Source organism: Epinephelus lanceolatus, chromosome 17 (genome assembly GCF_041903045.1).
Source record: "Epinephelus lanceolatus isolate andai-2023 chromosome 17, ASM4190304v1, whole genome shotgun sequence".
Taxonomy (NCBI): Eukaryota; Metazoa; Chordata; class Actinopteri; order Perciformes; family Serranidae; genus Epinephelus; species Epinephelus lanceolatus.
This window is the reverse complement of record NC_135750.1, coordinates 8498382-8630966: the sequence shown is the minus strand read 5'-3', so window position 1 is coordinate 8630966 and position 132585 is coordinate 8498382. Positions and strand designations below refer to the sequence as shown.

General features: G+C 41.1%; 4 protein-coding genes across 4 annotated transcripts; 3 read left to right on the top strand and 1 right to left on the bottom strand.

Annotated features, from left to right (window-relative positions):
• Positions 1–32425: 32425 nt before the first annotated feature.
• Positions 32426–39230, top strand: LOC117247885 (uncharacterized). Its single transcript, XM_033612492.2, has 2 exons — positions 32426–32920; positions 35112–39230. The coding sequence occupies exons 1-2, from the start codon at positions 32728–32730 to the stop codon at positions 36890–36892; spliced, it is 1974 nt and encodes a 657-aa protein (XP_033468383.1). The 5' UTR covers positions 32426–32727; the 3' UTR covers positions 36893–39230.
• A 1189-nt stretch (positions 39231–40419) lies between these two features.
• On the top strand, positions 40420–44311 carry LOC117248506 (SLC35A4 upstream open reading frame protein-like). Its single transcript, XM_033613650.2, has 3 exons — positions 40420–40514; positions 41564–41662; positions 41835–44311. The coding sequence occupies exons 1-3, from the start codon at positions 40500–40502 to the stop codon at positions 42030–42032; spliced, it is 312 nt and encodes a 103-aa protein (XP_033469541.1). The 5' UTR covers positions 40420–40499; the 3' UTR covers positions 42033–44311.
• cd74b (CD74 molecule, major histocompatibility complex, class II invariant chain b) lies at positions 44258–49226 on the bottom strand. Its single transcript, XM_033613648.2, has 8 exons — positions 49091–49226; positions 48888–48973; positions 46623–46792; positions 46195–46265; positions 45822–45849; positions 45482–45697; positions 45165–45215; positions 44258–44906 (listed from the first exon to the last, which is right to left on the bottom strand). The coding sequence occupies exons 2-7, from the start codon at positions 48959–48961 to the stop codon at positions 45172–45174; spliced, it is 603 nt and encodes a 200-aa protein (XP_033469539.1). The 5' UTR covers positions 48962–48973; positions 49091–49226; the 3' UTR covers positions 44258–44906; positions 45165–45171.
• A 3458-nt stretch (positions 49227–52684) lies between these two features.
• srbd1 (S1 RNA binding domain 1) lies at positions 52685–115736 on the top strand. The gene is made up of 21 exons (XM_033612638.2): positions 52685–52773; positions 53184–53248; positions 53546–53945; positions 54281–54520; positions 54695–54861; positions 55950–56067; positions 56226–56364; positions 56755–56851; positions 57023–57209; positions 63129–63232; positions 63555–63662; positions 63940–64097; positions 65387–65477; positions 65689–65796; positions 82688–82779; positions 86506–86588; positions 100338–100444; positions 101725–101892; positions 103534–103674; positions 112516–112700; positions 114763–115736. Exons 2-21 carry the CDS (start codon positions 53184–53186, stop codon positions 115053–115055), a joined length of 3051 nt encoding a protein of 1016 aa, XP_033468529.2. The 5' UTR covers positions 52685–52773; the 3' UTR covers positions 115056–115736.
• The last annotated feature ends 16849 nt before the right edge of the window (positions 115737–132585 follow it).

The following is a 132585-nucleotide window of genomic DNA, read 5'->3' as shown; positions in this document are numbered from 1 at the left end:
AGAGACAGACAACCATTCACACTCACATTCACACCTACGGGCAATTTAGAGTCACCAATTAACCTGCATGTCTTTGGACTGTGGGAGGAAGCTGGAGTACCCAAGGAAAACCCACGCTGACACGGGGAGAACATGCACTCCGCACAGAAGGGCTCTATCCCGGGTTCAAACCAGGAACCCTCTCCCTGTGAGGTGCTTTTCTTCCTCAGAATGACCCGTTTATCTACATATAGGAATATAGGAGTGGGTCACACCATCATGTTCCTACAGTAGCCCAGAACAGATAAACCAAACAGTGGGTCTAGATAGAGCCATTTGCATTTCGCTTCAGCCACCATAGTTAGAAATCTCTTTGTGATGAAAGTGTAGAAAAAAACAAACTTTTTTAATGTGAAACTGCTTCATTTAAAAAAAAAAAAGGTTTAAATCACCTGTTCGGTTTGTTTCAGAGAGGAGGAGACCTCTGCAGATAATTCAGCTCCTGCTAAAAACCTCCTGAATGTTTAGATCCTCAGTTATCAGAGAAAAAAGATGAGCACACATTAACAGGTGTTGGGCAAGTGGCCTTTCTCCGACATGCCACAGTAGCGTCAGACCTGTTAAAACGTAAGTGAACGGGCAACCTTCAAGTGCAAAGTTAGTCCACTAAACAAGCTTTTTTTCCACAAAGACCGCCTCATATCGTTAGAATAAATGTCAGAGAACATATAGAAAACGACATGTAAACATGTTGTCTTACCTTACCGGTGTGGTGCCGTGTTTGTTTACCATTTAGCTCTGCTTTCCAAAGCGTGGCCGAAATATCGCGAGAACAAGCAGCGATCTCATACTGTGCCTGAAATCTCGTGAGAACAAGCAGCAACAGCTGGAAGGCAGAACCAGACAGTAGCCTGAAAAGTTCATTCATTTATTTTATGAAAGATTTATAGAATAATGGCTGACTTTTTGCCAGACTTCGACTTTGTGGAGGAGGAATTTGATTTTGCAGAGTTTGATGGCTGCCCTTATTTATTTGAGCCAGAATACACTGACGAAGAGCTTCGTGAAATTGAAGAACGGAGGAGGAGAGAGAGAGGCGCAACAGGTAGAGGACGAGATAGGAGGAATGGCTGCTGCAAGGCTGCGTAGCTCTGGAGATTGGTGGTGTACCTGTGAATGCTGTGCCCCAGTGCCCACAGAAGAGGAATGCCTCTGTTGCAAGGAATTGGATCGGTTGCAGCCTTATTTTCAAGGTCTGGATGTGACCGAGGACGAGACACCTCCACCTGGAGTAGTATCCAGCTGGGCTTTATCTAGAACTCGCCATATTTCAGCCGCACTTTGGAAAGCAGAGTTAGATGGTAAACAAACATGGCAGCACACCGGTAAGGTAAGACAACACGTTTACATGTCGTTTTCTATATGTTCTCTGACATTTATCCTAACGATATGAGGTGGTCTTTGTGGAGAAAAAGCTTGTTTAGTGGACTAACTTTGCACTTGAAGGTTGCCCGTTCACTTACGTTTTAACAGGTCTGACGCTACTATGCGCCCTGGCTGTATCTAGGCTAACGGCTAACATGCTAACTATTATTTTTATGTCACTAGTCACTTGAAACAAATTTAGGACGATCGGAGACAGGTTGAAATAAACCGAAATTTCCCTTTAGATGTCTTTCCCTGTTTTTATCACCAGGTGTCTCATTAGTTAACATTGCATACGCACAAAACGAGGCCTGAAAGAGGTGTACATGACTTAAGACGCAAAAGTGGTGATGTAGGAGCAAGGGCTGCAGGCTGGAGTTGAGCCCGCGGCCGCTGCAGCAAGGGCGCTGCCTCTGTACATGGGGCTCCTGCTCTACCCACTAAGCCACTAAGCCCACTAAGCCAATGACGCCCCAACACTAAAGAAATTCTAACTGGGAGAAGCCTCAGCTGGTTGCAATCTGCAATCCTCACCTAGAGGCCACTAAATCCCCCTAAATCTGACACACTGTGCCTTTACTTTACCAATGTCAATGCAAAATGGAGCAGAGGATAGTTCAGAATAGAAGATGCAGTTTCATTTATTTCCCATTGTTTAAAGTCCTTATAAGGACATTGTTTTTATGTCTTTTATGGAGCACCTGCCTGCAGCTTACTACCCTCCAGCTCCGTACAACTTTACTACATCTGCAATAAAAGCCTATAAACAAACATTAGTTCTGTAACCTACACTTTACACAGCCAGCTTTCACAAATCACTTGCGAGGCTACAAGGATGATCTTAAACTCAAGTTAAAGATTGTTGTGCCTGCCCATTAGTGGAGCTGCTCATCTGTGTTATGGGATATTCGTCTTGTTTATTTCAGCAGCAGGTGACGGGAACATAGTGAGTGAAATCATCCATTTAGATTATCCCAACTTTTATTCTAACTTAAATCATCCCGCAGTGCCAGAGGGTGGATTCACAAGTATAAATCTAAGAGGCTTTCAGTCCTAAAGTATTGATCTATACCATGCTTGTCTAATGCATAATATATATCACAGTATATAAGCTGAATGTCAGATCAATAACCGATCACTTCTCTGTGCCTGATTAATCGTGACTACCTGCTGTGAGTGCCTCTGAACTCTGAAATGTCTCTCTGTTTGTGTCTTTGTGCTCCACATCAGAGGAGTTTTCATCCCCGAGGGGATTCTGGGTCATTACAGCAGCAAAGAACTGCCTCTAAATAAAAATGTAACAAATAAAGTAGATTTGCAAGAGCGGCTTCATGCAGACGTCTAATTCACCATAGTGTGTACTGCACGAACAGAAATCTGAGACTATTATGAAGGATTTGATATTCTAGTGTTTCCAAGTGTAGGATGTGTCAGTTTCTCTACACACCAACAAAAAAAAACAAGGGTGGTGTTTGTATTTGTCACAGGCGTCACTGCTCATCATCTCTGCTGTCCATCTGTAGAAGTTGGAGAGTTTTTATAATTGTATTCCTCTGCAGAGCTGTGACTGTTCTTACTGTCTTGGCAGTGCTCGCAACACAGAACGAGGAAGACTTTGTTCAGCTGTGTCTTATAATGATAGTTCAGTGTGTGTGTGTGTGTGTGTGTGTGTGTGTGTGTGTTGAAACAACTGGCCCAGGTCATTTCACAGCCGGTCTTCAGATATCAGCTCTAACTCTCCTCTGCCATGTCCTCAGGCAGGTGGTGGGGAGCCGTCAGATGCTGTGCTTTATGAAAGGTCAAGCTGCTGCCTCCCTCTGGTCAGTGTCAGCTAGCACTGTTAGAAGCCAGGCAGCATGCTGATGTGTTTTTTTTTGTTTTTTTTTTACCCTTCAACTACCTGCCGTACTCTATTTGGATGTTTGTGTGCAAGATTCACCAAATCTTTGATACTTTAACTGAAGCTTTGAAGCTCCACAAGTATTTACAATAAATGTCAGATATAGAGGGATGTGGTTTTATTTCTTGGTTTTTCTTCAAATATAAAGAAAATCAGCAAAGTCAGAGCTACAGTGAATATATCATCCTGTCACAACAAAATGAATCTCTACACCAACACTTCACACTCAGGACAGAGTAGGTCACTCTAGGAGATAATTATTCCCCTGGCACTATGTTTGTGACTCTCTAGCCTCCTATCTCTTTGAATGGTTAGGGTCCTGAAAATATCATGATTTCCATTTCAGATTAAGATTTCTCTTTGGGGTCTAACTGTTTCTCTGTGTGGTCTTTTTGCATCTTTAAGGTCATTTTGTGAATTTTTTTTTATCTTTTTGTGTCTCATTTTGTGCATTTTTTGTTCATTCTGTGCCTCTTTAAAGTGATTTTGTGTCTCTTTTAAGTCATTTTGTGGGTCTTTTGGGTCATTTTGTGCATTTTTTGTTCATTCTGTGTCTCTTTAAAGTGATTTTGTGTCTCTTTTAAGTCATTTTGTGGGTCTTTTGGGTCATTTTGTGCATTTTTTGTTCATTCTGTGTCTCTTTAAAGTGATTTTGTGTCTCTTTTAAGTCATTTTGTGGTTCTTTTGGGTCATTTTGTGCATTTTTTGTTCATTCTGTGTCTCTTAATAGTCATTTTGTGTCTCTTTGAAGTCATTTTGTGGGTCTTTTGGGTCATTTTGTGAATTTCTTTATCATTTTGTGTCCCTTTTTGATCCTTTTGTGTCTCTTTATGCTCATTTTGTGCATTTCGTTGTTATTTTGCGCAGTTTTTGGTCATTCTGTGTCTCTTTATAATCATACAGTGTCTATTCATAGTCATTCTGTGTGTCTTTTAGGTCATTTTGTGTATTTTTTGGTTGTCTTGTGTCTTTTTGTGGTACTTTTTTGTCTCATTATAGTCATTTTGAGTCTCTTCCTGGTCGGTACAAGTTCATTTGAATGCCATTTTGTAGGTGAAAGCCAGGGGGGGCATGACACTGTGGGCCCCTGGTCCTGTGCCAGGTAGGCACATTCATTAATCCATCCATGCTTCTTCCACACACATATTTAAGGTTATTTTCAGGATTTTATTGCCATAACATCATTCTTTTGGCAATCACAGCAAAAATTTGCTTGCCAGTTTTTGGGGGTAAAGTGTACATCTGGAGCATGATGTTAGCTCACAGGGTTACAGTATTATTGTACAGGTTATATACAGTAAACAAGGTTATATACCTTTGTTCATCTTTACAATTTAGGCTTAAACAAGAAGACAAACTTAGAAAAGGGACAAAAACACTGACTGACTCATTAAATATTCATATCATGAGGTTGTGTTTATCTGATTTTCACAATTGCCGTGGCCATGAACAAATCAGTGTGTGTGTGTGTGTGTGTGTGTGTGTGTGTGTGTGTGTGACGCTACGTGTAGGCTATGACAGTTACGCAGTTTCTGTGGGATTTACTGTCAGGAGGCGACAGCCTGGAAAAGAGTTGCACCAACAAAAAAACATCAGCTGTTCGATGTGATTTTGCCTCTCTGTATACACAGAGCAACTATTTGCACCAGATGGTGGTTTGCTACAGGAAATGCACTGGTGACTTTAAAATCATTTCCCTGCAGAATCTCTGGGGTGTGGAGCCAAGTTACAGACTCTAATTGGAGTGATGGGACAGATGCACAAGTTGCAAAGTTGTCTAAGAATGTTTCACGCTTGCTCTCTTTTTCCTGCAGTCTGTATTTGTACATGAACCATATCAGGATTTAAACGATGCTCAGCTGTCCGTTGGAATGATTACAAATACTGTCAGAGGATACATTCTCTGGATAAATGAATACACAAGAGTGGTGCTGATCTTCTTATCGCGGCTTGCTCCCCAGAGCACTGAGACTCCCTCTGACCAACCCTATTGCCAGAGAAAATGCTGCCATTTCTGCAAACCATGAATATGATTCATTTGTGTGTCACTATGTAGTGGATAGGTTCGAACTTTTCATTTCGACAATGTTATTGTGTGGTTAGGCACAAAAACCATTTGGTTATGGTTAGGAAAAGATCATGTTTTGGCTTAATGTACCTGGTTTTGGGGGCACAGTCCCGGCTTGAAATGTAGCGATATTTTGGTGGCACTATCCCGACAGGAAACGCAGCAGTGTCTCAGTAAAAAACAATTGCATTTCTTGCCACTATCCCAGCAGTCATTGCAGCCATGTCTGTGTCAAAGCTGCTGGAAACACTGTGATGTCTCTTGCTGTTTGTTGGTCTCAAACAGTGGTCTGTAACTTAGCAGGCGTTTTGCTGAGGTGACACACACTGAACTCCCTTTCTGTATATTTATGATAGTTTCTTCTGAATTAAAACATCCAATATACAGTACAGGCCAAAAGTTTGGACACACCTTCTCATTCAATGCATTTTCTTTATTTTCATGACTATTTACATTGTAGATTCTCACTGAAGGCATCAAAACTATGAATGAACACATGTGGAGTTATGTACTTAACAAAAAAAGGTGAAATAACTGAAAACATGTTTTATATTCTAGTTTCTTCAAAATAGCCACCCTTTGCTCTGATTACTGCTTTGCACACTCTTGGCATTCTCTCCATGAGCTTCAAGAGGTAGTCACCTGAAATGGTTTTCCAACAGTCTTGAAGGAGTTCCCAGAGGTGTTTAGCACTTGTTGGCCCCTTTGCCTTCACTCTGCGGTCCAGCTCACCCCAAACCATCTGGATTGGGTTCAGGTCCGGTGACTGTGGAGGCCAGGTCATCTGCCGCAGCACTCCATCACTCTCCTTCTTGGTCAAATAGCCCTTACACAGCCTGGAGGTGTGTTTGGGGTCATTGTCCTGTTGAAAAATAAATGATCGTCCAACTAAACGCAAACCGGATGGGATGGCATGTCGCTGCAGGATGCTGTGGTAGCCATGCTGGTTCAGTGTGCCTTCAATTTTGAATAAATCCCCAACAGTGTCACCAGCAAAACACCCCCACACCATCACACCTCCTCCTCCATGCTTCACAGTGGGAACCAGGCATGTGGAATCCATCCGTTCACCTTTTCTGCATCTCACAAAGACACGGCGGTTGGAACCAAAGATCTCAAATTTGGACTCATCAGACCAAAGCACAGATTTCCACTGGTCTAATGTCCATTCCTTGTGTTTCTTGGCCCAAACAAATCTCTTCTGCTTGTTGCCTCTCCTTAGCAGTGGTTTCCTAGCAGCTATTTGACCATGAAGGCCTGATTGGCGCAGTCTCCTCTTAACAGTTGTTCTAGAGATGGGTCTGCTGCTAGAACTCTGTGTGGCATTCATCTGGTCTCTGATCTGAGCTGCTGTTAACTTGCGATTTCTGAGGCTGGTTACTCGGATGAACTTATCCTCAGAAGCAGAGGTGACTCTTGGTCTTCCTTTCCTGGGTCGGTCCTCATGTGTGCCAGTTTCGTTGTAGCGCTTGATGGTTTTTGCGACTCCACTTGGGGACACATTTAAAGTTTTTGCAATTTTCCGGACTGACTGACCTTCATTTCTTAAAGTAATGATGGCCACTCGTTTTTCTTTAGTTAGCTGATTGGTTCTTGCCATAATATGAATTTTAACAGTTGTCCAATAGGGCTGTCGGCTGTGTATTAACCTGACTTCTGCACAACACAACTGATGGTCCCAACCCCATTGATAAAGCAAGAAATTCCACTAATTAACCCTGATAAGGCACACCTGTGAAGTGGAAACCATTTCAGGTGACTACCTCTTGAAGCTCATGGAGAGAATGCCAAGAGTGTGCAAAGCAGTAATCAGAGCAAAGGGTGGCTATTTTGAAGAAACTAGAATATAAAACATGTTTTCAGTTATTTCACCTTTTTTTGTTAAGTACATAACTCCACATGTGTTCATTCACAGTTTTGATGCCTTCAGTGAGAATCTACAATGTAAATAGTCATGAAAATAAAGAAAATGCAGTGAATGAGAAGGTGTGTCCAAACTTTTGGCCTGTACTGTATATTGCGATAAATAAACCATACCCCCTCCGGACAGGAAGTAATCCTGCATTAGAAGAACTGCCTGACCTGACTTCTCAGTAGCATGAGTCTCCTTTCATTAATCATCACACAGTCGGTCCACACTTTGAAACCAGATACACACAACCGCACAGATGTTAAAGAAGAAACTCTGCAGTAAAGACATCAAGTGATAATAGATAGTGCACTCTGGCTGTGCTTTATTAAAAATTTCTGAGCGTGTACAAAGCTTCCAATAAAAGCAGTGAATTGTCTGTGAAATTCAATACAACACGTTTCCACAAATCAAGATACACAAGAGGGCTGAAGGGAATGTTAAATTGGATTATGAAATGCCGATATGAAACACTCCGATTTAACCTCTGTTCTGAACTTGATGCTTTAAAGAGATTGAGAGCCTCTTCATGAGACATAAAGATCACACCTCATAGATGTTTGTGCCAGGTTTAAATCCCTCTGACATTTCGATGACATATGGATTTCACAAGTCGGCGAGCACACCGTGATCACACTCAGCAACACTTTTTCAACTGAAATAACTTGTCTGTGAGTCGAATGAGTTTCAGCTAATTGCCTAATTAGTTCATCTCATGAAAAAGCACGGGTATGGCTTCCAGTAGGTTTTCAGCATTAATCTGTCTCAGCATGTGGTCGTGTGTGTGTGTGTGTGTGTGTGTGTGTGTGTACTGTAAAGAGAGTGTGAAACTGAAAGAAAGACAGAGGGGTAACACGTTTGAGATGCTACGCAGTAAAGAAACCCATCAAAGAAAAAACAGCCAATTAAAGTAAACAAGACAATGGAGATTTGAGGCTCACATATGGTAACACTGACAGCCAGCATACTTCGAGATAATGTTGAAACTGACAGTGTTCATTATCCTGGTTCCATGTAGCCTCCAGTATAACACACAGGCCTGCCATCAGTGGGGGTCGGAGGTACAGATGACCCCGGCACAGTGAGCTGAGCAAAGGTCTATGCACCACTGTTTGTGTTTGAGTGGGTGTGGATGAGAGGCCCAATTAGGACAGTTTGGTATCCATAATTCCTAATGGCTGACCTGCTTACACTCACCTGCACACAAAGTCAGACACACAAAAACTTTTTTTCACATTAGGCAATAGCTCCCTCTACTGTTGTTAAAGTCTAAGTGGTAAACACCAGATCACTGCAGTGTAGAGCACATGAGCTGAATACAGCTTCTGTGGGTAACATGTTGAGTACTTATTAGTGTCACCATGACAACAATCAACAATGAAAAACATGCTATACTTCATCAGCTTGAGACTGCAGTGATTCATTAACTCCCTCACCAGTCTCTGTACCTTATGTGGAGGAAATTAACCGTACTTTAGTACAAGTTTAAGGTACTTACACTTGAGTATTTTGATTTCATTACAAATATTGTACTCTACTACATTTAACTGAATGCATCAGTTGTTAGTTGCTTTGCATATTAAGATTTAAATGAAACATATGAGTTTAAATAGGCCTATAAAATGCATTACTATAGATTAAGCTACTCAGCAGTTTACATATATAAAACAGTAGTAACACATTAATTTAACCCCCTATTTAGCATTTCTAAGCAGTAAATAACAGTCGACTAAATGTGTAATATGAAGCTATAATGTACATAAACAGATACCAGATCATCTCCGCCCCCAGGTGAGCCCATCAATAGACCCGCTACAATTTGCCAGCCTGGCATTGGGGTGGATGACGCAGTCATCTACCTCCTGCACAGATCCCTCTCTCACCTGGATGAAGCTCGGAGAACTGTGAGAATTATGTTTTTTGATTTCTCCAGTGCCTTTCATATAGGACCACCACCTGACAACATGGATTCTAGGCTACCTCACGAACCGACCGCAGTATGTGAGGACACGATACTGCAAGTCAGACACCATTCTCTGCAGCACGGGACTGGACAGACAACAGTAATGCACTATACAAGACAAGACAGAGCAGACTCTATATGCTGTGGAGACTCAGGTCCTTTGGAGTACAGGGGACACTCCTGAGGACCTTCTTTGACTCTGAGGAGGCATCAGCTATCTTTTATGGAGTGGTTTGCTGCTTGACAGCTGACAGGAAGAAAGCCAGCTCTGTCCTGGGATGTTCCCTCGACCTGGTGGCAGTGGCGGGAGAAAGGAAAATGATAGCCAAGCTATCACCTGTTATAGACAACATGTCCCACCCCATGCAGGACACTGACAGCACTGGGCAGCTCCTTCAGTGACAGGAGAGATAATACAGGTCCGCCTTTCCTGCTGCTGTCAGATGATACAACCAACACTTCTCCCAGCAGACCACACACTAAAACTGTGGACAATCAGTCATCACTCATGTGCAAAATCTGTATCTGTGTATACCTACTGCATGCAATGATGTAAATTTATGATATTAATAATGTTTTTCACTGCTCACAATCATCTCTCAGGTGCAATATCAGTATATGCTAAACTGTGCAATATCTATACTATCAGCCATCCACTCTGTGTCTGTAATATATTTTGCTTCTTTTATATTGCTCTGTGTTTTTATACTGTTTGCTTATTATATTGCTCTTTGTTTTGTACAGTTTACACCGACCTGTGTTTTTTTCATTAATACGTACTTACTGGTATATATTGCTTTGTGCTTTTTCTACAGATGCTTCCTGCTTGCACTACACCCCTGCTCGTGTAAAAATTTCCCCACTGTAGGACGAATAAAGGATTATCTAAAAGTGGAGCAGCTAGGTTTAAATATTCATAACAACTGTGCGTTCTGCAATAAAAGCAACATATTTTGCACAAATGTAAGTGTATCTGTTATGAAAAGATATAGATACTGTGGTGTTACAAATGTGGCCTCTGTATTGCTAATGAAAAGAGAGATGCATGAAAGGCAAGGATCTTGCCACTCTGTAGGTGTATTGGTTATCATTCTATCATGAAGGCAAGGAGGTGATGTTTGACCCTGAAGTGCTCCTTTTATGTGGTTTTTGCATTTTTCTCAGGTTAAAGAGTTTTAAAAAGCACACAAAATAAATAGAGAAAAAAAAACATGTCTGAAATTCTGCATGTGCTCCGTGGTAAGGTAAGGTTACTGTATTTGTACCTGTAGGTAGATCTGGTTTGCAGAAAAATACCAGGCATCCTTCTTGACACTCATGTGACACCCCTGCCAACTTTGCCAGCCATATGCTGTTACAATCACCACATGTGATGACATCTGACATGCGTCACAGTCTGCTTCTCTCCCTCACCTGCTCCTGCTAAATTTCCACTCACCTGCACTCTGACTGCCTGCCACACCCATCTCATCAAGGCAACCCTGCTCACCTGCTCAACTCAGCCTGCCACCTCATCAGCCCAACTCCACCCACCTGCTTTCAATCACTGACTGGCTCAGTATAAAGACTCCTGCTCTCCACACACTCACTACCAGATTGTTCTTAAACCTCATGCAAGACATTCCAGCACTCACCCTTGGTTTGACTCCCTGGTACTGACCCTGCCTGTTCCTGACCTGCCTCCATCATCTCTGCCCTGGTAATTACCTCAGCCTTCTGTCTGTGACTCTGATTCCTGCCTGCCCCCTTCCTGGTTCCCGTCTGTTTGGCTCTGTGGCTGCATTGTGCAACACCAGTCCTGCATCCCTCAGTTCTCCTGGTTTTGCTAGCTATGTCTGTCTTCACCCCACTACCAGCCTCTGGAGAGACCCCCCTGCACTAATGGTACAGTCCACAACTCTCAGACTGCTCACTGCTGGAACTACAGTCTAGCTAACTGAAAGACCCCTGAACTTTTTGCATATCTGTGTAAACAATAAGTCATTACCAACTGTCTGCCTGCCTCAGTGTGCTGCATTTGGGTACAATCACACCCTGTGACAACATGTGTTTCCTTTATTATTGTGACTCTAACATTGCATGTAAAAACAACTGATGACTGTCAACAAGTAGAACACAGATATGAGATCCCTACATAAATTGCATCCACATAGCTTGAGAGGTTTTTGAGTCATGACTTCAAAACCAAAAACCCTTACAACTGCCCGCACTCTCCCCGACTTCTATACTTTAAATTAAGTAGCAGTACTTGTACTTCAAGATCAGGATCAAGATTAACTTTATTGTCCCACAGAGTGGGTAATTTGTCTTGGGCCCTGCAGCCATAGAAATATAACACAATACATAGACAAATCAACATCATACCCAGTGTAGCAATAGGAAACACAAAATGATAAATAACATCTGCTAAAAAATACCTCCTATAAAAATGCAAATCAGCAAACTGTCATAATCAAATGCCAGTTCTGGCTTTATCTGCCATTACTCAAAAGCTTTATACACAGAGGTATGAATGGATTTTTAAATTTGTTCAGTCTGCAATGAGGCACTTTCAATCTCCTACCAGAGGGCAGCAGCTCATACTCTGTATGCAGAACATGAGGAGTCATTGTCTTATGTGCTTGACTTAGAGTGGCCTGTTCAAAGATAGCATGGAAATGTGCTCTTTGACACCATTTATTTCCCCATGCAGTGTGGATCAATCAAAACAGTTTGTTTCTTAACTGCGCAGAGAGGTTAGCAGACAGAGCAGTGATACTGTACCTGATTAGGCTCTGTAAGACTTGAGCAACACTATGAACTCTCAGATGACGTGAGAAATGCAATCATTGTTGTGATCGACTCCAGAGACAATCAATATGTGTGTTCCAGGTTAGTGAGTTGTCAACACAGAGATATTTATATGATGGGACCTGTGTGATGGATTGTTGATGACCACTGGTGTGTGGTTGCTGACTGCCCTTGGGTCACACACCATCTCTTCTGTCTTATCAACATTCAGCACAAGGTGGTTTTCCTCACATCATTTTACAAACCTTTGAATCTCCAAGTATTCAAATGGGTCACAGTTCTCCTTCAATAAAGCGAAGACTGCAGTGTCGTCTGAGAATTTAATGATGTGATTGTTGGAATAAAAACTTCTGCTTGTAATGGTGTATTTTTTTTCATTTTGGTGTTGCTACTTTTAATTTGGTAAAAGATCTGAGAGCAGTATATCCATGTCCCATAATCTCTGACCATGTCACTTTGCACAAACACTTCATCGCTGCAGATGAATTTGGCTGATTACAGCAAAAGAGTCCAAAATACAGTGCTTCATAGATGATTGCCAGCAGCAGTAGGTGGCAATTACATTACTGCAGAATGACTAAAAGGCAGCATGAATGGTTACAGTGTTGATCCGTGTCATTGATTTTGGTGGTTTGGTTCAGCAGATGACAGTGAGTGAATCATCACTTTGATACGTCTAACAGCTGCAGCATCACACGTTTTTAGCAGCAAACAGATGGAAAGGAGGAAAACTTTAATTAAAGCCAGAAGCCAGGGCACCACGTTAAAATGTTGCTCAAGTGACGTGAAGCTGAACGTAAGCCAAGCTGTCAAACAGGGAGCCAAACACCCCAAGCATCAATTTAACTGGTACCCGGTGCTGAAAGCTCTACATATATCAAACTATCTGTTTTCCTGACTATAAAATCTAATGCAGTCACACACCAGCCACACACCCCTCTCCTTGTCTCAGCGGAAGGACCCCTGTAACTTGGGTAAGAAAAGAAACCTAATATGTGAAAGCTCAGCTAACTTTAATCAGCTCCTGCAGGCGATGAAGAGTGTCCTCTTTTATTTTACTTGCTTCCCCTCATTGGCTGTCTTCAATCTACCACACAGAGAGAAAGAGACTATCCTGTCTAATGGGTATGAGAAAACACCCTTAATTAACCAATTACACTGACAGTGTTGTATGTTTTTTTAAAGCCGCAGAGAAAACGACCACATTGGGGCGTCTTATTGAAAGATCAAAGCCCTCTAACAGCATTATGAGGAAGCTGCTGCATGCCTGAGCTGAAGTGTTGAGAGACAGTTACAGCACAAAGCTCAAGGTGAATAACTGTCAAATAAAACTCCCTAATTAAAAAAATGAAAGGAATACAAAACTGAAAACATGTCCATCTTTAACTGAGGAAGTCAGCTCTGGGCTGCTTTGAAAGTGGAGACAAAGGTCTTCAGCAGATAATGGGGATGAACGTCAGAGCTTTGCTCAGCTCGTGAAAAAAATGCAGGCAGAAGACAGCAGCATTAACGCGGCTCTGGTTTCTCCATGGTGGACTAACCACCCTTTATCAAAGGGATTTGTAAGGATTAAATGTGACGAAAGGAAATCCTTTACGATCATCGAGGGAACAGATGTGTAATTGAGTTTAACTCTCCCTAAAAACTCATCACTGTGTTTTTGTGAATCTGTTAAAGCCTGTCAATCTGTCATTATAGTCGTTCTTTAGTTTTTAGGGGACTGTCTCCTCTATCTGTTCTGATCATCCAGAACTGGGACACTGTCTCTGGAAAGATGTGGTGGTGGATTTTTTTCGAGCATTTCCAATGAAATGTCATTCACCACCAGGGTTAGGGCATAAAGATACAGAATAAACTTTTATATTTATAAAATTTATATATTCATTTTATAAATATAGCTAACCTGGATCTTGATGACTTGCACCATCTGATCGCTAATTACAAGTTAATAAGATTCATTCTAGTGTCTCTGGGTACTTTAGGCCATGGAGGGCAATGTCGAAGACTGTTTTACATAAATATTGAATTTTAATATGATTTTTTTTTCACAGATGTGAGGAAGAATCTTGATTTCTTACTGATTTATCCAAAAAGAGATATTCCCTTAGTGTGAGAGCCATTTATCAACTTGTTTGCCTCAATACACTGGGTGTCAGTAACCTCTACTGGGACTGCATTTACACAGGATGGCTGATTGCAGTGAGGTGTGTTGCATGCGACGGCACAGTGGTGCGGTGGTTAGCATTGTCACCTCACAGCAGCAGGCTTCTTGGTTCGATCCCGGGTGGGGGAGCCCTTCTGTGCGGAGTTTGCATGTTCTCCCCATGTCAGCGTGGGTTTTCTCCGGGTACTCCGGCTTCCTCCCACAGTCCAGACATGCAGGTTGGGGATAGGTTAATTGGTGACTCCAAATTGACTGTTGTACTGGGCACCCTGGTTGGTGTGGTTGTTGTTTTTCCCACCATGCTTCCTCTCTTGCTCCTCTCTACCTGTCTCTCTTCATACTGTAGGAGCACAGCACCTGAGAGCAACTGGGAGGAGAGGATAAAAGGGAGCTGAGGAGCAGAGTGTGGAGACACTCTGAGACACACGGCGACACATACCCGCAGCAGCAGCAGCACTGGAGTAGTGGGGGAAATGGTTTTCTTGGATTACATGGATGGATTAAATTGTTGGAATTTGTTTTTTTGGTTTGGGATGGAGATTACTGGTAGTCCAGCTTACCATTCACACCTACAAGCAATTTATAGTTAATGATTATTCTTGCCTGCGTGTCTTCAGACTGTAGAAGGAAGCCAAAAAAAAAACAGAGAAACTCCACACAGGAGGGCCCAAGCCTACTAGCAGGTTCAAACCCAGGGCCCTCTTGCTGTGAGGTAACATTGCTAAACACTGATCCACCACACTACTCTTCATTCTCTCAAACTGTATTCTTTGTATCTGTGATTGCCCACACATCCAAAAGGATCATTCTGTTGGCCATTTCTGCTTTTATTATATAGCTAAACAAGCGTCAGGAAAATAGATAAAGCTTATCAAAAGGGTATGTGATAAGCCCAGTAAAACTTAACATAACGTCCTCAATTCTCTCCTTCGCAGCCTTCATCATCATGACCCCCAGTCTCCCACAGCAGGAGATGAAAATAAAAGAAACCTCTCAGACCACTTTGTATCCAGGACAGAAAGGCTCAGGGCTTCATATAGTTTGGCCAGTATTACCACAGACCTGGGTCTATACATCAGCACAGCCACCATGAAATTGAAAATGCAATCAGCATGAGGAGCCGGTTTCACTTCAGGCTGCCCACCCTTAAAATTCATCTGGGAGACTTCACTGTCTTTGATCCAGCCTGCCTTGTCTACTTTAAGTCCATAGAGCATACAGTGAGCACAGTCGGGCTCCAGTGATTGCCTCAATAGAAACTTGAAATGGTAATTTACTTACCTCAGTGCAATGTGCATTTGAAACCAAGCATGTGAAACACAAGCTAACAGCAGTGACTACAAAGTACAGACAGTGCTAATATAAAATAAAAGTATCCATACAGCCATAAACCAAAGACTCCTAATGCTATTACATCCACTTAGATGCACTTACAGCTTGAGAAAAGCAATCGCAGTAACCACACTACACATGAGCTGACGGTAATCAGCCAGCACAGGTTCATGTAACAGGAAGGATAGTGGCTAACAACTCTATCAGCATGTTGAACCAGAGCGCTGATGCTCTGCTGGCTCGGTTAGTTTGTTAAAGAGAAGGCATAGCAACAGTCACAGTGTGATATGTTGGTCCAAAATGTCTTAAATTGTCACATTTTAATAAGATTTTCATCACGTTTCTCTCACAAAGGGGTCTTAATGCTGGATTTAAATGCTCCTCAGATGGTCCTGTAGTCGCATTCCCTCTGAATATCAAAAAAGCCACTAATGAGCTGTGGGCACAGTTACTTCAGTCTGACACGAATGACAGGAGATCCAGTTTAAAACATTTACTGAAACACTTACACTGAGTCACACAGTAGAAAAACTATATACCCCAGTGCCTAATGTAGCTCCCTGCTCAACTAACCTGCACGTGTGGTTAACCACAACATTAAAGGGAGCATCATGCATGTCTGGAAATAAACTGTGCATGATATTTAAGTGAACTTATTTTTTTTTTTACACATTGTGGCTCTTACAGGTCCCATTATCCGAGATGAGAAGTTATCTTTTCAACTTTGGTGTGTTCAAGATTTTAGTTATTTGTGGAAACAATGGGTGCTGTTGTATTTTATTGCTGAGAGTGTTTAAACAATACGTTTTATAGCTGTTTCCAGTGTTTGCATGACAACAAACAGCAAAAAACAGGAAAAAAGTGATTTAAATCCAGACTTGTATCTGCACCGGTGCATTCCCTAAAACAATGAAAAATGGCTTTCCCTGACTTGTTATCATGATTAATACTAACTAGTACCTTTTAGAAATATTCTAGGTCACTCTACGTGGACACCAGGGGCGATTGCCCTGAGACAACAGGGGAGGCTGAACTTCCCTTAAAATTTCATAGAAGAAATGGTCAAATATGCACTATTGAATTTACATTAATATAAGAATTTACATTGCATTAAACATGCGTTAGGATGCGTTTACCATCATGACTATGATGTTCAAATGTCAGCTGTTTATCACCAGTTTTTTAACGCAACCTCCCTGTCATACATTCTCGTGTCAGCACGGTGGACACAGAGCCTCCAAGCATTCCTATGAGACAGCGCTGCAGGTTTTTTTCATGCAGCAAAGCGAGACAATCATTGGATAAATGCGACAAAATTGTCACCTCCAGGGAGGCTCAGCTTCCCAGGGACCTAGTGGAGCGGTGGGCGGGAGAGGAGTGGCGGGAGAGGGTGTTTGCATGATGATTGGAGGAATTGTCTAAAAGGCTTAACCTCTTTGTGATTGACAGCGCTTTGGAAATACACACCGGCATCGACGCATTTTGAGCTCAGTCTCATGCGGACATTTGCCAGTGGAGTCTTCTGACAGAGTGCCGTCCAGAGTGCCTAACTTCCATAAGCGATATAGCTCATTTTCACCGTTTTAAATCCATCTGAAAATCTTCGAGGTGTGTTTTGCTGGTTCTATGGCATGAGTGTGGTTGGAAAATGGCTTCAATTAAATGTTCCTTTGATAAGTTACTGCCTCGCTACAATATGACAAATTTTATAATGTAAACTTAAAGTGAGCTTCCCCTGTTTGAAAGACCAGCAGCCGCCACTGGTGAACAGCAACTAATGGTTACAACCTAATACCATATTAAAGATTACATGCCAAATGGACTGCACTTGTATAGTGCTCTTCTAGTCTTCCGACCACTCAAAGCGCTTTTACACCACATTCCACATTCACCCATTCACACACACATTCACACACTGGTGGCCGAGGCTACCATACATGGTGCCACCTTCTACACAGTGACCATTCGCACGTTCTCACACACCGATAGAACAGCCATCGAGAGCAAATTAGGGTTCAGTATCTTGCTCAAGCATACTTCGACATGTGGACTGGAGGAACCGGGGATCGACCACCAATCTTTTGATTAGTAGACAACCTGCTTCACCCCTTAGCCCCAGCCGCCAGTGTGAGCAAAAGTTGCTGATTGAGTTAATGATGCTGAGTTAATCCTGAGTGAGTTAATCAAGAGAGTTTTTTAGTGTTCTGTAATAAACTATCACACAGTATTTCACAGCTTGACAGTTTTCATTAATGCATTTCGTCAACGCATTTTTCTTGGTGCAACTAAATTCAACAGTTAAGTAATCCGTCATAAATCCTGAATGCATTTATTCATGTGAAATATTGCAATGAAATGTTTCATGTTCAAAAAGCCTTATAGTTATCCATAAAAAGAAAGTGACTGAAAGGGTTATGACGTAAGAATTGCTGGGCTGTTTTGTGGCGCTTAATGTCAGGATTTCCTGAGACTCATGACTGACTTAGAGTTTGACAAGCTGATGCTGAACTTGTGACTTGAATCACACTGCTGTGACAGCGGCACTCAGTGTGCCTGAAGCACTCTGTATTCACCTTCTTATCTCAACCTCCTCCTCCTCCTTACTCCACATTTATCATCAGTGTCAGCAGGGTAACTCTTCCGCTGACATTAACTGTATGTCCAGGCTGAATCTGTTAAAGAAAAATCAATTAGCCTGCATAATAATGAGGGTTTTTTTAATGACTAGAAAGAGAAATGCAGTCAGTCAGATGTTGCCAACACACTGCAGGCATTAGATATGACTAGATTGGAGCTTAATCAGACTTAATGGTGACATTTCTCAAAAGGATTTGGATATTGTTAACAAACTGCAGAGACTGTAGAGCACAAATTTATGCTAAATATTGCATAGACTGTGTGTCTCGGGGTTAGTTGGGTGCAGAGTTAAACTGCAGAAATCCCTCGCCTTTTAAAGTGACTGCTGCAGGCTTGAAAAATAGCTTGTTTGTAAATGTGGTCGAGTGTCCGCAAAAACACACTTACTGTGCGTGTGTGTTTAAGTGGCTGTGTGAAAGGTATGTATGTGTGTGTGTACGTCTGCAGAAAGGGGACAGGCTGATTCATCGTTGGTTATGCAGACAGGCTTAGAAAGCATCTCCCTGGACATGGCACTGTTCCCCTCCAGCATCAAATATTCAGCACACATCTTTTCCATTCCTTTCCCCGACGCTAAATATCTACACCTAGCAGCCCTGTTTTGAATGCTGATACTGTTTACCTGCAAGCAGTGGGTCTCCTAAGGACCTTACAACTCCTTTGTAACAAAATAAAAGTGATTGCTGAGTATCAGAAAGAAACAAAAGACAGGCTGCAGAGTGTAATGTGAAAAACAGCTTGCTCCTCCAGCAATAACAGTGGATCTCCCACAATGTGCAAAATTTAGAAACTTACACTGCATTTCTTATTGAAACCTGGTTACAGTTAAAGTTCCTCAAAACAGTTTGAATGGTACACAACAAATATTCTGCATGATATGCCAACTTTCTGCCAAGCATTTCGACTGACAGCTAACTCTTATTTCATTAATGATTTATTTAATTATTCTCTCAATCAAAACAATACTTTTAAAAATGTGAATTAATGAACTACAATTATACTTTCCCAGAGCTCAAGGTGATAAATTCATATGTCTGTGTTTTGTCCGACCGACAGCCCCAAACCACAGACACAAAACTGAGAGAAGCAGCAAATCTTCACACTGGAGATATTTGACATTTGTAGCTTGAAAATGTAAAGCAGTTGGCAATTTAATTGTCAGCCTGACAATTCTGAATATTTTCTCCATATTACAGCCTAAGAATAGGCTACAGCCCCAACATTTTATGTCAATATTTTATTTTGTCAAGTAGTGCCTCCAAACCAAGCCCTGATTTTCAGCTCCTGCACACTACATATAGCCTACTTCTTCTTCTCATACCAATCCACTCTAGGGTTCAATGTTCAAACATTGCATTTACCGAAACCAGTTGCCTCTCAGATATCAGCACATTTTAATGCCAACACCCATACTTCTGTTTTATCCAACATTTAAGGTGCAACAGAAAACATTCAGAGAATGCTCTCACCTAAAACGTCACAAGCAAACATGGACGTGGCGAAGCTGAAATGGCGGTAACGCACAAATAACGGCAACAGTGCTAACAGCGCTAACAGTTGGGGGTGGAGGGATCAATGGTGGGCGTTGCGCCTTCATAATGCTGCCGTCCCAAATAAGTGGCACTCTACAGGACTGAAAAATGAAGCCAATGCAACCAAACTGCCGTTCCTCAAATGGCCAACTGAGGCTGGTTCCAAAAGCAAGTCAATCCCCATAGACAGCCATGTTAAAATGCCTGACCTAACAGCAGTAATGAACATGTTTACAGCCTGGTATGAAATCAGTTTTGGTCTTAAAAGCTAATTTCCTTATTCATGACAACTGTATGGGGGTGGATTTTTATAGAACTGACCTGTTTACATTTTACTAAGGCTTAGAGTTACACATATTCAAGGGCGTGGCTGCTTTGAGTGACAGGCTGTCTGCGAGGTGTCACTAAAATCTATAAGTAAGATCCAGCCCTCGCTCCTCCACAGCTCCAGCCTTTTGTCCACATATGGTCACTTTTGTCTCTAACAGACAAGATGGCGATGGCTGAAATGCTGAACTTCAGGCTTCAAAATGGGAGTCCACAAACCAATGGGTGACATCACACTAACTACAGTGGCGGTGACATTGTTGTTGCAGACGCATTATCGCTATTCACCACCATATGAACATAATGCAGGGCAGCGGCAATAAGCTAACCAGTGGAACATGAGGGGAGGGACTCACATGCACTAACTACCAAAACAAAGAACGAAACAAAGAGAAGCTTGGGTTACAACACGCTCAAAAGGAGCTTCAGTTCATTTTCTGCTCCGGATGCCACCACATGTCTACATAACAAATAGTTGTTTGCTGCTATAAGAAACCAGCAATGCATGTAAAAGACCATGCCTCAATGGATACTCACAAATAAGTGTTTTATTTTAACTAATTTAGGTGATTACAGTGCATGAATGTGACAAGTTTTGGCAACAAACTCTACCAAATTAGTCTAATAATGTTTGCTGTTTCAGTTCATCCTCTTGCAATTATCTTAAATAAAATTAATTACTTTGCCAAACAAACAAACAAAACTGATTTTGTCTCCACATTTCAGCCTCCTGCCATCTGTTTCTCCAACCCCAGCTCCAACATTCAGAACTTACATGTTCCAGTTTTTCCTTCCTGCGAAGCCAGACGCTGGCTGAGTAGTCCTGCTGCTGCACTGCCGTTATTATGGAGCTGGCTGGAATCCCAATGGCTGGCATGCCCAACCCTAACCCCTGACCCCTGATATCCAGGCCACCTCGTAGCTCCATGAGGCCAGATGGTTGGACGGGTGGATGGTCTCTCAGTCTTGGGTACAGAATCAATTAACTTGTTGATTTCCTGTTAATAATTGAAGGAAATGCTTCATTTTTGGGATGCATAGTGCACATTTGGCTTGACTGCACCTTTTGGCTCCTTTGTACATGGTGAACAAATGAATATACTCATTTAACTGTCCAGCAAAAGGTGGTGATTGTCTTCCAGAGCAATGTGCTGCAAGCATTCAGCTCCACTGGGCTGTCATCTGACAGGATGCTGAGAAAAAATATAACAAAGCTTTCCTTATTATACTTGTCCTCACCTCTTTTCCCCCCAGAATTGGCTTACACACACAAGAGCTGAGTTTGAAGCTTTAGATTCCTCAAATGCATCGCCACACAGCTCTCACTGTCATCATACCCTCGTGCTCATAAAGTAGGAGCATCCCTGTCTTCACCACTACAGGCATAGGTCGACAAGCCGTAGGAAAATCCTCCTCCAGCGTGCGTCCAGAAAGCAGAGCTTCATCTTGATCTTTGCTGAGCAAGGCTGGGCTGGGTTGAGCTGGGGACAGACCTGTTAGGCTCAGGTCTCAGCAGCCCGGGGACTCCGTCGACTCTGATCAGGACTTCCACTGATTCAGGCATCCCTGGTGTGGGAGCGTATGTGTGAGGACGAGGAGAGAGGAGAAGGGAGGGGTATAGAAACATAGAGGAAGAGGTATAAGAGAGAGGGAGACGGAGGGAGTTGTGGTGATGCTGTTGCAGCGTCACAGAGGAAAGAAAGATCCCCCTGTTAAACAGAACCCAGTGTAACCAGCAGCCCTGGTGACAGAGTTAACGGACACACCCATACCTAGATATCTCCCAGAATCTTCTTTTCTCACTCTCGCTCTGTCTCTCACTCCCATCCCTTCTTGCAGCCCTGCAGCGCTTCTTTCTTTCAGATACTTTCACATTGTCACACTCTTTTCTCCCCCCTATATGTCCCCAACTCTCTTCCTCTGTCACAGACTTTTCCTGTCTGTACACGTACAGACATGCTCTCTCTTTCTTTCCACCACTCATATCTGAAAATTGAGGTTTTCGCCCTTATTTGGGTTTGTTGCTCTCTCCTTAGGGTGCTATCCCTGGTTACACACATGCACCCCTGACTACACACACACAGATACACACACCTTGGCACATCACAGCAGAGTGGTGCAGTGAGGCTGCAGTGCCTCTCTTCCCTTACCTTAGCCTGTCAGAGAAGCAACAGAGCTTAAAAACTTTAATTGGCTTATAACTGGCATCTGGGCAAAGCCATACATGCTGTATATACACATGCACACACACACACACACACACACACACACACACGCACACACACACACACACACACACACACACGCACACGCACACCCACACACACACACACACACACACACACACAGCATCTAAATGTTGAAATCATTAGTGGCCAACAGCCAGCGCACCTTAACCCTTTGAAATGGAAACAATCTATTATAATTGCAAGTCTGGACTCTCAGCGGCTGCTGTTGAGATACTTACAGTCAGTGATAGAATACAAAGATGCTCTTCTTATTATATTAAAAAAAATAATTAATGTGCCAATTATATTAAAACATAAATGAGAAGAGAATATAACGCCATCTGGGTGTCTAGTTTCCGTTTGGATATGCAGTATAATTAATTTAATCCAGGGTGCTGTCAAAATGAATGTTTATTTGGGTGCCATCTGTGCTGACCTTAATGGAGTTCAGTCTATCTAATATAATTCACATTTGTTAGCAATATCTGCTGCCGTGGTGGAAAAAGTACATTCATGCTTTTTCCAGATAAAGAATAAAGTGACAACATTGCATCATTTGCCACCCAGAAACACTTGAAGAAACAGTGCATAATATTTAGTGGCATCTAGTGGCGAGGATTGCAGATTGCAACCAGCTGAAACTTCCCCCAGTCTGAATTCCTTTAGTATGGTCAGGAGGTTTTCACCAGGAGTCACATCATCTGCAGAGGTCTCTTCCTCTCCAAAACAAACAGTCCAGGTGATGAAAACTGGTAGAAGTGCTGATTAAAGCAGTTTCATGTCACAAATCAGTGATTCTCCAGTGCTGTTTTGCATGTTGGAGACAGGCCAATGGCCCAGCACCTGCAAATGTGTGCTCACCTTTTTTCTCTGATGACTGAGGATCCAGATGTTCAAGGGGAGTTTTGAATTATGTATTATGAAATTATGAAAATGTGATGAATAATCCGATGAGGTCTCCTCCCCTCCAAAACAAACGGACACAGAGTCTCATTTCAAAAACTGTTCTTGGGATCTAAGATGGCACGGTGATGCAGTGGTTAGCGATGTCGCCTCACAGCAAGAGGGTTCCTGGAGCCCCTCTGTGCAGAGTTTACATGTTCTCCCTGTGTCAGTGTGGGTTTTCTCCAGGTTACTCCAGCTTCCTCCCACAGTCCAAAGACATGCAGGTTAACTGGTGACTCTAAATTGTCCGTAGGTGTGAATGTGAGTGTGAATGGTTGTCTGTCTCTATGTGTCAGCCCTGTGATAGTCTGGTGACCTGTCCAGGGTGAACCCTGCCTCTCACCCAGTGTCAGCTGGGATAGACTCCAGCCCCCTGCAACCCCTAGGATAAGCGCTTGGATGGATGGATAGATGTTTACTTGATAGAAACATATTGCAGTCATTTTAGATGATCATTCTTCAGTGAAAGGACTGTGATACAAAGGTTAACATGTCATCAAAGAGGATGCAGGAGCCTGAACAGTGTATAATAAATCAATTTTCCTCAGTCAATAAGATTTGGCGTTCTGTTATGAGAAAGGTCTGGAAAATCTCTCATGAGGGAGGTAAACTTTGTCTACTCATTCGTCTGTTCAATGAGACAAATAATCCATATTTTAATTAATGTAGTGCTCCCTCTCGTTCTTTCAAGTGGCAGATCATTTTTTGGTTTCCCCGTGTTCCATCTCCACAATGCTGAGTCATGAGGAAACTCTCATCTCCAATGATCAGTCTTTCTATAGAGTACCCCCTTATTCAGCCTAATCACATGCTTTCCTGCCAGCAGAGCGCACACTGTATCAGTATCCATCAGAGGAAACGTGAGCTGAATACTGAACGCTGAGGTTAATGAGAGAACTTAACTGAACACAAGCCAACTCGACCCACATAAACATTGAGCCACGCTAAAAGGCTTTCAGGTTTAAGTCATGGAGAAGTGCATCACATCATCTGGCAGGCTTTAAATGTATCCGATTGATGGAAAGCTTTCATCACACTACACTGGATCAGACTTCCACAAATTACCATTGACAGGTTGAACCAGCGATAAGTCGATACAGCAAAACAATGAAAAGACCTCACAACACTTTTAACAGTCAAAAAAGTATGCACAACGCAACAAGCACCAGAATTTCTACACAGGAATCAACTTATCTGACTCAACACAACGCAACACCCAGCACTACACAATGAAGTGCATCGTATTGAAGCTGCAATACTCCCGAGGCAGGGTGCAGCTTATGAAACTATAACTCAGTGCTTTTGACAGAAAGGGCAGCAGAGGGCAATTTGGTGGAACACTCAGTGATAAGAACTAAACAAGTGAGCTTCAGGGTTGCAAACTATTTTGTCAGAGGCTGACAGTTATAACAGAATACAGTGTCAAGCCCAGGAAGTGTACGGTACATATACTATATAAACAAAATCTTATCACAAAGGGGACTTTTATAACAGCTTGTGACCTCCAATATGAGGAAATGATCAATCAATATACCTCCAGTACAGGTTTTGTACAGTGTTGCATGATTATTCATGTAGTTTTGCCATTTTTGTGTGGTTAACTGCTGAAACTAAACAATTGTGGGCCATAAATGAGCTGACAGACTGAAAGATATGTTAGTGACGGCAAGTTTGCTTGTATTTATATGATTGTGAAATTTTACAGATGTTTCTTTATGTATTTATCAAACTGAAAGAGGTCAGAGAGCTCTTAGAACGTAGCAAACTTGCTGCTCACACACAGTGGCTGAATGGAACGACACTGATGCTATGCACTACGCTATTAGGTAGCGTTTTTGTGACTTAATATTTATATAGGCTACTTCTGTCTGTGTCATTACTGTGATGTTGCCCAAGTTGTTACTGTGTGCTTTGCTGTTATCTGATTCGCACAGTGGTGCAGTGGTTTGCATTGTCACCTCACAGCAAGAGGGTTCCTGGTTCGAACCCAGGGTGGGGGAGCCCTTCTGTGTGGAGTTTGCATGTTCTCCCCATGTCAGCGTGGGTTTTCTCCAGGTGCTCCAGCTTCCTCCAGAGACATGCAGGTTAATTGATAATTCTAAATTGTCGGTAGGTGTGAATGTGAGTGTGAATGGTTGTCTGTCTCTATGTGTCAGCCCTGTGATAGTCTGGTGACCTGTCCAGGGTGAACCCCTCCTCACGCCCAATGTCAGCTGGGATAGCGGTTACAGGAAATGAAAGAATGAATGATACTGTACAGTGCTGGGAAAAAGAATCTCCCCTTGGGAACAAGACCTTATTGAACAGACTTTTAGGCCAACCCAAAAATCCTGGACCCAGAAAAGGTGAAAAACAGACTAACCATCTAACTTCGCAATGTTTTCAACACATATTTTCTAACATTTATAATGTGTTTAGAGAGAAATCACTGATTTCACTTTATCTGGACTTTAATTTCTATGTTACCATTGTTTCTTTTGTGTAATTGAACCCCAGTTCACCACAATTAGTCATAAGTATTGATTATTGCTATTTATTAACAAGCAGAGAAGTTGTTGCACGCTTTTTTAGAAGTTACCTGGCTAAAAGTGACAAATCCAGCTTGGTGCAATCCCGTCAACTTGGACTTGAGTTTGTAGAAGGCATTTGTCTGACTGATGGACAAACAAAAGTTGACATTCCTGTGCTTTCCCATAAGTTGTTGTGTATTTTATTTCTTGGTTGACCTGTGACAAGTGGGCACTTTTTGCGTGGCATTTTTTTGCTGACGTGACTTTTTGTTAAATATTTAGTCATAACTTTGTAGCATAAATATTGTGACTTTTTTTGCAAAGTAGTTTGAAGAACTTTTCTACGTAGCTTCAGTTTTTTCAAATAAAAACAAGAAGTTTGTGCTCTAGAGAAAGGATCAGCACTCAGTGAATAACCTCCTAAGCCCTATGATAAGCTATTATGGCAAAGCCTAACTCTACAGACCAGTGAGCAGTGACAACTAGGTGGGAACCTCCTTTCACCAGTGTTTCATCTAGTTGGTCCCACGACACCTCCAGGACGCTAGACAGTGATCTCTGGCATCCCAGAGTTAGACAAACTAGATTTTTCCCTGAGCATTGCTGTAGTTCAACTTCTTTTACTGTGAGGTAATTAGTAGCTTTCAAAGTATCTTCCCCAACACTGTTTGTAAGTAGTTACAGTCCATCTAACTACTATAGATATAGCTGAGAAAGCTGAAATAATATAATGTGTGTGCTAATACCTGAAACTCATATTTTTCTCAAGGTGCCTTATTAAAACCACTTGCTTCTCCCTTTTTTTTTCTAGTAAATTCTCGGTTGAATGAGTGTCTTGTGATGCCTGCTTTCCTGCCTGTAGAATAAATCAAATGTATAAGACTGTGAGATCTACCTAGTGCACTGATTATGGAGTAAATTTTGAATTATTCCCCAAAACATACTGCTAAACAGACAGATTTATGCCTTTATGTCCTGCAGCTGATGTGCACGGGGCTTTTATTTCCCAGCCTTTTAATTATAACAGTTATTTCTGCACAAACAAGCCTCACAATTACTGTTTGGAGAATTAATGCGAATCCCTCTTATTATATAAGAGTAAAAATCCAGCCAAGCTTGTTTAATAATAGATGAAGCTCTAGTCACAGAGCAATAAAAGTCAAAAATTATTTATTGTTTTGCTGTTCACTGGATAGAAACAATTTCATGTTTATTTCGAACATCTTGTGTCTCCTGACACATACGACAGATTGTTATCCTTCCTCTCAGCTCGAGCTGACAGCTCTAATGTAAATGTCTGGGCACTGATGTTTGTGGTATATGAATACACATTTCCTTAAAGCACATCACTGTGATGATTGCACCACAAGCTTCAATGACCTTTCCTTTACAGTGGCATCCAAAGATTAGTCAGCCAAATATGCCTCAGCCAGAATCAATATTTCCTCCTAAACCATCAACGGCTTTGAAGATCAGAGACGCCTTACCTCCATCGCTCCCTCCAGCTCTTCAACGCCTGCTGTGTGCGAGCGGCGTTTCATCTCAAGCAAAAGAAAATGCAAAAGTGTTTTATTCCAGCTTGAACAGACCATGTGGTTCATATCAGCTTGGTCCTGTGATAATCCTGTGTAAAGAAAGGTTAATGGACTATTTGTCCTGCCGAATGTAAGGATTAAATACTTTGAGGCCCTCTAGAGTCACAAAGTGCTGCACAAGAAACCAGCAAGTGTCTGAGAAGTAATCATTTGTGTTCCTGTGAGATTAATATTTTAAAATGAGTCTGAATGATGGTTTTCTCTTGCCGATTCTGTCTCGTCCTATCTCCCTATCAGATAGCAATCACTCTCTGTTCAATTCTTCCTCTTTCCATCTTTCTGTCTCTTTCTTGCCTCCTGTGACTCCAAGCTCTGCCATTTGCTCTCACGTTCACAGTACTCTCTGCGAATCACACTTGTGGCCTGTCATCCAGACTCTCTGCAATCTTAACTCGAAAGGAATGCAGTGTCTTAAATGCAATGCAAAATTAAATTTGTGTAATCTTATTTCTGGGGGAAATGCTTGTTTTATTACTCTTTCCTCTTTCTTCCGTCTCAAGGCTGTGAGTTGTTGCCATGATGGTGACAAAACAGTGCAAATTTAACAGCTCTGATTAATGAGTATCGCTTCCATGACACTTTATCCCTCCATCTCTCTAATTATTTACTCTTTCACTCTTTTTTCTCCTCTCTCAGTGTCTCATCAGCTGTGCTCTCGCTCCTGCAGACTCTCTAGCACCAGTAGGTAAAAAGGTCAGACAACACAGCCTGCCCAAGTTAATTGGATTGATTTGTCTCAGTCAGCCAGGAGTAAGAATATAGAGGTTTGTCTGAGCTATAGGCTACTGCAGATTTAATGTCTGAAAATAAATGCTCCTGGGCATACACTGATATTTTGATGCAGCATATGGTCTCTTCAATGATACCAGGATAAAGTGCTTGATCTGAGACATTTTGCAATATGGTGGGAATAATGACATGTGGGAGTGGGCAGTCACGCCAGTGTTGCAGAATCTGCTTTGAAAAACATATTTCATGTACGGCCACTATGTTAATATATTACCATACTCTATCACTGAATCAGGACTTGGAACCCAGCATTGGTGGGGACGTAAGGATCTTTAGTCTTAAAGCAAAATAGTGCCTAATGTTATAGCTAGAAGATCACTAAACACAAGGTATAATGAACGTTACAGTTAAAAAAGTGGAAGGAAAAGCACAAAACAAAAAGAAATTATCAGCAGAACATATTATCAAGTGTCAGCATTAAAGGAAGGAGTAGCCTAGAAGAGAGGAGGTATTTCTGTCAAGAATAAAGGAGAACTACGCCCATTTTCGAAATTCATACATGTTATTTCTTTGATCTAAGACAATCCAAAAATATTACAAAACATGATCAACTGTCTCCCAAATCCAAAATCTGGATTGCTAAAACTCGTTGTCATAGGGTATGAAGTCTGGAGCTGCTCCACAGACAATAAATTGGGAATGATGTTCTAGATCAGTGGTTCCCAACTAGTCCAGTCACGGGGTCCAGATTTCTCCTGAGCTAGTTATACATTTAATATCATACTTGCGTTCGGCCATGTCGTTGTGCTAGTTTGCTGTCTCTGTTAAAGGATAACTTCGGTATTTTTCAACCTGGGCTCTATTTCCCCATGTGTACAGTACAGGCCAAAAGTTTGGACACACCTTCTCATTCAATGCGTTTTCTTTATTTTCATGACTATTTACATTGTAGATTCTCACTGAAGGCATCAAAACTATGAATGAACACATGTGGAGTTATGTACTTAACAAAAAAAGGTGAAATAACTGAAAACATGTTTTATATTCTAGTTTCTTCAAAATAGCCACCCTTTACTCTGATTACTGCTTTGCACACTCTTGGCATTCTCTCCATGAGCTTCAAGAGGTAGTCACCTGAAATGGTTTCCACTTCACAGGTGTGTCTTATCAGGGTTAATTAGTGGAATTTCTTGCTTTATCAATGGGGTTGGGACCATCAGTTGTGTTGTGCAGAAGTCAGGTTAATACACAGCCGACAGCCCTATTGGACAACTGTTAAAATTCATATTATGGCAAGAACCAATCAGCTAACTAAAGAAAAACGAGTGGCCATCATTACTTTAAGAAATGAAGGTCAGTCAGTCCAGAAAATTGTAAAACCTTTAAATGTGTCCCCAAGTGGAGTCGCAAAAACCATCAAGCGCTACAACGAAACTGGCACACATGAGGACCGACCCAGGAAAGGAAGACCAAGAGTCACCTCTGCTTCTGAGGATAAGTTCATCCGAGTCACCAGCCTCAGAAATGGCAAGTTAACAGCAGCTCAGATCAGAGACCAGATGAATGCCACACAGAGTTCTAGCAGCAGACCCATCTCTAGAACAACTGTTAAGAGGAGACTGCGCCAATCAGGCCTTCATGGTCAAATAGCTGCTAGGAAACCACTGCTAAGGAGAGGCAACAAGCAGAAGAGATTTGTTTGGGCCAAGAAACACAAGGAATGGACATTAGACCAGTGGAAATCTGTGCTTTGGTCTGATGAGTCCAAATTTGAGATCTTTGGTTCCAACTGCCGTGTCTTTGTGAGACGCAGAAAAGGTGAACGGATGGATTCCACATGCCTGGTTCCCACTGTGAAGCATGGAGGAGGAGGTGTGATGGTGTGGGGGTGTTTTGCTGGTGACACTGTTGGGGATTTATTCAAAATTGAAGGCACACTCAACCAGCATGGCTACCACAGCATCCTGCAGCGACATGCCATCCCATCCGGTTTGCGTTTAGTTGGACGATCATCTATTTTTCAACAGGACAATGACCCCAAACACACCTCCAGGCTGTGTAAGGGCTATTTGACCAAGAAGGAGAGTGATGGAGTGCTGCGGCAGATGACCTGGCCTCCACAGTCACCGGACCTGAACCCAATCCAGATGGTTTGGGGTGAGCTGGACCGCAGAGTGAAGGCAAAGGGGCCAACAAGTGCTAAACACCTCTGGGAACTCCTTCAAGACTGTTGGAAAACCATTTCAGGTGACTACCTCTTGAAGCTCATGGAGAGAATGCCAAGAGTGTGCAAAGCAGTAATCAGAGCAAAGGGTGGCTATTTTGAAGAAACTAGAATATAAAACATGTTTTCAGTTATTTCACCTTTTTTTGTTCAGTACATAACTCCACATGTGTTCATTCATAGTTTTGATGCCTTCAGTGAGAATCTACAATGTAAATAGTTATGAAAATAAAGAAAACGCATTGAATGAGAAGGTGTGTCCAAACTTTTGGCCTGTACTGTATGTGTGCGTATGATTCATGGGTACCACTCGTTCTAAAATTGGTTCAGTATTGCGGCGCGAAACGAGCTAAAACGGTAACAGGGGCAAATGCGTCCCGTATAAAAGTGCTTTTTTTCGCCACTGACTGGTTCAGATCGCCAGTGCTATCTCTGTAGATAGCATATTGTAGCGGCCCTGGGGCAGTGGTGAGTGTGAATGAGTGGAGTCAGTTGTCAGTCAGTGTTGGAGCAGAGAAGGGGAGGGCGGCCCCGCTGGGTACTGTAAGTGAGTATGTGTGTATGAAGTGTGTGTGTTATGCTAGAAGAGTCAGAGGACAGAGTCTTTTACGTGCTACCCCCTGGAGTGTTACCAGAGTTTTTGGAGTGCTCAAATAAATGGGCCTTTTTCCCGAACGCAAGAACAGCATGTTGCGCAACACCCCGTACAGCTTTCATAGGCTGCCTTTGTCGGACGGCGAGATGCTGAAGTTGTGGCTAGTTGTGCTACAAATGGATGCTAACACTCCTGTCCAGACACTGCGCCTTGCAGACCATCGGGTCTGCAGTGCTCACTTCTCCCAAGATGACTACTGCCAGCCGAAGAAGAGAAGACATCCAATCCCGAAACACCTCTTCCTCAAGAAAACGGCTGTCCCACGAGTAGAGAGAGCTACAGACACAGTGGAGCAAAGCTTGTGACATCACACAGCCCAGAGGTAAGGGAAATGCTAAGTTAGTATGCTATTTACAGAGATAGCACTGGTGATCTGACCCGGTCAGTGGCGAAAAAACACACACTTCATACACACATACTCACCTACAGTACCCAGCGGGGCAGCCCTCCCCCTCTCTGCTCCAACACTGACTGACAGCTGACTCCACTCATAGCACTGCCGATCTGAACTGGTCAGTGGCGAAAAAAAGCACTTTTAATGCGCAAACTTATATGGGACGCATTTGCCCCTGTTACCGTTTTAGCTCGTTTCGCGGCTCCCGGTTCCATCCACCTCCCTCAATACTGAACCAATTTTAGTACGAGTTGTACCCATGAATCATACGCACACATACACATGGGGAAATAGAGCCCAGGTTGAAAAATACCGAAGTTGTCCTTTAAGTAGCTGTTGGTTAGTCGCTCACTCTACAACAGAAAATGGCACCTCAAAATAAAAGCTCTGTGCTGGAAATTCACTGTACTTCAAAAATTAAGTATATTTTTTTACAAACTTGACAAGTTTGAGAGTCACTTGTGGTCCATTCAGAAGTGATGTGCAACCCACTTTTGGAGCGAGACCCACCACTTGGGAACCAATGTTAGAGATGACACTAACTCCTTATGTATTTTCCTTGATTCATAATCCAAGCTAGGAATGTCTGTTTTGTCTGTAGGAACGGTCTGTCACTCCTAACTGGCCTGTGTGAAATGCTGCAATAATATAGCCCCACTGTCCACAGACGTGATGGTAATAAGGTCTCAATGTCCTCAAATACTTCCTTATTAACAGTGTCTTAGCTTGTTACTGTTGTTAAATTGGTCAAATTTGTATGTGATATTGAACTACAAACATTATTAAGCACAAGTAGGCTAAATTAGTTTCACCCATAAAAGCTGTTCAGGTTTTGTACATTGTCCACATTTGTGTCAGGATCAGCTGCAGAGTGACTTGGCAGAGATGGCTGCCATTTTGTATTTTCATATATTAGTGTATTTGTATGTGCTTTGCTGACACTCGATGGCACAAAAGCAGAATGGAGTCTAGGGTGCAGCAGCAAACCCAAAATAGAATGTCTCAGGAGGATAATGTTAAGTAGATCCTGTTTAACATACGGACTCCGGTCGGCAGGTGGCGGTATGATCCTGAAAGCTGGTGTTGAAATCCGCCAAAACCGCTTTTGAAGGGAAGAAGAAGAAGAAGAAGAAGAAGAAGAAGAAGAAGGATCGTGACGAGCGAGCTCACGCCAGTCCAGCAACACAGATTTATCAGAGCATCTGTATCTCTGGTTAAACCTTTCTGAATTAATTTTTGCTGCCGACCATTTTTATCTTAAATGACCTCCATTATCTCCCGACAGCCGACAAAGCTACGGAAGTTAGCTTAGCATGCTAGCCGGAAACTGACGCGGACGGCAGTTAGCGACACAGCGCCAGCCAGAGCTTTGTTTTTAACGTAGCTAGCGTGGAAAAAAGTTTCTGTTTCTGTGTGTGAAAATGACTAAAGCCCAAATGCTGAGGGCGGTGGTGCAGCAGCGACTTATTGCAGCTGCCGAGGAGATATTTGGGCTGTTTGAAAGAACAATAGCAGAGTACGAGGAGGAACTTTGTCGATCACAGATGGAGAGCATGCGACAACGGAAACTACTGGACGCTGTTTACAACCCTCAGCTTCGGTTACACAGAGAAGGTTTGTCCTTTGTTAACGGTGTTTCAACGTTCAAAAGCCACGCTGTGCCATTAGCTTCGTGCTTAGTCAGTAGGAGTCTATATTCCTCCCTTAGATGTAAAGTTAAGGCAAGGTTCCATTCATAGTTCGACTTCCCCTCATTCACTAACCCTCAGCCCCTTCTGCTTTTTACAAATCACTAGAAATACCTGCAGACTCCTTTCAGTGAGGTGAAGACATCTGCAAATAATGATACTGGTCTATAAATCACTGCATATACTATATGCATCGCATGTACTACCATATTTGACTTACTGGGTGGAAGTACTGTGGGGCAACACTTTCAAAAGCAACTTAAAATCATTATACAAACTTCAAAACAGAGCGATCAGGGCAGTACACAACACAGGGAACACACGAGCACAGTCACGTGCATTTAAATATTTCGGTTGAAACAAAGTAGAAATATAAATCACTTAAAAATCTGTACAAATATGATATTTCTGGCAGATATATAGATGAGGAAAAGTTGTGTAAGGGGAGTGCATATTTATTTTGTAACACTGGGTGGTGCTCTGTACGTTCTGTATTTGCCTGCATCAAATGCATAGCTGCAATGCATCGTGGGTGATATATACCTCTGGAGTGACCATCGTGAGGGTAGATCTCACCCAGCTCAGCTCAGTTTTTCAGACAATGAAACAGCACCTATTATGGCGGCAGGGATTCCCCAAAGGCAACTGCAAGAGGGGAAATTAAAAAGGGCACATTGAACAACTAATGAAGCGCAGTCTTCTTCTTTGGTTTTACTGGTGGGCTCACACCTCCTCCCTGACCTCAGCAGTTGTCCAGGGCTTGCTCTTTTCACTGAACTCATTCTCATTTTTTGTTGAGTCCATCTACTCACTGTCAATGGCTGAGGTCAGGGAGGGGGGTCAGTTCCCATTATCTTAAACTAGCATCATCAGAGGGGGTGACAGAACAGTTTGGGCCATCTTATCGAGTCATGTCCTCGGACATCAAGTACAACATGTTAGGCATGTTTGTGACATCCTGACAAGACACAAAATGCAAGGTTACTTCACATTCTTTCTGCTTCGTGGCACATAATACAGAGGCCTAAAAGTTTACATTACATAATGTTAAATGTTGCATAGATTTTACTGAATTAGATCATTTCCACTATATTACATAGTACAACACATCCTTAAGCTGTGCTGCCAATAAAGCAATAAAAAGCCCCAAAAAATAATCTTTAAATGACAAACAGTACAACTAACAACATGACTGCCACTAATACTGATATACTGAATATCTTGTGAACAATTTAATTCTGCTGGCAAAATATTCACACAAATGTAAATCACCTTTTGAGGCATTTAAAAATGAATTGGCTGTCTTTTGAAAATCCTTGAGGCATATTAAAAGCAATAATTTTTTTAATCTGTATGACCCCCAAGAATTATGAACATTATGAGGCACATTATGTTATTTTAAATTATTTATTTAGATTATTTCATTTCCAAATTTGAATTATTTTCATTTTTTCAGTATTAGTAACAGATGTGAACAATTTGAATTCAATAAAGTGAGGAAAAAAGTTGATGAAAAATGTAAAAAAGCCGACCTTTTTTGCTTCCTGCCTTCCTGGTGGACACAGATGCACACTTGGGTTGTAGTCACCGTACAAGATGGTGTTCAGGCACACATGTAGGTGCATAGAGCGGCTTTCACAGCCAGCGTTTGCAACAGCTTTTATAAACACCAGTTTGTGATATAAAACTATATTGAAACACTGAATAACAGGGAAAGAAGATGTTAAATGACCTTGTCGGCTTTCCACACACCACTGTTTTGCTCCTTAAAACCAGCCTCAGCTTTCCCTGTTAGCTACAAGTAGTGTTAATTCAGTTTGCCACGAGCTGTTTCATTTGACTTGCACTAAATGTCTGTGGAATTAGAAAGCATGTAATGCAGATACTGTACAGCTAATATGAGAATGACCATAGATATCACACTCACATCACACCACAGTCCAGGCCTGTCTAACAGCATATTGCAGTCACACAAAGATGCTGTACAGAGACCTGACACGGCTGAGTGAACCGTGTGAAGTGATCTGTAGAATTTCAATAAGAAGTTTTTGAGCTATGATGTGAATGGACAACATCATCTTTGAAACATCTCTGTGTGTGTTTACTGTTTCCTGCAGACATCCAGGTGCTGTTGGTGGGTAAAGAAGAGGTTCCCTTTGAGCAACAGGAGTGGAGCTCCAGTCTCGACCAGGAAGCCCCACACGTTAAAGAGGAACAGGAGGAACTCTGTATCAATCAGGAGGGGGAGTGGCTTCAAGGGCTGGAGGAGGCTGATGTCACTAGGTTCCCATTCATTTCTGTCCCTGTGGAGAGCGAAGATGTGGAAGAGAACCCTCACTACTCACAGCTTCATCAAAGACAAATTGAACAGATGGCAACAGAAGCTGATGGAGAGGACTATGGAGGACCTGATGCAGCCAACGACTCAAATCCAGATAGATATTTACAGTCAGATACTGATGATGACTCAAGTTCTCAAGCCTCTGAAAGTGATACTAAATCTAAGAATTGCAAGAAACCACTGAGCTGCCCTGAGTGTGAGAAAACCTTTAGATTGAAGGCACACCTGGTGAGTCACATGAGAGCTCATACAGGGGAAAAAAAAACGTGGAGCTGCTCAGTCTGTAAGAAATCTTTTCCGGGGCGTGCTCACTTAGATAGACACATGAAAGTCCACACTGTAGAGAAATCTTACACATGCAGTGTTTGTGAGGAATCTTTTAGAGGGACTGCAAGTCTAGTGAGACACATGAAAATCCACGTAGGAGAGAAACTTTTCAGCTGTTCGATCTGTACGAAAAAATTTTCAGTGAATGCAAAGTTACAGAAACACATGAGAATCCACTCGGGAATTAAACCATTCGGCTGCTCATACTGTCCGAAAACTTTTGCTCGAAGTCTTTCTTTAATAGAACACGTGAGAAACCACACAGAGAAACCTTTTACATGCCCAGTGTGTAAGATGTCTTTTACAGTGAGTAAAACACACTTGAAAATCCACACCAAAGAGAAACCATTCAGCTGCACAGCTTGTGAGAAAATTGTTACAGTGGTTGGAAATTTATATGAACACATGAGAATCCAAACTGAAGAGAACGCTTCCAGACAAGACAAGGCTGGGGACTCCCCTGAACCTGAAACTGAAGACATTGATGATGAGTGCGCTGGGCGTCTGTCCTCACAGATTCATGGAACTCAAGCTGAAAAGAACAGTGAGGTAGAGCCTCCAGTCAACAGCTCAGCTGAAGAGACGGAAACATGCACTGAAGAAGAGTACCATGAAGAATTTGAACCTGACAGGAACTCAAAGCCAGATAAACATCCAGAATCAGATTCTGATTTCAAGCCTGAAGACTGTTCCGAACCGGAGACTGATGACAGTGAGGATTATTGGAGGGAGACCAGAAACTCTCGCACAGGCTTAAACCCTTCGAAAAATGATAAAGTCCCTGTCAGTGTTATGGATGAGAAACCATTTATCTGCTGTGAGTGTGGGAAAAGTTATATCACCCTAGGGAATCTGACCAGACACATGAATATCCACAAAGGAGAAAAAAGATTCATCTGCAATTATTGTGACCAAAGATTCTCTCGGTTACTCGACCTCAGGAGACATCGATGTGTTAATCCGCCCGCACGGCGTCATCAGACTGAAACTGGGGAAAAACAGATGGTAATAAAAATAATGGAAATAAAAACTGAGAGAAGGGACTGTGTAGGACCAGAACCAGTCAGGACTTTAGACACAGATAGACATCCAGAACCAAATACTACTAATGACAAGTTAGGAGACTCTTGTGACCCTGAGACTCACAAGAGTGAAGACGGGGATGATGGTGATCAGAAGGAGACAAGTAAAGCTCAGTCAGATTTAAATTCTCTGGAAAAATCCCCGTAAGTGATTCAAGATGTAACACCTGCTGCTCTGAGGTTGGTTAAAAAAAGGTTAGAATGGGCTCAAGAACACTCACTAAGGCGGGGATGTCCAATGTCTGGCCTGGGGGCCAATCGTGGCCTGCAAGGCTGCTTTATTTGTATCGCACATTTAATGCACAAGGGCAATTCAAAGTGCTTTACAGAGCAATAAAATATGTGTACTATCAATTAGTAAATGATTTAAAATTTTAAAAAATTGCCAGGTTCAAAGATAAAAAGATTATTTAAAATGATTTGAAACTGAGTTTTGAAATAAGGTTGCAGTCGTTACAGGGTGGAGTAGGCAGTGTAAAAAAGATTTTTAGCTCAGAGACGGAGCATGTCCGCCATCATCTAGGAGGTTATTCCAGGTTTTTGCTGCATGATGACAAATTGCTGCGTCACGATGTTTTGTTCTGACTCTTTGGACGGTCAGTAGGCCAGCCCCAGATGTCCTCAGGGTCATAGAAGGTTAATTTGTCACAAACATGTCAGAACAATATTTTGGCACTCAGCCACAGAGTGATTTATACACAAGCAGCAAGATTTTGAAATCAGTTCTCTGAGTGACAGGTAGCCAGTGTCATATTTCCAGACCAATTTTAAAAGGCCTCCGACTAGTTTTTCAAAATATGTGGCCTGCCACTCAATATTGGCTAATGAAGCAAGCTCGCTTTGCATTTTTCACAATGGCAGCACTGTCATACAGTTCATTAACATGCACCAAATAGGTACTTTGCAGGAGGGAACAATGTCTTTTCACAAACAGATGGTAAAGAAGTAGACAAACGGTTTCACTCTAGGTAGAAGTATAAAGTCGACAGCAATGGTTTTAGGAGCCTTGGCAAGTTGAATCCCTTTTCACTGAAGCAGGAAACAGTTGGATTTCTCATGAGTATATGATTTTTTTTTTCCAGTAACACAAGATGCAAGAAGCAGCTGGCCCCCTGGTGTTTGCACATTATCTAATATGGCCCCCGTTCCAAAGAGTTTGGACACCCCTGCACCAAGGAGAGAAACCATACAGTTAATCGTTGAGTGAGAAAGGTCATATAACTGTCCAGGGCTGGGCAATTAATTGAAAATGAATCGCTCTAACAGACCTTCAGAATCTTGCCCATGTCTGTCATTCAGTTGTTTTTTTTTGTTTTTTTTGTTTTTTTTTTTGTTTTTTATTCTTGTGATAGTTTTCCCACTGTGTGTGTTCATGTCCTGTCCTATTAAAAATGTACGACTAAATGTGTAGTCATGTGACTCTGCCCCGTCCAATCAGTGACCTGGAAACTCAAACACAGAGCCAACCGATCTAGTTGAGCAGCTTTTACCGAAGAGAAATACAGTGTTCGTTGTTTGGACACATTTTCACCAGACACAATGAAAGAGATGTAATGACAGGCGCCTAGCAACAAGCGCCTCAACAAAGCAGCTCTCAGTAACACAAGCATTTACACAGACTGCACAATATGAAAAAGATTCATGAGAATAATCTGTTTCCTTCAAGTATTTTTAAATCACAAAGATAGGACATGCTCTCTTTCCTGAGAGAAAATATCCCAGCTCTAATAGTTAGCATTATAAATCCTTGTTGGTGAACTCTGGGGGCAAAAAACAAAATAAACATTCATTAATCGTAACTGAGGTAAAATGATCAATTAATCATGGTATTTGAGGCTGAATGAAAGTAATGATTGGAAAGAGACTAGAGACCTTCACTGCAAAATAATAAGTGATGTAAGATGCAGTACTGGTGAGCAGCAGTTTCAGTGCTTTGAGTGTGGGAAAAGGTATTTCCTGAAATAAATACTGAGGAGACATGGTCATTCATACAGGAGAGGAACCATGATGCTAAACTCCCAATGAAACACTAGTCAGAGCGTCTTTAGCTTCTGTACTGCGACACATTTCCCAATGAAAGTGAATATTTGAGCGATGTACAGATGTAAGAGGGATTTTAATAGAATCTTCACATTTGATTGGACCGCTAAAGAGTGGGAGGGCTTCGAGTGTTGGCTCCACACACACCTCTCCTCACTTGGGGCACGTTTAATCTGAAAAGTGTGTGTACTGTTTTGCTTCGGTTTCGAGTCGACTTGTTTCTTCAAAATGATGTGACACTGTGCAAATGTGCTTTGAGGTATGTTTTCTCTATTTGGTGGTTGTCATTAGAAATACTATGTGTTGAATACCTCACCCATTTTTTTACCAGCTTCCTTCAAATACATGAAGTTGTTTTCTAATTCTTGATTTTTTTTTTCCATTCTATAGATTTGATAAACAAGATATTTACATTTAGAGTTAATAAAGTTGTCATATTTAAAACAGTTACTTGTAGTTTGTTCTCTCATAGAATTTTCCCTGAAGCTACTTACAGATTTAACAGAATATTAAACCTTCAAAATTTGAGTTGAAAAGCATCGATTTGAGGCAGATGAGCAAAAAGTGGCGACAGTGTTGGGATTGTGAGACACTTAGGCTCACATGAAGTGCAAAATTAAGTAAGTGAGGGTAAGAATACGTGGAACCAACACAAAAGCACAAGTGTTTATGAGGAGGTTAAGAGTTGGCAACTTGAATAGTATAAATTTTGTCACAGAGAAATAAACAACTGGTCATTGGAAAAGAAGAGTGCACTGTGTCAGGATTTCATGCAGGAAGTATGAAGGGGAAAGAGGCGCTATGGTTACAGGGCTACAGAGACTAGGGGACACGGTAGAGGGGAGAAAATGGATATTAAGTTTTTTTTACACTGGGTAATATGAGACAGTTAAAGCCAGAATGAGACCGTAAGCAGGCAAGTTCATTTATACAGTCATATTTCAGCAACAAGGCAGTTCAAAGTGCTCTACATTAAACATCAAAAGCAGCAAGATAAAGTGCAAAAGAAACACATTATAAAGGGACATTTAAATGCAATTAAAAACTTAAATAGCTGGAGAATAAAAAAATAAAAATGAGCAAAAAAATGACAAAGACAGAGAACTAAGAAGAGAGAACTAAGAGTTGCAGTTTCCTGCGAGTTGGTTCCACATTTGAGGTGCATAAAACGTAACACTGCCTTCCTGTGTTTAGTCTCGACTCTGGGGACACAAAGCAGAGCTGTCCCAGAGGACCTGAGAGGCCTGGATGGTTCATAGTGTAGCAGAAGATCAGAAATGTATTTGGGCCCTAAACCATGCAGTGCTTTATAAACCAACAGTATTCTGAAATAGGTTCTCTGACAGACAGGAAGCCAGTGTAAAGACCTCAGCACTGGAGTGATGTGATCCACTTGGTCTTAGTGAGAACTCAAGCAGCAGCGTTTTGAAAGACACTGTTACAGTGGTCAAGTCAACTGAGGAAAAATGCATGGACGAGTAAAGGATGTCAACTGCTGTAAACCCCCCAAAACGAAGCACAAGTAAAACGAAAAAAGAAGAAGTTGAGGGGAAAATGGCATGAATGGGATCACTTTGGGTTGACACTGCAAAACTGATAAAATCCTGTAGGTGGCGGTAATGTCACGCTTATAGATGCCAACTGCCATAAAACGCCACAGAAGAAGTAGAGGAAAACGAGCGTAGAAGAAGAAGAGACACATCAACAGAGAAACTATGGCAGATGACAAGGTCGGAGTTTTCAACCTTCTCCGCTAACTTTACTCTGTAGATATTTGGCGTTACAGTATTGTCATAACGACCCGCCTAACGTACAGTCATTCAACAGTCATCATTTAACGCTAGCCACAGGTTGTAGGCTATCGTAACGTGACGTAGTAAACTAGTGGTGGTTAGCTTAGCTTAGTTAGCGTTAACCTGAGTGTCAAGTAGCTAGTGGCTAACGCTAGCTATCTTAACTGGCCAACTATAAAATTAAGCTTTTGTAGTGGGGGTTTTTAAGACATATGTTCAGTGCTATAATACGATGTTAATTATAACTAAGAACGAATGAACTGATCGTAATTTAGCTTATTTATCTATCAGTTAGCTAGCTAACGTTTGCTAACTTAGTGAGAACTTTGAAAAGTTAGTCTCCAACTGAGAAAAACTAACGTGTGTTTACTTTAATGCTTAAGACAACCGGTTTGCAGACGAGGAAAGCATGACCTACAGTGCCTAATCTAATTTGACTGTTTTAGAGTGTAAAATAACAGTACTAATCGCAACAAAAATCCAGAGAAGTCAACTAAGGTTGTAACGTCAGCCTAGCTGGCTGTATTAGAAATACTCTAACGTATAATGATGGTGTAAGTGGATTTATTACCTCTTAGCTAACACAACAGATAAGAATAGTGAATTAATGATCACCCATCTTTATCAGTCCGTAGAAACATCATGCTTTCTAATGTCATAACATTTTTATTATCACTAACACCAACATTAATAATTCATTCCTTAGTGGAAAATAAGGCATGGCTGAATATGAAGTTGCTCTAAAAGTAAGTTTAGTTATTGTTGAAAGGGTCCGGTAATGTAAATTGTTTGTTACTTGGTTTACAGTTCTCTGAGAAATGAGAATTACCAGCAAAGACAGTTTACATTTATATTTTAAGGTTTTGTCTGTCTTTATTTTCATAGTACATAATACAAAATATTTCACAATTTTGAGATGTGTTTTATTTAGGAGTCCCTTGTCAGCTACAGCAACCTGTTTTTTGTTTGTCTCCATGTGTATATAGGGACCCCTGGGGCAGCTCAAGGACCTGGTGGAGCTGAAGGACCAGTTGGAAGACATTCAGAAACGGATGGAGGATGAGATACAGGCTGGCGTTCCTCCAGTAAGGCTCACACACGCACAAATATATACATGTTCAGGTTACTCTGCGTTGAATTTTTGCTCACAGGCCAGACAGTTATGAAAATATAAACTGCTAGGATGCAGATGTAAACATAAAGAGAGAGTCAGACTACTGTTACCAGGTTTAATATCTCATCTCCTTTCCTCCTCAGGGAGGCAGTCTGCTGGCTTCTCCTTTCCTGAAAGGTTTTCTGGCCGGGTACATTGTTGCGAGGCTACGCTCCTCAGCGTTGATGGGTGTTGCAGTAGGAACGTGTACGGGAATCTATGCGGCACAAAATTACGCCGTTCCCAACATTGAGAACACCATCAAAGACTACATGCGGAACCTGAGAGGAGGACGCAAATGAGAAGAAAGGAAGAAACGTAAAAAGAGGAGAGAGGAGGGAGAGAGACTACAGGCAGAAGGTGCCACTACAGCTACATACGGGAACAGATGCGTATTTCAAAAGTCAAAAATGCTTCATAGTTATTTTCACCTTTAACATAGATGAGTAAATAGGAAAATTCTAAAGTAGCAAGTCAGCTCATGGATTAAGGTGATTCTTTTCATATTTGTTTTGATTCAGTCGATCATCTGAGCTCTTGCCACAAGAGTATGGGGAATGGGTGACTGACATATACATTTTGTAATAAATAAAGCATATTAGCAACATGTGGAAAGAATACAATTCACTTAATTTAAAGACAGGAGACCCTGTATTTCTTTTCAATATAGTAACTCTAACTTATTTACATAGCACAGAACAAGAAATTAATAGATAAATGAATAAATAAAGTAGAACAGATAGAATGAAAATGTTAACATTATATTTTAAATATTATGTAGTTGCTACAATTGATTTCCAACTTCAACCCTATCCTGCCTGAAACCACAACATGCTTGTGTTTGTTGATATATAATGAAACTGGCCAATATTCACATGTGCAGGTCAGCTGTGTTGGAAAACAGTTCACAACAGAGACACACATCTCATCTATTTTGCTGCTCAGATAGAGTGTTGAGATTCTCTAAGAGGAGAATGAATGCCCCTTTATTGGTGGTGGTTTACAAGGGTGGCCCTTGATCCCTGGGACTGTAGGCATGTGAGTTTTAGAAATGTGTTCTCTCTGTTGTCTTCTGCCCTTTAGTGGTCAGAAGTCAATTTTAGCAGCCTTCGGTCATTTTGCTTTTTTGCTCAGGGGGTGATAGAGCATGTAAAAATGGTCTCACCTCACATCTCATGGTGCTCTTCAATGTAAAACCTGTTGGTTGTCAGAGCAAAGTCTGTGGTGTGGGGTTGTATGATGCCTCTTTACAAGCATAACACATCTCTACATGTGGATAAAGGTCAATTTTTCATCTGGTAAAACATTATTTTGAAATAATAGTTCATGTTTCTGTGGAGGTGTATGAAAAGTAATTGTGACTCCAGCAATTATGCACTCCATTCAAAAATAAGAAGTGTTTCCAGAAAAATACGTAATATTTCTAAATATATTCACACAGCTTAAAATAGTAATGTAGACTACCAAAACAAACAAAACGCACACCAAAGTGACATTCTTTTGTAAAGATATAGTTTAAGTTGGGGTTTTAACAAAACTGGAAAATGTGTGTTAAAGTATTGTTTATAAAATATAAGAATAATAATATATTAATATATATAGAATAATATATTAAGAGTGCCTACTCTGCTCTGGAGTTGATATTATCTCATGCCATGTGTGCAATAGCCTTTCCTGGTGAGGTTTGGCTGTCTATTTCATATGCTGGAAACTAGGAGATCTTTTGCACTTGTGTGACTTTTAGGGGTTTGAAGCTGTTACTTTATCTCTCAACAATCAATGTAGTTTTTTTTGTGTGTCCAAGAAATATCAGAGCCTGTAAAAGAAAATCAGTGATATGTTTACTTGTTGGAATTTGGTGTTTGTGTCATGTGTGGATGAGTCGTACGTACTGAAAGGTGATTTTTTTTTTTCTTTTGGGGAATTGAGATTTGAACTGAAAGATGAATAAATGTCTATTATTTCAAGAAACAATGCTGTTGCTGCAGGACAGTAATCTGAGAACCTAATTTAGAGATAAACACTTCAACGGTAGCTCACTTGATTATAAAGATGGCTTTCACATGACCCCAGGTACTGTGTTGCTGCTGTTGAAATGAACGCACAATGCATATATACATAGTCAAGCCTGAGACAGGTATTTTTAAAAAAGCCATATTTTAAGTCAGATTGAGATTGTGCCCATTTTGTCATTTTAACTCTGACTGTAAAGTGTTTTAGAAAACTATGTTAAGTGTATGTTTGGTAACTGGAACCCACAAACAACTCGTGCCTATTGACAATCATTGTGTTGCTGTATTTGTATTGCATGCTGTCAGTTTCTTTACGTCCTGTCTATTATGATTTTGCATGTTTACTCTTCCTTATTAAGTAGAACTTTTCTTTAAATACTTGACATGCCGTGGAATACAGAAAACAACGGGTCATCTGATGGTGCTTTATTTCACTGGCTCATCTGTCTTGTTGTCGTGAGTTTTCACTCAGTTTCAAATCCAGTTGTGATTTTGTGAAAGAAAACTACAGACACTTGTCTTTTGAGAATTTTATTTGGGTCGTTCGAATAAATGTGGAAAATACAGTTTGCAGTTGTCTCAAATGTGGATTATTCCTGGTTCCTGATTGTGCCAAAATGTGTGTCAGTATTTTTAATTACAGTTTAATCCAATCAACTTTAGCCAAACATTCCAGATTCAAGTGAGCACACCTAAAATAAATTAAAGAGGCAGTGGAGAGGTCATTTACATTTCGCCAAATACTCTTTACAAAAATATATTAATTAGTAATCGCCATCTGGCCTCTTAGTTCATGCTGTTACATTTCCAATTTACAGCGCTTTACAAACTTCCCCACAAAGTATATATGTTATTTTTCATCAAACCAACATGGGACAAAATCTGAATAAAACAAGCATTTAAAATCCTTAAGTTTTACCAGCCATTTAAAAACTAAAAAACGATGTCATGTAATCAATAGCAAAAGTCACCTCTGTGCATACGATATTAGCTGCAGATGATAGTAAGCAGGTAAATGGTTATAATTGGTAAATTATCAGCAGTATGTAAAACCCCATTAGCTTATTAAGTACTACAAATGCGATGGTGATTAGAAGTCGATGAGAGATGTAACTTGTCAGGATTTGGAGATGAACTGACGCTGGCATCTGGAGATTTCATCAGCTTTAATTACAGAAGAAAGAGAAAACAGGATGATGAAATACAGTTGATTCAAAGTGTTTGCATCAACAGAAAGCAGTTTCCCTTTAAATAGATCCCCTTTTAAAAGTACCAAAATATTGAAAATTTGAAAAAAATCACTTTTTAATTGGACTGTATTAAACTGCTTTCAAAGTATAGTGGGTATAATCACATCCTAAATACAGTAGATCACAGATACTGACTACATACACGCGTAAGGAATCGGAAAGGTGTACTCACCACAGGATCAGGCATCAAGACCAGGCAGAGGCAACAGTTTGCTCATGCCACCTACAAAGACAATAACATTAATACACAACATTAAATTTATAATGTGCAATATGAGAAGCAAAACTGTAACAAAGTGTGTGTTGTTTCGTGAAAAAAGTTTGTGCTGTGGTGAAATTCATCTTATTTTCCATGAAGTCAAGCTCCTATAATGATTTACTGATGGGAGACAATGACCGCTTTTTGATTAATCTACTACACGCATTACCTAAAAGCATGAAAACAGTGGATTAAACTGCACATAATCTCTCAATTTGACGACTACTGACCTTGTCTCACCAGCACGCGACCGCAGTTGGCCTGTCCTTCTTTCAAGGATCCAGGGACCTCCAGCCCGTTCTCTGGGTTCACACACCAGCATTGCTGGTTAAAGCACTGCTGGGCCTTGTAGTTGCCTCGCTCGTCACAGGTGGGGGTGAAACCTGGGACAGGCACAGGCTTCACGCCAGCTGCCTCCAGCTCGCAGTCAGTGGCCTGCCGAGGGACTGGGAGAAGAGAGGAGTCACGTGTAATTATAATCACAAATTGAAATGCCTTGATTATTAATTCATACATTGTGCACACACAGTGTAAACATATATGGATACAGTAAGTGTATACATAACGTACCAGGGCCTGGGGCTCGGGTGGAATCATCCTGCAATACAATCAGGGAAATAAGAACAGAGAGAAAGATGGAAATCACATCTTAAAATTCATTTCACAAGAGGAACAAGACGGAAACATGAGTGTTACTGTGTTTTTTTAATCATATCATTAAATTCTGAATATACCTGTACCTTTACTGTAACTACACCTTGACTTTTGTATGGGATATTATCTTATCCAGTATCAGCATGTTTGCAACAAGAAATGCAATAGATAAAGAGTGTTTTATATATAATTATGCCAGAAAGTCAATATATCATTAGAGGATTTCTGAAACTCTAATACTGATATTACTATCAGCTTCAAAAGTCTGGTATTGAACTATTGTTTTTACCCCGTCCAGAGAGACATCCATCAGCTCAGGCAAGGCGTTCATGGGCATGTGCATCCTTGCGGGCACAGCAACTGTAGATAGAAAGAGAACCGTGTGTGTGAGAGGGAGAAAAAACAGACTGAGAAAATGAAAGCTTCACTCCAGCAGAGACAGAACCATGGATCGTGTCTAGTTTGAATTTTAAGCATACGACCAGTTGCCTACAATGCAGCTTGACCAGTTCCGTCAGATCACTGTCATAACCTTATAAGATTTAATTAGCTTTTAATTTTAGAAAATAAAAGGAAGAAATTCATTAATTCATCATCAATCTAATGAGCAATATTACAGCTCACTTTTTATCATTTCATTATATTATTTAGCTGCTCTCAAGATGGACATTCTGCTAAATTCCAACAGCGTACAATAAATCCCTCCAGCCTCCTCACCAGATCTTCCCTTGGTCAGCTGGGACTTCAGGTTGTTGTTCTGCTCCTTCAGAGATTTGATGTCGCCCCTCTGGCTGAGGAGGAAGTAGGCGATGGTCGCCTGGCCGACAATCAGGATACAGGCCAGCAGGGTTATACCTGCCACCTTATAGGCCCGGGTGGAGCGGCCGCTGGGAGGCAAGAAGAGGAAGAAGGAAGGAGGAGGTGAGGGGAGTGGAGGTAGAGAAGAAGAGGAGAAACTTAATTTGTAGGAAATGCACATATAAAAATGGAACCAGAGCACAGTTAAACACTTAGAGACATGAAGAATAAGTTTTAAATATGACATATAATCATATTGTGATACTCGTGATATTTCGACTTGTTGACATGTGACATCATACTGTTACCCATGGCAACAACAAGCAAAGCTGAAAGCAAAATTATTACAGACTCCGCGGTGGCTCCAAAAACAAGAAGCAGCTTCAGTAGTGTGGAATAAACTGTGGCATCCTGAATGTTTTATGAACAGCCCCGGACTTCTCAGACTCTTTTAGCGAGTTACCGCTCAGAGGGAACTCATTCAGCGGCTCCTCTGGCAGCAGCACAGCTTCTCTCCCTCTCCTCTCTCGCCGTGCGCAGGCAGGAGTCAGTATCATTAAGTGATTTTGTCATAAACCTTTGGTAATGTAAACCTATGTGACGCTCATAGCTCAACAAAAAAAATCCATATACTGTATGTGAACGTGTGATAGTTGTGGTATCATAACAGCCTGTCGCAGGTTACAGCGTGATGATTAGAGGAGAAATGGCAGAGCATAAATGTCCAGATGGGAAAAAAACAAACTCTGCTACTTGGGATTTTACTAAAAGAAGGAAATCATCTGTTGATTTATATAAATAGATCCCAGGGGACATATTTTGTATTTGGGAGCTGTTTAAATGTGTAATTTGTGGTAGACTAAAGAAATGAGAGTTCATGTTTGTGTAGTTTTTACTGAATATTTAAAGGCAAACTCTAAGGCTGACGTGAAATTATATCACTTATTTTTCGGCAGTCCTACATTCTTGAATTACAATTTTTTTTTCACTAACTTGTCATATCGTTAAGAATAAATACTCTGAAATATCATATTATCTTAAAGCCATGTCGCCCATCCCCTACAGACAATAGTTCACTGCCACTGACAAGTAGGACACATCTAAATCCTTGAGTGAGAGAAGAAGAGATAGAAAGTGAGGGAGCAGCAGAGAACAATGCAAAGTATGAGGAACATGACAGAGACTGAGAATCCCAGCAGTTCGATGAAACAGGAACCTCAGCCATGGTATTTATTTACTGTATGTCACCACCAACCAAGCAATAAAATCAGCTGTTGCCAAGCAGACACTTTAGTGAGAGTTTGCGATTTTTTCTTAACTGCCTTTTCCCTTTTTCAGCTTTTACCAAGGTCTTTTTTGGAAATTCCCACTGCTGTAAATATCAGGTTTAAATCTCAGCTAAATGACGTGTTCATTCAGGCATGAACTGACACTACAATCGTCTTGTTTTTTAATGCGTTGATGTGGATTTCTTTCTAATAAAGGGGCATTTATTCATCAAAACAAACTCAAGTACATGAAATAAATAATAAAATAATGAAGAAGAATAATGAAGACATACAATCACAACTCCATGTATACTTTATGTTTTTGGATGCATTTCTTGCTTTTCACACAACAACTGGTTTCCATAAATTTCTGTACAATATGAAAATAAACAAAGACTTGATACAGATTGATATTTGTTCAATCGTTGTTGTCTGGTAATGTTTGGTAAGTGCCGACAGATTACATAAGTCTGCCTATTTATTCAGTGTCATGAATTTCACAAACCAACCAATTTTCGTGTGTCTGCTGATTGATTTTAGTGGAGATGAATGGATGCAAATGGCTGATTAGAGGATAGAAAATATACATTAAATGATCTGAAGAAGAGCACTGTGATTTACAAAATGGTTACCTGAAAATTCAAGTATACATAGTTAGTAATAAATGGGTTAAAACATGTATTATCACTGTTTGTTTGGTCCCAATAAAACAACCCAAGACAAAGCAACATTACATCCCACAGGAAATTATTTTCTCTCTCTCTCACACACACACACACACACACACACACACAGAAAAACATGCACATAATACCCAACATCCACATCAAATAAATTTCAAAAACTAATTTACAGTTGATGGTTAATGCTGAAGGGGGTACATTTTTCAAAATTAAGTACACTGATATTTCCTTACCCCTGAGCATTGATGTCGGGCTGCGGGTTGGGGGGTGCCAGGAGAGGCTGGTTTTGGACCTCAGGATCGGACATCTTCACACAAACCTGTGAACACACACAATCACATCCACAAAGGTGTTTCAACACAAAACAGGATGCAGCTGACACAAACCACACACACACACACACACACACACACACACACACACACAGAAAGTATACCTTATCTCAGGTCTAGTTGCAAGCTGTTTCACAAATATAAATGACAGAGCTCTGTGATTGTTTAACCTTTAAGGCTGAGCAGAGACACAAGGAACTGAAAGTAACAGGCGGGGGAAAACCCACTCTCACATCTCCCAACCCTGATTAACCAAATTGTAGTCTGACTGGATTCTTTTAAAAACCGAATTTCTGATTGGTTACGCTTGGTGACGCGTCATCTGTTACCAGGGGCAGAGTATAAAGACATGGGGCAATCATTAAACAGTTGGTTTAGAGTTTTATAATCTAAATGTATATCTTTATATGGTTTAAATTTTCATTAATATATGATAATATTACATTAATAATATGGACACTGATTTGTACCATGGGTTATACTTTTTTTGGTTGGCTACCAATTCCTGCATTCATATTGTTAGTAGTAATCTTTTGATATTAATTAATTAATTTATTTATTTATTGCCCCCAACCATAACCTCTACCTCAATTAGTAGGCCCCACAATCCAATCAAGGTGTTATGGTATGTCATCATCATTGACATAATGATAAACTTTACACCTACACACACCTACACATCAAATAACATCAACATATTCTGCTTCATGTCTTCTTACCACTACTCATATCTATACTAAAAACATATATAAATGTCCAATCCACCTAATAAATCCTTTGCTGTAGCTGATCCACATGTATAACATTTCCAGTTTCTTAAGTATTTGAGAATCTGACCCACATTGTTTGAAGACATCTAATAGATCATGCACTGCTTCTCTCAATATGGACAAACAAAACAAAGTATCACATAAATAATGAGCCAACACAAATAGTTTTTGTGTTTTTTGTTGGGCTAAGCTTTCTCTTTTGAAAGGTTGCATCAAACTAAGATATAGTGGAAGTCTGATGTTCGAGTAGTGGTTAATTAAAGGAAGTGAAAGCGCAGTGGGGGACACGGGGGGGCTATGGTGAGACAGTTGAACCTTTTACAGGAACTCAAAAACAGTCAGGGTCAGACACAAAAATAAATTGTCTCAGTCATTCATAGAGATTGAATTTATAACACAGTTTCCTCGTCCTCTTTTATGAGTTAGATCATAGAAGAAGAGAGATAGAACAGATTGAGATAGGCAGTGGATGCTGATTTTAAAATCATTATTAATAACTTGATTTTCAAAGTCCAGCTTGACACTTAATCTCAGGTCAAGTCAGATTTTGCTTCTTGGTTTAGCCAGTCCTCGTATCAAAAGCTGGCATCCAAGAGGGTTTACGTTTGCTGCCTGAACAAATACATTGCTCAGATGAACAGATGATACACCTCCTTATATTTGACCTAATACCAATGGGATATCTAACATACATATTTGAATATAAGCTTAAGTAAGGACTTTTTTTAAAGACTTGGAGGCCCATCCATCCATCCATTTTCATCTGCTTATCTGGGGCTGGGTTGCAGGGTAGCAGGCCGAGCAAAGTACCCCAGATGTCCCTCTCCCCAGCAATACTTTCCAGCTCCCACTAGGGGACCCCGAGGCATTCCCAGGCTAGACGAGATATGCAATCCCTCCAGCGAGTCCTGGGTCTACTCTGGGGCCTCCTACCAGTGGGACGTGCCTAGAGCACCTCTAACAGGAGGTGCCTACCTCAACTGACCCCTTTCAACACAATAGAGCAGCGGCTCTACTCCGAGCTCCCACCAGATGTCCAAGCTCCTTACCCTATCTCTAAGGCTGAGCCCAGCCACCCCACGGAGGAAACTCATTTTGGCTTTGTATCCACGATCGCATTCTATTGGTCACTACCCAGAGCTCATGATCATAGGTGAGGGTTGGGATGTAGATGGACCTGGAAAATCAAACCCTCTTCATTACAACAGTCCGGCACAGCACCAAATCGCCAATCCATCTCACACTCCATTCTACCCTCACTCGGGAACAAGACCCTGAGATACTTAAACTCCCTCGCTTGAGGCAGTAACTCACTCCCAATCCAGAGGGGGCAATCCACCAGTTTCTGGCTGAGAACTATGGCCTCAGATTTGGAGATGCTGACTCTCATCCTGACTGCTTCACACTCAGGTGCAAACTGGCCCAGGGCATGACGGAGGTCATGGTGTGATGAAGCCAGCAGAATCACATCGTCCTCCTTTAGATATACTGGTAAATTACTTAAACCTATTGTTTTAAAAGGAACAATAGATGGCAATAATCAAAACTGGCTGACTCACATTTTGGGGTTATAAATGGGATAAGGATTTTTTTTCTTAAATGTTCTTTTTCTTTATTTTTCCTATTTTCTTTCCAGATATTTATTTGTTGCATCACTGAGCACAGTTACATGCGCACAATAATCAGATAACTGGGAATAATCAGGTAATGGTAATAATCCGATTTGACGCGTTTACGTGCACTTCAATAATCTGATAATCAGAAAAACCTGGTTTACATGATTCAGTTCTTCAGTTGGATTTCTCCTCAAGTACATGACTTATACTTATACAAACTTATACTTCCTGTTACAGTAGGTACTCATATCCTTGAAAAACCTTGAAAAGTACGGAAGTCATATATTTGCAAAATAAAGCACTCATCATGCTAACAGCTTATGTTCTTACAGTACTGTTTGTTTTTATCATTAACAAATAAATGTGAGAACATTCTAATGTGTAGTTTATCAATGTGGAGCCAATTTTACATACTCTGGGCAGATTCGGAGTAAAAGTACTGCAAAGAGCAATATACAAGTGTATTGTATATAAACTTGTCACACAAAGTGCCTAACATATAAGTAACATAAAATAAAAGTGACAATTTAAACACTGAGAATATAAAAATATATTATTTTATGTAAAATCTTTATCTGAAAGGAAACAAAAACTGTCAGATTAACGTAGTGGAGTAGAAAGTACAATATTTCCTTCTAAAATGTAGTGGAGTGGGAGTATAAAATAGCAAAACCCTAAAGAAACCAGATTAAAGGGTATACATGCACCGAATAATCTGACGATTGGGGAAAAAGCTAGATGTGTTTATCTGATTTCTCATAATCAGATAATGGCTTTTATCTGATAAAGCCTATCGGATTATGCTGTTTACATGACCACTCGAATAATCAGGTAACTCCAGAAATCAGATAATGATCGGTTTACTAGTGTGCATGTAAACGCGCTCACTGTTGACTGTAATGGGACCAAGCGTTTCCTTATGTATATGCATGTGTACATAGATAAGATTTATACTAATGCAAAATATTTACATTAGTGTATTTTTTGTGTGTCATGTGCTCTGTAAATCATATATCATGGATCTAAGGCAGATGCTTAGTTATTGTAGCCATTGTATTGTAGCTATTGTTGAATCTGTTTATTTTATGTGTTAAGAAGTATAATAAAAAAAAAGTTTAAAAACAGCCTGAACGTTTCTTGAATCATCATAGTGAAACCAAAATGATTTTATATTTTCTAGTAGTCAATTTATTGCAGTACACTCCAGTCCAGCAGGGGGCGGTGAAGGTCTGTATGCTAATGTGCTAACCGATGAGGAAGAAGAGATGGGCACGTGCTCGACATTCGGATGTCGTCATTGGTTGAACCGTTACTGTTGCAGGAAGCAGAAATTTCTGCTTCACCGGCTACATTTCAGACGGAATACCCAAAAACAATTGGAGCGTTTTCAACGGTTTAAAGGTACAACTTGTCTTTTACTCTTTCTGACGCACGGGAACGCAATGTCATACATTTATGTGCCGAGCTGTCGTTGTATTTAGCCGGCTAACGTTGCTAGCGTCGACGTGGAGCGCCAAATTTGAAATAACGGCTAACCTAACTTTGGTTGGGAAAGCTAGCAAACCTCGGCAAGTTTATGTCTGCTTCAGTAAATACACTACTGCTGTTAAAGTAAGCACAGACAACATATTCCAGCTTTCTGTTTAACTGTCATTGCTGTGAGACGTTATATAGCGTTAGCTTTAGCTAGCTAACCTGTAGAAACCTTAGCGCTGACCATAATTTCATGTCAGTTAGCTTATGAATTTAACGGTAACGTTAACGTCACAGTTTTAATGTGACGCTAGCTGACTAATAACCTTTTCTAACAGATGATGCGAAGACCCAGAACGACAACTGCCAAAGTCACAGACTACAGAGATATGGACTCCGACTTGTAAGTGATTTCCATTCATTAATTTTCTGCAACAATAGTATATTACTGCTTAGTGTCTCGGGTGCACACTGGGGTCTATCTTCACCGTTATTTTTAGGAATGACGTTAACAGATACGCACACACCCACATCATTACACTGCAAAAAAGAATATGTGATCCACTAAAGACACTAGCCTGTGTTATTATGTTGGAGGAGGGCAGGTAAACCTGGGGAAAACATTCAGCAGAGAGAGATAAATCCTATTCTAGTATTAGAATTAGATGATTTTTTCATTTTGTTCCTACTCTACCACCAGGTCCTTTTCCCAGACAGTGAGCAGTGATGAGGACTGTGAGGAATGGAAGCCACAAGAGCCAAAGCCAAAAGCCCCCAGCAAGACTGCCAGAGCCCCCGCAGCCGGGGAGAAGAAAGCAGCTGCCAAGAGAACTGCTAAACCAAAAGAGCCTCAAGCACCCAAACAACCAAAGGCGCCTAAAGTGCCTAAACCAAGGGCGCCTCGCAAACCTGCAGCAGAGCGAAAAACACAGGCCCCGAAAGTTGCAAAGGATTCTGCTGCATCTGGGTTGGCTGGAACAAAGAGGAAAAATATTGATGAAGGCAAAAAAGATGATACGGCAGGAGAAGACGAAGGAGAAAAACAGAGAGATGGTCCAGGGGCTGAAAAGAGTGGGCCAAGTGTCAGAATGAAGCAGGAGGTAAGACGAATGGCTTTTTTAGAGTACATCTGCATACATGCACAAAGAAGAAGATGAAATAGATAATATTTAAATATCTGTGTGTGACTGAGCTGTGCACACCAAAATATTTGCATGACGAGCATCCAATTGAGTGAATAATTTTGTGATTTTGTGAATAAAGTTGTCATTCTCTCTGCAACACTTTATGAAGTCAGCAAAGCTCTCTTTTAGCTATCACCGATGTTACCTTTTAATAAAGTATGTATCCTATCACTAACCACTATTTTTACAGTCTTTTTTTAAAAAAAAATTCCCCTATCTCTCTATTTTCTTTCGCTTGTTTTTTCTTGTAGAGGGTGTCATTTATTGTGTCAGACGCCCATCAGGCAGACACATGGGCAGGCGAGGGGTCATCACTACCTGGATTTCGTGCAAAGAAAGAGGAAGTGGAGGAGGAGGATTTCACATTTGATGAGCCTTGCCTAAAGAAACAGAAGACCAGTGGTGCCTGCTTTGGACAACCGACGAGTTTACAGTCATCAGAAGCACAAGCTCTGAGGAATGACCTCAACATGAACTGGGACTTGATAGAGGTATTGTAGGGTTTGTCAGTGTGTTTTATGTGTGAGAAAGTGTTTGTCTATATCATTGTCAAATGGTGGAGGAAATTACAACCACCTTGGGATGTTGTGTATGTGTGCACTAAGATGCGAAAGAATGGGAGAGTATAGATGTACAGTTTGAACTGTAAGTGTCCTTCCCCTCAGGTTCTGTCCACCCTCACATGTGTGGAGCAATGGGTGTGTGCAAATATCATCGGGCTGCTTCGTGAGGAGAACACGGTGCCGTTTATGGTGCGGTACCGCAAAGAGATGATTAACCACATGGACGCTGATGCTGTTCGAGACGTCCAGCTGGTATATGAGGAGATATGGTAAGCAAACAAAACGGTTGAATTAAAAAAAAACAAAACACTGATTTTCCACTTATATTCTTGCCAGCAGGAATTAAATGTTTAAATTGAATATTTTCCCAGAGGAGCTGAGCAGGATTTGGTTCATTTCCAGACAGTATGTCTAATATTGGCCACTAGATGGTGCTATTAATCAAGGTTTAAGACCCAAAGTAGTATCAGAAACACTGAGCACGGTTACATGGGCACAATAATCAGATAATCAGAAAAACCTGGTTTACATGATTCAGTTCTTCAGTTGGATTTCTCCCCAAGTACATGACATAAAACTCAAACTTCCTGTTACAGTAGGTACTCATATCCTTGAAAAACCTCGAAAAGTACGGAAGTCATATATTTGCAAAATAAAGCACTCATCATGCTGACAGCTTATATTCTTACAGTACTGTTTGTTTTTATCATTAACAAATACATGTGAAAGCATTCTAATGTGTAGTTTATCAATGTGGAGCCAATTTTACATACTTTGGGCAGATTCGGAGTAAAAGTACTGCAAAGTGTATTGTATATAAACTTGTCACACAAAGTGCATAACATATAAGTAAGATAAAATAAAAGTGACAATTTAAACACTGAGAATATAAAAATATATTATTTATGTAAAATCTTTATCTGAAAGGAAACAAAAACTGTCAGATTAACGTAGTGGAGTAGAAAGTACAATATTTCCTTCTAAAATGTAGTGGAGTGGGAGTATAAAATAGCAAAACCAGAAAGAAACCAGATTAAAGGGTATACATGCACTGAATAATCTGACTATTGGGGAAAAAGCTAGATGTGTTTATCTGATTTCTCATAATCAGATAATGGCTTTTATCTGATAAAGCCTCTTGGATTATGCTGTTTACATGGCCACTTGAATAATCAGGTAACTCCAGAAATCAGATAATGATCGGTTTATTAGTGTGCATGTAAACACGCTCACTGTGTGATTGTTTTATATGAGTGTCACTTTTTTGTGTGTCTGTCTGTGTGTGTTATAATGTATGCACTCCATATATAATCTGTTTTTGTTTTGTTTTTATATTTCTGTTTATGTGTTCCTTCAGCTCTCTTGCCAAGAAGACCCAGTCTGTGATTCAGACCCTGAAGAAAGACGGTGTTCTGACAGCTGAGCTGGAGCAAGACCTGAGGAGCTGCCGATCAGCTGATGAACTGGATCATGTGGTCAGAATCACATTTATGTTCTTAAGTATTATCTGTCATTTGAATTGGATTTGGAGGGCTAATTCTTGGTTGCAGCATTATTCATCCAAACCTGAATATGGCTCTTGGGCCTCTCCTTACCAGTCTTCTCAGTCCAGTGCTTCTGTCTTTGTCTGCAGTATTCTCCCTATAAGAAAGGCAGTAAGCTGACGAAAGCTCGCAGGGCCAAAGCACTCGGCCTTGAGGAGGCCGCCTCTGCACTCATGGAAACACCGCACACTCTGGATTTAAGGGCATGGGTAAAACCTGGCACTGAGGGTAAGACATAAACACGTACACACATAGTTTTTTAGTCATTAAATTAAACATAGCACTGGTGGTTAGCAGTATGCTTGGACAAGAAGCCCTTGGAACTGTTGGCTTTTTCTTGTGTCAAACTCCCGTTTTTTTTTGTTTGTTTGTTTGTCTTTTTTTACTGAAAACATCTCGTCTGGAGAAAGGATTTTTTTTATAAATTAGGGCACATAACTTTGTGTCACTGATTGGGTTAGACAATTTTAGCTTTGGTTCAAATAGTTAAAAATGTCAAATGTAATAACATGTTATTGACATTATATTTGCTCCAACAGATTTATAGAGCTCATTAAAGGTCCAGTGGAGAACTGATTTTGAGCACACTTTGCATGTGTTTTTTTATCTGTGTGTCAGGTCTGTCATCGGTGGAAGAAGTGGCGACAGGTGTGGAGCATATCTTGGCTGATATGATAGCCAAAGACTCTGAGACACTGACCTACGTGAAAACATTGTGAGAACAAAGTCAGATGCACACAACGTTTATTGCAGTGTTTGGTTTTATTTTCCACAGTGGTCTGTGTGACATTGATATTGGTACCAGATTATATTTTACCTCAGACATCACTAATAATACAGTGCCCTCTTCTTTCTCTACTCTTGTGTTTCTCTCTTGCTGTGTCAGATGTGAGAACAGCTTTGTGACCATCCAGTCCTCTGTATCCAAGTCAGCACTAAAGGAAAAAGAGCAGGAGAAGTCTGCCCAAGGCCACAAAAAACCAGGGACCCAACAAAACAAGAACAAGGACATTGACAAGTTCCACATCTACGTTGACTTCACCTGCAACATCAACCGCATCCAGCCTCATCAGGTAACAAGACATCAAGTTTATCACTTTCATAGCATATCCCACCTATTATGATTATGATTCCTATCTCGCCTGCTCCTGTTGAGTTTTTTTTCTGTTCTGTCTCATGGGAATCTCACAGGAATTCGGTGACCCATGGGAATTCCTGTAAAAATTGCAATCTGCAGGATAGGTTGAAGTTTTTGGTACTCATCTGTTGGAATTTCATGATACCGTACAGTTTTGTATTAGCAGTGGAACAGCTGGGATTTTGTTGTCTAGCTGATGGGTTAGCCCTGGTGTTGTCATAATATTTCTCCAAATCCTTCGGTTATTGCCAACTATTGCTAACTACTAAAATTAGATCCAGACAACAGCAACTGGCTTTACTCCCTCAAAATAAAAGCAACAACCTTTATGGTTTAACCAAGGAGACAAATAATACAAAATACATGTTGAATAATTAAACATGAAAAACAAATTATTCAAGAATGTTGGGCCATACTAAAGATCATTTACACCTGTATCGTGTGTTCTGCCTTGACTGAGCCTCACACACAAACAAATGCACACCATCTGTTTGTGTGTGTGTCATTTCTGTCTGCTTCATGTGTGCCGTTTCTGAATGCTAGCCATGTCAGTCGCAGTTAGCCTTGTCTGTGCTTCCATATTTACCCCTCCTGTGCCCTGCTCTGCCTCCTCTGCTCCCCCTCTGTCCCTTTAGTGACTAGTGGGTTACTCAGAGTTGGTCCCGGGCCTCATGTGTCACCACAGCTTCCATCACCCGCTGCCTCTCTGCCACACCACACTCTCTGGCAACCGCGTTCTGCCCTACAGTCATACAATCACGTAAACATACATGCATGCGCACACACTTGCTCACACACAAGCACACCCTGCAAGTCCCTTCGTTCTCTCCTCTTAACATATGTGACATGTCCCCTGCCGACATGCCATTGGATTAGGAGGCTTTGATTGACAGGCGCTCTCCTGTAGTGACAGCTACTGCTGCTGGGCCCACAGGCGGGTGGAAGGATGGGGAGAGGGAAAGGGGGTGGTATAGGGAGGGAGAGAACGAACAGATGAGTGACGCTGAGGTGCGTCCGTCACTTATCTTTCTTGCTTTGCTCTGATTTGCCTCCCTCCCTCTTTTTCTGACTAAACCTCAGCCCTCCAATCCACTCCACACATCTCCCCTTCTCCCCTCTCCTCTTCTGCGTATGAGAGGCCTTTAATTCGATGACTCGCCTTTGTCATGGAGTGTTAATCCACAGGCTGCTGTGACCCTGCTAGCTGTCGGATTCCGGCTAAAATGAACCTTTTCTAGCCGTCAAGTTGTCGGGAAGGGGGAGCAGGTGGGAGATGTGTTTTGACAGGAGGCATGTGTGTGAGCACACACTTGCCCGTTTGCTTTAGCACATTTTATTAAGCCCCTGCTCTGGTGGTTTGTTAAAGGAAAAGGCCGGGGCATTTTCTGAAGGCAGTGATAGAAGGGTTTTACAGTTGGTCCACTGAACATGCAAGTTCATCCTACGATTACAATTAAATTACATCCTTAATATTCTAGCATAAAAAGCAATACATTGTGGAATGATACAGGAAATAAAATCTGATTGGCAAGTGGGCATGATATGAAAATTCAATGTCTTGAATATCCTGATAACCATCAAAATATACCTTAAACTTTTAAAATGGCACTTAAACATACTGGAATCACTTTACCTTACATTTAGTTAAGAAACAAATGTTTTAATTGCATCACAGATAGGACACATCTTTTTTAGAGAACATCCTTTTTAGTAAAACAAAAAGTTCAACAATCTTAAAGAGCAAAGGCGTTTTAACAGTTTGAAATGCTTGGTTAATATATTTTGCGTTATTTGAGGCTAGTGCGTATGCAGCCTGTTTTTGCAGAGTCTCTTTCATTGTTGGTTGCCTCCTTGAGTGCCGCAGATGCTGCTGGACACAATATTCAAGATTATCTCAATAATGGAAATTAGCCACGATCAACTTATTGCAAATGTTTTTTATCCCAATGCACCGTAAAATCATATCGTCTTGTCCCTATTGGCAAGGTTTACTTAAGTACACAAAGACATACAAAGACAAATTGATGAATGAAGCCAGTAGAAAACTAAAGAAAGGTGAAACATGGTCATTTAGTGCTCGTTGTCTGCTTCACAATGAACTTTTAGACTGAAAAGTATCAGACTGTGAATAATGCTAATACTTGTTTTTATTTAATGTGACAATCTTTTTCTCTGTTATTGATTAATTATTTGGATTATTAAATGCTGAAGTTGATGTTTTAATATTGCTTTTTTTGTCCGACCAACTATACAAATCCCAAAGACATTAATTTGACAATCAGTAAAGAAAAGGAAACTTCAAATTCTCACAAATTACAAGCTGAAACCTCAAAAAGTGTGGGCTTTTTGCTTGGATAAAGACTGAAACGATTAATCGATTTAATCAATAATTTCAGCCCTGCTAAACATTTTCCATCATGGAGATTTACGGAATATAATCAGCCCTATAATAAGAATAGAATTATGTAACTGTTTTATAAATCCATCTAAAGCTAGTGTACACAAAGCCCTGGTATGCAGTATGTCTTAAAGCCATGTGACCTATCTAGTTGAGATCCTTAGCTCAGATTTAATTCCATCAGATTTGATTTGAGGTCTTCTTCGAAGGGTACGCATTTACCTTATAGCTATTAGAAGCGGGTGCACTCTTCAGCATGCCAGGGTGGATTTGTTGAATGTGCAGTGGGCTATTTTTAATGTGATTTGTGTTGTGATCAAATGGTAGTTTAGCGCTCCAGCGTGGGGCTCGCCCGCAGAGGAGCTTGGGTACATGCAACTGTTTGATCAATTAAAGACTCTTTTTTGATGGACAGGTGGAGAAAAACAACATTATTAGCACTGACACCCACACACACAAACACTGAGTTTTTGTGTTTGTGTATGTCTTAATGCTTTGAAACAAGATGATAATTCCGTATCACTTCTTGTAGTATGCTGGTGCAGTATATATATTTTATAAATCAATGATGTCTGGTCTGTTTAACCCTCCTCTGCCTCCTTTTCCCTGTCAGTAATATTACATTTTTACAATTTAGATAATTAGATAACAAAACATGATAAAGCCACTTAAAACTAAACCAAAATATGACGTACATGAAGTGCTAATTGAGATGCTTTTCCTCTTTCTCCTTCTTTACTCTGATCTAAAGTTTGTTGTTCCATGAATGTCCGTCAGACTCCATGCCGTGTTGTGTTTGTTTTTGGATAGAATAAGAGAGTGTAAACGGGACAGAAGGAGCACAGAGTTCTCCCTGAGCAGCCAGTATGTTTGTGTAAAAGACCAGTGTATCATGCTGGGCCATGATCCCTTGTGGTGACTTATCCTCATTGATATTTAGAGAGTCAATATTTGTCTGAAATCGTACTGTCTAAAGAATAATATTCACTAAATGTAGCTTACATTCCATATGCTTCACCCGTTATAATGTCATTGTTTATGAAGAACATTATATGCTCAGTTTTTTGTTTTTTTTTAAAGACCGTCTTGCACTACTACAGCTGAGTTTTAACTCTTGACTAACTCTGTTTTCTGAATTTAAGGCGATCTCCTGACAGGTGTTGATTTATTATACAGTGCATCCCGTCCCGTGTGTGTCAGCCAGGTCAAAAAGTGTGCAAATCTGCCGGGAATGTGTGTGTGTGTCAGTATGTGTATCTGTTTGTTTATCCGTGATATGTTGGGTGGATGGATGTGTTGATGATAGTATTCCTCTAAAGAAAGGCTGAGAGAGAGAGAAGGAGACAGATAGAGAGAGGACGGTTGTTGACTGGCTGCCCTCCCTCGGGGGCTGGCGGAAGGATGAAGGGGCATCCAGGAAAGACATTCTGTCTGGTCTTGTCAGGGCTTGGCCAGTACTTGGCCACATGTCACTCGTGGACCAGCTAACACACAAACACATGCTTCTCACTCTGTCTCACATCACCCTTCCTCTCAGATCACCCTCTGTCTCCCACCAGTGACCCAACCCAGGCCGAAACTGAGAGACGTACAGACAGACACAAGGTTATTTTATCATCGGCGAGGACAGTGGGCAGCTACCAAGGAAAGCAGACGAAGGACACAGATTGTAGAGCTGATGGAGACACATGAAATTTTAAATTTTGGTGGGGCATAGTTGACCATAGTTGGGGTTTGGCAACCAGACAAAAAGATTCATTTTTGAGTTTTTTGGTAGGTAAATTACAGGATTGTTTAGAAGCATGCGTTTGGATAAGTGGATTTGCAGCAGTGCTTATCTGTATTGCATTAAAATGTATGTTTATCATGCAGGCAACATGTAGAAGTATGTGCAATATCTGGTACACAGAACCTGCATAATTATAAGGACAAAGATAATTCAAATTGTCTTTTATCTATGCATCTGAGCATTGGGAATCCAGTCACATTTTTCTTTGTATCTTCTGTTGTCTATCAGCGTTTACATACGGTGACCACCAGTAGATCATTTTTTGGTATGAGACTTAAAACTAGTGCCATTTTTCTTGTTTTTCTGATAACCCTCTTATTTTTGGAGTTTTTACATATTCGTTCATCCCCACATTCAACAAACAGACAGCACACTAGGCTTAGGAAGTGTAGGAATCGGCCTGTGATGCATTGCAGTCATGTAAAAGACAGCATGTCATTCTTCATTATACAAAATGATCTTTAAAACGATTGAATGCTGAACCCTGAGAACACAGATTTAGCTAGGCAGTTTCATATTTACTGTTTTAATTTCACTCTCGAGCTCCTCTAGATGGTCAAAGAATTTAGAAAGAAGTATTTGGCTTCCTTCCTTCAGCAGCATGTTAAACTTCAGTGCTTTGATGAAGATTGTTTGAGAAATCTCATCACCGTCAGTGCGGCAGCCCAGGGCAGAAACATGCCAACAGAAGAGAAATCTAACTTTCATCATAATTCAAGCAAGCCTGCTGCATTAATTCTAGCCTCTGCCATGCCATTAGCTGTATTTTATATTTTTATTTTGTGTGTGTGTGTGTGTTGCGTATGGGTGCAGCACATCCGAGGGTGCTGCTGAGTGGTAATGGTTGTGGCACCACGTGTGCGGTGTGGGTGGGGGTAGGCCTTGCGGTCTCAGCACTGATGGTGGCGTAGTGGTGGCATTTGTCAGCTCGCCTCTTCCGCTTGGTTTCCAGATTGACGTCTTGTTTCTTGGCCCTGTTCTGTGGTGGGCTAAAGGTTCCCTACTGAAAAGGTCAGACACTTACTACAGTTTGCTTAACAGCATGTAACAGTTCCTCTGAGGGGGGACCAGCACACAACACAACAGGCCTGGCCACAGGATATACTGCTAGGCTCGTCACTTTTACACGCGTGTGTGCGCGGAGAGTTCAAAGATTTTGTTTTTGTGCTCATGTGTGGAGGTTTGGGTACACATGTCTTTTACACATATATTGTGTATACAGTAACTTTGTCTGTGTACTAATGACATCTTTAATTAAATATTTTCTTTCTTTTTACCCCCATAATTGCTTCCAATTTACCTTTCAATATTTATAAGTAAGAAAGTAAAAAAAAATTTAAGTAAAAAATGTAAAATTTAGCATCACAACTGCAGGATTTTGCTGCAAAGAAATAAAATCTATCCATGTTTTAAAACTGTATAAGCAAATTTATTAGACTACAGATGTAAATGGACATATAAACAACCACAGTAATCTGCTGTGTAGGTTTGGATCATTGCTTTGCAAAATATTCATACGTTTAAAATGCGAGCAGTAGAAATTGTGGATTTTTGGGAGGGAAGTGGGTTTTTCCTCTCTGTGTTCATATGCACCTGTCTGCACTGTTTATGCAGTTTATTGTTTTGCATTAAGCAGGGGAAACGTCTGTGTGTATGTGTGTGTACAGACCCTGGCTATTAACCGAGGGGAGAGTCTGAAGATTTTGACAGTGAAGGTGAACATTCCTGACAGGGTTAAGAGTGACTTCACCAGGTGGTGCATCAACAACAGGTCAGAAACGCAATAAAACACAAGCACTGTAACAAGCAGGCACACACAAACACAAACGCATATTACGCATAAGTATTTTGTGCAGAGTGCTACAGGTTTTTTGTAGGTCAACCCAGAAGTAAACATCCCCCTGGTTCTCTGGATTGTTGCAGAAAATAAGCTCTTTGGCAAACAAAGTTTATGATACTTACCGATTTGGTTCAGCAAGATAAGTTTTGCAGTTTGCTGACTAGAGGAAGTCACATTTACTTTTATAGATTATATTTATTAGTGGGAATGACCCATGGAAAAATAAAATCTTTGTCCCAATGTTTTAATGCAGGTGGAGGCCGAAGACATTGGCAAGAGACGAGCTTCGTGCAATGATCAATAATGCAGTAGAGGACTCTTATAAAAGGCTTATTCTGCCTTTGCTCACCAGAAGTTACAGGTATTTCAGATGTGACTGTTAATGTGTGCTTGCACACTCTCAGGGCTTTCCTACCTTTGATCACCACGTACTCATTCACACTGTTTGTCTGTTATCTCTTCCTCCTCATCCCTCAACTTTCTCCTTCCTTCCCTTTTTCTCTTTCTTTTTACCTTCACCATACAACTACCCTCTACATCTCTGTCTCTTCTCCCCTCTTTTTGTTCACATCTTCCCCCACTCCTCTACTGTTCTCACACCCATCTGTCTGTATTTCTTTTGCATTCCCTCACTTTAGGACTAAGCTGACCAGTATAGCAGAGAAGGAGTCTATTGCCATGTTTGTGCGGAACCTCCGGCAGCGCCTGTTGGTGTGTCCAGTCAGGGGCTGTGTCATCATGGGGGTGGACCCAGGCTTTAGACATGGCTGTAAGCTGGCAATTCTCTCACCCACGAGTAAGTAACTATGTAGTATACTTAACACATGTTTATACCACCTACGTTTGCATATGAGCTATAAGACCATACTTTTTTTTTTTAAGATATTTTTGTGGGCATTTTTTGCCTTTTATTGATAGGATAGTGAAGTGTGAAAGGGGAAGAGACAGAGGGAGAGACATGCAGCAAAGGGCCACAGGCTGGAGTCGAACCCGGGCCGCTGCAGCAAGAGCCTTGGGGCGCCTGCTCTACCACTAAACCACCGACGCCCCAATATAAGACCATACTTATCAACAATGTCACATCATCTTTCTTGCACTATTTCTGAAAGCTCTAGATACCATAGTACACAAAATCCAAGGATGGCAGCCGTGTCTGAGAGGCTATGGCGTCATGTTGGATGTTGTGTGTTGATCCATTGAGGTTGACGGCAAACACAGATTTATCCTGTGCCACTATGTTAATCTAAAACAAGAAATATAAAGTACAGCTCATTGCACATTAAAGCTCTACATTTTCTTGAGTGGAACTCTCCACTATTTCGACATGTAATTGGTCATTGATGCATTCAGTAAGCATAAACACAAATTCCTACTTTTTTGTAAGAACAGAACATTTTTATTTTACTAACAGCATTTTTCTGTAATTGCAGTCGCATATTGAAGAGTTATCTACTCTTTTACACTATGCAGATTAAAGTGCCACTGCATATTCATGGCTAACGGCCTATATTTTGGTGTGCATGTACATGTCAGAGACTAGATGCCAGTTGGCATGACCCTAGTGGGCGAAATAAGTGTGAGCATGCATATGTATGTGTGTTTCTGCTGTACTGTATGTCACAGCATGTATCTCAGTGGGTGTGGCCTCACACTGCGCAAGAGTAGGTCCCACCCTCTGGGTGACTGATTGTGTGGCCACAAGTCACACTGACACACTTGTAACAGTCAGACACAGGTATACATCGGGTGTCAGGCCCAGCATGGTGTGGTCACAGGTTTAGTGGTTCCCAGCTCACATGACTTCTGGTCAGAGCTGTCCATTCAGAGCTACACTCCTCCTCTGAGGAAGCAGCTAACTGGAAGATGCTGGACTTCCTGTGGAGGCTTAGACAGTAAAGATGTGCACTTCATAAACTATTTGATTTATTTGGGGCAGTGCTGCTTCGTTAGACAGCATACAGTGGAGAGACATTAGCTGATGGTACATAGCTTTCTCTGTTGAGCCCCCTGTTGTCATCATAATACTTCATCATCAACAATGTATTTTCTCTCACCCTCTGTTTGTCTCCATCTCCCTGCTCTCAGGTCAGATTCTTCATACTGATGTTGTGTACCTGCATAATTCAGACCAGCGAAAAGAGGCAGACAAACTGCGCCACCTTATGATGAAATATAGGTACTGCTGCTTGTGTCTAAATGGTCACTTTGAGTTGTATTTATCAGTGTTTTTATTACTGTTACTTTCCTCTCTGCATTTATGTAGCAGCAATGATAACTCAGTGCTTCAAAATCATCTCAGGGAAAGAGAATTGTGAACGGAATCTAGTTTACCTAATCTAGCTTCTTAATCTTCATTGTCCTTCTCCTCCTCCTCTTGTCCATACTAGCTGTTCCAAGGTTGTCATTGGCAATGGGACGGCATGTCGTGAGACTGAGTCCGTCTTCGCTGACCTCATCTCAAGGCGCTGTTTTAACCCCCTGGATGTGTCCTACTGGTAAGGTCTTTTCATTTTTCATCCAGTACATACTAAAACAGACCCCAGTTCAACCTGAATAGAAATAAGTGGGTGTAGAAAATGGATGGATGTACCCTGCTGTCCAGGGTGCTGACTTCACACATTATGTATCATGTGTTGATGTTTTTCAGTAATACAAACTGCATTCCATATTTCCTACAGTTTAAAAAAACTCCTCAAGCATGTTTCAAGACCATGAAATTTTCCACCTCATTTAGAATAAATGTTCACAGAAGTATTCCTGAGTGTCATTTGTAAAGATGAAATGCCAAAATTTAAAGTATGTGTGATGTATGTAAGGATTGGGAAGACAGAGGGATGAAGAGGGGTGTCAGTGAGGTCTTGTGGTACGTTTAGTTTGCACTGGAAAGTCAGAATTTCTGAGTTCCCACTTGGAAATTTCAACTAGAACGCCCCCTGAAGTTGGATTTCCAACTTGGAAAGTCCTAGGAACCTCACCAACTCCGTCCTCAAAATTCAAGATGGCTGCTCTATGCATCAGCAGTAGTGAAAGCTGAAGTAATATACTGTTTATTACCACTTCTGTCTTGTGTGTGTCTCATTAAAACAGTCGTACACATAGTGGACATGTTGCTACCGTGTGTGTGTATGTGCAAAATACAGCACACTGCATTGTTATCGACTGGTATGGCTAACAGTGGCTAACGTGGCTTGAAGTGGTATTGTTAAGAACATCTTGGTTTTCCGACTTGTACTGTACCGGTCAACTCAGTTGCAACGTCATTCCCACCTCTGACCTCTGTATTCCAGGTTAATGGAACACAGCGCTGAAAGATGCTAATGATGATGAAGAAATAATGGTCATGGAACAGAAATGGAGAAAGTGAAGTTTGTGGAATGGAAAGGGTGGCTGACTCAAAGGATGTGAAAGAGTAAAGGACAGCGGAGGAAAATGTGTGGGAGCAGGAGAACTGGACACAGATGGAGAGAAAGACAAATTGGAATGTGTCCCCCAAGCGAATATTGTCTATTAAAGCCATCTGGACTTCGTTTCACTTCGTTCCAATTAAAGAGACGTTTTGCGGTCCACGTTGTGTCTGTAACCAGGCCCAGTCCACACTTCAGAATATAACAGCACAGAACCTCGGTCCAAGCATAATAACCACTGGCCTCTCCTTGCTCCGTCTCTTTCTCTCTCTGCTGAGTTCCATGTGTGTTTGTTGACTTGAGGTTAGCATTGGGACCACAGCCTAGAATGATTCTGAGCTGAGCGTGAATGTGTGTGTGTCTGCATATTGGAGTTTTGTCAGTATCTTTGAGTTCGTACACACATGTACACTTCAGTGGTCGTACCTTTGGTGTAATAGCCCACATTTTTTCTCTAAAGTTCAATTTTCTGTCTATTTGCAAGAACAGAAACGGTCAAAGTGGGGCGTTTATTAAGTTAACTTCCCCTTGATTATTTTCATGACAGACATTTTTTTTCTTTTGAGCAGACTTGAGCACCTCCAGAGCAGCAAAATTTCACATCTTGATATAATGTCTCTCTTGTTCATTCTTTTACTGGAGCTAATGGCATTCTTGCTTCTCACAACACGTAAGAATGTCGGTCTTCTGTTTGATGTGGTGCTGGCTGAATGTCCCATATCACCTGATATGATTAACTATATTTTTGCAGCACGTACACATGTGTAAATGGTCTGCCTTTGTCTCAGTAGGGTTTATGGAATAAAGGCATTTGCAAGTACATGAACTTTGGAAGAGCAGTTAGATGTTATTCTGACATTAGCCATAAGTATGGTTGTTGTTATCCAGATGATATCGCCCCAGAGTCATCTGGTCTTATGCCTCACGTTGGTTTCTTTGGACTGTGGCTGATGTAGTCTCAGAAACATAGATGTTAAAGCATAATCTGTATGTGTCTGCATTAAAATGTACACACAGGCTGCTGTCAATGCATGTTCATGTCCTCTCTTCATCTTCTGTCTCATTCTCTTCCTATTTTCACTCCCCTTCTTGGTCCTTGCCCTCCGCCTTTGCCACTGTCATCGTTTCTATCATCTGTCCTCTTTAGACATTCCCTTTCCTAAAAGCTGGATCTATTAAATGTGCTTTTAGTGGCCCTGCAAAGTCAAAATGCTGGTCTTGCAATAAATACTCCCAGTCTTACCTTTTGAGGAGGACTTCTCCCCAACATATGTCTTTGAAATATAAGACTCTGGGGTATAGCCCTACTTTGCAGTATTCTGTATTACACACACTGTGGGATATATGTTACACCTGGGTGGGATTAAACCCAAATTTCTAAGCACAAATGAAATTTCAGCTTCATTGTAAGGCCATAGAACTCATCAAAATTGTGTGTACAAATCACATCCTATTCATATGATTTTAATTTACCCCTTAAATGAGCTTCAGTGTCATGATGTGGCAGGGATACCTGGATATTCCAACAAGTTATCAAAGTAGCTTAAATACAAATATAACAAGTTTCCTATTGTCAGTGAGTGGCAAAAAATAATTCTACATTCATGGGGTTGTCCATTTTAAGCACTTTCCTCAATCCAGCATGGTCTATCTCAGGGCGTCAAAAGCATCTGTGTGGGTGCACCATGAACGTTGGCACCTTTCAGCATCTGTATGTGACGCACCAGGCTTTTACTCAACTTCAGTGTAAACCCATTCACGTCATCATTAGATGGTCAGAGCATCAGAGAGTGTGAAATCGCTTACCGTGGGTGGTAGGGGAGGTGTATGGGTACATGTGCAGGACTTTGACAAAGGAGACCGATGTACATGTCCCATGTGAAACTTGACGTTATTTTATAACATCATGTCGTCATATCACATCAACCACAATCTTTCCTAACCTTAAAAGTAGTTTTGTTACCTAAACCTAACTGCCAACCCCTTCTGCATCAAGACACAATGCAAAAACCTGCCCCCATATTGCGCAAGCATTTGTTGCCAACATTAATAATAATCAGTAAATGGTTAATTGTTTACAGATAATAAATATGAATTTCAGATTTCTCTTACAAGCGTGACATGGGTTTTTTTGAGGATTTGCAGCTCAGATCTATTATAAAATCACTTGAATCATTAATAGTAGTATGCAGTATAGAATCATTAATAGAAAAACACAAGTACATAATTTCGAATCAATAATAAGATAAAACAAAATGTTATTGCCACTCTGCCTATTATTGTCCGAGAAAATGTCCCAACAAGATTAAAAAGATTAGACACTTTCTTGCAACAAATTGGCTTTTCTGATGGACAGACACAAGATGAAACATGCGACAGCTGATTATTTCACTCTCTAACATGTCCGCTTTTCTGTGCCTTTCCTGTCGTATGGAAAATCACTTCACTTAATGTATTGCTAATTGCTCAAATTTTTTAATCAATCATAGTTCAATCATAAACATCCCAAAAGACAGTTAATCCAGACATTCGCTTTGGCTCCAACACCAGCTTTGGATGTGCTCATGATTCTGTGCTGTCCTTAAAGATGTTTTAGCATTGGCACATGTTTGCTCTGCTGATAAAATTAGTAATGTGTGTTTATTTTCTTTATTTAAGACTTGTTAAAGATATCTGGGTGAACGTTGTTCTCTCATGTTTCAATTTGACCAAAATATCCTCTGATAGATGGAATGGGCGTGGAAAGATGATGACTGGCTTCAAGGAGTAACGGTTGTTGCTAACTATGAGAGTCTTACTCCCCTGCTGACTGACCCACAGCTGACCCCAACCTGCCATTAGGAAAACCTCATTACCACGGCAACAAGGATGATGGCAATGACAGAGAATAGCCATGTAGCATCAGAAACAGCAAGGGGTCTTATTGCTTGCTGTGAATGTCCCCAGTACAATTAATTGACCCAGTTTCTACTATACATTGCGATTTTGTATGTTTCTATATGTATTAGCATTTGTCAGCTGACCTTATACCCAGGGGGGTTTAATTGACAGGTGTAGAAAGTCTTTCAGGCAGCCCATGCGTAGGAGGCTGGCTCAGTTCATGTTGGTGGAAACCACCCGCACATACTGCAAAACTTTTCCTGAGCTGAATACTGTCCTGTCTGTTTCAGAATATTTACAGGCACTGAATCTTTCCATCTCCACCTTAACATCCACATTTCTTTGGCCTCCCTTGTTTTTTTCGGCTCTGTCTTTGTCGTCCCCGGCTCCTGAAAGCAGCTGTGCACTTGGAAAGATGTACTCTGGCTCAAATGCAAAAATGTGTGTGAAATAGAGAGTGATTATATTTTGTCTTCATTGTGTTATTTGGCCAGACTGGAGAACAGTTCGGATTTTATAAGGATTTTTAACATTATTACCTTGTTAGGTGGGATCAGCCATTAAAATGTGACATTGGCAGTGTTCAACTCAACGTGTTGAAAGTTTTTTTCGGAGAGAGATATTATATGTCTTTGGTTTATATAGGTAATAGAGCTCTCCTCTCCTCTCTTCTCCTCTCCTCTCCTCTCCTCTCCTCAGTAGTTCATTAAAGACCTCAGCCTCATTTGCACCATCTGCTTCCTGTCTCCCTGTGAGCCTTCATTGTGTCACCACCCCCACCCTTCTCCACCCTTTCTTCTCCACCCGCCTGTCTCTCTCTCACTCTCTGTCCTTCTGCCTCAGTGCTCAGCTGGAATGACAGCCAGAAATGGCAGCCTGCGGGACATCCTTACTTGTATGTTTTTTTCTGCGTGTGTTTGTGTGTATGCAGTTTCAGTGCCTTAGTCCTGTTTGAGTAGACTCATCGTACTCACTGAGTCACCTCTTCCATACATTTTAAGGACTGTGGCCTTTTCAAAAGACAGCCAAACAAGGACCAAACATGCTCGCATAAATAAGATTTATGTTGCAGACGAGGAAAAAATTACTGGAATCTTTAGCTTTTTTGATAAAGGAAACAGAGACATTGTTAAATATTAAGTATGTACTTAAAGTAGGGCTGCAACTGACAAGTTTTTCCATCATCGGTCAACAGAAATGTCACAATACCATTTTCTCCGTCCCAATAGCAGCCAATACCAGGTAATGATCAGATACCAGTGTGTTTTCTGGCGTTGAAATTGGCAACACTTCTGCCACCCTGCAAAACTAAAGCCTTGTATACCATACATGTTGCCTTTTTACTGGTGGGACTTTTCAGTGTAGATTGCTGCCAAATTCCTGACATTTTGCAAACAGGTAACGTCACACTATTTACCAGAATCAGTTCTTTTTTGCTGCTAAAACAGTAGCTACCAGTGGCTGCACAGTGCAGGTTGCCATGTAGGCTACAGTTTTAGAGCAGCAACAAAGAATCGACTTCTGGGGAAACTGCCATTTCATCCAGTTGTGAAACTACTTTTAAGTTTTGTAATAAATCACATGTAATTGGACCTGTGCGTAGACTCGATACCTGATTCAGCATTTCAGGCAGTAGTGGAGGTATTTCTGATTGTGGTATTGGTATCAGGACAACTCTGTCAACCAGTCTGTCATATTTTTTTCTCTGCATAGTGTTAGACAATAGGATGATTGGATCCATCATCAAACATTGGAGGTTGGATATAGAACATATTAGCATGGTTGGTATTATAGCAGAATTAAAAATCAGCTTTATTTAAAGTGTTAGACCTTTTTTTTTTTGTTTTTAAGATATTTTTTGGGGCTTTTTAGCCTTTAATGTATAGGACAGACGAGCGTGAAGGGGGGAGAGAGAGAGAGGGAGTGACATGCAGCAAAGGGCCACAGGCTGGAGTCAAACCCCGGCCGCTGCGGCAAGAGCCTTGTATATGGGGCGCCTGCTCTACCACTAAGCTACCGACGCCCCAGTAGACCATTTTTTGCTTTAATTTATAATGACGTAATTGTTGTTTGCACAGTGTAATGTTTGCACATCTGGAGGGAGCTTGGAGTAGAGCCGCTGCTGCTTCGCATCGAAAGGGGTCAGTTGAGGTGGTTTGGGCATCTGATCAGGATGCCTCCTGGGCACCTCCCGTTAGAGATGTTCCTGGCACACCTCACTGGTAGGAGGCCCCGGGGCAGACCCAGAACAAGCTGTAGGGATTACATATCTCATCTGGCCTGGGAGCACCTCGGGATCCCCAAGAGGAACTGGAAAGCGTTGCTGGGGAGAGGGACGTCTGGGGTGCTTTGCTCGGCCTGCTGCCCCAGCGACCCAACCCCTCATAAGCGGATAGAGTGGAAAATGGACAATGTAATGGCTGTAGAATAATGACACAATCTACGTTTAGATTGGTTCCTTATCATCTCTTTCACTATACAATTCTGTCTGCCACTGGGGACGATCTCCCAGGAAAATAAAGGCTCGATTTATAGCACGAGGAAATAGCATCAACCGTTTCACAAATAAAACAGGAAGAGGATAATACTTTTGTTTTTCCCCAGTGCCTATCTGGGTGTCTTTGCAACAGCGGCGCCAACAAAAATACCACATGGAAATGCTATGGGGGAGAAAAGTTAAAAAGATGTCTGGTTCCAATAAGATAGCCGAGAATATCTCAGGGGTCAGAATGCCTATCAGTTCACTGTAAGTGTTATCTGACACTGAAATGATAGCTCACTTTACAGAATTGGTTTTGAAAATAACAAGCATATGAGCTCATGAATATTCTGGCAGGTTACCACCATCACTCACTGTGGATATACAGAACCTTTTAATGAACACGTTAGGTGATCCACCATGAAAATTGCCCAGAATGTGGATGATTGTCTTGGAGTTTAATATATTGATCACTACATCACCGGCTCAGGTTTAGAACCAGCTTTATTGGTCAAGTATGTGTGCACAAAGAGAAATCCGATAACCGGTACCAAAGATATTCAGTGAAAGTCTATGAAATTATGAGTGAAAGTATAATCACTGTAACCACAGCATAAAGTGTGATAGCTTTTCGACTGGTTCAGATGTAGTGGCCCGTATCTCCTTGACTGTTGTCTTTGCTAAGTGAGGAATAAATAAATGACCAGATTCGACTCTTTGTGCTCCTATTAGATGCACAACAAAGTAACCTTACATGATTAAGCTTGAACAATGCCTCTGTGAATGACCCGCCTCCTGCAGGACATTATACAGCATGAGGTATTATTTAGCTGACAAGGTTTGTCTGTGCCTGTGATGGCCCCCACCGAATACACATCAGGTTATTTGCCATACAGCTGTGTCCCGATCATTTTAAGACTCCTGCTGGATGTCAGTTTGTGACATATTAGTTTAGAAAACAAACATTTCTAACATGAGTAAATTAATCTCAGGTTGTAGGTGGCTTAATCTTATATGTACATTTTGTGTCTGTTCTCATTATTGTCCACCTGGTTATTGTTGTTAACGCCTGCTCATGTCTAGCACACTGCCCACCTTTTTGTGTGTGTGTGTGTGTGTTACTTTCTAGCTCCTTGACAGGCCAGCACAACACGACCTTGTCTGTCATTGTGCTTTAGCACTGACTGGTAGAGCATGCAGTTTTTGTCAGCGCTCATAAGATTGTTCAACACCGGCCAGACAGATGTCTGTGTGGGTGTGTGTGGTTTGTTGTGTTGTGTGTGGTGACACACAGTGGTCTCTGTCCCCCTCGTCAGCTGGTGTGTCTGGATTTTTGTCACAGGAGCCGATTGGTAGGGATGGCATACACACACACAAACACACACACACATACTGCTGTGAGTCCTGATCTATCGACATTCAAGTTGTAACTCCTGTACTTTAGAGAAGATCTTACATATTGTTAGAGCAGCACAAAGAGATCAACATGTCCTTAGCTCCTATTTCTTTACTGTTATCTTCATGAATCCAGTCAACATCCCTAAAATTGGTTGGCTGACAAACCCTTTTTAAAGTAATACAAACTGTATTTTAAGCTGATGACTGCTTTGTCATTGTTGTTTGGTCGCTGTATTTGTCACTATATTTCATATATGCTGTGCCTTACAATACAATGAACATTTGATCACAAAATATATACATACTTTTACAGTTTTCTCAGGTAAAACTAATGGTTGATGTTTGTGGTTTTATGATTGAAGCTGGTTCTTGTGCTGAAAATTGGACTAAGTTTAACAGATGAGGAAAAAAGGGCATTAACTTTCTTTCAGAGGCATGTGGTGGCTACTTTGGCTTGTTCAACTATATTTAAACTCTACTTGCTTTCACAACTTGTGATTAAACTATACAGCATTTGAATATTTTAATATGTGTGTTTGGGGCTGTGTGTATGAAGAATGACATGTTGACAGTGTTTGGCTGCAGCAAGCAGATGTTAATGATATCAGAGGGCAAGAATATGTGGGGTAAGGTTAGGGAGATCTTTGGGCAATGGTGATGATATACACACACACACACACACACACACGAAACACATGAAACACGCACACACACAGGAAACACGGCTAAAGGCAAACAAATGACATCCAGTTTCTTGACCACTTGCTCTGTCACTCCTGAAGGCAGTGAGATGACCGACCCTGTTACTTTTTTTCATAAACAAACACATCCTTGAGGGTCTTCAAGACAGTGTCCCTTTTTGCCTTGAATTAATTGCTTGATTCATTACAATGTAAATTGTAATAAGAAATTAATTTGAAACAATCTACATGAAATCGCCAGATCTGTTATGATTTGCCATAATGCTGCAGTGTAACATGATGTACTGCCAGTTTATTTAGGCTTGTTTTCCACACATAGCCTTAATCAGTGAATCACCAGAGGCTCCCCAATATGATATTATCACAATACTTAAGTCACAATTGAATATTTTTTGCAATATGCTGAGTATTGCAATAACCTATATAGATATGAATACTAGATATATATGGATACTACACTGTATCAGTTTTTCCCCCACCCCCAGTAGCTGTGTCTTTGCCTGATGTTGTACTCTGTAGCTCGTGAGAGTAGCAGGCCGTCTCTCTTTCTAGTAGTAGTCATTGTTCTCTCCTTGACTGGTTCATACTTAGACTTGTCCAAGAGCAACACAAGTAGTCACAGCAGGAAACATACTCAAATAGCCAACAGTGTGCGCCTGCACTGACACACAGACATGCCTAATGATCCAGAGGCCAAGACCTTGACCGTCTTGCCCTCCAGTTCACTCCTGGTGGGATGAGATCATTATTACTGGCTAGCTGATGGACCTGGAGGACAGTGGTGTAGACTGTATTTATGACTGTGTGTGTGTATCCCCTGTCATGTCCTGTGTCCAGGCATGCTCCCAGGGCTGGGCTGAGTGAGTGATGAACATACAGTGGCAGGACCAGTGATGACTGGGTGAGATCCAGGCATTCAGGCCTTATCGAAGGTTTGACGGTTGGATAGGAGGTGGAACGGGGGACAGATGGATTTAGAGGCATGGAAAGGCCTCAGTGTGGCTGTGGGGTGTGTCTTCATTTCAGGGGAGGAAAATGAACCCATGGGTACGTGAAAATGTCTAAATACAGAATGGATAGAGGATGGCAAAAACATGGTGGAAATGTTTAACACGTTGAAACATTTATAAAGGAAAATTGTAATGGTCAATTGCAATACAAATATGGATCCTTCAAAAACATGGAATTTTATGCATTGTGTCTTTAATTTGAGCAAGACACATGCAAATATGCCATGTATGGAAAATAAAGAGTGCCAAAAATAGATGAATTGATGTATAAATGTCTGCGTCTTGAACCTCTTGCTCATATGTCTGTTGAGTCAGTCATGCGAAATGTGAAGTAAAATGAAAATAGCTTGCGATTTGGATCACGGCAGATTGTGACGTTAATATTTAATGTTACCTAGGAGATATAATAAACACCATTCACGGAGGTCAGTGTTATAATCATATTTATGTCCTTTTGTTGTTGTTTGTTGTCTTTATGATTATGTTTGCGGCTTCGGTCAGCTGTCATCTGTCTGCAGCTCAGTCTGTGAGATATCTACCACTACTACTACAAGAGAAGAATAGCCAGAAAAGCACGTTGGCCTGTACACTGCAAAATACCAGATGCAGTAGGACATTCTGGTATTTTTGACATACTGCATTTGGCATACTATATAGTGGGACCCACTAAACCGTTCTGTCATACTGAAACATATGGTAGCATGGGTATTGGAACGTGCTTCAAATTACTTTTTGGGTGGAAACTAAAAATGAAGAATAAGATGTGAAGATCGAGAGCAAAATGAGTTAGAATTAAAGTTAAATAGAATTTGTTTTAGATTATAGACTGAATGTCACATGGGATTGTGGGAGAGGGAAGAAGGAAGAATAGGTAGAGAGCGGGGGAATGTGCTTCTTTTTTGAGTAGTTGCTCTCAGGAAGTTGTGAATTGTTTTCCTTTGCCCATCGCTAGTATGTTGTTCTCCTTCCTCACTGCTACCCACCCAACTGGCAATGTTCAATCTTAAGGGCGTTTTTTCTTTTTCATATTTGCTCTTCTTTTTTCCATCTTTACTTCCTGTCGTCCTGCTCTCATCCACCTTCCTTCCTTCCAGCCTTCCAAGACCTATAGAAGATAATTTGGTTTATTAAGAGCATAGCCAGCTTTGAGACAGATAATTGAATCTGAAATTTCAAGTCAGTTATTGTATAGACCAGTAGCACAAATCACAATTTTGCCTCGAGGGGCTTTAAAGTCTGTACAGCATACGGCACTTTGTTTCAGCCAATGGTAGCACAGCTGAGCAGTGTTTCTTGAAAAAGATGCTTGTGTGTGTAGCTCGTCATGGTAAGGGAGGTGGCGTCAGGCCGAGGACCTTTGGCATTCGCAGGTGGTGGACAGTGAATATCTGCCAGCCTCATCCATATCACCCACAGCCCCCGCTCTCCTCCCACCATGCCTCACTGGTGGTCAGCCTCTGTCCTACTCTTCTTCCTCTCCTTCCACCTGCCCTCCGTGCCATCCTCCCCCGGGGTTCCACTGTTTCCTGCGATGGTCCTGTGTGTGACAAACATGTGTGATGAGTCTCTGTGACATGCCATGCGTGTTTGAGATTTAGGGTCTGTTTGTGTGTGTGTGTGTGCGTGCGTGCGTGCGTGCGTGCGTGCATGCGTGTGTGTGCATTGTGCGTGATACAAGTGCAGGCCTTTCTTGCTACCAGATTGACATGAGTGTCTGTGAGGCTTTGCTCTTTTCAGACGTGCCTCACACTGGCAGTTGGAGTTTATTTGTGTGTGCGTGTGCCTGCCTGCCTTCTAGCGCCTAGCTAGAGACTGACGGCCCCTGACACCTGCCATTTGAACGCTTTTCTCTGTGAAAAATGTCATCGTCTTCAGACCCGACGTGTGTGTGTGTGTGTGTGTGTGTGTGTGTGTGTGTGTGTGTGTGTGTGTGTGTGTGTGTGTGTGTGTGTGTGTCTGAGTGAGAGAGAGAGCGTCCCTCAATTTGTCTCCCTGAGGTCAAGCTTTGCAGCTGACTGAACAATGGACCCAAGCTGTTTGAGCAGCCGGGACAGAGAAACTTATGTGTGTCTGTGTGTGTGTTTTATATGAATATATTTTGGGCTGGTAATATGTGACATCACAGCTCCTTCCAAGGCAGTCAAGTGAGGCCAATCCAAGTATCTTGATCACAGACTGATTTGTGGACAAAGAAAGTGACAGATGGAGCCATTATAGGACGACACCATACAGGTGTGTGTATGCAGTCCTCAGTTCTCTAAAGTGTCCATCTTGAGAGCTGAAACTAGTAGATTGCCGTAAATCAGTTCCCACTGAGCCCCTTGATGCTTTCATGGTGCTGCAGGTTACTTATAAGTAACATTTTTCACCTGATGGCATACTTATTTTGATTTGATTGCTTAGATAACTGCACCTGCAACTTTGCTTTGAGTGTGGCTCACTTAGAGTTCTCAGACTTTTCTTTTTTAAAGAACCCCACCCCATACATGATTAATAGCAATATTGAAGGTCTGTTGTGAAGGATTTAGTGGTATCCAGCAGTAGGTTTGCAGATTGCAACCAACTAAAACTTCTCCGATGTGCCAAGCATGTAGAAGAATTACAGTGGCTGAAGTGAACACGCGAATAGCCCTATCTGAAGCCAGTGTTTGGTTTGTCTGTTCTGGGTTACTGTAGAAACAACACAGCAGAGTCCGTGGAAGAGGACCAGGCCCCCAGGAATACAGCGCAGCCTTGCTTCTATTTTTTCCCCAGTGGCCACTTTCAGTATTGTAAAAGATCCCTTGCGACCCAAAAAACATTTTTACCACCATCATTCTGAAAGAGACGCCTGTAAAACTGTTGACAGGATGTTTTGAACTGTAAACAAGGTCTCGAGCTGGAGCTGAGAAAAAACTTATTTCAAAATCTGTCATCACAATCTGAAGTCTAAGAGCTGGGAGGGGTGAGTAACACTACTGCACATATTCTGCATACCCAAGAATAAAACCTGGACGCTGGACACTGAGCAATTCTCATTGCAGTGAATTTGCACCATCCCAGGGTCTGATTTCCAGATCTAATTATACATCCATGAAGAGGACCCGCTTCATATATAGATATAAGTGGCTCATTCTAAGGTAACAAAAACACAATGATACTTAGTTTCAGGTGATTGAATACAGTATTCAATGTCAATATATCCCCCTAAATCCTACACACTGGACCTTTTAAAAGCAACTGTGCTCTGTTTCCCTCAGATATCAGAGGTAATACCAGATAAATGAGGAAAGGCTACATAATGTCCTATTGTACAGATGTATAGAAATATTATGTAGCTTTTTCAGTGTAATCTAAAACGTATCACAATATGTTACTTGCACTTCATTTGTGAATATCAGCAACTTTCATTCGAAACCCCGACCTGGAGCTGTATAAAAAAACTACCATTAACAGTTAAATAAACTGTGACTTTATGGACTCCTGACACGTTGTTAGATCTTGTACCAAACCTTGAGGTTTTAACAAATTGCACCTGAGTCAACCCAATTTTTAACATCTTCAAAGTCAGCTTCAGACTCACATGACAGTCTTGAGGTTTTGGACCCTTTGATTAATCTTCGCGTTCAAATATTGTCTTTGTCCATGTGCCTAGAGTACTTCAAAATACAGCAGTTTCTTCAAACCAAACATCAATCTTACATTATTTTTTGCCCCACAGTGATGTTACCCTTCCCCCCTTACTTTGACTTTTTTTCTTGTGTATCAGATTAGTTGATGATATTATTGCCCCTCTTTTTTCTGACTGATCTGATGAGCTGTTTTTAATTTAGATTAGGGCTGTGCGAGCCAGAAGGCTGTAATGAGGTATCAAAGCATGTATCCATCTCTTTCAATGTTAGGTTTCTTGAGGGGCAGCAGGGGGCCAGTCATGGTGTGTGTGTCTGTGTGTGTGATTGTGTGTCAAGCCCCAGGGTGTGTCTCAAAGACAACCAGTAGGGGAACAGATAGGGGAGCCAGTTGGTGACTTTGCCCCAGGATGGGACAGGACTAAAGCCAGGCCTGTGTTTATGTGTGTGTGTGTGTGTGTATACAATTGAGAAAGCAAAAGTGAACGAAAATTAAAGATGGCCCTACAGGGCCACCAAGTCATCGCTTTACACCAAGAGGCGATCTTTGACTTTGTGTCTCCCAAATTGTGTGTGTCTGAGTGTGTGTGTATGGGTGTCCATGCTTCAAACATCCATCCACTTAGGCCAGAGAGCTGGGGAGCAGACAACCTTCTGCTGGCTGCCAGGATGATGCCCTCACTATGGCGACAGCCTTGGACGCTATGGCGATGAGGGCTCAGAGCTGTATCCATGACAGTGCTGTTACCCAGCTGCCCCAGCGGCAGCCTTAATTAAGTTGGACATGATAGGGGCTGGTGGCCTCCCTCTCATTTCTCTCCATGTCCTCTTTTGTTTTATTTTCTGTGCACTTTTTTTTTTTTTAGATTGTTTTTGGGGGGCTTTTTTGCCTTTAATGGACAGGACAGGGGAGAGAGATCAGGGACGACACGCAGCAAGGACAGAGCCTTTGTACATGGGGCACCTGCTTTACCACTAAGCCTTTTTGAATAAACTGTTGCCTCTCTTTTACTTGACCTCCATTTTCCCACTGTCTCTGAAATGGGGACATATGTTAATTGTGTGTCCTGTGTCTTCATTCTCTGTTTAAAGATATACTATGCCAGATTTTTTTTAAAAAAATGCGGAGACTCCTACAGAAGTAATCCCTCTCAATCATCACTTCCATGTCTACATACTGTTTTATTCTGATGGTGGATTTTTCTAGAGACCCTGCTCTCTTCCTCTGTTTTCTTATTTTCTTATCACTTTTTATGTTCAGGATGTTTATTTTCGTGTGCTCCCACAGCACTCAGTTCAAGTTGGGGCTTTATGCAAAGGTGGGAGCCAGGAGCCAGACGGTAGGCAGCAGGCATCCACGAGACACAGTGCCAAAAAAATGCAAAGATAGCAAGGTGAAACGCCAAACTGAGTGAAACTGAGTGTAATTTACTTTTACTTTCACTAATGAGCCTGCGTGCAAACAGTAACTGACAATTTTTCATAGTATACCTTTAAAGGCAGAGAGCCGCATGAGTTTTGGATAGATATTTAAATGATATTCATATTATTTTTTGTGTCTTACTCAGAATGAATTATTGTGTGTGTGTGTCTTTGTGTCTCTATGTGCGTGAGATAGTGTTTCCGGGTTAATGACCAGTTCTGCTCTGACCTCCTTGAAGGTCATGTGCCAGTGCTCGTTAGCAGTGTCACCATGGCGATATGTCAGCTGTCAGCACGATGGATAAGGAGCTGACAAAAAGAACAGTGAGGCGGAGGAAGGGACGCAGAGAGAGGATGGGAGCGAGAGGGAGGGAGGACAAGTTCATTTAAATGTGATTCCCATCAGAAGGCCTCTGCCACTCCTCATTAACAAGATACTTATAATTGGCAAGGTTGTTGCGGCAAGGTCCAGGCCTCTGGGATAGCGTTTGTGTGTGTGTGTGTGTGTGTGTGTGTGTGTGTAGGCTACTACAGAAGGCCTCATTCTGAGATGTGGACATTGGGGAGCTGCTGACCCCTTCGTCATATTGGTCAACCCTCAGGGAAAAACCCCCCTCTCTTTCTCCGGTCATCCCCCTCTCTCCATCCAGCCGAGAGAATAGAAGGACTAAACAACATGACAGCCTCAGTTGTTTGTCCGTAGCATTAACACGGGTATCAGTGGCTTTGTTGTCTGTGTGGTGATGGATGATAAGCGGCCTACTTTGGACTGAATACATTAACATGGGAAATGAATTTGTTGCCATATAAGCCAAACGCTGCCATGTAGAATAATTTTCATTTCATTTCATTGATGTTTAAAGTTGATTTATTGATTTATCGATAGTTTTCACAGAAATATCTTGTTCTAGCATTAATATCAATTTTGTTTCTACAAAAATACCTCAATAGACAAATTTTATGGCCGTGAAATGTACCTGAAATTGAGCAATGTCACACGTCCTGTCACACGATAATTATGTTTGAGACTTATCAAGGTCAGAAAACATGATTTAGGTCATTACCACACATATTGTATGATACTGCCTGTTGGTTTTTACATGAGATTGTCTCTAAAATTTTAGCCAATGTGATGCCAGAATTGACAGCGGGGTTTTCCTGGCTATTATAAGTCTTGGACACAATATACAAAACTATGCTGAGACAAGTTCTGCTGTCATATCTGATTGAATTTACAGTTCATTGCTCTTTTAAAGGGTGTACTTTCATTATACTGCTATTATATTATCGTTATGTACGTGGCATAAAATGGTTTTAAAATAACAATATCATCTTTGCCATTATTTCCACGACAATATATTGTCTCACAAAAGTAGTTATTATGATAGCCTAAATGTCAATCTTGCAAACCATAATTCACCATTTTAAGGCTGTCCCTGTTTTTGTTGTTTTTGTACCTTAGACAAAAGTGTCTCTTTTCACCTAAAATGTTCCACTAAAATCTGTCTCTGTCTCTGAAAACCTTTCAGGTTTAAGTTGGGAATGCAGTACCTGAATTTTTTACATTTTTACATACCATATATTAAATCAGACTTCAGTGACGTTCAGTTTTCGTCGACAAAAAAAACACACACAATGTGGAGGTTTGTGCAAAAGCACATTGTCTTTATTTCTGAGCAAGAATTGAACATCTAAACCTGAAGAAATCCAGGTTTTGGCTGGTCTTACATTCATACAGTCATATTTTCTTGTAGAAGTTCTCAATCTCACTCAAGATAGCGATTTTCTATTGATACTGACAAACAGCAGTACACCCAAATGACCTCTGGATGGCAGTAGTGTCACATAAATTGCGAGTGCACTGCAGAGGACTGCTCACTCAGTGCCATCTGCTATGCCAAATACCTCATACTGTCTGTTATTTAAGTGTCGAGTCACTGTGCAAAGATGGTCTTACTTGAAGAAGTGTTCACGGAAAAATAGGAGGCTATGAATCAAAATGATCTCACTCAGTTACCGGACTCACTAATTAACCTTTTCTTAATATGTTCAGTTTTAATAGGTGCAGACCAATGACTTACACATACAATAGGGATCCATGTGGGTCTTCACACCTGCTGTCAGTTGAATTCCTAAAGGAAGTGCATTTGAAAGACTAATAGCACAGTTAATGTTAATGCAGGATGATATTTTGGCCATAATGTCGCTAATGATAGTCAGGCTTTGACTACAAAGGGTTAAATGAAGAATCAATTTGAGAAGATGTCAGCTGCATTATTTAAGGTGCAAGGCAGTAGTGATTTGCTTAATAGCCATGCCATTATGTCTTTCAAGCAGTAATAACTCCGCACTATGTCTTTTTTTGTCTCCCCTCACCTCTTCCTCTTACACCCCTCTCTTTCTTGCTTTCTCCCCCACTGGCCAACCTGCCTCCTATTCCCTGTCCTCTCTCTCTCACTCTTTCCCTTCCCTTTCTCTCCCCAGTATAACTAACGAGGCAGGAGCATCCATCTACAGTGTGAGTCCTGAGGCGGTCAAAGAGATGCCAGACATGGACCCCAACCTTAGGAGCGCAGGTATGCTGGCCAGGCAGCCAGGCTGGTTTGTCTTCATCTGATGATGATTCAGAAATTTGCCAAACAGCTGTGTGATATTCTTGGCTGTGCTTTTATGGGCCCTTGTCTGTGTCAAAATTACTGGTGTTGTGAAAGACACCATGTACAGGGCTGCACCCAATGAGTATTTTAATTATCGATTAAAGGGACAGTTCGCCCCAAGATCCAACACACATATTTCACCTCTAAGCTGTAGTGCTCTTTATCATCAAGTTTTTTTTGGTGTGAGTTGCCAAGTGTTGCAGATATCAGCTGTAAAGATGTCTCCATTCTTTTCAATATAATGGAACTAGATGGCACTCGGCATGTGGTGCACAAGGCTCCATAAAAATCAGCAGCAGTGTCTCTTTCCAGAAATCATGACCCAGTCACTTGAGATAATCCACAGTCCTTGTTGTGAATATTTTCATGTAAGAACTATTTTCTTTCTACTGAAATACACCCACCAACTGTATCATCATGCAGGAGGAAGCGTGCATCTCCTCATGGACAAGGGGTTTATGCCTGTGTAATCGAGAGATGAAAGCGTTAATGCAGGCCATCCTCCTCAACTGTGCTGTAATGTTAGCTTGGCAGTGGTGAGTGAGCTAGCAATAGATGCACCCTTCCTGGCTGATATCTTCAATACTTGGCAACTCGCACCAAAACAATCTAGATTTATAAATAGCACCACAGGTTGGTAGAAATATATGTTTTTATTAATTTTGGGGGTAAACTGCCCCCCTCACCAAATATTCCCAGAGTCCAAAGTGACTTTTTTAAACTGTCTGTTTTTTACAACCAGCAGTTAAAAAACCCAAAGGTACACGCATCATCGTCCCATTATCAGTGACTTTCTGGCATTGCTGTTAGGGTCTCCTCTGTCTTCCCTTTGTCTCTCTCTTTCTTTCTCTCACTTGCCACCTCGCCCTCACTCACTCCACATACTACATCATTGAACAGCAGAATAAAAAAGGGTTGCACAGAGTTTTGCAGAACAAATGTTTCCAGCAGACTTCCTCTATAAAAGCCATAAATCAAGCGAGGCTGGATTATTCCTCACTAGTTTCGTGTGGTCAGCAGCACTGAGAGCCACGGAGAGCCATATTTATACCCCTAATGAAAGCCATGAGAAATCCACAGCGTTTGACTTTGGATGGGTATAGAAAGAGGGAGTGCTGAGCCAGGATGCTATGGTTAAAGAGTCGGATGTGGCCACAGAGTGTTTGTGTCTGGCTGGTTTACCTTTGGGGGTATGTGTGTTTCTGCTTCTGTCCATATGATTAACCATGTGACGTATGTTGGAAATTGAGAGTTAGACACCTTCCATCTGTCCTCTCTATTGTTGGCAGATCTAGGGACACCTGGTGGTGATAGTCAACATTTCAGCTCTTCTCAAGGACTACTGTTTTTGTGTTCAGTTTATTTCTGTGTCCTCTCTGTGAGACAGATCAAAAAATGAGCCGCAGGTGACTACAGTGTAAAATTAGTCTGAAAGTCGAGATCAGTTCCCCTGGACCACTGTCAGTCATTCATTGCCTGTTGCAGTATGACAGACAGTTTATGCTGCGTCTCCCCAAAGCTTGATCTGATTTTTTTTTGCCCCTCATGCTCTACAACAAAAACAGTGCAGCCACATCCCAACTTTTGCCCTGCCGCACGTCACATTCTTCCAGTTCTCCTGAGCGATGTGTCTGTGTCTAATCCAGGCCGTCCTCTTTCTTTTCTTTCTTCATTGCTTCCCATTTTTTGTATTTGGCTCATAAACTTTCAATAAGTGCTGGAGAGTTATGCTGGACTCCATTTACAAATCGGTTCGTCTCAGAGAGAGAGAGAGCGAGGGAGAGAGTCAGAGGCAGAATAGATGGAAAGGCTATTGGAGAGTTTTGGTGGTGCACTGAGCAAGGCCAGGGTTGAAACTCCATCCCTGTCTAAATATTATCTCAGGCAGCAGCCTCATACCGCAGCCAGAGGAGAGAGAGGAGAGGAGAGCCATTGATTCCAGACATACTCCCTCTTTTACATCCCATCTCTTTCTTTTTTCTTTGTCTGTCCGTTCCGCCTCAGAGATCTAAGTCTGACGTGCCTCATGCAGCACACTACATTGCCGACCACTGAAATTCAAGCATACACATAATGCACACATACAAGACACTGACGAGCAGCAGCACAGGGAGGACAGGGAAGGAGACACACTGTTTCCTGTTACTTTTGATTCATCATCCAGTGTTTTAGTCAAGCTGAAACCCCCGTGGCTGGAATATGAAGCCAACAAAGAAGTACCAAAAACTGCAGTTACTTGAATGGCCACTTGAGGCTGGCTCCGAAAGCAAGTCAGTCCCCATACACCCCCATGTAAAAATGGCCAAGTTTACAGCAGTGTTTCCGGTGTCCTTTTAACCACTAAATGTTGGTAGTTTTTAGCTACCAGTTGCTGTTTTCCAGCAGGGATAGTGCCATTAAAAGCACTTGTTTTTTACCAAGACATCGACACATCGCTGTGTTTTCTGCCAAGATTGTGCCACAAAAAGTGGTTGTTTTTTAGGAGACACATTGGCAACTACTCCAGCTGTGATTGCATCACAGAAACTTTTTTTTAAGCCAGAATGTGATCTTCTCCTAACCATAACCAAATGTTTTTTTGTGCTTAAACCTAATCACACATCCCTCTTCCAGGATGGACAGACGTGCAATAGATGTTGTTGTACATAATAGTGTACAAATGTAAGGTATCCATGGTTTGCGGAAATGTACAATGGCATCATTTTTTCTGACGACTGTGTTGCTTTAAGTCATGCATAATTAAGGGCACAGCTGCTTTGAGTGACAGGCTGTCTGCGAGGTGTCACCACAGTCTGTGAGTCAGATCCTCCACAGCTCCACCCTTTCATCAAATACAGTCACCTAGGATACTTGTGGCTCCAAAAATCCAAAACCATTAAGGAAATTAGATAAATTGTGCTAGATAACTATTTATGAGTTTTGGAAGTGCGTTCATTGTTTTCTTAAATAAAAAATTACAACAAAAATGACAAAGAAACACCCAGAGCTGGCACGTCCTTTGTGTTTTACAGGGACATAAATGTGTGAACAGTTATTTGGTTGTGTTATTCTGGCCCTCTCTCTGTGCCTGTGTGTGTTGGGGCTGATGTCATGTATTATGGTGTGTATGTGAGTAAGGTTGTTTGTAATTTTTCTCCTTGTCACTGGCTGGACCCTGCCAGCATATTCATGGAAAAGACATTTGGCCCTCATGTGCAGGAGCGGGCTGAGGCCTTACAGACTCCGTCGTTAAAAGCTACCCCACTTTGGTCGATGTGGACTGCGTGTGTTTATTTGTGTGCTACGTTTGGCTGCGTGAGTCAGTGTGCACGGGTCTGGTTAAATTAGAGGTTTTAAAGGTTCATGGCTCCAGCATCTATCAGGAAGCTAAATGACAGGTGCAAAGACTCCATTTGAACGCCAGCTTTAATTATTATTATGGGGCGGGGGGCAGAGGAATGACAATTAGGTTTTGGCCTGCCCTCAGGCCAGCATTGTAATATGGAGACAATTTGCATATTCAGTAATTATAAATAATATGGATTTGCATATTCAATAAATGTGATTCCAGATAGCAGGTTCATGAAAAACACAAGCCATAGACTCTCATGAGACACAGAATCTCATGTTTGTTTCCTCTCTGTGTGTATGTGTGTGTGTTGACAGTGTCCATTGGAAGACGCGTCCAAGATCCCCTGGCTGAGCTTGTGAAGATTGATCCTAAACACATAGGCATTGGAACATACCAGGTAAGTGTGTTTTTGTTATGTTGAGACGCTCCTCGTGGGGAGAGCCTCTAGTCCTCAGGCAGCGGAACATCTGCTGTGAGTTAGACTGATGCAAAGGGCCGAGTAGAAAGCACATTAACAATAAACCATGATCGTACACACATGCCTGTTGTTATAGCACCGCCTGCTGTCATTACTTATTTGTGGTCAAACAGCAAAGGCGCAAAGATGGTCCAGGATGTGTATTTTTTTTTTTTTTCTTTTTATTGTCTCATTTATTTAACCAGTGTGGCGTCTTTAAGAGAGTCCTGACCAAAGTGGCAGCATTATTATGTTACATGAACCAGCACACAACCAACAGTCACAAAAGGAATAAGAGAAAGAAAAGAGGGAAAACATAAAAGCCAATCAAACACATTATAACCACATCTCCCAACAGAGAGTGAAACTAAACATCAAATTAAATTATCAATTGCACTTTCATATTTTATTTTATGAAATATCTTTGTGTTTAAAAACATTTAAAGGAGCAGAGTGTGGGATTTAGTGGCATCTCGTGGTGAGGGTTGCAGATTGCAGCCAGTGGTAAATTCTCCCATGTGGCAAGTGTGAACTCCCGTTTATGATTTGCTTCAGTGTTTTTACCAGGAGTTTTTTATCCACAGAGGTCACCCTCTCTCCAAAACAAACAGATAAGGTGTCTAAAATTAGTAAAACCACTACATAAAACAATTTAATGTTAAACAAATCAATGTTGTACCAACGTTGTTTGGCTTGTCATGAAGGGGCAGTTAACTATGGTGGCCTATGCAAAGTCGTGAATGGCCCTATCTAGAGCCAGTGTTTGGTTTGTCTGTTCTGGGCTTCTGTAGAAACATAACAGATTGCGTGGATGAGGACTTGCTGCCTATGTAGATATAAATGGCTCATTCCAAGGTAATGAAAATAATGATTCTTATTTTCAAGTGATTATACACTAAAGAAAACATACTAATATTATATTCCATTTCGGGTAATATATCATCCTAAACCATACACAGTCAATCTTTCTTCTAAGCAGTATGTTCAGCACAGTATGCTCTGGTCTGTTAATTTGGCTGTTTTCACTCCGACTTCTTGTAGAGTTTAGGTGTGACCTAAACCAGACAAACCAAAGACAGTGGAAATTTGGAGGCTTTGAGGGAATGTGAATGAGGGATTGAAGATGTGACAGAACAAAGGAGTAAAACTTGAAACTGGTTGAGAGAAAACAGGCAAGCAGGGAAGTAGATAAACTTGGCCGAGGCCTGTGTCAACAGATGATGCTGAGGGTGACAGCCAATTCAATTAATGGAGATCAGGCATGACGTATGTTTGGACATTTGTTTTTGCTTGTGAGATTGCTGCTCCTTGTCCATATGCGTTCAAGTGTGTGTGTGTGTGTGCAGATGAAACAACAGTTCGCTCAATGTTGATTTTGTTCATTACAAGTGTGTGTGTGTATTTGTATGAGAAGGGGAAGACAAGCATTAGGTCAGTGTGCCTACTATTTACCCTTCCTATTAATGCAGTATTGTTCTCCATATATGGTAGGTAGGTTGTAGGGGAAAAATCATATGAGTGGGTGGAAATAGGAACAAAACAAAAAGGACAGAGGAAGACAAAGGCAAATAGAGTAAGGTCAAATTATCAGACTGGCAGCTCTACCTTGGTCCAGCCAATGGGACGTGTTTGGTACGTAAATCTTTATTGTCATTGCATAAAACATCGAAACAGCGGAGCATCTCCCTGAGCATGTAGTACAGTAAGAGGAAAAAACAAACAAAAAAACTTGAGTTGATCATTTCCAACATGGTGGCCATGTTGCTAACCTTCCTTTTTACAGCTAAACTTGAGAAATCTTGAGTCATATTTAATTAGCGCTGCCTAGTTTGAAAATGTGACCACACATGAACAGTGATTGACATGATAAACAGCTGTGTTAAAGACTCTTCGGTTCTGGTTGGTTGTTTTTGGTGCACTGCAATAGATTCTAGCAAAAGCCATTAGAAGGAATAGGAAGAGGAGGAGGGAGATGATTTTTCCCATGGACTAGCTATCGCATGTATCCCCCCCCCAGAATATAGTGACAGTTTCAACAAATGTGACACAAAGTGACTAACAGTAGCTTTAAAGCAATATTTCAACCCCCAGATGGCCATTTGTATATCAATTACTCACCCCATGTTATGATGAATACGTCAGTAAAGAGCTTTTCTCGCATGTATCCATGGTGAATGAAGGATCCAAAACAAAGGAAATTCTTGATGAACTGAAGTCATAGGCAACAACAGCAAAACTATATACAAACATGTGTTTACAACACACAACTCATGCAGTAAAATCCAAGTCTTATTTATCCACTCTATGCTTCCCAGACAGACAGCACTTTCCAGTGGGGAACTGAACTAAAAGTGGAATTTATCTATACTCTCTTTAATACCAGACTCCATTGGTAAAAGCAGGAATTTAACCTTCCTGAACATGGGAGCTGCTGATTTTCCACTGTCTTGATTAGTTTGTGTTATTGTGTTATTTAATTAATCTAAACTTACCCTTTAAAACACCAAAGTCACTCAAAAAACAACAAACTAACTCATCAAGGCAGCAGTAGACCAGCAGCTCCTGTGTTCAGTGAGGTAAAATGACCTTTTTTGTCAGTGGAGTCTGGCTTTGAAGAGATTAGTTTAGTTTCCCATCAGAAAAGGCTGTCTTCTTGGGACGTTCTGAGCACACAACTGGCTAAATGAAACTTGGATAAATCTGCATGAATTCTACAAAGAGATGTTTTGATATAGTTTTGCTGTTGTTAAACACAAACCGCTATGACTTCATTTCATCAAGAATTTACTTTGTTTTGGATTTGTCGTTCACTGTGGATGCATCTGAGAAAAACAACGCTCTCTTGAGAGATTCAGCACAACACAGGGTGAGTAATCGACATACTATGCTTTGTATGGGGTGTGAAGTATTTCTTTAATTGACCAATTTTAGTGAAGTGTTCATTTAGTCTAGTGAGGGATTGATGGTCAGCCCTTCACAGAAGGATTACTGAAAGGAAGCTCTCTTACCCTAAGCCAAGTATGTAGAGCATATACTGTAGCTAAGAGATACACCAGTTGAGATTTATTTATACTTTCCTGTTAACATTTAGCAGCTGACACTCAGGGCCTGTAAAGGTATTGTCATTTGTTAGTGTTGGCCGACAGAGCATCTCTCTCAGTGTTAACAAGAAAAAGATCCCAACAGCGTAGAGAAAGAATCCCAAATGACAACAGCGGCTCTAAACGAGAGAGAGACGAAGAAGGGGGGGGGTTACAAAACGACAGCAGAGGGTGACAAAAGTCAAAGGAAAAGGAAAGATGTGGAAATTTAAGTGTGAGGGGTGAAAATTGAGATTTGAAAGAGAAAGGAGGAGGTCATATTGTGCAAGTTGTTGTGCTTATGTATTGTGGCTGAGTGTGTTAGGTCACAGGCCCGTGTCTCTCATCACGTCCTGACTGGGCTCTCTGGGGTTCCTGGGGTTCTGCACCTCCCGCTCTCAGATCGTGTGACTAGGTCAACAAATGATAATATAACCGGGTAAATAAACTCCGGGTGCTGACAGATATGAGATGGGACATCACTTTGACCTGTGTGTCAGCTCACACAAACACACACACATACACACTATATCCTCCCCATCTTATTTCAGAGTTGAAGGGTTAAGTGTGTGTATGTGCTTGCATGTATGTACGTAGTGTTGTAGTGTGTGTGGTTGCGAATGTGGGAGAGCGAGTGTGAGAAAAGTGCACTCATGCATATGTGAGTTTTTAGCAAGTTCTTTTGTGTGATTCGTGGCATTTTGAGCTTTCTGAAAGTTTATTGCCATTAGACCCAGAAAGCGTAAGGGCAGATGTAACTCTAGACAGCTGGCACAGCATGCTCCCTCTTTCTCTCTCTCTCTGCTGACCCAGTGAGTGACAGCTCTGAGAGAAAGGAGGAAATGAGCTGAGGGCTAAAAAAGTGAGGCCCATTAAAATCAGATTGGACCTAACTATTGGTGTGGGAACGCTGTTTTCACTACAGCGCCTCTGGCAGACAGGTTTTTCTGGATACTGAAGTATTATTAGCATTTTTTTTATTTATATATCGTATTTGTGGCTACCTACAGAGCAATACATTGAAATGACTTCTGATATGTTAGAGATAAATTGTATTTATAGTTCAGAACACTTACACAGGCAAACATTTCAGGAGTTTTGCGTTCTATATAATTAGGCACTTAGTGGGTGTGGTCTTTGGACAGCTCCTCCATCTGTCAATCAGCTCTTTATGTTGCTATGGTCTGTTGACAGCTGGGTAATCCCCAGGACTGTGAAACTAACTGCTACTGGAAAATACACACACAGACACACACTGCTGTGTAAGAAAACATTGCCCGCCAGCCGGATATTAAAGAAACTGCCACTCTTCCTCTCACCTCTTTCAACCGTTCTCCTTCCTTCACTCCATTTTCAGACTTTCTGCGAGAATTTTTATGCTTTTGTTTCTATGACTCCCCCTCCTCTGCCTTCCTTTCATGCCATACTTTCCTCTGTCTCTCAAGTTCCCAAAGGGACCCTGAAGTTTGGGTTAATAACTTGTCACAGTTACAGTGAGTCGGTGCATTTGGAAAAAGCTGGTCCCATCTGGCCTGATTATAATCAATTTTTAGTCGGGCTGAGGGATGGTGTAACCTGTGATCATCTGTTCAATGAAAAAATATTAACGCCTAATAACATATGCTCAATCCAATACAATCCAATACAAATACTCTTTCTGTGCATGTTTACCGCATGTGGGGGTGCCATTATGTGACGTAGATGGTGCATGTGCTGCACATGACATGCAGCAACAGCTGTTTCTCCCTCTACTGATTTTGGCAGAGAAACATTCATATATTAAAAAAATATTTAGTGCTCTGATAGTGCTATGTTCTTATGTGATTGCTCAGATATATACTTTTTTTTTAAAAAAAATTTTGTAACAGGTGGAATTTACATTGTTGTCACAGGCTGCAATGTGGAGCCATGGACACAGCAATTGTCTCTTGCAACCAGTAGCAGTCCCTCATTGTTTCATACCTGCTGTCAGATCCCTTTTTTTCCCAGTTCATTTTGGCTGGTTGTTACAGTTCCTCGGAGTTGATTGGAAGGTAATTCAGCTCACCTCTTGTGCAGGGTGGGCACTGACTCCTAATTAAGAATGGAGAGCAGCTTGGTGCATTTCCCTTCTGGGACAATCAGTATGTGATGACACCCTTCCATAAGGCTTAAGAGAGCTGAAGAAATGCACACCCAGGATACTCTGACCCTTCCTCAATCGACTGCAGACCTCATGTGAGCAAACCTTGTCAGCCAGAAACTCTGGTCTCTTGGCCCTTTCGAGAGTTCAGTGCTGTCTTTTGCTGTACTGATTGTGGGTGATTTGGGTGAGCATCAGATCACTTTATTTAGCATCCATGTAAACAGTTAACTGAAAATCTCTAATCAGAATGATTTCAGTTTGGTTGAAGAAACATTATCCACGTAATCGCAGCCAGTGTTTGAACTATATCCCTCAAAAGTGGTCAAGAAATTGAGAGCATAGGGCTGAAGTTGGGCAAGGAAGCTGCAACCACCATGGCTTATTATAGCTGTGGATAAGTTTAGATGGAAGACATCATTTGAGGGTTTAAAAAACCTGATACCTATCAAAAAACATATCTTTGGCATTTCTTTGCTGCAATTGTGGAGTAAAACTTGAGTCAATACCAACATGTTTGTGATAAACCATCCTCTAAAATAGGGGTCAGTGTCTAATTAATATAATAGACTTGTCAGTGTAGGAACACCTGTGATTAGAATAATTTAAATGAGGTATATAGACCTTGTGGAAAAATCATTTTTAGGTATTTAGTTATTAATTTTAGTGTATGTATTACTGAAGTTAAATTTTCCATCAACAGTGTTGTGTTTCTTTAGAACAGGTCACGTTTGCATTGACCTAAAAAATCAGTTGACCTACAGCTAGTGCAAGTGATGTCACTTTTCACACCAAGGTTGCTGTATCTGTAGTGCGTTGTCTGTGTGTGTGCAGCCGTGCAAATGTGTATGTGTGTGCTCGAGCATGCCGTTTTTCACTCTTGAATGGTGATGCCTACAGGGGAGACAGGAGCAGACAGAGCAGAGAGACGGAAGGAGAGCCAGAAATGAATGGCTGACAGTGATTGATAGTTCCTGTCTCTGTGTTTTGAGGCATGGGAAAAATAAAACTGGCTCTCCTTAAGACTTGATCAGTGGCAAGAGCTGCCAAACACTATTTTAATTATTTCCCCGAGTGTGTCACAGCATGCGTCTGTGTGTTTTTGCATTGAGGGAGTCAAGCTTGTATCTTTGCTTGTATAATGGGTTTAAACAGGCTCATGCCAATTCTCTACTTATTCAACAATTTATAAAACATTTACTAGCTGTTGTCACGTCAGGCTACTTATTTTAGCGCTGTGCAGTTTACATTGAGTGGGGCTGTTTGTCTTTCAGTGGTAAACTTTCCATCTAATACCAAGGTTTTCACATGTGTTATAAAGAAGGAAATTAATCCAGTGGCTGAAGGGTAAAATAAAATCATTCAGATGATAAGCAGGGAAAAGGAAGTAAAAAGGTGTTTTTGGGTGTATAGAATGATGGCCTGAAATCAGCTGATCTGAGACTACTCGACTGGGAAAATTACTCCCTGTGCCTGTCTTGAAACATATTCTGTTCGATTTTCTCATGCTCTGTTTTGCAGTCCCTCAGGTAATGTGTGTGTGTGTGTGTGTGTGTGTGTGTGTGTGTGTGTGTGTGTGACTGTTTTGCAGGAAGTTGAGAAATAGTCATTAGACATTCATGAAAGGTGTTGGAAAAACATAAAACCATCTCCTTGCTGTCATATCACTTTCAGCTGCTGATTTACGACTTGGCATTTAACCATTTATCTATGCACCAATTCACATGTGCACACGCACATGCACACGCACATACACAGACTCTTAGCCAAGCCTACATGCCTGGAATAGTATACAGTACGTTCAGGAGGGAGTTCTCAGAGGCCTTATAGAAGCTGTCAGTCAGGAAGGACATGACCTTCAGGTAACCTCAGGCACCTTGTTAGTTTGTACAGAGTGATAGATGTGGAGTAGCATATTCATTGTGCATTGACATACACAGGGGAGCACACAGTTGAGATTACACACCAAATACTGGTTTCTTTTTGTTCCTTTTGGAAGTCCCAAACATTTGAAAAGTTTACAAACACAAGCAAACTGGTTTCTCAGATGGACTGCAGCTTCTAGTCTTTTCCTCTCAGTAAAGCTGCTACATCTACAGCCAAAGAACTGGAGCTTCATTAAGGTTACAGGAGTTCTCTCTACCTGTCTCCGCTTGTGAATAACCCCTCCTGCAGCCTTAATTGTCACTTGTATCAATATTTTGTAATGTTGTTTTTTCTTTAAGCCCTTTTACACACAGGGAATAATATTTTTTTAAATTAACTAGCATGTCAATATCTTTTTTCCCAAATGTTTTTTTCTGTCATGAGTCCTTTTACGCAACACAGATATTACATGGCAAAAAAGCAATGTCATTTTTTTCTGAGCTTTCATCCTGCAAATAAAATCATCAACCAATCATGTTTTGCCTACACTTTTGAGGATTATAAAACAACACAGAGGCTCTGTAGTCCAATATATGATAGCAAACTTAATTACTTGTTTCAACCCTAATGAAGGCCGTGCATACGAGATCCCCTGCTTCTGTTTTTACCTTTCACAATAAAAGCACTAGACATATACACTGCGTAACCGTTTACCAGAGGGAACTTAAACCCACTCCGAGTGTTTTGCTTAAAAGAAACTTCATAAAATAGCTTACAGTAGTTTAGGTTATACATGAATCTACTTTGACAGACTGCCAGATGCTGCTCTGGGTCAGTAGGGACCTGGTAGGCAAATTCGCATCTCCCATCAAAACCTTTTATAGAACAATTGTTGCTGCCAGTATGTGTAGTTTTGATGTGTGAACTGTCCTGTTTGTATGTCATTGATTCGTCACGCCCCTTTTGTGTTAAGGCCTTTAATCTAATTTAAAAAAAAAAAAAAAAGCAGGACTGATATTTTAAGCCAACTTCTGAACATATAAACTCATATGTAATGCTAGCAAAGTGTTCTTTAGGTCACTGACAAGATTTACCGTGTATTTCTGAAATGTGTTCAGTGTTTAGCAAAGAAAATTACCATATTGAAATTCAACATGCCCTGGAATGAGTCTTAAAAATACACTATAATGGTAAAACTGTACATGTGCCCCCCACATGAAAAGAATAGAATTATGAAAATAGGCCTACTTTGAAAGACAGGAGAAGAAATTTCTCATGAATGCAGTAAAGGGAGGCCTAATGCCATTTGATCCCACAGTTTGTAATCATCTTACAGTTATCCTTCCATCATTTACTGCCCTCAGGCTCTTGGTATATGCAGCCACTCTGGCTCCAGCATGATTCCAGTTGCCAAGCTGTTAGTGGCATCATTCATAAACGGTATTTCAGTCTGCTGACAGTCCGAAGACCTCCGCCATCATTGTCAGTCAACACCTCAACTCACAGCAGTTGCTTCACCTCCCTTTTTCTTCTCTGGCTCTTTTGCTTTCTGGTTCTCTGAATTTATATTTGTGGATTTACATTATCTAGCTTTATGCCTCATGTTGCAACACATTTATGTTTCTATATCAGAGAAAAGGATGTTTATGTTTTGCAGTTTTTTTTTCAGTGAGATAACTCACAAAGAAGTTTGTGTTGGTTTTCTGCCTTTCTCTCCTGCTCTGTGTTTCTCACCACTCTTTTTTTCTGTATCTCTGTTTGACTGACATGTGGTAACTCAGCAGCATTTAAGTACTCAAGGTGCAGACAGAAGCACTTTGTTCTTGTATGTTGGTTGGCTGGCTCCAACTGGTTTCCGGCCAATCCAAACATGACCTTCACACATAGGGATCCAGTCCATTGGCTCTGGATGATTTTGAGGTTTGGGGGTGCGGGCGATGGGACCAAGGAATGGGGGAATGGAGGTGGTTTTAAAAATGGATGATTGCGTATCAATGGGGTGGATGAAATGAGAGTTTGGAAAGGTCTGCCCATAGGGTAGCAAGATGGGCCTGTGTCCTTGAGTAAAGATTGGGGTTACATTTTGTAATGGTTCTTGTCTGAAAATCAGTTTAAAGTCTCCCGGTATTGTGTCAAAAAAATGAACGTGCAACACTAAGATTGCACCTTCATGGCTAAGGTGGTGATTCTGAATTTTTCAAATTATGATTTCCCATGCCTATTAGCCAGTTTACCTTAAGTGAGTTTAATGAAAACAAGAGTGAGGGAGAAAGAGACATATGTGGATTGTGAGATAGATAGAAAGATACAGGACGACATGCTCCATTGGTGCTGTTAGTGTCACTGTAAACTGAGAAGAGCAACATGAGGGCCTCTGCTGTCTTTATGTGTTAGGACAGACACACACATACAGGATTGTGTGTATGTCTGTTTAATAGAGCAGAACGTTTTCTGTAACAGTTGCTCCCTTCCACTCCAACTCTGGCACATTAAATCACTGCTGCTGGTGCCAGAGACACACTCTCTAAATCTATGCCTGTTGCTTTGCCTTATTGTGCTGGTTTTCATCTTAAGTTGAATTTTATGGTCGTATTTCTCTTTAAAAGTTGGCCTCTAAACTCACTTGTCTTTCTTTCTTTTTCTTTCTTGTGTGAATGTGCTTGCTGTGTCTGCTGATGATTGTCTTTTTTATATACTTGCATGCCTGACAACAAATTTTGGATAAGTTGTATCTCATTTGTTATACTATCTAGCTGTTGTAATTAAACAATATCACAGGACTTCTGGTTACTATACAACACACAGCTATGGAATAAGTTGACTGTGGATAATTTAAAGTCTTTTCTTGTTAGGACTATCCTTGAAGTGAGGTATGAAAGGCCAGTTTTTTTTACCATGCTTGCCAATGTGACTTTATGATACATAGCTGAGGTTTGCATCGTTCATGTGAAAAATAAAGGATGCAGAAAGTTGAGTTATTGCTCAGCTCACTGAGATCGGCTTTCCCAACCAGTACAGTATTTCCCCCCCCTTTGGCAGTAGATTATACTTAAAACATGCCAATTTCAATGCTCAAGATTGTATTACTGTAAATTGTGTTTTTGCAAAATGAACAAATGGGGAAATACTGAACTCTTTGTCTTTTAGCGACTCATTATAGAATCATTAGCAAGCAATGCAAACCAGCAAACTTTATTTATAGAGTAGCACATTTCATGGAAAAAAAACAGTGTGTAGTGTCACAGAAAACCAATAAATTAAATACTGTATACACAAACTACATACAGACGTAAATACAGTTCCTGCTTACAGTTAATACGTACAGTATCTACACAATTGAGCAAACTAGCTGTTTAAACTCAAGTGTTGTCTCAGTCAACATTAAACACCAGTCAGTCAGAATAAAATATTTGTGTTGTGTGGTCTCTGCTCCGTAAACCCTGTTTCTAAATTAGCAGGATTGTAATTATAATTTTTCTTGTTAACTAGAATGAAATGAATACTTATCAAAGTTAAGTTACACATCAGTTTTTCCCCATCTCTCATTGAACACAGTTATGTTCTATGGTTCACGTGCACCTCTGTGTTAGCAGTTACAATACCTTAAATTCTCGTGTGCTTCTCCCACCTCTATAAGGTTTCAATAAGAATGTGAGAACACATTCATTGGGCTTTTATTGCAGGTTAACACTCACACTGCCTCACACACCTCCACTTTTCTCGTGTGAAAACATTCTTCTCAGGTGTGACATTACAGGTGATTTCCTCTCGCTCCTCTCTGACTCTAACTAGTCTTAATATATCTCTACACAGGAAATCATAAAAGTTTCAGTGAGAACTTCTTATTGTTTGGAAAGTTATTTTTATTGTCTCCAAAATGCCTCTGGCTGTAGTGAGTCAGTATTCTCACTAAGACTGCAGGTCACATGAGGAGTCACCAGGGGTGCTACTACCTTATCTCTTGCTGTCTTTATCTGTCTGCCCCTCTCAGCTGAGTGAAACGGTGTTCATTGTTCTGCTTATTGTTGGCAAGGTTTAAGCTAACTGTTTGTAGGTTCTTGCAAGAAAGACAAAAGTGAAACCTCAGCTTATTTAATACAACAAAAAAGATTAATTAAATACAGTAAGTAGTTACTGAGATATCTCAGTACGACCAATGGCACAGTGTCATAAAGCCCAGTTCAGACCAAAGATTTGCGAGAGGACGAGTTGAAACAGGCAACGACTTGCAATGCGCCATCCTGGAGACGGTGTATCATCTATACACAATAACTCTCTGTACCCCTGCTCTGTTTGCAGCTTTTCAGGCTTATTTTGTGGTTGAATATAAGTTGTAGCTTCTTAAAATATGAATGATAGTGATAGCGAGATGCTGACTACAGCTGCATTTGTAGTAGTGATGAAACGTCGAAAAACATAAAACAAGCATCAGATGAACTGTATTTGTAATAAATATGCCACAATAATATGTATAACCAGAGCCAATCAATCAGTCAATGAGAATGTGTGTGTGTGACCCACCGCCCGAAACTGGCACACAGTGAGGATGTAAACAGAGGGCTCGGTGGGAATGATTGGCTGTTGAGGTGATGTGCTTTACATTTGAGAACCAGCTGCCGCCGATTTGACCCACTGAGTTGCAGGTGACACCATCAGCCGGCTTGAGTCACACCGCTGCAACTTCAGTGTTCTAAAACAGTTGTGAATCTTTGGTCTGAACTGGGCTTTGCAGGAGTGTTCCCCTATAACGAGATGTTCAATGACAGAAAATGAAACAGAAACCTAGAGTACCTAATCATTTACCTGAAGTGCCACATCTAACATATGAATTGCATTCTTTCATAGATTAGATGTTGATACAGCGTCCTTCCGCTTTGTGCTAATATGAGGGAAATATTTTCAAATGTCAGTCATCCTTGTGTGTTCATCCCATAATTATGATTGTTGTTGACAGATGCTGAATGCAGTATAATTTGTTTGCTTTGGCAGTTCTCAAGAATACCTCAGTTTGACCTTGAACTACACAGTTTCAAGCTGATCACATGTTCCTGGGTAACCGTGGCCTCATGTATTGCCCTCCTGTGTATTGTAGTTCTATCTTTTTAAAAAAGATTTTAATAAAATCATCAGAAAATGCATGTGTAGTTTGGGATTTCGAGGTTTAATTAAGTCTGAGTCAGTCAAAAATATTTAGCACTGGTCGGGGGGTACTTGGCTGAACAAAGGGGTATGTTAATGAAAAAAGTTGTAAGCTATTATCTGAAATAAGCATGCTAGTCTAATGTCTTTCAGGTAGTAAAAAGAACATACCAGTAGATAAAATTATGTTGTTCATAATAAGGAAATGTAATGTTCATTCTGAAGCTGTGCAGTGACTTAGGTGAAAACTTGCAAAACTCCCATGTGTTCTTGCACCCGAACATACTGCCATCTGTCTCTCTCTCTCTCCCTCTCTGTCCTCATCTGTCCTGCTGTCGTGTTCCTGCTGAAAGAGAAGGGTGCGTTTGCTAGCTGGCGTTGTTGTTATCTGTTTACAAGCCTGTGTTTGTTCAGAGCTTGATCATGTTACAGGACAACCCATGCTAGTCTCAGTCGCCTTCACACACAAACACACACACACACACACACAGAACACACACACACGTACACAGACATAGCCCAACAGTAGTCTAGTTTAGACTGTCAGTTAATCCTCGAGCAGTTGCTGAGGCATCAGTCTCCAGCTGAACTCCGCCCAGGGCTTCTGTCTGGGGACGACTGTTAGGCCTTATAGAATTTCTTAAAACTTATTTTGGTGTTTTGTTTTGATTAAGTTTTTTTTTTTTTTTTTCACTCCATGCTGCACCACTCCTCTTTCGTTTTCTTTATTTGAATTGTTGGCCGTCCTCCCTGCTCCTTATTAAGACAAAGATTCCAGTGCTTTTGGAAAATATGTCCTGATTAATGGTTGATTGGCTGGTGGTGAAGAAGTGTGAAGAGTTCATTTGGAGGATCTTTAGTGTCAATGAGCTACGCTAACGAGAACACTCTGTTAGCAGGAGAGAGATACTGTTCACAAGCCAAACTAAACATTCTCTCTCTTATTTTCCCCTCTGCACTCTCTCTCTCTGCCACTTACTTGCTGTGCTATGTGTCAATCAAACCTCTTTTGCTCTCAGTCAGTCAGTATTTCATTGCTAACACTCTCTGTTACTGTTGATCTCTATGAATTAAATTTTAATTATTGTGAAAGTGTGCAGAACCAAACAGTAGCACAAATGTGATATAACAGTGGAAACATCATGATTATGCAGAGTGTATTAAAACTTTGGCAACAAAACATGATCATGTTTGGGTGAAAATACGACAACAATATTCATACATGAAAATTTCATTTATTTTTACTGATTCCATCGAAAAACAGCATCATAAAAGTCCTAAATCAGTAAAATTCCTATAGAGCGCTTGCTCTTATGTCATTTATCTATGTGTTACATGTCTGTGCAACAGATGAGAGCAGTAATTTAATGTTGTTTTCTCTGCTAATCCAGTTTTCAGCCTGACATTTCTTCTGTTTCTGTGTTTGTGTGCGTGTGTATGTCTGTGCGTGTGTGTGTGGGTTTGCTAAATATGTATTTCTAGCATGATGTGTCGGCCGGAGCTCTGAAGGCAGCATTGGACGGCGTGGTGCAGGAATGTGTGAGCTTTGTCGGTGTGGACATCAACATCTGCTCCGAGACGCTGATGAGGTAGACAACACACGATGACACACATAGACATGTGCTCACAAGCAAGTGCACCCTCTTCTCCTGCTCACACACATTCAGACACACACAGATGCAAATGGTGAAACGGAGATGAAGTGGGGCTTAGACCTCTGACATACTTTCCCTTAGCAGTCACAACATGGCAGAGCTTCATTCACACTTATGCACAGGCACATGCTCGATGCTTTCTCTCTCTCACACACACACATACACATGGCCTGCCAGCTTTCTGTTTAGACTCATGCATCACACCCTGGCCTCACTTACTGGGCCAACTGGAATCAACAGAGGGGATTAAGCAATGCACATACACACACATCACTCTCACACATAGAAATGCACATATATGCACAGTCACAAATATCTCTGATAGTACACCATGCACTCACACACTTGTTTACAACAACATGTACAGTACATATTTATGACTGAGAAGTACAGGAGTGCACACATTTTATGTACACACACACTTGACGTAGATACAAACAGTATAAAAAGAGCTGGCATTAGCTGCAGGGTAGGCATCAGGTCATCTGTTTACCTGTCTGCTCTACAAGTGAGCTTTTTCCACTCCTGAAGTTATGCTACACACACACACACATTAAACACACAGACGTGTTGATGACTGAGGTATTATGGGAGTGTTGACATTGCCGTGTGTTTTAGCATGAGTGAGTCACTGTGGGCATTAACAGAGCAGACCTAATTGAGTTTCAAATCACCTCTCTTCGTTGCTCAGCCAAAACTGGACAAATATACTCACTAAATATTGGTTCATGTGCGTCTCTTGTGAGTGTTGCCCCTGCTTATTTAAATGCCACGTCACGGTCTGCAAAATCTGCTCTGTTTGTTTGTATATTATAGAAGTCAGGGGCCAGATGTATAAACGATACATACGCAAAAAAATGTGCATACGCCGTTTCCCACACGTAAACTGGTATTTATGGAAGAAGAATGTGCGGTGAGAATGTCTGTACCACACGCATACTTCAAACTAGGTGATACCGCAATGATGGTTTACTGGTACATGATGCATTAGTGGTATGATCGAGAAAAATAGCCGCAACTGTGTGTAATGGTTAGGCATCTCATTTCAAAACTTTGGTTTACCTAAGTTTAATTTTCTACTGTACTGTTTCTCATATTATCATCCAGTGTAGAACAGAGACCTCAGATACAAACACACAGACCTCAACAACTTTTATAAATACACAATGTGTTGTGCGACATTTTCCTTTTCTATTTGTTGTTTTATATCCTAGGCATGTAGCAGGCCTAAATGCAGGCAGGGCGCGGAGTATTGCAGAGTGGAGAGAGCAGAATGGTCCCTTCGCCAACAGGGAGCAGCTCCAACTGGTCAAAGGCATGGGGCCCAAGACCTACCAGCAGTGTGCTGGCTTCATTAGAATCAACCCACAAACCCTACACAGGTACACACGCATATGCACCTTCTGTGTAGAGATACATGCACAGGCACATGGGGTTGACTCAGATTCTGTTTCACTTTGCTGTCTTACCTGTTTCTCATGAAATAGGTAAGACAAATTGCAAAAAAAAAAAAAAAAATCCTCACTTACTTTTAGGGGAGTATAGCCAGACAGGTGCCTTTGGTTTACTTTGCAGAGGTTTTGAGAATTACATCTCTGAGATTTTCTCTGTTTAATTTTGTTTGTGGTGCTCAAAGCATTAGGAGTGACATTACACAAATCCAGAAGCAACATCATGCTCAAGGTTCAACTTCATTGTCATTATATACTATGGAATTGCACAAGGAGAAGCGGCCCATGTTACACACAAAAATGGTGAATATGAGACAAATAAACTAAGATAAATTACAGTGTGCATAATATGAATATAAACTTGTAGTGCAAAGAAATTAGTTTACAGTGATATGGTGATGTGCAAAAGAACAAAAAACATGACAGAATAGCACAGAACAAACTTCACAGATGCAGTGAAAGTATTTTTCGTCGAATGTAAATAACATGTTTGTCATGTAGGGCAGAGATAGGTGAGAAGCAGGGCTTGATATTGGTACTTGATACCTTTTAAGGCATTGAATGAAACAATGTAGTGCCAAGTGGTATCAAACTCCTTCAGTCGAACGATACCTGCATTTAATTCTTTCTGTACCAAGTAACTTAAGTAACTTTTTTGACTAGTGAATGTTCATATTTAACCAGCCACTCAATAGATAACCACTGTTTTTGGGCCGGTGAGTGAAGCAAATCTACCTGCAACATGCATATTTTACCACTATTTCGGTGGGTAGTCGATGGTGCCGATTTGTGACCAGCCCAGATCTAGAGAAAAAAAGATTACTTATATAGTTTTGCTCTCAGCCAATCAGCACAAGTGTTCCTCAGATTTAAGTGATGTGTGATTGGCACGCTACCACAGCTATAACCAGCTACACTCTGTGGTAAGGTGAAGTCTAGCGTGATGTATTTGACAGTTGGCAATTCAGCATGCTGTTCAAAAGTATGGCCATGCTACATGCCTGCTGGCATTTTATGCAACTGAATGCTTCCATTTGCATAATGAGTATCAAATGAAGTAGAAAAAATAGCAAATTAAGTACTCTATTCATATTAGTATCACTTTAAGGGTACAGGTATTAGTATCTGTACCTTCATTTTTAAACGATACCCAGACCGAGTGAGAGGAGTTGCTGCGTCATGGTGGTGTAAGGAAGATGAGGTAGAGTACAGGAGGAGTCACTACACTGCTTCAGTAAAAAGTATTGAACTGAAATAGTACAGACACAGGTTTAAAGTGTATGTGGATAATCCAGAATAACACCTGTTTCTAGAAAGACACTTATAATGCTGTGAGTGGTGCAAACAAAATTAATTAACTTCTATTATACCGAAGTGGATGCAGGAATCTCCGAGGCAGACAAATATAAAACTTAAACCACCTGCGTGACTAGATACAACTAGAGGTAATTGAGAAAGTATGTTTCTTGTAATTTGGTGAATCAGCCCTTTGATGCAAAGCTGTGTTTGGATATGAAGGTTTCCTAAGACTTCCTCATAAATTTAAAATACTTTTCATAATTGTTCAAATAGTGCCAAATCCTCACCTCACCCTGCACCAGAGAAACCAACAGCAAAGAAGAGCAAAGGAAAGGCTGGTGTCAACATACCAACCTCATTTAACCCCCTGGACCAGACCTGTATACACCCTGAGTCCTACCACATTGCACAGAGGTACAGTACACACAAACACACACACACTTTTAAAGCAGTCTACCCCACTGGCCAAGGCATGTTCAGGCTAAGATGGAGTTGATTTTGACACCGTCTCATATGGGGCTGGTTATAGTGGTGGAGGACTCTGATTTGATTTACACAGACATGGGATACAAGAGAGGAGGCGTTGGCTTTGTACGTGTGTGACTGTGTCTGTGTGTGTGTCCTCGTGTGAGAAATGATTGTTAGCGCTGCCGATGCTGATATCAAAAGCACATTGAACATCTGCCCAAGACTTGTATGTCCTGTCCTTGTGTGGTGTGTGTGTGTGTGTGTGTGCGTGCGTGCTTGTGTGTGTGTGTGTGTGTGTGTGTGTGTGCGTGCGAGAGAGAGAGGCACAAACACACACACACACACACACACACACACGAGGGAGGGCCCTCTCTCCTACAGCTGTAGTCACTCAACTGTGTTTAGTCTACATAAGTTCTGACACTAGTGGCTCTAAGCATCGCTCCCCTCATGTTGATGCGCCTTTAATGGCCTCCGTGCATGTGTGTGGGTGGATGCGTCTCCGTGCGCACATGTGTGAAGATAGAAGATTCATGCCGCTTGTATGAAACTGTGTTTTTGCTTATCTTTCCTACTTCAACAAAGTGACCATGCCTGTTTGTGGGATCATGTGTCTGTTTTCAGCAGAGACTGTATTGTACAGTATATCAAAGAGCTGTTGGGGGGCAGACGTTCAAAAGGACAAATGACAGCCTCCCTCTATTATAATACACCCATCATTCCTTTCTCGGGCAGACACTTTTCTTTTTCCATCCATCCATCCATCCATCCATCCATCTCTCTTTCACTCTGTCTGTCTTTCTCAGTAGTGTTTATTATCACAGCACAGTAAGGTGCCCAAATGCTGCTGTTGTCACGAGGCCCTCTTAAACGTCAGTCATCATTACTCACACCTGGCAGAGTGTGTTTGTGTGTGTGTGTGTGTATTCTTGTGTTGTCATATATTTGTATTTCAATTTGTATGTCTTTTTCTATCAGTCAGGGCTAAAAGAAAACTCATTACTTCATCAGCTGATGAGTCTGTATTTAAGAAAATTACTTTAAACTATAAACAGTAGGTGATTTATTAATTTTTTGCATGGTGTCACAATGTTTATTGGAGTGCACAGATTTTATTACCTGAGCGGCATCATGTGAGATGATAAAGGCTAGAAATGCTGCACCAATTAAAATAGAAACACTATTTAAATTTAAGATTCTCAGTAATTTATAGGTTATAGGTCCAGGTCCAGATCCAGGACAGCATCTGGACCTGGACTAGGGTACGCTTATCGGTAACCCCTGGGGGATGGAGAGAGATGGCAGGTTAACAAGGGGGATGCATTGGTCATGTTGCGAACAAAGTGGGTTGCATCCTATTCCACCTCAAATTGCCTACTCACTAAAAAATTTGACAGTTTAAATCCATTTTCTTTCTTCTTGAAAAAGTCTTAATCTCACATTCAGTTTTAGTGTCAAGAAATGCCTGAACATGTGACCTGTATGAACATGTACCTAAACCCTAGATCTGTTTAGCATCTTCGTCTCATCAAAGAGCTCTCAGACAGTACTTTCATTTAGGCGGGGTTGTTACTGGTAATGGTCACATCACTGCTCCATTGAGCTCTCGCTGTATTTCCCTTTTCACTGATGATGCAGAGGAACATCTGACTGATCGTCCACAGGAAAAAGTTTGCGAAAAAGAACAGATTGGAGTGTTGAGAGTGTCTGTTGCAATCAAAGGTAGAGGTTTTGTGCATTGACTCTTAAAAGAGGAAGAGTGACAGCTCTCTCTTGACCAATCAGGAGACTGCAGTGTTCCTAGCTCCACTTTACAGTATCGGATCTGTGTGCTAACTGGCCCAACAGAGGGGTGACGAAACAACGGGATGGAATGGAGTGGCTCTGTTGGTACCATCCACAATTTCTGACAATGGAAACACAAAAATAACTCTTTCACTGTGTAATGAACTGGACTGAACTGGACTGCTTGGTGAACATGACGCTAATGACTGCTGTATTTGTACATTACATATCCTGCATGTAGCAAAGTTGGTGCTAGTACGTTGTAGAAAACCACCAGTCTGCTGTGCATCTGTCTTTCGTGGCCGCTTGTGTTTTTTCTCTCTATCATTAAATCTTTCTCCTGTTTCTCAATAGTCTACTTATCATTCTTTGTTTTCCCTTTTCCCTGCTGTGCATGACTCCTAACCCTGTGTTAGCATATGTTGTATTCTTTGTTATGACTATCCAGTAATCCTTGTCCGGCATTTGACTCAATTCAGTGCAAATTAATTTCTCACCTGCTGTCACATATATTATGCAATGGCCTCGATGGCCTCAGTCTCACAAACTCTTGCAGAATTTGGGAACCAGATTTGCTTTCCCATAGTGTGTCTTGTGGTTTTACAATGTGCCACTTCTGAGGTCTGATGACAATACTGGAAAAGCCATGTCAGCAGTTGCTCTTCCTTAGAATTTAGACAACCTGATGACATGAAAAAAAATCCCCGTCTTCCACTGAACATTCAATCTCATAGTATGTCACTCCTTTGCAAAATCAACCTATCGAACAAGGTGGGTGTTTAGTTGAGACTGATTCGGCTGTCTCTTCACATAAGCCCTCAACATTACAGTTGTAATCTTAGACTTTGATTTGTGTGTTTGAAAAAATATTGCTGTCTTGGTGAATTTTATCGTCATTCATCGAAAATTATCATTTAATTCAGAATTAAAATAAGTAATTACATTGACTTTAACAGTGCATGACTTTTCCTAACTTTGAGTTTTGGTTTCATGTCAGCAAAGATGTTTGTTTTTTTTTTGTTTTGTTTTTTTTTTTGTTAGATTCAACTTTACATTTTGTTAATCTTATTTTGAAATTCTTTGGAAAATGCTCTCCTTTACAATCACTAATTAGTATACTGGGATACATTTAAACCCCTGAATGAATATCTTACACTGTGTAGAGCTTTAGATGCCTCGATTCTCTTCTCACATCCTCACCTACAGTCAGGTCCATAATTATTTGGACAATGATACAGTTGTCGTCATTTTGGCTCTGTACACCACCACAATGGGTTTTAAATGAAACAATGAATACCTGCTTAAAGTGCAGACTCTCAGCTTTCATTTAAGGCTTTTTTCAAAAATGTAGTATGAACCGTGTAGGAATTACAACCATTTCTTCACACAGTCCCCCGACTTTAAGGGCTCATAAGTATTTGGACAAACTAACATAATCATCAATTAAACAGTCAGTTTTAATACTTGGTTGCAAATCCTTTACAGTCAATGACTGCCTGAAGTGTTGGACACATAGGCATCATCAGATGCTGGGTTTCTTCCCTGGTGATGCTCTGCCAGCCCTTTACTGCAGCCGTCTGCACTTCCTGCTTGTGTTTTGGGTGTTTTGCCCTCAGTTTTGGCTTCAGCAAGAGAAACGCATGCTCAGTTGGATTCAGGTCAGATGATATGACTTGGCCATTGCAGAACATTCCACTTCTTTGCCTTAAAAATGTCTTTGGTTGCTTTTGCAATATGCTTCAGGTCAATGTCCATCTGCACTGTGAAGCATCGTCCAATGAGTTTTGAAGCATTTAATTGAATCTGAGCAGATAATGGTGCCCCAAACACTTCAGCTTTCATCCTGCTGCTCTTGTAAGCAAGACAAGACTTCACTAGAATAAATACAGAGGGTTTATCACAAGATGCAAACCATTGGTTAGCCTTAAAAATGGAAGGCCAGATTAGAGTTTGTCAAAAACCATCTAAAAAGCCTGTACAGTTGTGGAACAGCATACTGTGGACAGATAAAACAAAGATCAATTACCAGAATGATGGGAAGATAAGAGAAGGAAGAAGGGAAGGAACTGCTCATGATCCAAAGCACACCACCTCATCAGTGAAGCATGGTGGAGGTACTGTTATGTCATGGCCATGTATGGCTGCCAGTGGAACTGGTTCTCTTGTATTTATTGATGATGTGACTGCTGAGAAGAGCAGCAGGATGAAAGCTAAGTGTTTGGGGCTACATTATCTGCTCAGGTTCAACCAAATGCTTCAAAACTCATTGGACGATGCTTCACAGTGCAGTTGGACAATGACCTGAAGCATACTGCAAAAGCAACCAAAGACATTTTTAAGGCAAAGAAGTGGAATGTTCTGCAACGACCAAGTCATATCATCTGACCTGAATCGAATTGAGCATGCGTTTCTCTTGCTGAAGCCAAAACTGAGGGCAAAACACCCAAAACACAAGCAGGAAGTGCAGACGGCTACAGTAAAGGGCTGGCAGAGCATCACCAGGGAAGAAGCCCAGCATCTGATGATGCCTATGTGTCCAACACTTCAGGCAGTCATTGACTGTAAAGGATTTGCAACCAAGTATTAAAACTGACTGTTTAATTGATGATTATGTTAGTTTGTCCAAATACTTATGAGCCCTTAAAGTCGGGGGACTGTGTGAAGAAATGGTTGTAATTCCTACACGGTTCATACTACATTTTTGAAAAAAGCCTTAAATGAAAGCTGAGAGTCTGCACTTTAAGCAGGTATTCATTGTTTCATTTAAAACCCATTGTGGTGGTGTACAGAGCCAAAATGACGACAACTGTATCATTGTCCAAATAATTATGGACCTGACTGTACATCTGATGGGAGCAGGAGGTATGGAGGGAGGTTTGTGGAGGAATGCTGTTTGTGTGTGTGTGTGTGTGTGTGTGTGTGTGTGTGTCTTTATGGCGTATAAGGAATATCATGTTCATCACATTAGTGAAACTGGATCGTCCATTACAACTCACAACCCACACATCACCCCCTTTATGTAACCATATACAACACACACACACACACACACACACAAACAAACACACAACCACAAATGCACAGACACCATTGTTTTAGAAATAGTTGAAAAGCAAATATTGAAAGGCAACTTACCTGTAAAGAATATTAATATTCAACTTTTGTGGATCTACTCCATTACAATAATTCACATCAAAATATCAAAGAAGCATTTTGTTGTTAAACAGCTGGCTCCAGTCCATGAAATATATACTCTGATATGAGACAGAGGGGGTCCACTCTCTGATGAATACCTCTCTGATATGTAACAGTCGGGGCCCAATATTTCTATAATACAAGACAGAGTGGGTTCTTGCTGTGGGCCTGGATAAAATCTATATCCCAGCCCACCCAACCCCACATTCACACATACACACACACAGTGTTGGTAGTAATTATATGAGTATGAACCCAACAGTGGTGGAGGCCTCTGGACTCCTGATACCCCTTAAATACTAACATACACCCATGGAAAAATGAGACGGGTAACACACACACACACACACACACACCTGAAAGAGTCTACCACCCACCAAAACCATTGTAGGATCTACAGCTAGAATACAGGCTGCTCTTAATTCAACACCGCTTTCACTCCTTCAACCCTCTCCTCTCCCTTTATCATTATATCTTGGATATTTTGTCATTCACATGTTTAAGGGATGCACCTGTGTTTTATCTGGAAACTGATAATCTGCACTAGGTGTGGGGAAAAAATCGATTCACTTAAGTATCTCAATTTTTAGTCTTATGATTTTTTTAGATTATTTTTTAATGCCTGAATTGATAGAATTCAAATGGGGAGATGGAAAGAAATTACCGCTTTTGTTGTGGAATCTATAAGCAATGGGACTATCTGTTCTATCCTTTTCAAGAAACACAAAGTCAAAGCAAGAAAGCAGAAAATAATGGCCAGTCCAAGGATACTGACCTTGAGCTGCTCATATAGCAAAGCGAATTCAGCCAGTGCAAACTCTCTGCTTGATAGACAAACTTTCTGTTGCTGTGGTTACACAGATTAGACCCAACCCAATGTGAACCCCGGTGCTGGGGTTTGCGTTGGCTGAATTTGAGTTGCTACGACTGCTAGAGCTTCGGCCTGCTCTCCTGACAAATAGTCTCCTCACAATGAGGAGAAACGTAGGGACCATGGTGTGGCAATTCTTGTCTCATTTATGATCTGATAAGCACAGAGAGAAAGTGCGGGGCAAGGGGCTGAGCAAATCAATGTGCTGTGTACAGCTCTACAATAGCACAAGATTAACCCATTTTAAATACTAAAAAGGATAGAATATCTTTCTCAGAGCAAGTTCACACAGTGCTTCACTGAATAAAATTGTTAAAAACAAGACCATAAAATAGTTTTAGTTTATCTACCTATTTTCTATTCAGTATATGATGCTGTTAAAATAAGTCAGAAAGACTGAGTGACATGTGATGTGCATTATTTTTGGAAATATGCTTAATGGTATATAATTTCTGGAAGTGTGTGATTCAACATTTTCCCCTTGTCTAGTGTTAAAAAAAGTAAACCAAAATCGCAATAAATTGTGTTATCGAATTGCAATACTTGTGGAATTGCAGTACTTAAAAATTGCACATCGCATCAGCACTCCGGTGTCGTGATAGTATCAAATCGAAAAACTCTTGTTGCAAAGAAACATTCAGAGCTGCAGGCATGTAGGCGTACTTGCTTGGTGTCAGCACATCTGATATATATATGCTAATAATCAGTCAATGAGCACATCAAACCTTGGGTATCATACAGGTAACCGCAGCACCAGCAAGTGTAGCATCAGTGTTGCTTGTCATCAAGCTGACATTTGCAGTGGAAGATGGTTCTGGTTGCTCTTCAGAGTGGCTGAGACCTTTTTCTTTTTGAAATATCTGTATCCTGACCATGAAACACGGATATTAATACTGGTGATTCAGCGCGCAGATTGAGTGGGACTGAGAAAGTGTTTTTTTTTTTTTCTGATTTTTGTGTTATAGTGAGTGGAGTTTATGATATTGCACCACTATGCTTCGATGATAATGGCAAAATAGCATCCATGCTGTTATCTTTATTAATGTGAATAAGCGTTGAATCACCCTCATGCATGAATCATACATCAATAATAGCCTAATTTTATGCATGATCCATGATGATGAGGATGCACAAACACAGATAGAAAAAACAGACAATGCATGGCAAAACTAGCATATTGTCAATCCTTTAGAGACTTCCCAAAATTTCACAAATCATGTTTTCCAGTGAATTCATGTCTTATTAAGGTTGAGCCAAGCTTCCCTGTAGTTTACACCCTGTTTTGAGAACTTCTACAGATTTAGACACAGGAAGAAAGAAAGACAGGAAATACTGTGTGTAAGAGAGAGAAAGAGGGATGACCTACAGCAAAGGTCCCAGGCTGGATTCAAACCATGGGGGCTATGTGGTATCCATGTTAGACCACTAGGCAACCAAGACGCAAGTATTTCTTTTCCTGTAAAAAGATATATGGTTGGAAAGTTAAGAAGCCTAGGGAGACGCAGGAGACAAGATCCTAGTGTTAGACAGGCATCCATTTTGGTCCAAAGGTGCTGTTTCCTCACCACTAAGCCATTTCTGGCACATGCTCAGCTACTATTTTGTACCGATCTGGCCCACTGGTGTTGAGGGATTGATTCCGCTTGTCTCCCTCTTTTGGACGGCAGACGGCGACTTAGCTGGCAGGGGCCTCTCCGCTCACAGCTGTCTCATACATAGTTTGTACACAAGCCGTGTCCCGTTACATCCGCACTGTCTCTGCTACTGCCAAATGAGCATTTCTGAACAACATTGTGTATGAATCAACTTTGTGTATGTGTGTGTGTGTGTGTGTGTGTGTGTGTTTTAATATGTGTGTGTCCACCTGTTCTGTCCATCATGGGGCAGGGGGACAGCTGCGGAGTCTGTTCGGCGTCAGGCTGCCAGTGAGCGACATCCATCACGGACGCTACCCAGCTGGTCCGCACATGAGCACATGCATAGAGGCAAATGCATTCACATCTATCACCAGCCGGGGAAAGTGCCTACTGTAAATAATATATACAGTACGCACAACACTCACACAGACACACACATCACACATTTTTCCATAACCCCTATTTGCTACTCTGGATCTCATGCCAGTTTGTTACTAAGTCTGTTTTGAATGTAGTCGAGCTAATTGCTTTGGATTTAAATCTCGGGCTCAGTGAGTTTTAAATGGTGCAACTTGACTGACTGTCTAGACATTTTGGAGGTGGGACATCCTGCTAGAATAAAGTGATAGAAGGAGATTTTTCCAGGCTGCGGACAGATGGACAAACAGTCCAACCTTAGCAAAGTGGAGGCAGTTTCATGAGACAAGGTGTCAGGGCGTTTACAGCCCACTGTGGAGTTACCTGATTTAATAGGGGGTAAAATAAATGTGTATTTGTGCTTGTGTGTGCTTTTAAAACAGAAAGCCCTGCCTCGGCAGCCCGTGACTTTATGTGTAATTACTTCCACACCTTTCCTGCCCTCCCACCTTTCCCCCCCAGTTCCCTCTCACTTTACCTGCATTAGCTTAGCGTTTCTCTCCCTGCTTCCTACGTCTTTGCTTTTCTCATCTTTTGTTTCTCTTCTTTTTGACAGTTCTACTTTTCTTTTCCTAATCATTCTTCCCAGTCTGTCGTCACTTTCCCCCCTCCTCCCGTCCCTTCCTTTTTCCTGCACTGTTTCTCCATCCCTCATCGGTCCAGGTCTATCCTTCAGTTTGCAAGGGAGGTGGTGCATGTGCTTTTGCCAAACTAGCATCACTCACTATTAAAATCAATTTATAAACTCTTTGTTTCTTGCTGGCCACTTCATGAACGTGTGTGTGCATGCCTTAACACACAACAGTGCTTAAGTTTGTTTATTTGCTGTCATTTCTTTGTAGTTTTAGAAGTTTATGTTTCACCCTCCTTACTCCTGTCCAGGTTTCTGTCCCTCGTGGGTGGGAGTGCAGACCAGATCGGAAGTGCAGGCCTGCGACAGTGTGTGGAGAGCAAGGTTAGGACTAGTAGTGTTGAGGAACTGGCCAGGACGCTGGACACCACACCTGAGACCCTCCAACTCATCATAGACGGCCTCACGCAGCCCCCTGGGTTTGACATACGACAAAGTAAGACTCCTGCCACTCACAGTCACACTAAAATAAGATGGAATTTGTTCTTGTGCAAAACCTCGATTAGCAGCATGGTTGAAATTGTGGAGGAACACAAGCCTGACAAGCCAAAATACAAAGTGTATCTATAGGCAAAAATTTCCAAGAGGAAAAAATACAGCATTAAACTTAATATTTACACTTTTTTTTTTTTTTAAATGGTTTGATATTTCATAATTTTAGAGGAACTGAACTATTGCTTATAGCATTTATGGCCATTACACTCCCTTTACACAGCACATTTATCAGTTAATAGGAAATCCAATTCCTGCAAAACCACATTAAACTGCAGATCTGGTATTATAACATATCATTTTTTGTGCAAAAATCTTGTCACTGGACACAAAGCTATCATTGTTTTGAGTCATATAAAAATTCACAGACTGCATATATCAACCTAGCAGTCGCAGTAATGTCTCATAGTCTCATCTTTCCTTCTTAATGTCCTTTATTGGTCCCGACTGACTGATAGAAAGTTGAACTTGTATGTATTTGTCCAGTTCTTTGACTGCTTTGCGAGTTACACCACACACTGTCTTTTCTTGTGCCTTTATTATAATAGGCATGTCTTGGCAGAGTAACTTGATAGGATCTGACAGTGCTGTGGCTTCCTCCCTGTAGCCCAACAACCCAAGTAGTATGTTTCTGACAGGGTGTGATGGGTCCAGCAGACTGTGCTGTTGGACACAATATCTTTACACACACATATGCACAAATACACAAAGACCTCTGCTTTTGTAGTTAATGTCAAACTCTTGTGTTCAGCCACATAAACATACCAGTCAGGTTCTAAACAGTCACAAACTTTCAGATTTTCATCAATTTTTCTGCAGCTCAAATGAATTTTCTTTAGAAAAATGTACGTCACATCTCAGTCTCACTTTTTTTGTTCATTTTCTGGTCTATATATTTTTTTAAAAGGACTTAGCTGTATTGAAAATAAATCGAATGTATGTTAGATACAAGCTTATTCGGTGCTAAAGAGGAATATAAGTAAAAGTCTCTTTGCTTTAAATTCTCATTTAGGCCATAATGGGGCCATGTGTAAAGGAACAGTCTTTGTTCTCTTGAGACTGTCGGACATATACGAAGACACTGCGAGCTGGTATTTTGAAGATAGTACCGGCTATTTGAAATGAAAACAAAAGCGAGAAAAATTACTGACTAAAAGTATAGTTGCTATTATTGTGTGTGTCTACTTGTGCCACGCCCACTAATTGTGGAAACATGATTTTAATAATGATCATTTTTGTAAAATGAATTGGTCAGTTGGCCTTCTCTGGCACAGTAAAGACATCAGACAAGACTATTTGGTCGTCCTTATGCAAAACGAATGAAAGTGCAAACATAAATGAATCTGGGTTTATAAAATGCTTTCACAACTGCTGTCTGATTTCCAGACTGGTGTGTTAAATACAAAATCACCTCTGTGCCTTAGTACCAGGCACTCTTTTCATACAGTTTCATGCAGAGGGAAAAAAAGTCAAGCCTGGATACCCAGTTGGTGCTGGCTAACTCTTCTTAAAATTAAGGAACGCAGCTTCAAGGTTCATTCTCAGGTTGGCCCTATTCGGTTGCAGCACACTATGCTTGGCCTCCTAGCCAGTGCTCAGCTGAGTAAACAGATGGGCCGAGGCTACCGCATGAAATCAGTGCTGTGGGGAGGATAATTGGACCGGACTATTTCCTGGGGTGCGAGCCTTCCTTGTTTGTGTTAATGCTACAGAAAGGAAAAAAGATCTCTCATGGACAGGCCAAGTGGAAAGTGGGGTAGAGTAGAATGCTGAGAAATGTGGAAGTATGTAGACACAAGTATTGGGTTGCTGCTTGAAATGTAATATCTGTTTGTCATTTGTGCCCCGCCCCCTCGCTTTCCTGCATCCCCATTCCCCCATCTCTCCTCCCAAGCATTTGTGCTATCTACCACCCATCCCTGATTTTGTCCCTCTCCCTCACATCCATCCAGCCACCTCACTTTTTTTGATATTCTCTCTCTTGATCTCTTTTTTGCCATCCCCAGATTTTGGGCAGGCGGACTTTAAGCGGGGCATTGTGTCGATGAGTGATCTGCGGGTGGGTACGGTGCTGACGGGCCGCGTGGACAACACAACTCTGTTCGGGGCTTTTGTAGATATCGGTGTTGGCCGCGCAGGCCTCATCCACAAGAGCAACATCACCCTGGACAAACTGCCTGTCAGCCAGCGCCGCCGCAGCCTGGCGCTGGGACCTGGGGAACGGGTGGAGGTCCGGGTCCTGAATGTGGACCTTCAGAGGGGACGGATTGGGCTGGACCTGATCAGGGTCCTGCAATAGTCATTTCATTCCCATTCATTTCAGTCATTTCAGAGCTACTGAGAGGCAATTTACTTCATGATGTTTACAGTGATTGTGGACGAGAATTGATGCTGAACGAGTCATTTTAACAGGCAACCTGTTGAGTGTATTTATAGGAATTGCCCTTTACTGCAAATTTAGTAGCACACATTCAACCAATGTTTGCTTTATATGTGAGGGCTTGCAATTTTAAAGTGCAATTCCTGCATTTTTTTCTGCATAAATGTTGAAGTTAAAAGAGTGCTTGATAGTTCAGCTGTGAACAGCTGTTACAAGTCCAGTGAAATCAAGCCAAACTTTCTCACAGTCAAGTTAATGGCTGGGAGACTTTCTTTCCCCTGAAGTCATTTTCTCAGGTCATACTTTTTCTCATCTGTTTGAGTATCGTTGGGAATGGTACTTTGGAATGAACACTAAACCTGGTCGCCTAATTCAAGGCAAAAATGTCCATTTTTGTCTGTCAACTTCCTGGCTCGCTCTCTGCACACACTGCCGTCTACTGGTCATTAGAGAAGATGGGACAGCTCATTGAGATGGCGCCCACACGTACTATTTGCACTTTAGCAGTAGACCATTTCATACTTGAGCTGCAGTTGTTCATTTTCTATGAATATAATCTACTTAAATATTGTTTACATACTTAAATAAATTCAACTCTCTCAATACTTGTTTGTTTATTTTTGTTATTCCAAGCTGACTTTGTTTACTGCATTTGTGGACATTTGAAGACCAATTGAAGGACTCGATGTGTAATCTTGAATAGATTTCACATTGTGAAAAGATGGTAAATGGACTGCACTTGTCTTGCGCCTCTCTAGTCTCCTGACCACTCAAAGTGCTTTTTTTTTACACTATGATTCACCTTCACCCATTCACATGCACATTCATGCACTGGTGGCTGAGGCATGCAGGGTGCCACCTGCTACTCAGTTTTAACACACTTATGCGCCTATGGAACAGCAACTGGGAGCATATTGGGGTTCAATATCTTGCTCAAGGATGCTTCGACATGTGGACTGGAGCAATCATGCCACTGATCTTTTGTTTGGTGGATGAAGTGCTCTGTCTCTGAACCACAGCCACCCCTGGCTTTATCTGCAGATGAGGTTTTGACATTGTACTCTTGATGCGTATTTTCTGAAAATAAGGAATTCAGCAAATGATGCGCTCACTGGAGAGTAGGGGCGTGGATGAGAAAGGAAAAGAGGGAGAAGTGGGGAGTTAAGAAAGGTGGGTGAGATAGAGGAGCGGATGTGTTGAGTGATGGAAAGAGGAAAGAAGACACCAGTTAAAAACAAGTTTCTCTTTGAGAAAACAGGAAAATATGAAAAGACAGAATGAGTGGGATGGGAGGGGGGGGATGGGCGGAGGCGGGATGGGAGGAGGAGGAGGAGGGAGTGTTTCTATCTCCCAGACTGCAGTAAAGCCTGAAGGCTTTTTAGGCATGGTCCCAGACACAATTATCCCAGGACACACACACAAACACACACTAATCAGCTGCTTCAAAATTAATCCCAGACTCCCCATCCACATTATCTAATTTGTTTGTTTTTATGAAACTGGAATAAATAAAAAAAAAATACATAAAATATGGTTCTGAGAGAGCCTGAGGTCCCCTGTGTTAAACCTTATACTGAATGCAGAATACCTAATCACTGTTAGTGCCGCAGCTTCACTATCTCCCCTTTGGGGAACAAATGGAATATATTCTAGACACACAAACACAAAGAGATGTTCAATCAAGGTTAATCAGAAGTGTCAGTTTGCTCAGTGATGATCTGAGGAAACTATACACACCCATACAGACTCATTTCACATACTGTATTTCATTGCACACTCATCTTTCAGAAGGGATTCCATTTTCTAATCAAGGTGCCTCATTTTATTTGACGTTAATTCCCTTTGTCATGTTGTTGTCTTGTGTTTGTTTTGATCCCATATACTGTGGCTTGGCGTGGTCTCGTGTTTCAGTTTTTCCAATGTTTTTGTCTTGGAGATCACATGTATCCGTACAAGTACACACAGCTTCCCTCAGCATCATTCCTGCTTTTCCCGCCTTTAATTTTCCTCCCTCTGCTAAACGTGAGCACAAAGATGGGACAGGCAATCTGGCAGCCAGCTTCTGCTGCTCCTCTGAGTTTTTGTCAAACGCTCACCAGTAATGAGCTGGTGATAAGAAGAAGAGTGACTGCGGGAGTAGTTGTGTAGTTCTCTGTTATCCTCTGCTGCACTGGTTCACAGCTGTTGTGTTATGGAGTGAGCTCAGGTGTGCCTTGAGGTTTTGGTGAAATGTGGAGAAAATTGATGGTGAGCTGTTTGTTGTTTCATAAGTCCTGGTTTATTAAAAGTCGAGTTAACAAAGAAAAATATCTCGGGTGGTCATGCAGGGCTCTCTTTCCTCATCTTTTGTTGAAGATCCAGCCATGGAGACACAGGTGGACACAAAATCATGTTAACTTTCCTCACTCAGTAGCAGAGAGAATGTTTCTCACTGCTAGTGAATGCATCCTGCTAAGCCAACATCGGGTAGAGAATATAGTTGTCTCTGTCGATCTCTGATTTCTGAGACCACCTGTCAAAAAACACAAGTGGAAGTCTAAAGTGCTGCGAACAAGCAGGTCTTATTACAACCAGTCATACAAGTCAGTGGTGGACAGGCAAAAGCTATATTGATTATTTTGCTGTGTAATGTAAAATAGCAAAATAAACTTTTCCCTGATGTTGGTTTAAAAGCAAAACCCATGGGGGCAATAAAAATAGAAAGATGATCTGTTTTAATATTTTGAGATGTTTGTTTCAAGTGTCATTATCACAGCCAAGTGGCAACCTCTTGGGCTGCAAAATGAAGCCAACCCAGAGAGGTTTGAGTGACCACTTGAGGCTGGCTCCAAGAGCGAGTCAATCCCCATAGACCCCCATGTTAAAATGCCATTACAATACAGCAGAAATAAATATGTTTAAAGCCTTGTACAAAAAACAGTTTTGGTCTCTATGGCGTATTTCCTCGTTCATGACAACTATACAGGTGAAATGTTTATATAATATTTATAATCACTATACTGTTTGTTTACAAGTAGCTACCACAGCGACCGTGTCAGTTAGATAACATTACTATGGCATAACCCCAGATCAACGAAGTGTAGGCGCTGTCACTATTTAAGTGTTTTTCGTTCATAAAAGTTAATTGCAACATTTAAGTCGTCTAAAAAAGTCTTGCTCAGTGTTTAATTGTACTAATAACCCTCTAAGGAGTTAGATATTAAGTTGGATGTTAAGATTTTTAAGTTTTGTTTTATTGGTTTTAAGCCTGTTTTTTGCCAGCAAACATTTTCATTAGCATTACCACAGTAGCTGTAAATGCACTGTGCTAACCAAGATAGCAGCTAGTGCTAGAGTTATCACAGCCATCGAGCAAATGTTGTCACTTCTGGCTCCATGAATTCAGTGGCAACAGCAAAATACCAAACTTGAGGCTTCAAAACAGGAGTCCACAAATCAGTAGGTGATGTCATGGCTGCTACGTCCATTATTTATTTTGTCTATGTCCACAGCCAAGCTCTTACACATCTAAGGAGGTATGTGAATACTGGAGCAGATGTAAAAGAAAAAACGTTAAGTCAGTCAGTTTGGCAGCTTTAGTGTCACAGTATTAATGTTTTTTTCTAAAGGCAGAACATACAAAATCTTTGGACATTTGTAGTGGACATTCATGAGTCACAACAATATAAGTCTGATATTAAATGTTGAATGTACCTTTATGTATCTGTACTCTACCTCAAGAGATAACTGTACAGCTGCACAGGTAATCAGCAATACCATGAATAGGCTAAATTTAAAGCACCTGCTATGTAAAAGTAAAGTAAGGGGATATTACTGTCCCCCTCTCGTCACAGTCTCCACTCCTCAGGCACTTGTGCTGCGAACAGTATCCTGTCTTATTCCTTTGTGTTGTTCCTTGGCCATGATCGCCTCAGTGTGATTGCAATGGTTAGTGCTGGTTTCTCCTTCCAACAGAAAATAACTGCAGGTTAGCGGTGTGACCACTGACATCAATACACTCTCCCTCTGGCTACAGATGTAAGTTTTGTGAGAAAACCCATTCTCTGTGGTCTACACACATTTATACTGACAGTATTACCAAAGATTGTACTCACATGTTGACTCACAACCGCTGGCGATACACTCAAATCGCCATTTCACTTTGCCGAAAACCCACTGTTTAGCAAACTCTCCTCCCTGTCGCCTCCATGAATTGTGGCCTTGCAGAACAGTAAGCTGCGACCAACTCACTATTGACTCTCAAAAACCTTGTGTGTATACTTCTAACATAAAGTTTGAAATACAAAAATACGTTTAGATTTCAGAACAGTGTCTTCTTTGATAGTCTTTACTTTTGTCAGTCGTTGGAAGTTTTGATTGTGGCTGTATTCCTACTTGCCAAACTTTAGGTGGTTCCAACTTCTTCTTATATACTTTTCTTTGTCTTACATGATTAGAAGCTGAATATTTTTAGGTATTAGACTGTGGTTTAACACCTTGAGTTTTAGGTATTTTCACTATTTTATGACACTTCACAGATCAAAAAATGAATCTAGAAAATAATTGCTGGGTTATTTGATATTGAAAGTATTATTTGCTGCTGTAGTTTGTTTACTTGCTTCTGTATTTTAAACAAAGACAATCATATCACTCATACACTAACACCAGAGCAAAGAGAGAGGAGTTTTGAGAGAGGGGTGTTCTGTCCCACGTGTTAACGCTGAAGCAAACATCACTCACGTCTAAAAAACACTCTCTTATTCTTGTTTTCCAGTGTTGGGTGACACACACTGAAAAATTCCAGATAGGCAGAGGGTGAGAAAGACTTTGACTTTTGGCATCGGTGGTGAAAAACAGGAGTGAAGTATAGGCAGGAAGGTGGAGGAGAGATGGATGAATGGAGGTAGGAGAGAGGGATGGAATGAGACAGGAAATGAAAGGCTTTCTCCGGTTTCACTCCCCGTGACCTCATCAGTGTGATCATGGGTTTTATGAGCTTTCCCTCTCGACGCCCACACACCACCTCACACGTGCCAGGACACACACACACACACACACACACACACACACATACACACACACACACACGCACACTTCAGCCCGTATATTTCATTCACTGGCGCAGAGACAAACACACAGTACATGTGTTTTTGTCTCTCTGTCTGTTCCTTTTCTCACACTCTCTCCGTCAGCCTTTCACATACTTCATCACACACCAGGACGCTCAAAGAAGCCGACACTCACTTAAGCCACTGACACACAAACACTGACAGAGAGGAGAAAATTTGTCTTTATTACTGATTATATTATGCTTTGCAGGGAAGGCAGCAGGCTCTGTGTAATGAAATAAAACCTTTTAACTAAGGAAAGCAGATAAAATATATGAAAGCCATAACATTTACATATCCCACAGCATAAACCCTCCGAGCACACAACACATATTGTAACAATACAGGTATTCCTGAGGGAGGATAATTTGGCTTTCTGAATTACACCACATTAACAGAGCTCATAAAGGTTTCTCCAGTGAGGGGAAATTTAAATGGCAGTGAATAAGTGGGCATCTAATAAGTAGCTAGCAGAACTGCACCCATCTTGAATGTTATCAGGCTATTAAATAGGCATTAGTTTTTGTTTTCAGCATTAAATAGGTGAGAAGGCTCCTGCTACACCGACTACGATCTTTAGAGTGCCGTTAACAGTTATTAAACAGCCATTGGCAAAACTTAACATTTCTTTACATCTCAAACTTGGTTACAGTTAGGAAAAAAATCATATTTTGGCTTGAAACACCCACATCTAGAGGCACAAAAGCCGCTTGAAACACAGTGATGGGTTTCTAAAAAATGCCTAAATTTTGGGGCAGAATGGCGCTGGGAACGCAGCAATGGGTCACTGCAGGAGACCCACATTTTGGGGAGGAGAGTCTGCTGGAAAAACTGTGACAGATTCCTACTAAACACCCACATTTGGAGGCTGAAATGCTGCTAGAAAAACTGTGACAGGTTCCTACTAAACACCCACATTGGGAGGCTGAAATATCGCTAGAAAAACTGTGACAGGTTACTACTAAACACCCATATTTGGAGCCTAAAATGCCACTGGATACACAGTGACAGATCCCTAAAAAAACACCCATGTTTGAGGGCAGAAACTTTGCTGGAAATCCAGCTATGGGTAAAAAAAACACCCATGTTTGGAGGCTGAAATGCCTCTGGAAATGTAGTGACGAGTTTCTAAAAAACACCCATGTTTGGAGGCTGAAATGCCGCTGGAAAAACTGACAGGTTCCTACTAAACACCTACATTTGGATGCTGAAATTCTGCTAGAAAAACTGTGACAGGTTACTACTAAACACCCTCATTTGGATGCTGAAATGCCGCTAGAAAAACTGTGACAGGTTACTACTAAACACCCACATTTGGAGGCTGAAATGCCGCTAGAAAAACTGTGACAGGTTCCTACTAACCACCTACATTTGGATGCTGAAATGCCGCTAGAAAAACTGTGACAGGTTCCTACTAAACACCTACATTTGGAGGCTGAAATGCCGCTAGAAAAACTGTGACAGATTCCTACTAAACACCCACATTTGGATGCTGAAATGCCGCTAGAAAAATTGTGACAGGTTACTACTAAACACCCACATTTGGAGGCTGAAATGCCGCTGGAAAAATTGTGACAGGTTACTACTAAACACCTACATTTGGAGGCTGAAATGCCGCTAGAAAAACTGTGACAGGTTCCTGCTAAACACCCACATTTGGAGGCTGAAAAGCCACTGGATATGCCGTGACAGATACCCAAAAAACACCCATGTTTGAGGGCTGAAATGCCTCTGGAAATGCAGTGACGAGTTTCTAAAAAACACCCATGTTTTGGGGCATGAATGCCACTAAAAACGCCTGGTTGGTTGGTTGGTTTCAGTCATCTGCAGTGGTTTGCAGCTTGGCAGCCGTCTCGCCTGAATGTCACGCCATCCACCATCCCCTCCACCTCCCAATGACATGCTGGTCGGTGTAGCAGGACCCCTCTAAACGATATCTATAATGTGTTAACGTTTGAACTAGGTGGAAAATTCCTTTTGGGAACATGCAGCTCCTTTCCTTAAAAGCATCTCCAATGCATGTTTGTATTTTCCCTCCTTCCTTCTCACCTCTCTTTCCTTCAGGTCTATATAAAACTACAACCACCTCACTCATGAATCCCCAGTCTCCAGCAGCTTTGCCACTTATCTCCACAAAGTGGCTAATGCCTCTAGACTGTGTGTTTGTTTTAATCAGTATTACGTCTTCTTGGATGTGGAGTGGAAAAGCAGGGGAAGGGAACCAGAGGACGGGGGTATGCCAGGTGTTCATCAGCAATCCTCCACTCTCTCAAACATAGAATATAGGAAATAATATTTTGATTAACTTTGTTTTTGTATCACTCATAGACCCTTTTACATACAGTAGACAGCAATGCAAAGAACAAAGAGCAGAGCAAAATAACAGATATATCATGAGAGAAAGTGAGAGTGCAACAGGAAGAGAAACAAAGATGAGTGTAAATTTCCAGTTGCCAGGTATGCCAGTGTCAACATGGTGAAGAGTGAGAGAGGGGCAGTTTTGTTTTTTAGGTTTTGATGACCTACTTTTGCAGCATCAGCCAACATCAGTCATTTCATACACAGACACTGAGGCTGCCTTATGACAGTTGATTTTATTCTCCTTGTTTTAATAGATTATAGCACTGCTTTATGTTTCATGGAGGCATGAAAGCAATCAAGAACAGAGAGGAATTTGTAAGCCTGTCAGCTGTAGTTTGTCTTTTGGAAATCATGTCAAAGATTTTTTGTCTCTCTATGCATATAAAGATAAGACTGTGTAGATTTACTCTTGATTCTTCTTACAAGTGGACACAAATGCACCAATCCAACTTTTTTTCTCCTGATACCCATGCTGATAAACTCCTGCATGGTTTCTGCCGATACTGACTCTCATTTCAGTGCACCTTTTTTTTTCCCCTGTATCTCTCACTTTCTTGTTTGAAGTAACATTAAACCAGAGATTTCTGTGGCACTAGAAAACTAAGTTGACAGCCCAAATGAATGAATGGAACTGATGGTGGAAACACTGAATTTATAATGACATTAAAAAAGAAACTGTATTGTAGGGATACGCAATAATATTGGCACGTCATCAGTATTGGCTGATATTGGCCTTATAATCATCAGAATCTGCCAACATGCTTTTCCTTATTTTGCACAATGCATGCATATTCCATGCATTGAAAAGTATTTCATGTCTCCATTTCCTGGTGGACCATCACGATAAGAGTATGTATGCATAATATGATAATTCCACCACAGAAGAGACTTGGTGATCACTAAAATTAGGTGGGGAAAGAAAGGGTATATATCAATAACAGTATCAGTTATCAGCCAAATAAGTTGTTACATATCAGCATATCGGATATTGGCAAAAAAAAAATCCATCCCTGATGTAATGTGGGTTACTCACGTGCGGTGGCCGAAAAGGGCAAATGTGCCACAGTGGCCAAAATATTTCTATTAGGAGAAATGTGCAATGTGCAATGTGTTGCATCCTGTTTGTATTTGCAGCCTGTTTGCTGTTTTTGTTGTGTGTTTGTTTTGGATTTCTGTATGTGTTTTTTAAGTGGCATGTTTTGCAGGTGCAACATGTTTATCCCAATGGAAATGTTTTGAGCCACTGTAGCATGTTTGCCCTTGTCAACCATTGCACTTTTGTCATAGCTGATTCCAAAAAGGTCAATATCTGGGTGGAGAGAAGAACCAGGAATATTAACTGCCCTCTAATTTTGTGTTTCATAAAAATGGCAGATGTAGCAGATTTAGATGCTGTTAGTTTAGTATTGCACCTATAATATTAAAGTTGGACAGTCTCAGTCACCTTGTACAGAAAGACTTAAGCTATGTTACATTTAACATTTTTAGCACTGGATTGAGGGTTGTCACACGCGGAAAGTCCACTATTCAAGCTGAACCCACACTGCTATCCTGAATAGTAAGTTAAACACACAGATACATCCCTTTATACATGGCTCCCTCCAGAGTAGCACAGTAAGATCCGTTCAGGGACAACAAGGCCTCTTCCTGTTCCCGGGTCATGACCATGGTTGGTGGCTTATAGTGATTGACAGCTAAATGTTTGGGTTAGACTGCCACCTCTGGGGATTCACTATAGGCAGAGCCTTTATACACATCCAGTGGAGAACACTGGTGAGATCTCTCACACACACAGACTTACAGTGTCAAAGCATATGCATTCACATAAATATGTATAGACATCGTGTCCAGGCACACCCCCTCCGCCCTCCCTGCTGACACACATATACAGAGTGTATGAGCATATCTCTTCAACATATCTCATGTTCATCCCACAGGGGACCCAGTCTGAGACCATAGCAACCTTGTGTCAGGGGGAGGAAGGAAGTGGGAGCTTAGGGGGAATTCACTTAAAGTTAGGAACAGTTGAGTTATGGAATATTCTTCTGTTTTTGCACATTTCCTCTGGATTATGATTTTTCCTGTTTTTAAAGACAAAGGTAGAGAAAAAAAAGTTGTTTCATTACAGCCATGTATTGTAGGTATATTATTACTGATGATCTGACCCCCATGATAGTATGATATTGTACACTGCATTCATACATTTTCTCAAAAAAAAAAAAAAAAAAAAAAAAAAAATTAAGAACTATAGTTACAAGAAACACAATAAACATGTTGGCCTCGTGTGTCCATCATATACTGTTGAACAAATGGTTTCACCATAATATCTGTAATATTAATTCATAATTTACATAAACAAAAGAGTTACATGTTGTTACAGTTTCAGCTATTTAAACTGCATTTGTCTTTAGTCACTCAAGTATATAGTTGATGTGTTCACTTGCATTTATGGTACATTAACCTAACTGGAATGAAATTATTTTTAATCAGCATAACTGGTCAACTTCAGTTTGTCTTAAGGCCCAAACTCACCAAACCGACAACAAAGAGCTTTTCAGAGATTTACTTGAGAATCTAAGACATTTTTAATTTTCCACCTCAATGGAAATCATTTAAGTAGAATGATAAATTACGTTAGATATAATACAATGATCTGTTTCAAGCTTTACTGCTAACATCAGCGCATTTGGTTTTTGCACCTTAGTGATAGTCTTTATTGTTCATTATTTACCTTATTTGCACTCTTTATATTTGCACTCTTTATATTTGCACTCTTTTCTACTTTACGCTGCAACTGATGCACAGTGTTTTCCCTCAGCATATGTAAAGATTTATCTTACCTTAAACATCGTTGCATATTGGCTTAACTTGCCTAGAATACATTAAGATGCACTTAAAGGGGACCTTGTGTGTTTGCTCCATTCAGCACCAGTGAAAATGGTCTGACTGATTAGATGATTGACTTCTGAATTAGACACATGTTAAAGATTCATATTGCGTACTCTTTACAGGTGACCTCCAGGTGTCCAAGTCATTATGGAAGTTAGCCTCCTGGGAATTTGTTAACATGCATGCAGTGCTAAAATTGAACTTATCAATTTATTTATTTATCTATTCACACATTTGTGCAAAACAGCAGTTTGCTGCTCTGGTATTTTGGTGATACTGCTGTTGCTGTAATCTCATAACCATTAGCACCAGTCTTGCTGTGCCTGTTAGCGCAGCTGCTACTGTGCGCAGGGCTGAGTAACATCTCTAGCCTGTGTAGACCCCTCAGGGCAAAGACAGGGTAAGCTAGCTGTGGCAGTTGTTTGTTTAGCTGTGTGTTTCAGCAAGCCATTAATACTGAGGCCTAATAGTTCTGTCAGTAGTATTAACACACATGGGAGCAATTTCCTTGACACAGATTACACATGGATTTATGCTACCAAAGTGGTGCTTCCTGAACATGGATTTAACCTGCAGTTAAAATCTTAAGGGTGTGGTGCACCTTTTAGGGAACACAGATAATAAACCTAGTGAAAGTGATTTAGAAAATTCCCAGTAGCTTTATTTTAAATGCACCTGTAAGAGGAACTTGACACTTTAGGAAGGCTCTGAAGAGATGATGGCATTTTCACACCTACTTTAATTAGTTTATTTTAAAAAGGCCTGCAGTTTTGTCAAACGCACGCTCCGCAACTTGTTTCCCAAACAGTGGTCCCCTTGGTATATGTCCCCATTAGTTTAACAGTAAATATAAATGTTGATATTTATTGAACTTGTGACCTGTACGCCCAAATTTTGCTTTGGTGATTCAGATGATCATGCTGTTCATCTAGTTCTGCTCTCCAAAGCTAGCTCTCTGAGTTAAAGACATAAGGAGTCCCTGGTATTCCTCAAAGGATGCTTAAAACCCTGCTCTTTCACACATGCCATACAGCACAGCACCATCACCTTGCTGGCTGGAGAAACTTTAGGTAATCTTCCCTTGTCTTGCCCTTTAAAAAAAACAAATCATATATTTTAGTGAGGGGGTTGTAGAGGGTGTTGAGTCAAACTGCTGCAGCCCTGAGTAACAATAGGACAGATTTTCTTGTATGATTATTTTCCCAATCCAGTATTGATTTCTCTGTTTTTACCTGCCCGGGTGCTGCGAAATGAGCCGTTTTCATCTAGTTTAGAGTTTGACACCTGCGAAAATCATCCCCTCCCTATTGCAGCATGACACAAAGCTCTAGCTTGCGAGGCTGTAGGTGCACCAACAGCGCTGAAACGTATTGTTATGTGGTGAGCGATTTTTGGCGTGCCCACAGCAGCTGGATTTCATAGGACATTTTGTAAACCTCCACAGGCCTCTGTAGCAAAGCAGAATTCAACACAGTGGGCAGCACACTCACAAATAGTGGTACAGGAGAGGTATGTCTTTGCACCAGAAGACTAGATGTATTTCTTTGGATCCATCATATGGGTATAAAGTAGGAGTTCTGTCTAAATCAAAGGTACTTCTTCTAACATGCAGTGCATATGATGGCAGATTAATTAGTTATGACTATTTCACAATGCAGCACATGTTAACAAACTGATACAATTATTGCATCTGATTTTTTTTTTCTTGCATACCAAACAATTTGGAGTTGGAGACAGATGGTAGTTGACTGAATGGACCACCCAGAGGTGCAGAGGATAAAGCCGCCCACCTCAGCAGACACTAGGGTCAGTCTTTTACAGTGGGGCTCAAGGTTTGGCTGGATGCTCCATTGAACAATACTGGCAGTATTTGTGGGTGGGAAGCAGGCTCCCAGGAAGTGCACCAGTCTCTGACGCCAATCTGGCATAGTGGCCAAATTACGTAACTCCAACTTCTGAATCTTTCACATAAACGCCAACAGGCCCAAACACGATATTTTCCCATAAACTTATGTTGCGAAAGCGACAGCTGTAAATCAGTGGATACATTTCTTTGAGTGTCACAGCCTGTGTGAAATGACTCGTTTCCTTATCAGGATTTGATTTATTCAGGCGGATAACATTTCCAAAGTCTAGAAGAGCCCCATTTTGTCCCATTTCAAGTTAGCGGAGGGCCAAACTGGAAGTTAGCCGCTTGGCAGCCAACATCTCAAGTGCACCTTCTCCAAGGGCCAAATGATGTGGACAATTTGATCAATTTTACACCAGGGAAGTCAAACTTTTTGCTTCATGTGCCACTGAGCAACTTTATAGGAATGAACAGGGCCCGCCTCCAATTCTTTATTCAGGTTTTTTTTAATGCATCCATGGTGGGAAGGTGGTTAGAGGTAATGTATGTTGTAAAATTTAAAATAATACGATCACCATTAATTATACATTTGATAGTATCCAAACTAACAAAGCTAGAAAAAAAGTTTGATCTAAAATCAGATTCTCAACTCAGGGTTGCTCAGTTGAAACAACAGGGAAGAAAATCAACTTGTTCTCCACCTGTGGCTGTTACGGCACTTTCTCCTGCAACGAATCCACCATGTAACTGTAGGTGTGCGTTCGAGTCGTCTAACTGAAGGCATGCTTTTTCGGTACCAGTACTGTGTGCAGGTTGTTAACAAAAAAGAAAAAAATGATCCTATTTTATGTGCCTAGGACTTTCTTCCTTTTGCCGTCATGTCAACAGCAGTCTCAAATATCATTTTATTAAACGAGTATTTTATCAAAGTTTAAAGTTATGGTATCGTGACAGCATTATTTTGTTGCTGTACTAGCAACTGGGCAATTGTGTGCTGGTACATAATGGCATTGAGGTGAAGCTCCTCCGTCACAGGTGAAACAAGGTGGCTGGTGACTCTATGTGTTGGTATTGTGGAGAACTGTCAGTCACTGCAGTGAAAAGGGGATAAATGCAATGAGACAAATTACAATGTAGCACACTGTTGTGATGTAAGTGATTGTACTTTTGAAGGGAAGAATGATAGGGATCCAAAAGTAATCTTGCAAGAAAATACTGTATACTGTATTGCTCTTGTGTTCGGCACTACCTCACAAACAGGCTGCTCCAAAAGGTACAGCTCAGTTACCTATTTTCAGAGAGTGAGTGAGCAGACCTCCTACCAGACTGAGAGCTCGAGAGGCACCACCAAAAAGAATATTCTAACAAAGAGTTTGTTTAGCCGTTTGCCCCTGAGGCTATTTCCAGTTGCTTTTGTTTATTTTTTCCCCATTTGGGATCCCGTGTAATGGTGGAGAAATATTGAACAATTTATTTTCCCTCAGAGGAAAAATAGTGTTGTTGAATGAACCCAGAGAGGGGGGCTATGCAGATGGATTTTCTTTTAAGGTTTTTTTTTTCTTCAAGTAAATATTGAAATGTATACTATATAGTTCACCAAGGAGGAATGAGATGAGACTATTTTCAGAGGCACGGCTCAGATTGCTCCTGGTAAATAAAACCACTAGGCTGCCATCTTCTTGAGCAATTCTTCTGCCTCCCACAGGGTTTCCCAACCAGGCGTGTCCTAGAATATGATACAGTTGTACACAGGGCAAATAATGTTAAGCCATTTGGCTTGTGTGTTGCACAGCACACCAAAACTTGATGGTTAGTCAAGTGAGTTCTCAGAACTTACAGCGTTTATAATCTCTTTACTGGAAAAAATCACTTAATGTTCACAGTAGGCAGAGGTAAACAACGTTGTTTTTGTTCAAGTTTAAACAGACTTTTCCCTCCTCTTAGGCCTTCATATAAACAAAATCACAGCACCATAGGTTGTTTGTATAAGCAGGTTATTACAACCCTATAATGGCCGTAGAAATTATGACGGGAGCAAAGGAGAAATTCAGGTGACGTCGTATAGGCAACAAAGTCCACATACTGAGGTGGTCGGGGTGGATTGATGGGTCAAACAAACACAGAATATTGACCCATGACACTGCAGTTTGTTTCCCGTGTGAAAACAAAAGTCAACATTGAGTTATTTACATACTTATATATTACACATATATAACTTATTTAACATCACAGCATCACGTTAAGTGTGTAAAGTGACGTTGTGACATTGTGATGCTGTGTGCGTCAGTCAAGTTTCGTAACAACCGCGCTTATTTGAACCCAAGCCAGAATGTTTTCCTAAACCAAACCGGCACAGGGGCTAATTTAGGTAACACTCCTGTGGATCATACTAGAGGTCAGGAACAAATGACCTATATGGACGTATGGGTTGGGGGACTTGTTGACTATGGGAGTTGATTTGTTGTTGTCAGTGGTACCAGCGCTGCACAATTACTTTGCCAGCTGCTGCATCCATTTGTAATTTACAAATACTAATTGCATATGTTTTTGGTCCTAGTTGTCACACAATAGTATGATTGTAAATGCATTTGCAACAAAAGGAACAAATCTTTTTCTGTCATTTTTCACTCCCCTTACTTTAACTAATTCATACTGGAGGCCTCATCGTCTACCATCTTTTCTACTGGGGATGACCAACTGACCAAAAAGTACATGCTGTTTTTGATATGTTGCAGTTTGTAACAGCCCTACAGTCAATCCAGAGACTGCATGGCCTTCAGACATGCACACAGTTTCTTGTCTTGCCTCCTGTTTTTTTATGAAGAGGCCGAGGGAGCAGCATAGAGTGTATCCACAACCATGACACTGTCAGCATGCAGGTCCGCTGAAAGTATCAAATTCCTCTAGACAATAATCCATCTGGACTTTTACTTGCTTTAGAGTCTTTTGAGGTGAGAGGCTGAATAAGATTAGATGGTCATTAATATTGTAAGTGAACTACCACCAGCAAACACATTTGGAAACACTGAGACATAAAATTCAGTTGACATCCCTTTATTATTTTCCTATAAAAAGCTCTGTGTACTTTAGCAAACATCTGTGAAAGTTGAAAATGATTATGCAAAGTATGAATGTTTTGTAGCTGGCAATATATTGCAAGGACAGCCACTTCCTCATCTGCCCATATGTCCATTTCACTCATAACAGCTACTGCCACCTGCTGAACTAGTCAAAAAAGTGTGAAAGGGTAGGACAATAAACAAATAAATAAAAGCAGTTTCAGGCGGTAAAGAGGAGTATGGATAGATTGCCTTGCCAAATGAGTGTTGGCAACAGCTTTTGTTGGGTTCTATACAGCTACATGGATTTTTCTCCTTATTCGTACATACTGCAGTTAGATTTGCTTATATGTGACATTTTTTGCCTTCTCCAGAACTCATTTCTTGCACACTGAAACACAGTTTTTGACATTACCAGCCATGTTTGCTACGGTCAGCCAGTAAAAACATGAATCTTGTTGAACTTGCAGTCTGATTTTTTTAAGTTTAGCTCCAATGTAAATCTTGCCATGGAAAAGTGTGTCAATTCTGCTTTTTGTCTTTTATTGATTTATTGCACCTCTTAGGCAGATAAAAAATGGCTTTAGAATCAGGAAAGGAAAAGAACGCCCCCCAACTCACTCACATGTGGATTCATTCCAGTGAAACTTGAGAAGGTAATTAAACATAATGAAGATCTATGCAGAGCCAAATAGCCTGTGAGGGCTGGAGGGAGAGCCAGGAAGAGCCTGAGCCAGTAAGAGAGGGAGAAAGAGGGAGAGGTGTAGGTTCAGGAATTGTCTTGTTAGAGTGTGTGTGTGTGTCCACCTCACCTGCCTGTGGAAAAACCCAGTGGTTTGGTGTGGTTTCATGGGAATACACTTCCTCTCTGTTCCATCTGTTCCACCACACGTCACCCAATCAATCGCTAACCTGATACTCTTGCCGTTCTGCCTGCCAGCCAATCGTAGGAGCCAGCGGTGGTCATGTGGTACTCCAGAGACAGTTGGCAGTCCATTTGTAATGTACAGTTAACTGTCTAATGATATTTCTACCCGCTGGAAAACCACTAGAGTTACTGTGTGTGCGTGTGTGCGTGTATGTGTGTGTGTGTGTGTGTGTGTGTGTGTGTGTGTGTGTGTGTGTGTGTGAAATGATCAGTCCACTCTTGCATTCTTCAGGATCGCTCTTATGTTCTTTGACAGTTCACAGTATGTGAGTTGTGTATGTAGACCATAGACTGAATATGAAGATAGATGACATGACAGCTCCCCAAAAGTGAAGCCAAAGCATCTCGATCACCCCTGGTGGTTGGCTGCAGTGAAGGTCATAAACCCCGCCCCCTCCACGTTAGCGGATGGGACGTAGACCAAACTAATAGATCAAATGTTTCCCAAAGTTTCTGTGATTTTATGTAGTTCTCATCACGCTGATGCATGTTCAAGCGTTCGTTTTGCTGAGAGGTTTGGCTTTAATTACTTATGTAATGCTACATGAAGTGGGGTTTGACGTCATGATTGACAGCCGTGTGTGCACTCGAGATAATTAGCACTGCTCTGGATTGGTGAGATGGGTGCATGGGACTGGATACCGCAGAGATCGGTACTGCGCAATCTCCGGCTCCAAATGTGACCAGCGCAAGATGGCAACAGCGCTATCCAGAATTTTTTTTAAAAGACTATTTTTAGGGCTTTTTTGCCTTTATTGTAGTGCAGCTGGAGAGAGACAGGAAAGAGGGGAAGGAGCAGGGGAATTACACATAGCAAAGGGTTGAAATTGAATCCAAGCTGCTGCAAAGGCCCTTACCAGGTGAGCCAGAGGTCGACCCAGTGTCATCCATGTTTACATACAGTACACACCATGTATACGTGTGTTTGTGTATACACATAAGCTATATCACATTTCTCATCACGTTTCTTATCACGTTTCTGTCTGCATACTATAGATGCACTGTAGCGCAGAGCTGCCTATAGTTGTAACACAGTAGATGTAATACAGTAGATGCGAGACAGGCTTTACATACTTAGTGTATATGGAATCTGGTTTTGCATCCAGCTTTAGTCAGCCAGTGGCACTCATGTCAATTTCTGCTTGACTTTAACTTGACCTGCATAAGAGCTCCCCTTCAGTGCAGACGTTTAAAGGGCATAAATCTTAACATGAGTCATGTAAATCAGCACTTGAACCTCTGTTGATGGGCATGTTGGCAGTTGCACGGATTAAAA

What these genes read in the sequence shown, in the direction of transcription:
- LOC117247885 (XM_033612492.2), top strand. Translation starts at nt 32,728, where the DNA reads ATGACTAAAGCCCAAATGCTGAGGGCGGTGGTGCAGCAGCGACTTATT. An exon ending in GCTTCGGTTACACAGAGAAG is followed by an intron (nt 32,921 to 35,111) that starts GTTTGTCCTTTG and finishes TGTTTCCTGCAG; the next exon opens with ACATCCAGGTGCTGTTGGTG.
- LOC117248506 (XM_033613650.2), top strand. An exon ending in TACAGGCTGGCGTTCCTCCA is followed by an intron (nt 41,663 to 41,834) that starts GTAAGGCTCACA and finishes TTTCCTCCTCAG; the next exon opens with GGAGGCAGTCTGCTGGCTTC.
- cd74b (XM_033613648.2), bottom strand. Translation starts at nt 48,961, where the DNA reads ATGTCCGATCCTGAGGTCCAAAACCAGCCTCTCCTGGCACCCCCCAAC. An exon ending in GCTGACCAAGGGAAGATCTG is followed by an intron (nt 46,266 to 46,622) that starts GTGAGGAGGCTG and finishes TTCTATCTACAG; the next exon opens with TTGCTGTGCCCGCAAGGATG. An exon ending in CACCCGAGCCCCAGGCCCTG is followed by an intron (nt 45,698 to 45,821) that starts GTACGTTATGTA and finishes CTCTTCTCCCAG; the next exon opens with TCCCTCGGCAGGCCACTGAC.
- srbd1 (XM_033612638.2), top strand. Translation starts at nt 53,184, where the DNA reads ATGATGCGAAGACCCAGAACGACAACTGCCAAAGTCACAGACTACAGA. An exon ending in GGTAAAACCTGGCACTGAGG is followed by an intron (nt 56,365 to 56,754) that starts GTAAGACATAAA and finishes TCTGTGTGTCAG; the next exon opens with GTCTGTCATCGGTGGAAGAA. An exon ending in TAGGCATTGGAACATACCAG is followed by an intron (nt 86,589 to 100,337) that starts GTAAGTGTGTTT and finishes ATGTATTTCTAG; the next exon opens with CATGATGTGTCGGCCGGAGC.